The sequence below is a fragment of the Talpa occidentalis genome, unplaced genomic scaffold, assembly GCF_014898055.3.
Source record: "Talpa occidentalis isolate TD23 unplaced genomic scaffold, MPIMG_talOcc4v2.1 talOcc4.2, whole genome shotgun sequence".
NCBI classification, from domain to species: Eukaryota; Metazoa; Chordata; class Mammalia; order Eulipotyphla; family Talpidae; genus Talpa; species Talpa occidentalis.
In genome coordinates, this window is record NW_023602073.1 from 12448978 (window position 1) to 12593156 (window position 144179).

At 37.9% G+C, this 144179-nt stretch overlaps 1 long non-coding RNA gene across 1 annotated transcript; it reads left to right on the top strand.

Moving 5' to 3' along the window:
* The first annotated feature begins 17759 nt into the window (after positions 1–17759).
* LOC129146371 (uncharacterized) lies at positions 17760–111053 on the top strand. The gene is made up of 4 exons (XR_008553008.1): positions 17760–18027; positions 18279–18455; positions 110105–110222; positions 110519–111053. It is a non-coding gene; the product is annotated as an uncharacterized LOC129146371 (long non-coding RNA).
* Positions 111054–144179: the final 33126 nt, after the last annotated feature.

The following is a 144179-nucleotide window of genomic DNA, read 5'->3' on the forward strand; positions in this document are numbered from 1 at the left end:
GATTATGTTATAAAATTTTCCATTATGAATAAAAAGAAAAAAAGAGTAATTAGATATCTCACTCACATTAAAGTATCATAAGGGAATATTATAATCAATGCTATTTCAATAACCTCTATAAGTTAGAGGAAAGAGAAAGATTTCTTGAAAGACACCAACTCACTCAGCATTAGCAAGACAACCTTGAGTAGTCCTATATTTAGTACAGAATTAAATATATAGCTCAAAATATTTTCCCAAAGGAAATTCCAAACTTAGATTACATCAGTAGTGGTTTCTTCCAAATTTAAAGAGGAAATTATACCAATTCCACATGAAATTTTCCAGAAAATTAATAAGGAGGAAATCCTGTCTATTTCTAAGATTTAGTGAAACTTGAAATATGATGATTTGAAGTCTAGAAAGTCATATAAGAAAAGAAATTCACAAGCCAATATCACTCATGCAAAGATGTAAACCTCCTTTATAATAAACAAATTGAATTATGCAATATAGAAACAGAGGAATGTATCATGTAATTCTAGAGATGTAGAGTTGATTCAATTTTTAAAAATCAAGCAACATAATTCAGCATGTTAATGAATGCCAAAAGAAAAAGATGCAGGAAAACATTTGGCAAAACTGACTCCTAATCATGATTAAAAAAACTCTCATTAAACTAGTACTACTACTGATAATATAGAAGTTCAACTATAAAGCTAACATTGCACTTAATGTTGAAAAAGTAAATGTTATTCCCTAAGGATCAAGAACAAGTATGTCAACTCACACCACCTTGACTAAACATTATACTTAAAGTCCTAGACAGTATAGTCAGGAAAGAAAAATGGCATGCATTTAAAGGGAAGAAAATAATTCAAAAAAGACAAGATTGTGTAAAAAGTCCTATTTTTTTTCTATTTATTTTTTAATTAATTAATTTATACAAGCACTAGGTACAGTCAGAAGCACGGGAGGGTGAGAGAATTCACTAGAGCCAGAGCGGGGAGCAGAACAGGCAGACCAACAAAATACACTGCTGAGGGAAGCAGCGGTGCGGCAGGAGAGGTCTGCATACCATGTGGGACCCTCACCGGCAGCCAGGGATGGAACTGGTGCTGCAGAGGCTGTGGGCAGCTTCACAGCCCAGAGCTCAACTGCTGCACCACTGGGGAGGCCCAAGTCCTATATTTTTTTTAAATGCTTTATGAAATAATGTATGAGTTTAGTGAGGTCCCATGATGCAAGTTTACAAGTCAATTGCCTTTATGTACAGTACAAATAAAAATTTGGCAATTAACACAAATTGTTTGTAATAAAAGAAACCACAGTACTTAAGAGTACGATTCAAAATGTATGCAAGATCTATAACTAAAACTTCAAAACATTGCTGAAAACGTCAAGAACAGTTAAGTAAATGTAGAGATATGCCATGTTTATACACCAAAAAGATACCTATTGGTACAATATAAATTCTTAAAATTTATCTACAGATTTAATGCAATTCCAACCATTGGAATGTTGGCTACCATTTTGTGGTAGAAATTGAAAAATTGATTCTAAAATTTTGGGGACAATCCAAGGACTTTTGAATAAGAACACAACTGGAAGAATTACCTGAGTGCAGGTAAGTGATGAGAATGGGGTACTGTTTTAATTGCAGATATAGAATTAATGGAACAAAATAGAATTTAGAAAGAGACCCACACATATTGACAGACAATAAGATGTGAAGGTAATTGAATAGGGAGAAAATAACCTTCCCAAAACATGAGAGTAGAACAATTGAACATCCTAATGCAAAAGAAAAAAACATAAAAACACATCAAGCCTCACCTCATACACACACATCTAATTAAAGAATAGGTTTAAATGTAAAAGATAAACTATATATCTATATATATGTAAATGCATTAACTTAAAAGAAAAATCTTTATAAACTTAGAGAAACAGTAATTAGGACACTAACAATAAAAGAAATAAATTGATAAATTGGTTATTATTAAATGTAAACATTTAGTTTATAAAAAGATAAGCCAGAGGGCCTCCCCTGGTGGTGCAGCAGTTGAGCGCTGGGCTGTGAAGCTGCCCACAGCCTCTGAAGTGCTGGTTCGATCTGTGGCCAACAGTGAGGGTCCCACATGGTGCGACAGACCTCTCCTGCCATGCCCGCTGCTCCCCTCAGCAGTGTACTTTGTCAGTCTGCCTGCTCTATTCTGGCTCTGGTGAATTCTCTCACCCTCCTGCACTTCTGACTGTACTCAGTGCTTGTATAAATAAATAAATAAATAAATAAACAAACAAATACATAAATAAATCTTTTAAAAAATTAAAAAAAAAAAGATAAGCCAGATAGGAGAAAATATTTTTTTTAAGATTTATTTATTTATGCCTACAAGAGCTGGGTGCAGGCCAGAGGTGTGGAGGTGAGAGGATTCATCAGAGACAGAGTGGGGAGCAGAACAGGCAGATTGACAAAATACACTGCTGAGGAAGCAGTGAGGGAGACAGGAGAGGTCTGTTGTGCCATGTGGGTAATCTCCCTAGCCAGGCATCAAACTTGTGCTGCAGTGGCTACAGATAGCTTCACAGTGCTGAGACTTAACCCCCTGCACCACCACGGAGGCCCCCAGATTGGAGAAAATATTGACAAAACGTATCTGGATAAAAAAACTCATGCAAAATATATAAAGGATACTTATAGAAATATATAAAGAAGAAAAAAGACTGTCCATAAAATGATAAACATTTCTCAAAAAAAAGATGCAAAATGCCCATTGAGCACATGAAAAATATAAGCAGCATGACTAGTCATTAGGAAGATACAAATTAAAACCATAATGAGATACCACTACATACCAATTAGAATAGCTAAAATTAAGAAGTCTGGCTACATCAAGAATTGTTGAGTAATTCTAACAACTGTATATTGTGATAGGAGTGTAAAATGCATAAATCACTGGAAAGCACTCTGGTAATTTCTTATGCACTTACCATTACACTCACAGCTATATACCTACCATTGTAACCAATGACCCCACTCTAGCCCAAGAGAAATGAAACATATGTTTACATAATGATTTGTAATCTAATTTGCAGAACACCTTTATTCATAATAATCAGGAAGGGGAATCAACATAAATGGGCATTAAAGAGTGAATAGATTAACAAACTATGGCATGTATGTAGAATGGGATACCAGTCAGCAATACAAAGATACAAGCTACTGATGCCTTGCAACCAAATGTATGCATCTGGAAGACATTGTGCAAACAAGGCCTCCCTGGTGGTCTAGGGCTTAAGTGTCAGCACTATCGCCACTATGGCCTGAGTTCGATCCTCAGCCAGGGAGCAACCCACATGGCACAGCAGACCTCTTCTGTCTCCCCCAATTCTCCCCCAGCAGTGTATTTCAGTAGCCCTGCCTCTTCTGCTCCCCGCTGTCTCTGGTGAATCCTCTCACCCCCTGCACCTCTGGCCTAGGCCCCTCTTTTTCTATGCAAAAAAAAAAAAAAAAAAAAAAAAGATATTGTACAAACAGAAAAACAACCTAAGTGATTACACAGTCAACAATTCAATGAAATTCTAGAAAATGTCAAACCACAGTGACCGGAAGCAAATATGATTACATATATGAGGTTGAGACAAACAGATCGACTCCAAAGGGGTACAGGGTAACTTCTGGGGTGATGGAAATTCTCTGTGTTATTATTCTGGCAGGTCACTTAATTATACACATTTTAAACTCTTAATAGGTGAGCTTTACTATACATAAATCAAATTATAATAACATTAATTAAAATGAATACGGGTCCCAAACTGTAGAAGAAATATCTTAAGGTGTTAATTGATAAAACAGCAATGCAAATAATTAAGAAAAGAACTTCTGTATTTTAGATCCGAAACCTAAATCATTTTTCCAGGGATCAGTGACTTGGAATGATCTCAAGAATTACCTCTTTCAAAAGTATGTGAATTTAATGGGACATCTCTATTTGACAGTGTTTGCACATTTATCTGTGTGTCTTTGGGTCTGGGAGACCAGTGATGAAAAGCTGAGAGGTCAAGGTAGTCCTTGGAAAGAGCAAGAACTGGGCCTCCCCGGTGGCGCAGCAGTAGAGCGCTGGGCTGCGAAGCTGCCTGCAGCCTCTGTGTCACTGGTTCGATCCCTGGCCATTAGCGAGGATCTCACATGGCGTGCAGACCTCTCCTGCAGCGTCCGCTGCTCCCCTCAGCAGTGTACTTCCTCAGTCTGCCTGTTCTGCTCTCCACTCTGGCTCTGGTGAATTCTCTCACTCTCCCACACTTCTGACTGTACCCAGTGCTTGTATACATAAGTAAATAAAAATCTTTTAAAATAATAATATTAAAAAAAAAAAGAAAGAGCAAGAACTGAACCCCTGTCCTAAAAGAGGAAGTGTCCAGGGGCTGGCCAGGTAGACTTGTGAGAAGGCTGACAGATGTACAGCATTGTCCTGAAAGCTCTTTACTTCTTACAAGCATTCCTTGTTCATACACAGTAATTCATCTCACCAGGAAATGTACTGTTGTATATAAGCACCTTTTCTTAGAAATAGAAAGAGTGCAGATTTCTTCCTAATATGCAAAGTATTTCATTTAGTAATGACTTTCAGTTGTCTCATTTAAAGCTCTCCCACTGCTATAGTAATAGATCGGATCTATAAATTGTTTGCTAACAGTCGATGCTTGCACTAAATACAATCAAACGGCAACATACCTCTGCAGTAAACAAATGAGTTTTTATTCCGTTCAATTTTCTCCAAGCAAAATTAATTTTACCATCATTGCTTACTGCGAGTTATCTGGAAATGATGTTTTCTAGCAATATGCTTGCAGGTTGAGGGCACCAGATGTTCTTGTGTCTGCTCTTTATTCCTGGCCTCCTTGGCAGGCAGGAAATGATCATAATAGGAACAGTTGCACAAAAAGCCTTAGCTCCACAGTCTACATTACAAATGTCCATGCTTACTGCATGATTCAGTTCATAGCATCTTTGCTCCTGGAAATAATGGGAAGTCATTCTTTTACTTCAAAACTCTAGACCCAGAGTATAAACACAAGTGGGAAGGCACAGTCATGAAATAAGAGAGCTAGTTAGGGGAATGTTTGTTGATTTTCCCAGTGAACTTGAACCTACTTAGTTGCATTCATTTGCCCAATGGGCCTTACAGGCAAGTGATGGGGAACAGTGAAGGAATTGTTGAAGGCTGTCGAGTTACAAAATGACTGAGGTAGGTCTTAATCTTTCCTGGCCTGTGTGTCAACCTGGGATCATACATATGTGCATTTCATTTCATTACTGTTTCCACAAACACAAATACCATTACCAGGAGATAAGGATTCGACCCAGGCTGTCTGGGGAGACATGATTCAGTCCATTGCAGAATCTTTAGTCCATCTGTCTATTGTTTTATCTACTTCCTTACACAGCTTGGCCCTGTCCAGGCCCTGCAAATAGTCACAACAGAGTAAGAAACCATTGGTGGTTTAAACCTGCTCCCTGAGGCTATCGGTGTATTTGTTTCATGAAATACTGATTTTTCAAAATCAAAATTATAGTCTTATATTAAGTTTAGAGTAATTATAGCCATTAAATGGCATTAATATGGGAACATATGTAATATTTATACATACTGAATACTGTATATGAATATACACAGACATTCCACACATCAACTTGATGTCATCATTTGCAAACAGTGAACTTATTAAGGGAATGGGTGGGGTAGACTATGAATTTAAACAGAATTTTGCACTCCATAGAAACATTTAAAATTTCTGCAAATGTTTTCTCCAAATTCATATGCTCTGAATCCTATGAAATTCAATCAAAATCGTCAAAATAAAAGGGAATGATACCTTGCTATTTTACAATGCCATTATTATGATATTAAAAATGTATGTTAAATGTATCACAGTTACTTAGGAGCAAGAGTTGGGTGAGTGCTGAACACTACATATTTCAAATTTTCTTTCCTAGTTGCTTAGGATTTTAAAACAGTTTTATTGAGGTGTAATTAATATACAAAACAGACAGATTTACAGCACACTAATTGATGATTCTGGAGATATGCATGCATCTGTGAAACCATCACAACAAAAATTATAAACATTCACCAACACTCAGTTTTTACCCACCCCCTTTCTTTTGTATGAGTGTGTGTGTATGGGTGCACACACACACGTGTGTTGTCAAGAATGTCTATATGAGATTAACCCATAAGCAAATTTTTAAGTGTTCCATATTGAATTATAAACTATAGGAGCATATCATACAGGAAATCTCTAGAATGTACTCATCTTGTATAGCTGGCACTTGCCAGTATATTGTAAATAATAATGATAATAATAATAATCTTGCTTATAAATGAAAACAAACAAAACTTTTTTGGTTTCTTTGTATTGATACATTACACTTCGTGATACAGAAGTTGATTAATCTTACTGGTATCCTAGCTCTTTCTGGCTCAAGAGTTCAATTCATGCCACCTCCTACCACCCCTTGCTGACATTTTATTCTTTTCAATAACCCTGACCATATGGTTTAAATCATTGCTACCTCTTTATCCTTTATTATCTCACTGAGGTAGCTGTAGTTTTTTACAATTTCTGTTTACTTTTTGGTTGATTACTAATACGTGGTCTCTTTTCCCCTTTGCACTTTAAGCTTCTGGTGCTGAAAATGTATTTGTGGAATGCCTGAATTCACTGCATTGATAGGCAATCATGACAGATGCACAGGGCATGGGTTAAGAAATTTGTCTGCATTTTTGCTTAGTTGTGTGTATTTTACTCCCTCAGAAATGGAATACATGAAAGTATATTAATCCTTCCATTAACACCACCTGACAGCATGTCACACTTCAGTATGGTTGATATGTCCTGTTTAATAAAATGAATTTTTTTAATCAGATTTTTATTCTTGCACACTTGCCAGTGTTTATGAGAGAAAGAAAAGCCAATAGACTTAATCTTCCCAGAAGTATTTTTTATTTCCTACTTGTCTCTCTGTGTTAAATGAAAGAATGAGGTATGAACAATTACAGGCTGCTGCAACAGGATTTTTTTCAAGGTAGCCACCATATAAGAGAGTCATGGATGATTTTCGTTTCTTTTGATCCCAAAATTTACCTTCTGGTAAATTCATCGCAAGCCAAACACTTCAAGAAAAATTGAAAATATTTTAAAAGTCAGCTTTTAACTATTTCAAAAGTCAGCTCTATTTGCTTCACGTTTCCTCCAAATTATTCTACTCTATTATATTCTGGGGCATAGATACCATTCAATTTCATTTCAAACAAAAAATATCAAAGGGAAAATATATCACAGGGCTGATCTCAAATAATATTATGGGTCTTCACAGTTAAGTACATAATGACCGGAAGGCTAACAGCTATTTCTAGAAACAAACTAGCAAAAAGGTGCTTTGTCAATGTCCCTGATAATTATGGTAAACATATCCCAGTTTGCCTGTCCTGGAAAACTTGTTAATACCGCTCTTTTTATTGACATAATATAATGTATTTAGATATTTAGATAATACATTATATGATTATTTATGATTTAAGAACATCTGAAGGGGCCTCCCCAGTGGCGCAGTGGTTGAGCGCTGGGTTGTGAAGCTGCCCGCAGCCTCTGCAGCACCGGTTCGATCCCCAGCCTCTGGGCGAGAGTCCCACATGGCACGCAGACCTCTCCTGCCAGGCCCGCTGCTCCCCTCAGCAGTGTACTTCATCAGTCTGCCTGTTCTGTTCCCTGCTCTGGCTCTGGTGAATTCTGTCACCCTCCTGTGCTTCTGACTGTACCCAGTGCTTGTGTAAATAAATCTTAAAAAACAAAACAAACAAACAAAAAAAAAAAAAACATTTCAAGCATGGAAAATCTAAGAATGCCAAAATGTATGTACTAGCAAAATATATTCTCTGGAATTGATTTGATTAATGACTTTTAAAATATTCCAGAAAAGTAATTGTTCTGAAATTCAGAATAAAAATGTCAATTTTTCTTTCCAAATCTGACTGTAATTAGCAACTTCTTGAAGATAGTAAGTCACTTGGTGCTAATCATGTTTTAAAAATACAGGGCACTGAAACAGGTACAAGTCATAGGAAATCTATGGAGAAAAATCTGGAAATTCTGATTATCTCCTGAGGGGACCTGGATTCTGGTCTAGATTCTACCTTAAATCAGCTTTCTGACCTTGCAACACTTTTTTTACCCTTCTGAACACAAATTTCCTGACATGTAACAAAAAACTAAAAATATTTTCCCTCCCAATTTTACAGAGTTAACACAATCAAATAAGAAAATATGTTTATGTTATTATTATCATTCTATTTCATTTAGGTAGGTCAGAATGACAACATAACTGAGAAAATAAATAACTGTGAAGAGCATGAGGTTCAGAATCTGATTCATTATTAAAGGTGTCAGGTGTCTTACCTGGCCAGGTAACTTACCTTGGGTATTTTTTTTTATCCTTCTTAATTCTTAGTTGTTCATTTGCAAAATGAGGGAAATAATCATATAAAACATGTCTTTTCATATTTTCTAGGTAAGGTAAAGCATCTTACAAGTAAATATCTGCTTTACTATTTCAGAGGAGGATGAAGCTTTCTTGCACTCTATAGAATTTCTAGTGCTCCTACAAGTCAGGAATATGCATATACATGAGAGATTTGGTTACATGTAGGTGAGGTAAAAGAGGTGCATCCAAATTATTTTGGAAATAGGGCCTCCCTGGTGGTGTAGGAGTTAAAGACAGCACTATCAAGTGATTGTCAACCACCATAGCACGAGTTAGATCCTGGCCAGGGAGCAACCTACATGGCACAGCAGACTTCTCCTGCCACACCATCTGCTCTCCTCGGTAGTGTCTTTCAGTAGATCTGACTATTCTACTCCCCACCTTCTCTGGTGAATCCTGTCACCCCCACAACCTCTGGCTTACACCACAGTTCTTCTATGCATAAATAAATAAATCTTTAAAAACAAACAAAAAAACAAAATTATTTTGGAAATAGAGGAGTGAAAAATTCCATAGAGTCTATAAGTCACTGGGTTGGGTTATTAATTAATTCCCTTAACTCCTCTATATCTTATTGTAGCCTATTTCCTATTATGCTAAATTTTTCCCTGCAATATATTTAAATAGAGTTAACTATAAAGAAAATTTAATACAAAAATTGTTACCGAAATGGTGAAAAGAGAGTGTTAACGATGACAAAATTTTACTGACTAGACTGAAGTAGATGGATAGTGACCCAGGATATGATCTTCAGAGATTATTGTGGTTAAGAGAAAAATAAAGGAACAAGTACATTTCCAGCAATATGATAGTCAAAAGTTTTAACTAGTGAAGCAATTCTTAAGTATAGTTGAAAACCCTAACAGAACTCAGTACAGCTATTTCTTACCTTAAAATGTAGCAAGAAGTGGGCCTCCCTGGTGGCGCAGCAGGTTGAGTGTTGCTCTGTGGAGCTGTCTGCAGCCTCTGCAGCATGTGTTCGATTCCCGGCCAGCCAGGGAGAGACCCACATGGCGTGGCAGACCTCTCCTGTCTTCCCTCAGCAGTGTATTTCAGTCAGTCTGCCTGTTCTGTTCCCCACTCTGTCTCTGGTGAATCCTTTCACCCTTCCATGCCTCTGGTCTGTACCCAGCTCTTCTATAAATAAAATAATAAAAATCTTTAAGAAAAAAACATAGTTAGAAGGTTTCATAATAGGAATTGATTGCAGATTTTCACATATTACAGAATAATTATGTGAGAGAACTGGAAAAAAGAAGAACAAAATGCATGTTGCTCCATTAAAATTTTTCTAAAAATGTAAATTTTGTAACCACTTTTTTTTTTAAAGATTTTATTTATTCATTTATACAAGCACTGGATCCAATCAGAAGCACGGGAGGGTGAGAGAAATCACCAGAGCCAGAGCGGGGAGCAGAGCAGGCAGACTGACAAAATACACTGCTGAGGGGAGCAGCGGGTGTGGCAGGAGAGGTCTGCACACCATGTGGGACCCTCGCCAGCAGCCGGGGATCAAACCAGTGTTACAGAGGCTGTGGGCAGCTTCGCAGCCCAGCAATCAACCGCTGCGCCACCAGGGGAGGCCCTTGTAACCACTTTTTATAAGTTTGTTTAGTCCTTTATCCTTAAAAAATTTATGTATTATACTATGCTAAACAATGGGTCTTTGGTCATTTACTTTTTGTGATCCATTTGAATGGAGAGAAGAGAGATGTTATAGTTACAGTAATAAATAATTTGATTTTTTACTTCTGGACAAAGAATTGGACTGAGTGTATTCTTAACTTGACAGTTTATTAATCAACAATGACAAATTTTGTTTAAGGTTCTTTCATTATTTTGCCTTATTGAATATTTTCTACTGTAGATATGTTCTCTAAGATGAGCTCATTTTTAGAGAACAAAGTTAACCTGATGAGAAAAAAAAAAAATGAGGAAAAAAATAACACCCAAAATGTAAAACCTTATAAATGGTGAAAAGATTACTAGTAATCAAAGTGTCTGACTTCCTCTTTATGCAAATAGTATTGAAAATTATGCATATGCAAATAAAGATGCTACTTTATGACAGAGATTAAAGATGTACAGTACAGTGATTAGTATTCTTTGTATACATTCAAATACGACATGATTGATATGCAAGCAAAATGAATTACAAGCAGGAATAACACTCTATTATTATCATATCACTCAAAAACAGTGCCAAGTAGGCAATATAGCATTCAAAGAAATGTGGTAATGTGGCAAAGCATTAGCAAGAGACTGGAAGATGTCTTTTCTAGGAATAGTATTTTATATCAGTCATGATTTATCAATCTATGGGCAGTAAACAAAATAAAACACAATGAAATTTTATACCAGCATCATCACTTATTAAATAAAAAACATTTTGTGTATATTTACAGGCTCTAGGCAATGATAATTTCATGAGATCTTAGATCCTAAAAATCAATACTAAACTATTCATTAAAAATCTTTATAAGGGCCTCCCTGGTGGTGCAAGGGGTTAAGCAACGCACTGGGAAGCAATGCGAGGCCTCTGCAGCATGAGTTCAATCCCTAGCCAGCCAGGAAGCAACTCACATGGCACAGCAGACCTCTCCTGACTTGCCCTCTGCTCCCCTCAGCAGTGTATTTCAGTCAGTCTGCCTGTTCTATTCCCCACTCCATCTCTGGTGAATCCTCTCACCCCCACCCCATACCTCTGGCCTGTACCCCAACTCCTGTATGCATAAATAAATAAATCTTTTTAAAAAATCTTCATAAAAATGACTAATTGATTTTAACTACTATCTGATGAGAAAAGAAGCCACCAAATTCAAATTAGATATTCAATTTAGAAACTGGAGGAGCTTATATATTTTGTAGGGCAATGGCGTCTATCAAAATTATGCATATTTGTTAAGAAGGTGTATTTTCTCAAGAGTTCAAAGTCATACGTCATAGTACCTGTCAAAGTTAACATAAAAGCCCTCCCTGGTGGCACAAGGGGTTGGAGCACATGATTGTGAAGCTATCCTCATCCTCTATAGCACGAGTTCAATCCCCAGCCAGGAAGCTACCCACGTAGAACAACAGACCTCTCCTGATTCGCTTGCTGCTCCCCTCAGCAGTGTATTTCAGTCAGTCTGCCTGTTCTGTTCCCCACTCTGTCTCTGGTGAATCCTCTCACCCCCCCCACTACACCTCTGGCCTGTACCCCAGTTCTTATATGAATATATTAATAAAACTTTAAAAAAGTAGTTAACATAAAATATAAAATTTTCCCTATCATACTGGAACCATGATAGCAACTAAGCAATAATAATCTAGAATTATGGATGATTAAGTATTGTATATGTTCAATTTGGAATGTGTTTAGACAAAATAAATATGGTATCCCTCACATACACTTCCCCTAAAAAGTCATACTGTATGTATTGGTTTGGTTCAAATCTATTGCCAAAAATTTAAAATCTCCAACCCTGCCCAAAAGATAATCTTAATAGTGTATGAGTTACTGCATTAAAATTAAATTGTCAATAAAGACAAGGAGAAAATCTTAAAAATAGCAATAACAACAGGTTGCTATATACAAGTAAACTCCACTTACTATTAGCTGATTTTTCAGCAAAAATTTGCACATCTGAACATAGTAGAATTATAATATAAAAACCTGAATGGGAAATAAAAAAACTATAAACCAAGAAAACTCTACCTGGCAATGTTTTTCTTTATAATTGAAGTATAGATAAACAGCTGGGACTACACCAAATTAAAGAGCTTCTGCACAGCCAAAGAGACAATAACAAAAACAAAGAGAAACCCCACCGACTGGGAGAACATTTTTGCACACAACACTAATGGTAATGGACTGATCACAAAAATCTACAAAGAGCTGATGAGACTCAACAAAAACAAAGAAAATAATCCAGTCAAAAAATGGGCAGAAGAGCTAAAAAGAAACTTCTCTGAAGAGGAAATGCAAGTGGCCAACAGGCATAGGAAAAAATGTTCAACATCACTTGTAATCAGGGAAATGCAAATCAAAACTACCATGAGATACCATCTTACACCAGTGAGAATGGCACGTATTAAAAAAACTAGCAACAACAAATGTTGGCGAGGGTGTGGACAAAAAGGAACTCTTCTGCACTGTTGGTGGGAGTGCAAACTGGTCCAACCACTGTGGAGAGCTGTGTGGAGATTTCTTGACCTACTAAACATAGAGCTTCCATAGGATCCAGCAATTCCACTCGTAGGTATTTACCCAAAGGACACAGAAACATCAATTCCAAAGAACACCTGCACCCCTATGTTTATAGCAGCACTGTTTACAATAGCTAAGCTTTGGAAACAACCCAAATGCCCAAAAATAGATGACTGGATCAAGAAGATGTGGTACATATACACCATGGAATATTACTCAGCATTCAAAAAAGATAAACACATGCAATTTGCAGCAACATGAATGGAGCTGGAAGGGATCATGCTCAGCGAAATAAGCCAGAAAGAAAAAGAAAAATACCGGATGGTCTCACTCATAGCAGGAATCTAGAAAACTTAAATAAGAGACCAGGAAAAAGAATAACTATAAGAAAGAAAAAATAAAAAAAAATCAAAATCAACAAAAAACTATGAACCAGAGACACTCTATGGGGGGGGGGGAAAGGAGGGTTTGGGGTCAAAATAAGGGGGCTGAAATTTTATGGGGAATATAAAAATAAAATTAAAAAAAAATACAAAAAAAATTCCAGACCAGTAATAGCTGAAGGAGTTCATCACCATTAGATCATCCTTGTAAGACATTTAAGTGAGTTCATCAAGTTGAAGGAAAAGTATAAATCTGACACATAAAGATAGATACATAGGTAAATTTAGAATACCTAATATAAGTGGCAAATAAATCACTCATAAATATACCATGAAAGTTACAAAAGAATTGAAAAGTCACAAGTACAATATTTTCTTAATGAATAAAGATAAAAATATGCAAATTGTGATGTCCAAATATAAAATGTAGGCAGAGAACTAATGCTTTCAAAATTATTTACTATACTTTTATAAATACAAGATGATTTATATAAGCCTCAATGTAACCAGAAAGCAAAAACTTATATGAGATAGATAAAAGATAAACAGAAAGGAATCAAAACACACTCCTGCAGATAATGATGAACTCACAAAGGAAGAAGGTAAGAAAAAAGAAAGGAACAAAGAAGTTACAGAAAAACCACAGAATAAAGAACAAAATAGCAATTATAAGATAGTATCTAAAGGCCTCCCTGGTGGTGCAAGGAATTAAGACACAACCTATGAAGCTCTCCGCAGCCATTGCAGCACAAGTTTGAGCCCCAGCCTGGGAGCTACCCACATGGCATGGTAGACCCCTCCTGACTCACCTGCTGCTCCCCTCAGCAGTGTACTTCAGTCAGTCTGCCTGTTCTGTTCCCCACTCTGTCCCTGGTGAATCCTCTCACTCCCTGCACCTCTGTACCCCAGTTCCTGTATGCATAAATAAATAAATCTTTGAAAAAAAGACTATCTATAAATGGATTAAATTCTGTAGTCAAAAGAAATATAGGGCTAAATGAATTAAAAGGAAAAAAAAAAACAATTGTAGTTTCCTAAAAGACACTCACTTCAGCTTTAGGACACAGAAACTGATAGTGAACTAATAAAGGTATTACATGTAAATGAAACCAAAGAGAAGATGAATAGCCATCCTTATGTTAGAAAAAAGTGAATGAGAAGCAAAAAACAGTCACTATATAGTGATAAAGGAGTCAATTCAATAAGAGACTATAACATTTATAAATAAAGAACACCCAACACTGAAAACCTAAATATATACTGTAAATATAAAGAGACTTAAAGGGAGAAATAGCAATACAATGATAATAAGGAGTGTTAATACTCTACTTTCCACAATAGATTGAGCATAGGTAGAAAAATCAATAGGAAACTTATAAAAATCAATAGTAACCCAATGATAAAAATAGGCTTGCTGCCACTCTTGAATTAATATAAGAAAATTCTTATATTCAAAATTTAAATAACATTTATCTCTAATTTTTCTTAGACTTTAAATTAGGAATGACACACTTTCCCTACCTATTTTTTAGGATGTGGTAAAGATGAATTCAATCTTTTAAATAAGATCATAGCAAATATTTGAGGAGTGGGCAGCAGAATAGACAGATTTACTGAAATAAACTAAGGGGAGCAGCAGGTGAGACAGGAGAGATTGCTGTGCCATGTGGGTTAGCTCCTCTGGCCTGCACCCCAGTTCTTCTATGCAAACATAAATAAAATAAAATCTTTAAAAAAATAAAAAAGAAAGAAAATTTCTTGGACAGGCTGATTTAAAGTAACTTTGTATACTCACCTACAGGAATTTACAAAATGCCTTAGCTACATTATTTTCCATTATGTAAGCCTGTCAAGTAGCAAACAAATATCCCTAAGCCATTCAAAATCACAATTGGTTTCTATTAAATTCTAATAATTCACATTTTATTTATTTGGCTTAGTAATGACTGTATTTCCTCAAAGTAGCTTTTATATAAACTCACAACCTATTGCTGAAAGAATGGAAGCAATTCTTAGAGGTCTCTGATTCAAGGTGTGATAGTGAGGAGGTATCTGCAGAATTCAGCTTTTTCCATATTCTCATATTTTAAAATAAGATTACAAAATAAATCATTTAAATCAATGTGTTACCAATAAATAGGAAAATGAGGGACTAAATAAAAGTAACAAAAATATTTTAAACACTCTGATGAAAGTAAGTGGCAGTCTGAGTATTGAAGATGTCAGAAAATAGCAAAAGTGAATGACTTTTAAAAACGTGTGACAAAGAAAAAAATTACAGGGGCATAGACAAAAATAAAATGTTAAAAATTCTCAGAACAAACATCAAAGATAATAAAGGAGAAAAAAGAATCATCCAGAGGAAAAAGAGGAAAATACTCAAAACCAACAATCAAATTATGGGTGAAAATTTGAAAAATAAAATAAATAAGATGTGGAGAAAAAGGAACTCTCCTGTGGGAGTGCAAACTGGTCCAACCACTTTGGAAAGCTGTCTGGAGGTTCCTCAGTCTACTGAAAACAGAGCTACCTTATGTCCCAGCAATTCCACCTTTAGGGATCTAGCCAAAGGGCACAAAAACATTGATTCAAAAGACCACTTGTACCCCTATGTTTACTGCAGCACTATTTACAATAGGTAAAACCTGGAAATAACCCAAATGCCCAAAAATAGATGACTGGATCAAGAAGATGTGGTACATATATACCATGGAATATTACTCAGCAATCAAAAAGGATAAACTCATGCAATTTGCAGCAACATGGATGGAGCTGGAAGGGATCATGCTCAGCGAAAAAAGCCAGAAAGAAAAAGAAAAATACCAGTGGTATCACTCATAGCAGGAATTTAGAAAACCTAAATAAGGGACCAGGAAAAAGACTAATTATAATAAAGTAAAAATCAAAATCAACAAGCAACTATAAACTAGAGATGCATGGGGTGGGGGGGTAACAGAGGAGGGATTAGGGTCAAAATAAGGGGTGTGGGAATTGTATGGGGACTACAACCAAGATGAAAATGCATACATTGTGCAAAAGTGAAAAATTATGTAAAAATATAAAATAAATGAATAAATAAACAAATAAATAAGATAGGGTTTAGAATTGTTCAGTCTGCAAAAGAGAAGTTGCTAACGGCAAAGTAATTCATCAAAAAGCAATTGAAACAATCAAGACCAAAAAAACCCCTACTAATAAAAGATAAACTATTAGGAATAAAGGTGTTCAGTATGGCTTATAATAACTAAAGGTGCATGATGTATGTTTTGAAATATCATAGTTTTGTGTCCTGAACTGAGCAGAAAACCTGATTCATTTGAATGATCCATGTGACTACTTTGACGCTTAATTTAGTATTTTTTCCCCTAAATCTTATTTTAAAATACCCATTGTCGATACAACTCAACTGATTTATTCATTAGCCATTGCTCCTGTATAACTATCGGAAAGGAAACATGCAAATAATTTCCTCTTAAAATTTTTTGAGGCCTATGAAAATAGCAAAGGTACAAGGCTGGTACCTTAGAAGTCAGCCAAGATTGATTTTTCATTCATTTGTTTCAGTATCCATTACTTCTAAACAATTTGAGGAATTAGGTTACTGTGAAAGCTATGAATACAAAACAAATAAGAATTTAAATAATAGTAACACTGAACCCAATGGAGGGAATATTTTTCCTCAACCCTGAGGCTAAATATAGCTTTAAACATAAAACTTACCTTTGGTCCTCTTCGGTGGCCTAGGGGTTAAGTCTCAGCTCTATCACCACTGCTCATGAGTTCGATCCCCAGCCAGGGAGTTAATCCACATATGGTGCAGTAGACCTCTTCTGTCTGTCCAACTTCTCCCCTCAGCAGTGTATCTCAGTGGATCTACCTGTTCTGCTTCCCACTCTGTCCCTGGTGAATCCTCTCACCTCCCACACCTCTGGCCTACACCCACCTCTGGCCTATACCTCCCACACCTCTGGCCTACACCCAGTTCTTGTATGCATAAATAAATAAAAATACATCTTTAAAAAATAAAACTTATCTTTGATTATATGGAAGTCAGAAATGAAATGGAAAGGTACTATGAGTTGATTCACAGATCTCATGGAATGGCCAAATATAAATCATCCAGAGAGAAAAAAGTCCCCCTGCATTTAACACTAAGAGAAATTAACTCCATCTTTGCTTTTTTAAAAATCATATAATAAATAAAATGATGAACCATGTTTCTACAACATTCTACAACATTTTAGAAATTGATATCATTTTATGTCATTTCACCAATTAAATCTTTTGGTAGCTTTACAGTGTCTTTAATTATCCTCAAGGCTTGATTCCTCCATGACCCTGGACCCCTGCACATAATTATTAGTCTAGATTCCTAGACTCCAATTTCTGCTCTTCTGAATACCAATACCTAAGGACAAACCGCTCTGTGGGGTAAATGGAAGGGATCAGAATTTTCCACCCTCTCGCCATTAGCATCAATGATCGACACTTGCCATCTTACACGTGTGCCTCATGGTGCCCTGCAATGCATTGTGGGCGTGTAAGTGGGCACACCTGAGCTGGAGGCTGAGCATATAAGGGCAGAGTCTCAGCGGAGGTGGCGCAGCTGCAGGGAGCTGAGGGCGGAGGCCTTTTCAGCAGAGTGCATTAGAGACCAGAGGCGAGGCCACGAGAGAAAGCCAGAGAGCCCAGAAAGAGTAAAGCTTTGTGGGGGACTAGCGGGGCTGCCTGCCTCTTGGCCCCCAGACCTCCTGCCTGTCCTGCACCTGGTTACCTGACTACAAATGGTGTAGAAAGATTATTAAAAGCCTGAAAAAACCACCGAGGACTCCAGGACCCTCCTTTTCCCATCTGTCCGATCACAGAAAACCTTCTCCATGCCCTGCTGGCACTACACCCCTCACATCTGTGTTTCAGCAGCAACATAGGTGAGTTAAATTTATGACACTAAATTCTGAAGATTACTGGCCCCCTTATTACAGCCTCTCCCGGAGGGAAGGCTTTCTCGGTGTCCACCAATCATTATGGACCTTTTGATAACTTTCTGGGTACCAGCAGCCCCCCACTGCCTGCTTACTGTGCCTTGCCATCATCTATCTGCCCAGGGGAGTCCTCTGTCCCAAGATGATACAGGAGCCCCGGCTTATCCAAAGTCCCTGTGATGCCACTTTGCTTTTAGGAAAGACTATATCAGCACCTGTTTTCGAAACTGAAAGAAATCCAGAGGATTTCCACTTTCACAGAAGATGTAAAGCGAAAACAGTTTGCAGAGCTGTGTCACAGCAGCAGGTAGAGACCGTGGCACCGCAGCAGCGAGAGTCCAACCAAGAGCCTCCCCGGGAGCTGCATAAAACAGGTGAGCATTTACCTGACCATTCCTGCTTGCACTATATGTTAGTGTAGTTTACACTTTATGTGTTTTTGATATGGTTTGAGAGGTTTTTTTTTTTTGGGGGGGGGGAAGGGTCTACATATGCTCAAGGTTTTCCATATCCATGAATGATAATTGCATCTTTGTTTTATGTCATTTTCTCATATTAAAGTATTCCTAGGAATCCTCTCTTTTCCTTTCGATTGAGAAATTTGTCTTGCAGCATTCTAGGCTAATGGTGTTTTTTTTTTTTTTTTCCCCTCTGTGAGGCTTTGCCTAATCATTCTGGATAGAAATAATGGTTTTCATATCTGCAAGTTCAACTCTCATTACATATTTACACATCTCTTAGAATTCTTAAAGCTTGTATCATATTACTGTGCCCTTGGTTGATAATCTTCCCCACTAAATTTTTCACTTCAGTGATAGAAATTTGAATTGTCACCAAATATTTAAAAAGAATTTGCAAGGATGTGTAAAAAGTGTTAAAGTTGATAACTGAAGCAAGTTTCCTGATAACTATTTCAATTTTTGCATTTGCTTCCTGCAAGTTATTTGCTAAAGATATATCTCCTATGATATATATTTGGCAAGTGATATGCATTTACATTTAATAAATGTCTAAATAAATAATTTTCAGTGCCATTATCGGCACTGGTTTACTACTGCATGGAAGACCAGATATAGAAGTCTCTTCTTCCAAATAAGAAATATCAAAGAGAAGGTGTAAATATGTAAATTTTATGAGTGGAAGTAAATATGATACAAAAAAAGTATGACATACTGTAAAGAATTAAAAGACAAACATATTCTGCATAACATTATATCCTATAGATAATAGATTAATTAAACAAGAATGCAAACAGTCCCCATCTAATGAGAAGGGCCACCAAAATGAAAAATTACTGCTTTCTGCTTAAAATGAATTGCAAATACCTCCTCCTATACAATAGGGTGCTGTTCATGCTCCCCAAGCCTTTGGATCTGATAATAAGCTACATTTAATTAACCTGCAGTCCAGGAGACTATTTAGCAGTGGAGACTATTTAGCAATTTAATGCATCATGTATTCAGGTAAATTTTTGACTTTTTTTTTTAAGATTTATTTATTTATGCATACACGAGCTGGGGCACAGGCCAGATATGCAGGGGATAAAAGGATTCACCAGAGACAAAGTGGGGAGCAGAACACACAGACTGACTGAAGTACACTGCTGAGGGGAGCAGCGGGAGAGACAGGAGAGGTCTACTTTGCCATGTGGGTTGCTCCCTGGCCGGTCGGGGATAGAACTCTTGCTGCAGAGGCTTCAGATCATTTCATAGTGAGGTGCTTAACCCCCTGTGCCATGAGGGAGGCCTTTGACCAATTTTTTTATTTCAAATTCACAAATAAATGCTGGAGACTGAGGATCAATTTTAGGTTCCTAGGACCTACCAGTTTTTGTAAAAAACCTGAACATCTAACTGGTTGTATAAAATCCAAACAAATAACTAGTTGTATAAAATCTGCATGTCTAACTTTCCAGGCTACAATAAGATTATATGATTTACACCCCTTGATTTCCTTACTCCCCTTATTTTGTGCTCCAGATTTCTGACTAGGGCCCTGCATTTGAATCTTATTAATTCCCTTCTTCTTTGTTATCTCTAATTATAGAGCTGTCAATCTCAAAACCCACAAAAGAGGGAAATTTGAAAACATTCTGGATTTGTATTATACTATTGAATGCATTGTGGGTTTTTCCATATAGCTGGAGGGAGACAGCTTTAAATGAACTTTTCACAGGGAAAAAAAAAATAGGTGACTGTTTAGCAAGGGGAAAACTGAATTGACAGATATATAATTATTTTAGTGTCTCCACTTTATTTCTTTCTTCCCCTTTGTCAGCTGCCTTCTCTCTTAACTCACCAACATACCCCCCAAAAGTTATTCCATGTAGTACTAGTTCATCACATGTACAAAGCAGACTGAACAGGCTTTCTGCTTGGGTTTTCATTTTCAGGTGAAGCATTCCGAGTTGAGCTCCAAGAGCTTAGGGATTGTTATCTTCAGAATTCCAGGGATTTGGTCCACAGCAGGGCCATGGGCAATAAACTTTAAAGTCATATACAGAATAACTGCCCTGTGTGATTATCAGTTTTCAATACAAAAACTCTTCATGGGGTAAAACCCAGGAGGACCCATGGGGAAAAAAAAAATCAACTGAATATTAGAGATAGAAGGGAGTCGAACACACACACACACACACACACACACACACACACACACACGTTGAATGTCAGAAAGTGTTTCAGGACCTCCCTTGTGGCACAAGGAGTTAAGACACAACCTATGAAGCTGTCCACAGCTACTGCAGCATGAATTTGATCCCCAGCCAGGAAGCTACCCACATGGTGTAGCAGACCCCTCCTTTCTTCCCGCTGCTCCCCTCAGCAGTGTACTTCAGTAATCTGCCTATTCTGTACCCCACTCTGTCTCTGGTGAATCCTCTCACCCCCACACCTCTGGCCTGTACTCCAGTTCTCGTATGCATAAATAAATAAATCTTTAAAAAAAAAAGTGCTCCACAAGGTATGCAGTTCAGCATCTTTTTAATAATATTGGTATCAGTGCTTGTGATTTAGGTGAAGGAAACTAAAAGAAGTCAAAGGTGATATGTAAAAGAAAATGTTTTATAAAATGGAAGGGGGGCAAAAGAGGAGAAAAATTCAGCTTTGGAAGTAATCTAATTTTATCAATTTGTCACCTCTCATCTCTATGTATAGTAGCTGTTTCTATACAGAGATCTATACAGCAATCTCACAAAAGAATGCAGAGGCTCTTATAAAAAAATGTACATTTTTTAAACATTTGTAAGCCTGCCATTGTTTTAAGAAGATGCCTCATATATGTTATATTTCTTTATCAAAAATACATTCACTCTTCCCTGACATTTCTAAAACAGGAATTCCAAAGGAAAACAAACTTGTCATATATTAAAATGTGTTTTTGAAGTGAAATTTTTCTTATATTTTATATAAACAAAATGGCATAAAGCACTTCAATGTAATGCTAAATTATGACTTGTTTGTAACTGAATAAAGTTATCAGAGCTATGAAAAATTACAAAGAAGGAGAAATGGACTAGAGAAGTGGAAGGGATAGGAAGTTCTTGAAGAGTTTTTATCTGGCATGACCCTCTGACACTTCACATCCATCCCAACATGCACTGATAGACATTCAGAGGAGATGCCTTCCATAAAATCCTATTTGATGGATTACTGCATGAGCTTTAGTAACACATTGGCTAAAGTTGGCCAATTCTTACTAGTAGAATGTCTTAAATACTGTGTCATGACACATTTATTGAATTCATTATAATGACTGCAACTGTGAAATTTTTGCTTAAGTCCAGGAGATGAACAGATTCCTTTAGCATGAAAATTAAAATAGCATCATTTATTCTGAGCAGAGATAGATCCAGACCCCTGCAAACGAGGTTTTGGCTTAATTAAGAGAAAGAATAATGGTCATTTATTTTCTCCCATACTGCTTTTAAAGTTTCCTGGGTTCCCTTCTCTTTTTTACTCAAATCATTTTTAAAGGATGCAGGTAGAATCTAAAAATAAGGGTTACATGATTCTTAAAACTCCCATACCAACCTATATTTCTTTTCTGACATGGAAAGGTAGTTCTTTATTCCAAAAGGAATTAGAATTAAACTCAGGTTTGTCTAAGAGAGAAATATTATTGGTGCTCCATATAAACCTCTTCTTCCCAAAATGCAAATTAGTTTAATATTGGGTAGCAACTATCAATGATAATAAATGACTTATGACTGCTGGTATAGTGATAATGTGGAAACATGTTCTTCTGTGACAAATAGCTCAATCAATCAAGCTATCAACAAATATATGTGATGAATAAAACTGTATCTATCTCGTTCAGTTTTAAAGTTATAACTTACTATTCTATGGCAAAATTCAGTGATAGGTGCTCGGATAAACCCAGAGTTCCAAAGGCACAATGGAAAAAGATTCAAGAACTTACTTTAAGGATGTACAGAAGAATGACAGCTGAGATAGTTTGAATTACCCAATCTTCCTATTCACTCTCAAGGAGGAGTCAATTTCCTTGTCCCTTGCCTTGGGACTCAGTTATATACATTGCTTTGCTTTGCCTAATGATATGTTAACATCAACACACTAGGGATTTGAAATGTTGACTGTCTTGGATATACATGCCCTTGTTTCCCTCTTAAGTCTCTACATGTCTGGTTAACCCATTTTCCCAACAAAGACAAGGAACAAAGGAACAGCCATCTGCAGCTTGAAACAGAGCTTCCCAGAGCCCCAGGCTAGACCAGATAGCAATTGCTCAAGAAAAATGAAAAATTTGTGGACCCCAATTGAGACTCACTCTTCCTTCAGATAATCCACAGATGAGAAATACAAATTTGGGTTGCCCGCCATATTTTACTGTGTGCTACACAGAAATAGTGACAGAGAGAAACACATTTATTGATCTCTTACTTTGTACCAGATATGATTCAAAAACTTCATACATCAATTATTTAATCTTCATTACTATTCTATGTGACTATAAGCAGCAGCAGCACCATTTTAATGCAAAGGAGACACAGAATGCTTAAGATATTTTCTAGTGGGGTTGAGATTCACATTCTTGCTGTATGGTTCCAGAACAACCCAAGTTACTAACTCAATAAATACATTGTGTATTCAACCTGAGCCAATAGACAACATAGGTGTGCATAAACTATATGTATGTTACGAAAACAGAACTCATTTTATTTACAATGGACAGGGACCTAGAGTAGGTAAGCATTGAATAAAGATGCTATCTTGACAGAATAGATAGTTCCCAGGGAGACAGAAACGCCCCCAGGGCAACCAGAATCCAAAGTGATAAGCTTTTGTTTAAATATTCAAAAAGGAAAGACTCAAAAGCAAGGGAATGTAAGGAGAGAAACAATTGTCCCCTTTCTACTCAGCCACTGACCAGGAAGCCATTTACCAAGCTGCTAACCTGATTTGTCAGATAACCAGATAATGAGGCAACTGATTGGGCAATTGTGTAATTGTTGACAAACTAGTTAATAATTTTCGAAAAAAACTTCCTCAGATTCCCCACCCTCTTTCTCTGTTTCTCCATACAGTGCAGGGGGACGTGCACTCAAGAACATTTTAGACATTTTCTTTTGGCCATATTTTTCCTGCCTGATGATTTTCTCTTTGTACCATTTATAATCTCCTTTTCTTAAACTCTTCAAATGTTCTAGCGCCTCCAGCTATGATTCTCTGCATTTCCAGAGCCTTATATTCTGCTTCCTTTTGTATATCTACTGGATCCAACACTAACTTTTCAAATCAAACATCCCAGAACTGACTTCACCATATTCTTTGAAATCCTGCTCCTCCCTTGTCATTACATTCTTCCATACTGTAGTCACTCAGGCAGGATTTTGAGAAACTCGGAGCTTGCCATTTCTTAGTGGTCACCAAATCTTATACATGGTTCCTATAAAATACCCCTCAAACCCAACCTTTTCCCTCCACCACTTTCATTGACTATTTTATTCTGTTATGCCTCAAATGAGTACAATGGTTTCCTAACTGACCTTTCCACAAACTCTTTTTTTAAAAAATAAGTAGGTGTTTAAAAATTTACCCTTTGACTTAGAGATTACCTTAATTGAATCAAATCCTCCAGAAAAAAAAAAAAATGTGTAGATGCACATACACCCAAAAGCATACACGTAACTTGAGGAGTCTGTGGACCTCTGATGATTATACAGTGACACCTGAAGATTATGGTTCTAGTTAAGAATATTTGCACTAATCCTTCCTATCCAATTGTAATAGGATGGTGTCCAGGAAAAGGGGAGGTTCCAGGTTTATTTATTTTAAAATCTCCCCTTTTCCTGGGCACCACCATGTTATGCAATGGGGATGTTACCGGGCAGGGCAGAGGGCACCCTGGGACTCTGAGCACACACCTGCATACTCTAAATGGGTTCTGCCATCTGTTGCATCCAGACAGAACATATTCTAGTGCCCAAAAAAAAATTCAATAGAAAATAACTTTAATACAGTAAATGTACAATAAAAAGAAGAGAAAGAATATAGTTTAGTTTCAATTAAACATCCCAAATTACCCTTCCCCTCATGGGTAAATGCCCAGCCAAACAGGGTTGGCCCAAAGCAGGACCACTGAGGCCCGAAAACTTGCTACAAATCTAAGGCACCTTCTAGCGGGGACCTACAGGAAAGGGGCAGAAGGGGTCAGGGAAGTCTGGAAGGAAAGTAACAAAATCAAAATCTAAGTCAAGGTAGAGGCTGCCATTGTCAGCCTCCCCCCCCAAGTCCCTTACCCATGTCTCTGCCCCTTCAAGTGTCTCCTATCATGTCCCCCAGATCCCTGGTGAAGTCCAAAGCCAAGAAGCAAGCACAGTTTCTTCACGTGTCTCTCTGCTCCTTGTGCCACCCCAGGGCCTCTTCTTGATCTCCTTCCTTCCTTGCCCTGTCTTCCCTTCTCTCCTCCTGCTCAGCTCCACCCTTCCTTGGGGGGCGGAGGGGGGGCAGAGAACTTGAAACCTCCCCTTTCCCTGGGGATTACCCTGTTACTGGGCTGGACACTTTGCAAAAATGCAGATTTAATGATGTCCTACCTCTAATAAAAGCTCTACAGTCCCAATCAATCTTCAAGTTAAAACCCATGTACTACAGTTTGCAATTAAAAGGTCCATTTTTACTTCTTTTTGTAGCTTTTTTTTTTAAAGATTTGTTTATTTGTGCATAAAAGAACTGTATTACAGGCCAGGTGGGGGGTGGGGATGAGAGGATTCACCAGAGACAGAGTGGGGAGCAGAACAGGCAGATTGACCGAAATTCACTGCTGAGGGGAGCAGCGGGTGAGACAGGAGAGGTCTGCTGCACCATGTGGGTATCTCCCTGGCCGGGGATCAAACTCATGCCGCAGAGGCTGGGGATTAACTTCATAGTGCTGGGCTTAACTCCTTGCACCACCAGGGAGGCCCTATTTTGGCTTTTTTTTTTTTTTTTTTGCATATTCCCAATATGCACAATGAGTTTCAACCACACTTAAGAGTTCTTGTAAACTCATAAACTGTTTCTTTCATTCTGCTCATTGACTCTTCCCCCACACCAAGCACACACTTTCCCACTTTCCTGACAAACTCCTGACTGAGTTCTCCAGCAACTTTCTCAGAACACCCATCCCTCCTTGACATAATTGATTTATCTCTCAGTACAGTCAAATAGTTCATGAACTCATTAGTTTCTTTGTAATCTTTTTTTATATTTATTTTTGAGATAACATTGGTTTATAGCACTGCATGTTTTTGGTTCACACCTCTTCAAATGTATTAGTAAGTTGTCACATCACACTCACCACCAAAATTCCAACAACCCTCTTAAAAAAATATGCATACAAGAACTGGGGTACAGGCCAGAGGTGTGGGGGGTGAGAGGAATCACCAGAGACAGAGTGGGGAGTAGACCAGGCAAACTGACTGAAATACACTGCTGAGGGGAGCAGCGGGTGAGGCAGGAGAGGTCTGCTGTGCCATGTGGGTAGCTCCCTGGCTGGGGATCGAACTCCCGCTTCAGTGGCTGCCAATAGCTTTACAGGTTGTGTCTTAACCCCTTGCACCACCAGGGAGGCCCCCCAAAATCCTTCAATATGGTCCCTTGGGCCTCTCCACATTACTTTGCTCTCCCTCCTCTAGTAACCTCAGGTCTGCAGTCAGATTTCAAAGGTTTTGGTTTTGTCTGTGCTTTTGCTTTGTTTCTTTATATTTCAGATATGTGTGAGGTCATCTGGTATTTTTCTTTCTCCTCTGACTTATTTCCCTTAACATAATCCCCTCCAGGTCTGCCCATGTTGTCACAGGTGGCATATCTCATGTTTCTTTCTCGCTCAGTAATATTCCATGATGTTTAAATACCACATCCTTTTTACACACTATTCCTTATCACTGGGCACTTAAATTGTTTCCATATCTTGGCTATTGTATCATCTGTATCTTGACTATTATATCATTGCTGCAGTGAACACAGGACTGTATATATCATTTTGAATTCATGAGTCTATGGTCTTTGGATGCATACCTAGGAGTTGAATTGCTGGATAAAATGGTAGATCTATTTTCTTTTTTAATTTATTTTTGTGTAGAATAACTGGGATGTAGGCCAGAGAGGTGTCGGGGTTGAGAGGATCCACCAGCGACATAGTGGGGAGCAGGGCAGGTAGATTTACTGAAATACACTGCTAAGGGGAGCAGCAGGAGAGGAGACAGAAGAGGTCTGCTACAACATATGTGGGTTAGTTTCCCAACCAGGGATTGAAATAAGGCCCTAGCAGTGATAACACTGAGTCTTGTCCACTGGGGAGAAACTCCCTCCCTCTTGCCCAATAGATATATTGTCAATATTTTGAGAAATCTTCATACTGTTTTTCAAAAAGACTGAACCAGTTTACATTCCCAACAACAGTATGCAAGGGTGACTTTATCTCCACATCCTCAACAACTTTTTGGATATAGGCCAGTCTCACAGGTGTGAGGTGATAGCTCATTGTGATTTTGATTTGGAACAGATGGTGCTGGGCCCTTGTCTGAATCAAAACCCTATACTTTTCATCACACCCTTCCTGCCTAAGGTAAGCTAAGGAGTTTGCCTATTCCCTGATTTATGTGTGATTTTCTCTTGGACCTTAATAAACCGTGGTTATGAAAATCTGGAAATAAACACAGACATGTATGTCTACTTTCCAAAGATGCTGATATTTAGTTTTTCTAAGCAAAGTTAGCTCTCTTAAAATGAATTGATTCTGAACAGATACCTATGTAAGTGTTGAACTTTCCTGAATGATATACAGGTTTAGGTCCAAGTCTAGAAATTATTCTTGACTTACTCTCCAATTAATAGTTGCTTTTGGCTGAAACACGAAACAAGCGTAATTGTTGCTATTTTAAAATGTAAGTAAAGACAAGCCATCACTTTCCAGTTCTTTTTCAAAAGCATCAGCATAAAGAAGTCAAGTGTATTTGCTTCTACTTAGTAGTAGTTCGTGGAAAATAGAGACTCAAGTAAAATTTCATTGCTGCCAAAATACAACATCAGAAGTACCCAAAATGACCCTCACATCCATAAGTAGCTTAAAGGACAAAGTAAAGAGCTGCTTTTGCATTTTTGCAGGTATACACATAAGAAATGGTTACTGGAATCTTTTTCAGGGCCAACCAGATTCCATTTCTGAATGAGGTTGCTAATGTACTAGATGTTTTTCTCCATCTTTCTCTAGCTGCCCAAGACACTCCCTCAATTCTGCCTCCCCCTGCACCCAGTGGTCCCACCCCACCTCTGCACTAGGCTGGGAGCTGTGCTGAGGGGGTGGGTGAAGTGCTCTTCTGGCAAAGATAACAGAAACTGACATCTTCTCTGAATTCTGGCTTATAAAGAAGGGTGATTATTTTTGCAGCTGCTTTTGCTCTTTACTGAAAAATGTTTATTCCTCCAATGGCCACTGTTATGTCATGTGGGGGTTTTCATCGAGGGTAATAGATGTTTCTCTCTTCAATCATTACTCTGTTCAGATTTTGCATGTCCTTCTGATGGTTACAGTCAAAATTATTTAATGCCACTTTTTGCTAACATCCTAAATGCTTTTTAGGTGCTTAATGATCTTTATCTAGTAGCTGCCAAAGACAGTCCTGAATTCTGAGTTTCCCCAAATCGTTCAATCTAACAATCCAAGAGCCCCATATTTTTCTGATTAAAACATAGAATTATTGCAAACAGCATATGTAATCCTGAGCGATATTGAAGGCATGCTTTTGTTATAGCGCTGGGCCTATTTATTACCTTGTAAATAAAAAATATTTGGAAAGTCTTAATACAGAGCATGATGGTGTAGATGCTATTAACTAGTGGTTAGACTTTAACTAATTTCAAGATCCCTGCTCTTACAAGTGTGGATAAGGGGTACCCTGGGACCCCAAACTTGCCTGCTCTGTATAGGTTCTGCCACCTACTACATCAAGAAAAAACATTCTAGTATGTAAGACCTTCAGTAGAAAAGAACTTTCATATAACTAGTGTGTAATAAAGAGAAGAGAAAGAATATAGTTAAAATAGTTTTCACATTAAAGACCTGATATTACTCATCTCCTCTGGGTAAATGCCCAATCAAACAAGGTTAGCCCAGAGCAGAGCCACTGACCCCCAAAATCTTGCCACATATCTAAGGCATCTTCTGATGGGGACCCACAGAGAAGGGGCAGGCAAGTCTAGAAGGAGAAGAGCAAAATCAAAATCAAGATAAACTCTGCCATTGTCAGCCTCCCCACAAGTCTCTCATCCATGTCTCTTTAGAGTGTCTCCCTCTGCGTTTCCCAAATCCATGGTACAAGTCCAAGGCTGAGAAGCAATCCCAGCTTCTTCACCTGTCTCTCTGTTCCATGTGCCTCCTCCAAGTCTCTTTCTTTGCTCTCTCTCTCTCTCTCCGGTAGCTTATCCTCACTGATCAGCTCTACTCTCCCTTGGGTGGAGCAGGAAACCTCGAACCTCCCTTTTCTCGGGGGACCACCCTGTTGCACTGCTTCCCCAGAAGTACAACTCCATCAATCAAATCTCTTCTATAGTAGACAGTCTTGGAACTGTTGTAAATATTTCAGGTTGAAAGTTAGATGGGCCTAGAAATTATTCTATTTAATCCTCTTTATTTTACATATGATGAAACTTAGACATAGAGACTGCAGAAAAAATTCTCAAGCTTTAATGTCAAATAGATGAGTGCATGGTTCCTAGGTCCCCCCCCTAGAGTGTTTGACTCAGTCGGTCTGTGTGGAATGAGAGAATATTCATTTTTAGCATGTTCCTGGGAAGAAGTGATTCTGCTAGTAACTGGATCACTCTCTGAGAACCAATGGATGAAAGGACTGGCCCAAGGGTCAAATGACATGAAGGCATGGACCACCTCCGGGTCACTCTATGTCCTTTGTTGAAAAGATTCCCATGTCAAGGAAAATTAAATAGACATAAGATGCCTTCTTTAATGCACCTGCTCTAACTCTGAAAATGAGATGACCTTGATAAGGGAGTCTTGAAATGGTATCAGGTTTAGCAAAACCCTCCAAGAAGGAAGAAAAGAGAAAGAAGGAGATCTTCACTCGACTTGAATGCTGTCCATTGGTTTTCTTTGTGGAGAAGGAATATTTGAAATTCATGTTAAAGTTTTTTTGGTTATATTTGGGAGTTATCTGTTAAATAATCATATGTTAAAATGACTAATAAGCTGCCTCCCTGGTGGCGCAAGGGGTTAAGTACAGCACTGTGAAGCTATCCACAACCACTGTAGCACGAGTTTGATCCCCAGCCAGGGAGCTACCCACATTTCATGGCGGACTTCTCCTCTCTCACCCACTGCTCCCCTCAGCAGTGTATTTCAGTCAATTTGCCTGTTCTGTTCCCCACTCTTTCTCTGGTGAATCCTCTCACTCCCCACAACTCTGGCCTGTACCCCAGTTTTTTAAGATGTATTTATTTATTTTTACAAGCACTGGGTACAGTCAGAAGCGCGGGAGGTTGAGAGAATTCACCAGAGCCAGAGCGGGGAGCAGAACAGGCAGACTTACGAAGTGCACTGCTGAGGGGAGCAGCGGGCGGCAGGAGAGGTCTGCGCGCTATGTGGGACCCTTGCCAGTGGCCTGGGATTGAACCAGTGCTGCAGAGGCTGCGGGCAGCTTTGCAGCCCAGCGCTCAACCTCTGCGCCACCAGGGAAGGCCCTGTACCCCTGTTCTTGTATGCATAAATAGATATATCTTATAAAACAATAGCTAATAAAAACAAAATATTACAGATTTTTTTTTTTCCTGACAGTGCTTTTTCCCTAGACAGAGGGAGGATTTCAATAGCAGGAAGAGAGCCATCATAGTCCTTTCCAATTAGGTTGCTGTCTGACAGCCATCCTACTTCTGTCTTCATCTCCACATTGCAGGTGTAGCCATGGCTCCTGCCTCTACCTGCTGAGTTAAGCAGGTCATCAGCACCACTAATAAGTAGGTCACTTCCTATTGCCACTGATGCAAATCTGGTGAGAAGCTGGATTCTGGTAAAGGTGGGTACTTTTTTTCTGGAGAAGGACCCACAGTGGAGGTCTATTCATCTCCCTTTGAATAGTGGGAACCAAGACTTTGTTCCTTTGACCATATATCCGTCCTCCATCAGCTACTCCGAGCTCACCAAAACTAAGTCCCTGGCAAAGGCAGTCTGCTCTGGAAGATGCCAACTATTAAAGGAGGGGGTAGGGGGTGGTTTTACGGAATTTTAAAGAGCCTATTTATGTCACTATTGGTAAGATATGTAATCGAGGACTTATGGTACCTTCTTTATAAATGAAATAGATTTATTAAATTTATTTTTTTAAGATTTATTTATACATAAAAGACCTGGGGTACATGCCAGAGGTGCAGGGGTTGAAAGGATCCACAGAGACAGAGTAGGGAGCAGAACATGTGGATTGACTGAAATATACTGCTGAGGGAGCAGCATTCTCCTGGGTGAGTCAGGAAAGGTCTGCTGCGCTATGTGGGTAGCTCCCTGGACAGGGATCAAACTTGTGCTGCAGTGGCTGCAGATGGCTTCATAATGCTGATGTGTAACCCCTTGCACCACCAGGGAGACCCCAGATTTATTAAATTTAATAGATAAAATGAAAAAGTAAGAAGCCATCACATTTGAGAAAACTTGAAAAGCATTGAAAATTACTTTACAAAAAAATCTAGAAACCCAAAACTGTGTATTATCTGAATCCTACCAGGGTTGCTCTTACCTTTTTCTCAACTTTTTCTCACTTTTTGTCAGAGTTGGCCATGTTCTTTCAGGTAGTAGAAAGTGAAGTAAATAAAAATTGAGGTGTATTTTGAGTATTAACATGAATTTTGCAGTGAGTTTTGATGCGTTTAATGTTTGTTGCAGATGCCGGAGTCTTCAAACTCATCTAGTGCCCTGTTTTCTGTTTTTCCTTTTTATTTAGAGTTTCCCTAATTGTTCCTTCTCAGAAACAGTATATGTTATAGTATTTATTAAATGTATTAATTTAATAACGAGTTCAGCGGGAACTCATTATACGTTGGTGTGGTGGGAAGGTGTATAGAACAATATTCTACAATCTTATGATTAAATCTGTCCTTACACAGGTCCATGACCTTCACAATTGTTTATATCCCTCTGCCTCCTACTCCCTTGCCTGGCTGCTGCATTTCAATTGATTCCCTGACCTGTTGATTCTGCATTTTTTTCCTTAGCTGAGAAAGCTGGAGGGAAATAAAGTAGAAGATGTTCTCTTACTCAATTGGGATAAAGTTCTGGCAAAACCCTCTCCCCTGGAGAGCAGATTTTGTTGGAGAGAAGGCTCTGGGCCTATTTTACAATGTTTAGTCTTCTCCTTCCTTGCCAGAGGCACAAGGGGATCTTCAATGTATCTCCCTGGTGGTAAAGTCCATGCAAATGCAGACCACCCCTGGCACCCCTATTCCTAGGAGATTATAGCTCTAACTCAGCCTTCAGCAATCCATGAAAATTACCATGTAAATGTTCCTTCCAGTTTAGGACTCCTGGTAAGCAAATTTCAATAGTGCCTATAGAAGACCTGTTCTCTCTTTCTAACTATCAAGATAGTGTTTTCTCTGATGGTCTAAGAAAACTCATTGATTCCTTATTTTGTCTAGCTTTTTCTCATTGTAAGCATGGAAATGATGACTTTTAGTATCTTCACATGTTAGAGAGGACACCAGAAGTCATAGCCATATCTCTATTTTCAAAAATCAACAAATGGATGGAGTAGCGACAACATGAGAAATTACCACAAGTGATAGAGTAATGAATTAAGGAGCCTATTTCTGACTTCAGTGTCATGGGAAATATGAGATATCCACATCCCTCAAATAGCTGTGATTATCCAGTATCATTAAGTCCAAATTGTGCTTTTCTCTTGGACTCTCTGGTCTAGTGGCCTTAGGTGTGTAACACCACAACTCACATTAACACATATAGTGAGGTCAAAATAGCTGCTTAGTTTGAAACTCTAGAAAAGTTTCATATTTGGATATTGGCTTTATCTGAAGTATAGCTTCTTCTAAATCTTTCCCCAGCACTTTGTGTTAATCCTTAAGAAAACACTTATTACATAAACATTTCTGTCTTCCCACTAACCAGTAAATGCCTTGAGGAAAGGAATTCATTAAATTTATATCTGGATCTCCGGAATGGAAAACACTGTCAAATAGAAGATTCTCAATAAGTATTTAAAAATAAACCTAAGGTTACTATTACCAGAAAGTTGTTTTTTTTTTTTTTTTGTAATTTACTAAATATGATTTGACCACATCACAATTTTTAATGAAAATACAGGCATCATTTTCAACATAAATATAAATTTTAAATTTGTAGGAAATGAAATAATAGCATTTAATTACTACCTACCTGCTAATTAGACATTCTGTAGAAGTTAAGGATGATTGTTGACAATGTTTAATTGTCTTATTCTTCTTGGTACTTATATTTTGATTTACACATCTCATACATTTGTCATTTGTCAGTTGTTAATTATGTCACTGGTAATGACTGGAAATGCTAACTGATTGTGATAATACAAGAAAATAATCTCTTTCATTTAACTAACTTTGTGATAGGAGAGTTCGAAAAACCTTCATACTGATATCAATTGTATTGCTATTGGAAAGCATAAATGGTATTAAGATAAAACTTATAGAAAAGCACACAAGTAATAAGTTATAAGAAAAAGCACACGGATATTCAATGAATATGAATACTAAAGTGAAAACCAGCATGACAGGTATACAAAGTAAAATATATATATATATATATATATATATTATTACCCAGAAACATTTTCCTTTGATTTTTAATCACAATCCACCCCAAATTTATCTTAATCCTTATTTCTAATACCTTAGGTTGTTTTCTTCTATTTTGAAATTTATATAAATGAAATTCACAGGGTTATGTTTTTAAGGTAAGAGCAGGTAGGTGGAAGACAGAAAAATGAGTTGGAAATTTGAAGCAGAGATAATAGCCTGAACAGAGATACAGGGGCAGAAACCTGTTTTATCAAAAAGTTTCATCAGACCAGCTCTTTGCCTGCTTTGGGTCTCTTCCTGTTCTTGGTAGCCCAAGGTATTTTACTCTCACTAGCTAGCTCTCAGCTTCATCCCTGTCTTTTCATCTTTGGAAACTTGTCCTTCGATATGGAATGGAACTGATGATTTCTCCTTCCCCCACCTCTGTTTGCTTTCTCTCTATATTGTGCTTTATAACAATATCAGTATCTCCCGTCTTCTATTATCCATCCCTATAGAGCAGGTACTGAGTTATTTAAGCTATTTTTTTTTTAAGTAATGAATCACTGGCCAATGTGTGCTTTAAGATTAATCATACCTCTTCAAAGATGTGATAGCTTCATATAAAAAAGTGTAAGTGATGAATTAAGGTATAGCACAAGTCTCATTGTGGTTTATATGTGTGTATAAGAATCACAGTTACTGAACATCTCAAAGTTATTTCCTAGAATTTTATAATAAGCCTGGACTTTTCAAAGTACATCACTGTGATCCTTTCATTTTTTCTTTCAATTATATTTTCAGCATATATTTTTACTTAGGGTTTCATTTTTCCTTTTCTATGATATAATTTCCCGTAATATTTACTGGTCTTAGTGAATAACAGAAGCAATAGACCATCATGCTCTTCAGACTTTGCAAGTCCCTTAAATTAGCCAGAAATGCTTCCCTCCTCTTCCTTGAAGACACTGAATGATAGCAATGGACTCTCTGACCACTGTTCTCGATTACAAACAAGGCCTATTCAAAGATATATGTCATTTCACAGTATGTTTAATTTAGCCAAGCAAATCAAGAGTGTGCTTACCCCATTTAAAAATGCTCAATGAAAAGATTGGGCTTGTGGTTATTATTGTCTTACCTCAGCGACTAAGTCTGAATCCAGAGCTGCAGGATTGTGGCTGTGATTTAGTTATCTGAAAGTTAAAGAGCTATTTAGGGAAGATGATAAATGTTTTTATGAATAGGAATCATGATAACAATTAATTTTTATTGAGTGTCTGCCTGGTTCTGACTCTGTTCTAATTGCCTTATTAATTCATTTCACATTCACAATAATTCCATGCGGTGGGTATTATTATTGTTATCATCCCCATTTCTACATGAAGAGGTACAGAAATGCTAACATACTAGCATTTAAATGGTAGAATTGGAACTCAAACCTAGGCAGTTTGCTTCTTAAATCTGTGCTATTAATGAGAAGTCTGGTCATGATTAATGGGTAGGATTGGAGAATGTCAGCTGAAAGTCAGATCAATTTTTTTTTAAAGATTTATTTATTTGCTGTTGCACAGAAGACTGGAGTGTAGGCCGGAGGTGCGGTTAGGAGGGAATGAGAGGATTCAAAAGAGATAGAGTGGAGAGCAGAACAGGTGGATCTACTGAAATACACTGCTGAGGGGAACAGCAGGCGAGACAGGAAAAGTCTGCTGCGCCATATGTGGGTTTGCTCCCTGGCTGGGCATCATACTAATGCCTTAGTGGTGATAGCACTGAGACTTAACCCCTAGGCCACCAGGGAGGCGCGATATCAGAAGGTTTTAAATAGCCAAGGATGAAGGGAAAGAGGATTCCAAAAGATGGAAACTGATGGGCAAAGGTGTGGTGATGATAATGCACCTGACTTAAAAGGATCCCCACAGCTCTGGAGCGCAGCAGGAAGGGAAAATAAGGATGAATATGTACAATACAACCAGAAAGGTGTATGTTTCACTCCCACCTTATACTCTGCAATCACTCATTGTAAATACTTTGTAATCACTTATTGTAAAATGCAAATTACTCTTTTGTGTAGTGGATAATGATAATGAATTTGGAGCTTAAAAAGAAATTATCTAGCATTGCTCTTAATCCTTCATGAGTCAAATGGCATCACTAGGAATCCTAGAGGATATTTTTGAAATGAATTTATACTGTTTACTATGAAATGTTGTTGGGGATTCATTTTAAAAATCAGGTAGTTAGGACAGGTGTGCTTTGATGCAGTAACAAACATAAGCGTTTTACTTATACTATGTCTATTGGGAGGTTAGTGCCTCTACAAGGAAGTATTTCCAATGTCTGAGGGTCCTTCACTATTTTCCTTCCATAGAGAAAGCAGGGACTGCCACTGTAGTAGTCTGTCCGGAAGACAAACATCACTTGCAGTCATTGTGCAGTGACCAGATAATGGACTGACATCATACTAACTTTAAGGTGGCTGAAAAAATGTGGTGAGGGCTCATTTATATCGAATAACCAATACATATCTCAGCCAGATTAGTTCTTATAAAATCTAATACTTGAGAAATTCTGCAATGAAATTATTTAGGAAATTGACCATTTACAGCAAACTTGAAGCATGTACCTCTTAATTGTCAAGTTTGTTGCAGAGAGAGGGAGAGCGTTGGTTCAGATATTTGCCATGAATAGGTGAGTTTTTAAGAAAGAAGTGCTCTTCTCACAAATCCATTTGCTATCCTTTATTTTGACAATCTTAGAATGACAGACTTTTCCCTACATCTAAATTATTAGAACTCTGGCAGATCTTGCCACTGTAACAAAAGGTTTAATTTAAATCTGTAAAATACTGCTATAGCATTGCATTAGATGCAGCAATTAAAACCCATCTGGATGATAGAATGAAATATTCACAATGGTCTTAATGATAGCTGAGGTCATGCATGAAATGTACTTGTACTTTTTCAGGTGTGGTGTAATTATATAAAAGTACTATGAAAAAAAAATCCTGAATGTGGCAGTTGTTAACATGAGACAGTTGTGAGATTTCAGACATTTTACCAAAACACCAAGCATACGTAAAACACCCAATTTCTTAGTAAGCAGTATTATTTGAATAATACTTTTGCTAGTGTTTGCTTGTTCTTCCTGGAAGGTCATTCTTTTAAATCGTGCAATTATAAGTACAGTCATTCTGGAACATGTATGACAAATTTAGGTCAGATTAATTGAGGAGAAGTACTCTCACAGATAAGGAGCTAATGGATGGTGACTATAGTTGACTACAAAATCAGTCAAGAGCTTGGCTGTGTATAAAATGAGCAGGATTTCTTTTGTAAAGTGTTCAGACTTTGAGTTGATTTTTGTATTGGTTGGCCTCCACAGCACCTCTGTGGTCCAACATTTTTTACTTTTCACAAGAGAGAAGAGCTCTGTCTGCCTGTAACAACTAGGGGTTGTCTTTATTCCTAGCCTGTTATCATTGAAATTCAAATGCAATTAACCCTCTTTGGATAGTTCTTGACTGAGCTATCTGTTAACCTAGGTGACACAGTTGCAAATGTGGGAACTAGAAAGAAGAACTTGACAATTGTCCTCCCCTGCTTTATTTCTTCATTTAACAGATGCAAAAATGGAGTCCTAGATAAAGCACCTGTCTAGCAACATGTTACATTACTTAATCTCCACTTACTATCCCTAATTCTAATTCTAATTGTGTGTGTGTATGTGTAGAAGAACTGGGGTATAGAATTGGGGTATAGAACCGGGGTATAGAAGTAGCACTTCTGCAGGGGGAGGGTACCAGAGACAGAGTGTGGAACAGAACAGGCAGATCTACTGACATACCCTACTAGGGGGAAGAGCAGGAAAGACAGGAGAGGTCTGCTGTGCCATATGTGGGTTCCAGGATTGAACTCAGGCTGGCCATTGTGGTGATAGTGCTGAGATTCAACCCCGAGGCCACCAAGGAGCCCTTCACTAGCCCTAATTTTAAAGTGAAGATAAGAATTCCTTCCCACCCCCAAAAAAGTAATAATTCCTTTCGCACCTACTTCTCAGAGTCATTGAAGAATCAAATTAGATAATGTATGCAACATTTTTAAATGGTAAAACTTAATACTAATTATTATTATAATTATAGTAATGATCATACAGATAACATTTATTGAACACCTGGTATGAACCAGGCAGTGAGATTTACATGCATGATCCAATAAATCATCCTAGTACTATCAGAGGAGACATTTATTATTCCAGGTTCAAAATAAGGAAGATTAGAGATCTGCTCTTGGTCATAAGTAGTAGAGCTAGGCGTTAACCTAAGTCCTGATTGAAAGCATCAGCTTTTTCTCTGACTGTGACCTAAAGCTTCACACCCTTTTCCAAAACAGAGCCCATATTGAATCACAATGTTAGTGCAGAATATTCCCATGGTTCTAAATTAATTCCATGAGGCTCTTTTGGAAGCAGAGAAAATTGAAATTGCCTGTTCCTTTCTAGATTTAATTTTGATGTATTCTTTACCTTTAATGCTGGAGTGTTAAGTAAGAACAGAAAATAAGAATCTCTGACATTACTGTAGGTATTTTCTGCCCAATGGCATGGTTTCCTATTTGCTGACTGTTTTGCCAATGGAGCCTCAGAGTGTCCAGTGTTCTCAGATCCAAGTAAATCTCTCATCGTCCTGCGTTCTGCTTCCCTGCTGCAGTAAGCATGAAGCAATAAACTGTCTATCAGGAATTCAAAAAAGAACCCAAGATCATGGAGATGGCATCTGTGTGTGTAGGGGGAGGGAGGCAGGGGGAGGGGATGGTGGTGAGGGTGGGGTGTGGCTTGAACATGCGCCCTATGGTGTTAAAATGCTGCCACCTTCTGCTTAGCCCAGGCACTGCTGATGCAACCCTCCCTTGGCTTCCTCTGTCCAAGCTGGTTTACAGGGATCCTGAGTCGCACTTTTGCAGTATATGACAAGCTCGATGTGATTCCTGCCAAAAATTCTTGATAGGCTCAGCTTTTGTGCTGCAGTACTTCAAAAGACCATTAGTACTGCCATCCCCCTCAAGTGTGCTCAATATTTTTGACAGTTTGAATTATCTAAGCAGCAGTTTATCTCAATATTCCTGGGGGTGTTTGTACCATTTAAAGAGTCAAAAAAGGGCTTGGGAAGGGACTTATTTCCCGTTGTTCAGGTCGTTGTGGGTTACTTAAAGGTTTTTCCTGATCTTATAAGGACCAAGGACGCTAGAGGCTTAATCTCGGGTCTGTTTTCTGTTGAGACACTCATTAGAAGTAAAACACTGCATGGACAGGGTTGTAGATCTGTAAATGAGGGAACAGTGATGGAGTCTGAGTTTTTCTCCAACTGATGATTTTACGAAGGAGACAGTTGGTTCCTGACACCAGCAAACTGGGCCTGCATCAGCCTTATCAAGGACAATCACCTCCTGCTTATCAGCAGTAAGCTATTGTTTCCTCCCAGACAGGAACCCTAGAGCAATCACTGACACCATGGAGTGATTCCTTAGATCTGGAGCTTTGCCAGCCTGAAATCCCCCCTAACTTCCCCACAGAAAGTGAGGGCAGGGCTCCATTTTATCGCAGCCCCACAGCCCTGCAAAATTAGCTTCCTCCAGGATCATTTCCATAACAATCACATGACAAGGTCTGTCCATGTGTGCACACTTCAATATGCTGAGTAGGGTCCCCTTATAGCATTACTGTATCTCCTTATATCATTAGAATATTAAAACTGGAAAGGCCAAGTCAGGAATAGAAAATTTCTAGAAGTCAATATTGTCTAAGTGCTTACTAACCACATTTTTGATTGACTGCCCATGATTAACTCAATTATTTTCTTGTGTCTGAAATTTCATATATATGTATATGTGTGTGTATCTATATGATATGAAGAAATCTGGTTTACAAACAGAAATATATATTATTTCCTCATGAAGCCTTCTCAAAAAAAAAATCACCTAATTTCCAAATTTTGCTTTTTAAAATTAATATTAATATTTTTACTTATTTGACTTCTTTTATGAATTATGTTTCTAAAAATGCTTCTCACATTTTAAGAGTCTTGCATATATTAGATAACATTAGTGGGAGACAATCATAGTAATCTTAGACTTTGCAAAGCCCTAAACTAATGAATAACTTAGCTTCAAATAATGCCCAACATGTAGGAAAATAAGATTTTCATAGGAGGAGGCAGAATTTGGTATTCAAGGAAAATTAACACCTATGTGTACAAATGCTATGTTACCATACAGTGGCCTTGCACACACACAGTAGTGTGTGCACCCTACCCAACCTTGGTTGAAAATATGCACAGAGAGTCTCCTTGAAGGTAGAGCCCCTGTCCTTTTCAAGGGTCAGTGCCTAAGAGTTAGGTTCCTACAGTGGGCCAGACGTAGAAAGTGACTGTCACTTAGAAAATTTCAGATGGCTCTACGGTCACAACATTTCAACTGACTAGAATTTCCTCACGTATTTGAGTATCCAGAGGCCCATGCTTTTGTAGTTTTTCATCGTCAATTACTTCAAGTTGAGGAAATGTAAGCACGACCTCATAGTGCTTTGATTTTCTTTATGTCCTGTTTAAACTCCCTGCCTTTTCTTGATATTTGAGCTTTGATAATTTCTGCTCAATTAAACTGACTGACCCAGAAAGAAAATCATCCAGCAACTTTGTCCTAAGCCAGAATCATACAGTCTGCAACTCCAGTACCTTTTTAACAATCTTGCACAGTTATCTAAATTATACAACTGGAAGGGAGCTAGGAAAGACACATGATTTGTCAGATCCCAGGATAGGAAGGAATGAACTATCAGAAAATCAGATCCAGAGAAACAAGGTATTTGAAAGCTACATTGGGCAGGGAAGGGAGATCTTGATGCAATGCCATTATTATTGATGAAGAAATTAGAATGAGTCAGCCCTGAGGAGTGAGTTAGAAATAAACCCAGAACCACATCTACTAAACGGCACATCAGTTCTCAGACATTAATGTTAAAAAATTTTGAGAAGCTCTACTTATTATGGATATCTTATTGAGTAAGAAGCCAGCCGTTAGACAATAAACCTCAAAGTGGTAAGAAGTTCAGCTCAGAAAGGGTACAGTAAGGTTTATAAAGCCTAAAGGAGGAAGTTCGTAGATATCATTCTCATTAGGTGGGAGCAGTGGATTGCTAAGTTGATCTTTGACTGGCTTTAATGTGCTGAGTCTGCTAACCAAGAAATAAGTTTCTAGCATCCTCTGTAGTTTTAAGTGACTACTTCAGTGAAATGGGTCTTCTTGAGTCTTGCTGATAGGGGTGTGTAAGCATTGGCTCAGAGGTAAAGGTCAGTCCCAGCTTCTATTTTTTTTTTTTTTTTAAGATTTATTTATTTATACAAGAACCAGGGTACAGGCCAGATGCACGGGAGGGTGAGAGAATTCACCAGAGACAGAACGGGGAAGAGAACAGGCAGACTGACGAAATACACTGCTGAGGGAAGCAGCGGGCAAGACAGGAGAGGTCTGCCGCACCATGTGCGTTGCTCCGAGGCCGGCAGGGATCGAACCAGCACTGCAGAGGCTGTGGATATCTTCACAGCACTGCGCTCAACTGCCTGCGCCACCAGGGAGGGCCTCCCAGTTTCTATTTTGACTTGCATTTGATATCAAACCTGCACAAAAATTGTCGAGGTGTTAGCTTGGGACTGAGAGGAACCCAGGGACCCCAAACAAATGGGGTGCATGCTCTAAAATGGGGTCCTGCCATCTGCCTCATAAAGACAAAGGAATATACCCTTAGTGTGATAGATAGTGAATAAATTTAGTGTGCATGGGTGAGGAAGAGAAGCGATATTGCTAATAAAAATCCCCAATAAGACACCCCAGATCTCTTATCCCTCTGTGGGCAAATGCCCAGCCAAAACGGTTGGCCTGAAGCTAGGCCTCTATGGTACAAAAACTGACCACAAGTCTAAGGCACCTTCTGATGGGGAGCAGCAAGAACGGGGTAAGAAGGGTCTCAAAAAGTAGGGACAAATGGGGATACAATATCCAGTTAACAGCTGCCACTGTCAGCTTCTCCATGTGTCTCTCCTCCATGTATCTCCTTCCAAGTCCCAGGTACAAGTCAAGGCTGGAAAGGGGAGAAATTCTCAGCCCACTTGTCCTCCCTGTTATGAAGCATCACCTGGCCACTCAGCTCGACCCCTAGTTCCCAGTAGCTTGTTCAAGGGGATGCATGGAAGAGGGGGTGGGGAATATGTAAGTGGCAACTCCTCTAACCCAGCAATAGTGGTAGAAGGCAGACACAGGCACACTAAGGGGGCTGGAGTCATTGATTCCTACATGGAGTCTAGCAACCTATTTTTATTTATTTAAAAGATTTTTAAATTTATTTTTGCATAGAATAACTGGGATATAGGCCAGAGTTACGGGAGAAGGGAGTGAAAAGACTTGCTAGAGACAGAATGGGGAGCAGAGGAGGAGGATTTATTGAAACACAGTGCTGAGGGGAGCAGCGGGCGAGACAAGAGAGGTCTGCCTCGCCATATGGGTCAGCTCCCAGGTTGGGATCGAACTCAAGCTGTAGTGGTGATAGCGCTGAGACTTACCCCCTAGGCCACCGGGGAGGCCTGCAATTTACAGTTGTAATGAGTTGTGTAGGTGATCATGTCATTAGTGGCCTGAACATGCTGCTTTAAGAAAAGCTGCATTACTCCAAGTAATAGCTTCCTAAATCTTATTAAAGACAAACTTTTGGACCCGAAAGTGACAAATTATTTAGAGGTCAAACTGAGGGGTCACAAAGGCTGAACCCACTGAGAAGAGTCATCTTGCTTCCTCTCTGCTCCTCTGCACTTGGGGTATTCAGGCTAATTTCTGGGTGGAAGAGAGAATTGTGAGTAACAAATAAAGCCAGAAAGCCTAAGTGATTGGGCAACTGGTCTCAGTTCTGATCACCCTTGTTCAGCTTGTCCAGCTTCCTTGTGGTTAGAAAAGAAATAGCCAAAAAGCTTTTGTCATTGGTCTCTCAAGCCTTAAAAACACCCAGAAAAGTGGCAAACAACCCGTTCAGCAATGGGCTCTCATTTCTAACTTCAGCTCTGAGTAGTTTTGTGACTATTCACAAGAGAAATAATCCAGAATACTTATTTTATATATATATAAAATTTATTTATTCATGCATACAAGAACTGGGATACAGGCCAGATGTGCAGGAGGGTGAGAGGATTCACCAGAGACAGAGTGGGGAGCAGAACTGGCAGATTAACTGAAATACACTGCTGAGGGGAGCAGTGGGCCAGACAGTAGAGGTCTGCTGCGCCATGTGGGTAGCTCCCTGGCCAGCCGGGATTGAACCCGTACTGCAGAGGCAGCAGACAGCTTCACAGCACGGCACCCAATCACCTCCACCACCAGGGAGGCCGGTCCATCCAGGATACTTCTTACCAACATCATGAAACAGTGTGCTGTAGAAATTTAGATAAATTGGATTAAGTTACTGGGGTGGATTAGGGAAAGTCTAAACTTGAGATGCAGCGGAATCCAGGAGCTCGGGGAATGGACTTTTCTACATTATTATCTCCTGCATAAAATGCCACCCAAGCATGAACGAATTCATGAAAACCATTATGCTCTCCAGCCGCTACCTGCCCTTCCTAGTGGAACTGAACTTCCAAATATCAGACAATTCCCGGTGAGCTGAACACTGCAGACAAGTGGAATAAAGTCCAACGGATGCATTTCTTTCTCCTTCTGGGCCAGACAGGGAACCCTGGCCAGCCTCTCCATTAAAAGTGGGAGAGAAGGTGGACCTGTCCTCTCTGATTAGGACTGTCACCATCACACAGCGGTTGCAATTAGTCCATGCCAGGCGTATTCAGGCCTTGGATTCTTTTCAGAAGTGAAAAAGGGAACACTCGAGGTCTATTGAATCGGAGCGTGGCATCTGCCGCACACCGAGGGGAGAGGTCTGGGGTCAGCGCTTGATTTTGATAAAGCGTGCCAGATTAATTGTCTTCGGTAATCCTGTTTGTCATGGTAGATATGTAGGGGAGTCTTTGCGGCCCAGCCTGACATATGGGCCAGCCTGCTGCTTGACTATTCAGACGCCCCCCCACCCCCACACATGCTCCCCACAGTTGGACTAGTTCCCAGGGCCTTGTTTTCCAGGGGAGTGGGCCTCTGGCTCCTATTCAGCCAGCCCCCACCTCCACAAACAGGCTTCCTAATCTTCCAGGCTGCCTGGGCTATTGAAAGAAGCTGCATTATTCACAGAGGCCTAAAGACAGAGAGGGAGAGGCGGTGGGGGCTGGTGAGGGGAGAGAGAAGGGCCTGAAGGGGGGAGGGAGAAACTCAAGCTCTACAGATTGGAGTGAAAGACTCTACAGACTGGGAAGGGGGTTGGGGCCGAGAAATATAATTACAAAAAATAGCAGCCATGTACTTCAGGCAGAGCACTTCAGGAGGCTGATTATAGCTCCTCTCCAAATCTGAATCTATCACCAAATTATACCCTGCCTCTTTTGTAAAATAAATGTTAATAAGAGGTAATTTGGGCCCTGCTGATTGTTAAGCTCAATGGAGATAGGAAATTTTTTTCTGCCTCAGTGTGTGTGTGTGTGTGTGTTTATTGTAATATCTGGAGGGCTTTTTTTTTTTCTCCCCCTTTCAACCAGAATTTATATTCAACCACAAAAGATGAAGCAAGTGTTCGATGGACAGACACAAGTGCCAGAAAATCGAGAACAGTTTGAGGCTGATGATAAAGGCTGAGTGTACAGATTGGCAATTGGCCCTTCATCCGCAGAAGGGTACAGTTGGTGAGCTTGGGGGAGAATGTCCCCTAGAATTTAGAAACCAGTGGAGCACAAGGGAGGAGCAGGAGGGGAATACTGCCTGGTGAAGAGAGGAGGGGCCCTTGCTCTAAATAGCTTTGCCTTTCTTTAGTTTAAAAGCAGGGCTTTTTTTTTTTTTTTCATTTACATAATCATTATTTTGAGTTGCTGACAATTCTTTTGGGAGCTTTTACATTTAAAAGCACAAAAAATAGAGACAATCCTTATGACAGATCTTTTAAAAGTGTTCTTAGGATGTGTATTTACGAACAGATCCAGAAATGGAGCAATTAGAAACAATGAATAATAACCACTTGATCAGACAAAAGCATGGAGATATTAAAATATAAATCGTTGATCATAAAAGCCTTGATGCAGGATTTCATGCATCTGTCCTGTTCTGCTCTTACTCTCCACAAGTCAGAGAAGGGAGAGGTCAGACCCTGTCTGCTTGGTCTCCAACTCTGGTGGGTTCCTACCTAAATGCTTTGAATAGCCTATATTTTTTTGCATCTGATAATTTGACAATGCCATTATCAAAATGTCATGGGGGACATGATGGATTTTCAAAATTTAAGAAATTGAACTAAGAAGAAATCATCAAACTGTCCCCTTACTCTAGATATTCAAAGGGAAATGTTTGTATGGCTTTTGGTTTTATCCTGCTCCCCAAGCAGTTGGCTGCAATATGCTTATTAATTCTGGGTAATATGCATTTCAACTTTTTTTTTAATTTTAATTCTTGTAAGTAAGGCAGGTCTTAGATTATAGGAAATGAGAGTTGGCTGTGTCATGGAGACTGAAATAATATCTGTCTTTATAGAGCTGTGGTGTCTGCTGTGCATAAAACAGTATCAGTACATTCTATGTATTCATTAAATTTTACTTTTTCATTTTTAATAATATATCAAAAATAGCCAAAAAATGACATTTCCAAGGTGGAAAATTACTTTGTCATATGTGTTTTATTTTTTTAAAGATTTATTTATTTATGCACCCAATAACTGGGGTACAGGCCAGAAGTGTGGGGGGGTGCGAGGATTCACCAGAGACAGAGTGGGGAACAGAACAGGCAGATTCACTGAAATACACTGCTGAGGGGAGCAGCAGGTGAGACAGGAGAGGTCTGCTGGCCATGTGGGTAGCTCCCTGGCTGAGGATCAAACTCATGCTGCAGTGGCTGTGGATAGCTTCATAGGTTGTGTCTCAACCCCTTGTATCACCAGAGAGGCCCTGTCATATGTGTTTTAAAGAAGAAAGAAAAAAGAAGAGGGAACAGGGAGGAAAAAGAAATAACATTCTCTAAAGCACACAGTCTGTGGGTTATATACATTATCCCATGTCATTCTTAATGGAGCCTCTGGGTAGGAAGGGCTGATGTTTAACCCACACACACAGGTGCCTGCATATGAGCTATATGATTAGAGTCACTAGTGACCACATAAGTTAGGTTGTAGCTGACACCCAAGCATCATCAATGAGAACCTGTGGCTGTAAGGCACATCCATCGATATGATTGATCTGTGATTCCAATGATAATCCAAGATTGAGAATCACTGAATTTAAGTCTCAGACTTTGATGTGCCTGAAATCCTGTAGGGGTCTTGCAAAAAATGAGATTTCCCAGAAGGTTTAATATGGTAGAGATTGAAATCCCATCACTGTAACAAGGTCCCAGGCGATTGTTGATATTGCAGTTCTTCAAACTTCTTTTGAGTAGCAAGGCTTTAAAGGTGGAGCAATGTGCACATGGTTGACCTAGATTTCAAAGCCTGGGTTTTTCAGCTGAACAAATTGAGTTCTTGAATCCTGTGATTTTCTGACTGTGATAAAATTAAATGCAGCATTTGCAGAAGCATGTTGTGATGTGTGTGATGGGAAGAATGCATTTGCAAGTCAGGACATCTGGAGATTATTTACAGTTCTTCCATCATCAGTGATTTTGGGTCTCACCTCCTTGGGTCTGGTTTTCTTCTCTATCTATAATTTACAGGGCTTGGAATTGATTCTAGTTGCCATCCTTGAATTCTTGACGTTTCACTTAAATGCCAACTGTGAGATCAGACCTTTCTTGTAGGGAAATCATCTCTGTAAGCAGAGCATAGAACTTACTCCTTTCTCCCCACTCCCTTACTTTCTTGCTATGAGCACAGATGTCTCAATATATGTTTGCTAGGATATAAAAGAGATTTTAAAACACTATTGCAGTTATTGAGAAGGGTGTTTGGTTTGCCAGAATGCACAGAAAACCCCAGAGATGTCCTTTATTTGCCTCACTTTTGTACACTGCAACTTGGGCATGTGTTCAGTAAAGAAAACCAGTTAAAATGGAAATCTGTAAGAGATATTGATTATTTACATCTTAGTGTAACATGTTGCTTTCAGAATGCCCTGAAGACATTTGGAAGGGGATTGGGGAAACAAGAAAAAAGACAGGTATAGGCGATCTACAAGTTGGGGCATGATCGAGCTACGTTAGCCCTTTCTGGATGACTGAAGCAGAGGTATAAATCAGATTCAAAAAAAGATAAATACCATAACTATTTTTTCTTGGTGGGATTTCTGGAGAGATCTGTTTCAGGGTCTTCCAGGCTTTTCAGAGATTGGCACTGGGAGAAACCCCCCTGAAGAGAATGGAAAATAACCAATACTTACAAAGCATCTCCCTCCCTCTTTTCGGATAGCCTGAGCCAAAACCTTTTAAAACTGCATGATTAACAGTGGTGGGAGTCACGTGAGCTCCCCTGTTCTCAGAAAGAACAGAGACAGACACTGCCCATCTTTCTCTCACACTCAAAATGTAATTGTTACACCAAAGTGCACCTCTGAATTCCTAAAGGAAGCTTCTGTGGACTTGGTTTCATACACTTGGGTTGTAGGAATGAGAGAGGAACAAGGCTTTGTGCACACAAGAGAATCATTGATGTTCAGGAAGGTCCAAATATACAAGATAGCAACATTACCCTCCTTTTATTTCTTTGTTTACATGTTTTGCTTTCTCTGTAGCTTACTCTCTTTTTGAAAGGCTTCTTTGCAGAATTTCAAGGCAGTGTGACAAATGAGCCCCGGTACCCAAGAAACCAGTTGTGCAAAAGCAGCAGTCTTTTCTTCTATCCTAAACCTGCCCCATCAAACAGACCCTTACTGAGATCCAGCCTCCAAATATACTCCATGTCTATTCCAGAACGAGCTACAGTCTCACAAGGCTTCTGCCAAACTTTACAAGGTCAAAAATTATGTGATGGGGGAAAAACAACTCAAGGGAAACAAGAGGAGTAAATCATGTTTTATTCAAAGCATGCCTTCCTTTGAGTAAAGCATTATTCCTTTCAGGGCTGGCTCTAATAGTGAAGTTTAAGGAGTCTTGAAGCTTAGAGTGAAAAATGCGCTCATCTTTTTAGCTCTCCCCAATGGGCTAAGGACTCTTATGCAGGTTTTAATGCTTTTTGCCAATTCAATAATACTCAAACTCCTAATGGACACTCATGCTGTGGGTTGTCAACAGGAACGGGTCAAGATGACAGAGAACTGTGTGTGCGATTCAGTCAGGTTACTTACATAAGATCCATTTCACTGGATTTCATTTCCTGAGATGATACTGATGAATAATTATTGCCTCCCCCAAACAATAGCACAAATACAGACATGGACCACTTTTGGATCCCATGATTACTTAAAACAGACAATGGGAAAGAGTGCTGCTTCCCCATGGGATTTGTCTCTCTCCCTCAGGGAAAGAAAATGAATCATCCTTAGCTCTTAAAATCTCCTAGATGTTGGCCTGCCAACTAGCAGTTTCCCAATGTACATTAACTGAGATCTGATATCATGAAAATGATATGACTCTGGAGAGATATAAAGTAATGGTTTTCCTTAGTTGCCTAACATAGTTTATCAAGGGCTAAAGCTGCAGGATTTCTTGAGTTTTAATCCCAGTACTCTCTGACTTTTATCTATTTGTATTTGTTACTCAACCTATTCCAAGGACATTCACATATGTACTACTACTACTATGTATTAGGGCACATGACTCAGGGGTTTTCAGGAACCCCCAGAAATGGGGTGCATACTCTAAAATGAGGTTCTGCCATTGACCTCATAAATAAAAAGACAGTTTTACTGTGATAGATCTTGAATAGAATTAGTGTGCATAGACAGAGAAGAAGAAAAGGTATGCCAAATCAAATACCCCAAATCACACATCCCTTCATGAAAAATGCTCGTCCAAAGAGGGTTGACCTAAAATGGAGCCCCTGAGACCCATAAGCTTGCCACAAGTCTAAGGTATTTTCAGGCAGGGAACCATAGGGAAGGAGTTCTAAAGCTGGTCCCAGAAAGCTGGGAGAAAAGGAGCTACTGCCTCAAGATAATGTGAGCCTGCCCACATGTCTCTTGCCCATGTGTCTCTCCCAAGCGTCTACATGTCTCCTTAGCAGCTCCATGGTACAAATTGGGTGACAGACGCATGAGTGATCCAAGTCCATGTGTGTCCCATGTTATATAGTCCAATTAGCTCTGCCCCTCATGCCCAGGAGCAACCATTTGGATAAGAAAAGATGCTTGATATAATTTCCATTTCATGTGTTTTTTTGAGACTTGCTTTGTGTCCAATAGCATATGACCATCCTTGAGGATACAATGTGCATTAGAGAGAATTGTGCACTCATTTCTTTTAGGCTGGAAAGCACTGTAAATGTCTGTTAACTTTACCCATCTGGCCTATTATTTTATTGTTCAGTTACTCTCTGTATGATTTATCCATTGATGTAAGTGGTGTGTGGAGATCCCCTACTATTATTGTGTTGTTGTCAATGTGTTGCTTTAAGTCTGTTTTTATCAACATTTGTTTCATGTATTTGGATAACCTGCATTGGGTGCTTAAATATTTATGGCAGTTATATCTTTTTGATTTGTTGTTCCCATGATCATTGTACAGTGCCCATTTTGTCTCTGAATAACTTTTTGGCTGAAAGTCTAATTTATCAGATAGGAGAATATCTAATTCCTGCTATTTTCTCTGTGGTGTTGTTGAACAGCTTTGCTCCAGTCTTTCACTTTAAGTGTATGTTTGTCTTTAGATCTGATGTGAGATTCCTATATGCAAATACAAGTGGGTCATACTCTTTAATCTGTCATTCTGTCTCTTTTGATTGGTGAGTTCAGACCAATCACATTTGGGGTGATTATTTACATTGAAGCTTACTTGTTGCTATTCTGTGTTATGTTTTCTTATTGTTTTATGTTTCTATTATGAATTTTTCCATTTGTTCCTGACTGCCTTTTTATTTGTATGGTTTTACCTGGTGTTTTTCTCAGTTTCTTCATTTCTTCATCTAAGTGTGCTCCAGATTTTTGTTTTGTGGTTACTCTGAGGATTTTATTAAACTTTATATAATCGAATAGTTTTTTTTTTTTTTTAGAGGCATGTTTATTTATTTATTTGTTTGTTTGTTTGTTTTGTTTATGCATGCACTAGGTGCAGTCAGAAGCGCGGGAGGGTGAGAGAATTCACCAGAGCCAGAGCGGGGAGCAGAACAGGCAGAAGGACCGAAGTACACTGCTGAGGGGAGCAGCGGGCGGCAGGAGAGGTCTGCACGCCATGTGGGACCCTCCTCTGGTGGCCGGGGAGCAGCCGGGGATCGAACCGGCGCCGCAGAGGCCGCAGGCAGCTTTGCAACCCAGCACTCAACCGCTGCGCCACCGGGGAGGCCCCGAATAGGTTTTTGTCGTTGTTCTGGTATCATCTCATTGTCTTTTGGCTATACAGATTCTGTCATTTTCTTCTTCCCCTTTAATATTTTGTTGTGGTCCAATATATTTCTTTTTTATGTTTCGGATTCTTTGTTTATCTCCATGCCTAAGGTCTTGAGTTCTTGTTTTTGTTTTTGTTTTTTGTTTTTTGTTTTTCTTTTCATGAAGAAGTTCTTTCAGTATTTCTTATAGGGAAGGCCTGGTAGAACTAAACATCATTAGCTTATGTGTGTTTGGGAAACTCTTCATTGTTCTATTGTATTTGAGTGACAATTTTGTTGTATGGAGTTTTTGTGGCTGGTGGTTTCTATTTTAGAATTGTGACTATGTTTTTCACACATTAGAGTTTCTGCTTGGAGGGCTAATGAAAGAATGGTTAATGTGCCTTTGAATGTTACCTGCTTCCCTCTGCCCCCACACAGGCTTTAATATATATTTTTTAAATTTTTAACTGTTGATAATTTAGCCAATATATGTCTTGGTATAGGTTACTTCAAATTTAGAAATTTGGTGTTCTGTCTACTTCTTGGACATCTGTGCATACTTCTTTCTTTAGGTATGTAAGGTTCTCAGCTATTACTTCTTTAAGCAGGTCTCTGCTTCAGTGATACCCATTATCCCTATGTTTCCTTTTCTAAAGTAGTCTGATATTTCACATAGAGTTTCTTTAATTATCATAAATCTTATTTCTTTCTCTCCACCCACTTATTGGTTGATTTAAATCTTCTATTTCCCAAAGACTTTCCTCTCTAAGATTAAGTCTACTTACCCAAACTTGCCATGGCTATTTTCAATTCTTTCATTGTGCTCCTCATATCCATAATCTCAGCTTGTTTTATTTCTTTTTTTTTTCTTCAGTAAATCAATGCTGTGGAAAACAAATTCCTTTTCTTCTTAGGTATCTTTTCCACTGCCCCGAACCTTTATATTTATATTTAATGGAGTATCTTTAATTATTTGAGCATCTTCATGATTGCACTTCTGAATTCTACATGTTAACTCCTCCAATTCTGAGTCATAAAGTTTGGATTCAGTTTCATTATCTTTGTCCAAGTTGTGGTTTCTGGTTAGTCCTTTCTTTCTCACGGGATTTGTTCCCTTTTGCCCCAGTGGTGTTATGTCTTTAGTTTTTTGATCCTCCTTGTTTATCAAGATAGTGGGGAGCATGGATGGTGGGGAGAATGATATCCTGCTGTTACACTGTGTTTAAATAGACAAATGTTCCAGAACAGATCCCCATGGCTCAATCAGGAAGCATATTTCACACTCAATTGAGGAGGTCTCTTGTACTGGCCTGGACATATCAGAGTCTTTTCTCAGAAATAACTGCTGCCCTGACCAAGGCTTCCCTCCCCTCCCCCTGCTACGAAGATTACCAAATTAAAAACCTTGGGGGGAAATATGTGACTAGCAGTGAACTGGTAAGATATATATGTGGGTGACGATTATTTTTTTGGTTGTACATGAAGAGGAGGCTTGCTGGCAGACAGATATGATGCCATTTCCTGGCTCAGCCAGCACCATCAAAATTTTTTCAATGAAGCACTTTATTCTTGTTCAGATGTTTATATTCCCAAAGCTAATAATAACCTCTATAAATAAATGTGTTAGAATAAGTTTCTAAACTGCTATCATAAAATTAATATAGATGGGGTTGTCCATCAATAATGGAAGACCAGAGAATATATCAGTGAAGATTTTAACTAGGCTTGTAAATTCAAATTTCTTTATCTTGCCTGGAGTAGGTTATTACATGTCAAATTTTCTGTGAACATAAGGACACTCCCTTAAAGTTCTCCCTCTTATAGGCTGCTTTCTCAATAACTGCTGTTTATTTTATTATTTTTTTCCACAATTCTATTTTACTGCCATATTATACAAGTCTCTTGATAACTGGGTAACCACTTTTATGCATATTTTTATCCCTTTTTATTTTGTAGGGCAGTGTTTGTTCAGAATAAACTGTTCAATGAACATCTCCTAAATCAGTGAGGATCTTAATGGGCTCTCATGTGAAATGGGATTTAATTCAATGCTTGAATCCCTTACCATAATATCATAGGAATCTACTTTACCAAGCTAAATATTAATGATTGCCTCCCAAATTGCTGATTTTATACCTAGATGTTCATTTGAAGTCCACAAAGATTTCCATTGATTATTCATGGCATAAAAATGAAAATATAATAATTTTTTTTTAAAGATTTATTTATTTATTTACTTATACAAGCACTGGGTACAGTCAGAAGCGCGTAAGGGTGAGAGAATTCACCAGAGCCAAAGGGTAGAGCGGAGCAGGCAGATTTACTGAAATACACTGCTGAGGGGAGCAGCAGGTGGCAGGAGAGGTCTGCATGCCATGTGTGACCCTCGATGGTGGCCGGGGATTGAACTGGTGCTGCAGAGGCTGCAGGCAGCTTCGCACCCCAGCGCTCAACCACTGCGCCGCCAGGGGAGGCCCAAAATATAATAATTTTTAACCATTAGGGCTTCAAATTAGTAGAGTAAAAAGAAAGGTTGGTGTACTATCTCTGTGCACAAAAATTAATGTAATAAATTTACAAAATTGAATGCATGCTAAAAATGGTGAAATCTGTGTAACAGCAGGAGACTAGTTAATTGTGCTGTGACAATCAATTTCCTGATTTGATAATGTATTGTTTTATGCATGTCACCATTGGGAGAAACTAGGTGATGGACGTAAGAGATTTCTGTGCAGAATGTTTGCAACTTCTTTTTTTTTTTTTTTATAGAGGCATGCTTTATTTATTTGTTTGCTGGTTTGTTTGTTTTGTTTATACATGCACTGGGTACAGTCAGAAGCGCGGGAGGGCGAGAGAATTCACCAGAGCCAGAGCGGGGAGCAGAGCAGGCAGAAGGACCGAAGTACACTGCTGAGGGGAGCAGCGGGCGGCAGGAGAGGTCTGCGCGCCATGTGGGACCCTCCTCTGGTGGCCGGGAAGCAGCCGGGGATCGAACCGGCGCCGCAGAGGCCGCGCGCAGCTTCGCAACCCAGCGCTCAACCGCTGCGCCACCGGGGAGGCCCTGCAACTTCTTGTGAATATGTAACATTGCAAAATAAAATTATTTTCCATTATCTAAAACTAGTTTAGTGATAGAAGAGGATACCAGAAAATATGTGTACCCTTTTCATTTGCAATATTCATTTTGCATTTAACAAGACTTTTGGGAAAATTTTGCATTAGGAACCAATATTCAAACCCCTTACAATTCTAGCTAATTTAGTCTAATTTTTCCCTTCTGTTAAGTAATATATAGAGTGGCAGATATTATAAGAAAACATAATTTGATAATGAGTGCTTTTTGGTTTTGGCCAACCAAAGATCTATTTAACAATAATTCAGATGTTTAGATTTTATGCAAACTGTGTTAATTTTATGGCCTTCAAACTCATTTGATACTGTCATTTGATATTGCCTTTATTGCACTGATGGTGGTGTTTACTGCTTTAGGTTTTACATATGCCCTCACTAATTAAGGCACTGAAGGTTTCTGACATCTCTGCTAATTATATAAGCTTATGTTTGCAATACAATTCATTGCAACTATATTATACAAAGAAGCTAAACTGATCAAATAAAATCCATTACACACATACACATATACACATGCTCATACAACACAAATACCATATTTCATGAACTTTGCATCCAATTAAGTAAAGTAACTTCTATTTAGCTTTGCAATTCTCAGATAAGTTATTTCTTCATATTGCTTGTACATTTTTCCTCTTACACATATTCTGGCCATATTCCCTTAAAAACCTTAGTGATATTCTCAGTACCTTGAAGACATTATGCAAAGTAAGGTGAGTCAGATGAAAAAGGAAAAAGGACAATACTGCATGAACTTACTTGTATGTATAATTTGAAAAGCCAAACTTGTAGAATGAGAGTAGAATGTTAGTCATTGTTGCCTGGGGCAACACCACATTGATAAAGGAATGGGAGTTGTGCAGCAGGCTATATAACGCAGGATGCTGCGGAAGAGCAAGATCCTGGCCATTTTTATTGATAGAATAATCATACAGCATCAGTTATGTGGGGTAGGAGGACAAGGAGAAATGGATGGGTGAAACTTAGGAATGACTTCTAGGGCTTCCAGGGACGTGAGTCTGCTGACCAGATAATTCTCATGTGCTTGATGATCAAGTTTTCTAATTGAAATCATACCCTAGGCTCCCGACCATGGCCCTAATCTTATCAAAAAGGCATTCCACTGATCAGCTTCTGGGGTCCCCTGTCAAACATCTGTCCTGGGCCACCCAGGTGTTCTGTTCATACCTTGTGACGTATAAGTCAAGAGTAAGTTTATGCATTCATCATCAGCACCCCCAAGCCCCCCCCCACCACATTCCCAGTCATACCTCTTGATGTGTAGCCTTCCCAAGGTGATCAAGCTTTCTGCTCTTGATTGATTTAAAAAGCACCTTGTAAGGTTTGGCTCCTATGACTGATGGACCAGTTCTGAAGGGCAGTTCTGACCTTGTATAGGAATGCAGAACTGCAGGTAACAATAATGGTGGCCTGAATAGACCACTTAAGTTTGCAGACCCACAGGTCATCAGGGACTTGGGGGGTAGGAGAAATGAGTTTTTGCTTAGAGTGAACAGACTTCCAATGAGAAGATGAATATGTTCTGAGGATCTAACACACAGTATTGTATGGATAAATAAAAATAGTGTGCTATATAATTAAAAGTTGTTGAGAGAGCCGATTTTAAATATTCTCACCACAAAAAGGAATTCATAGTAATTACACATGATGGAGGGATAAGTTGTCTTATGGTAGTAATCATATTGCAGAATGTAAGGGTATTGATTGAGTACACATTTTACAGTTACACAGTGTTATATGTCTATTATCTCAATAAAAATGGAAATATACTCTTTAATGAATTTCTTAAAAGAGTAACCAAGAATTTTGTTTTTCATAAAAGGCCCTATCACTTTCTAGAGTTTAGGTCTTTCAAGTTTGTGCAGGTCTTATTTTCTCTGATGTGTTTGAAAGCTGTGTTTCTGTAACCTATATGGCTGTGTTAATTATAAAGATGAAAGCAATGATATTTTTAAGTATCAGCATCCGGTCCAAAATGCATTTAATGATTTTTTAGGTCTTTTAAGCAATCCCTAATACCTAACATACAATGCTGTATAATAGATATTCAATAAATGCTTCCTAAATAAATATGAATAAGAAAACAAAATTATTCTACTTTGCATAAGAGTGCAGCAGAACTTGGAGCAAGGAATGGAATTATAGACAAGCAAATTTTGGGTCAATATAGACAAGTATCATTTAGTAAATACAGCATTTAAAATCAAGCAGGCTTGTGCAATAGTAAAATTATTGCATATTGTTTAAGATTTTAGGGAATAAATAGAGGTATATGTACTGCTTGAATGCTTACCTTTAGATGATTAGTTGGAAATTTACAACTCACTAATTCTATATTGGTGCAGAAGGTGTTTTATACTTATAAATCATGTAAAAGGGGGTAAATATTATCACACACTATGCAGATATACAAAGAAAATGTGGCTTCTAAGTTTTTTCAAATAAAAATTTCCTTAGCAGGATCCATGCTAAATGGTAGCTGAAACAAAAGCAAATATGTTTTTTTTTGTTTTGTTTTTTGTTTTTTTTTTTTTTTTCCCACTTACCTAATTGGTAGTATCTTAAATTCCAGGGGACTTAGTGGATTCTGGAATTAGTTTGGCTCTTGTTATTCTCAACCTTTCAGATATCCAAACTGCTTGATCTCCCCCTGCAAAATCTGAGTGAGATTGGTTTTTATAATATATCTTTATGGTGTCATGTCTTATGTGGTACCTGCTTTTGACCTTAAGGGGTATGACTGGTTTCGCATGGGACTTGGGATATTTTGCAATGCAAAGGGAAGACTGATATGTTGCCATTAGTATTAGGCCATGAGAGTCTCTGAACTGTGAGCTCTCTGTCTAAACCCACTGCTTTTTTCTTGTTTTTTAGCCTTCTCAGCCTTCCACTGGGGTCCTTGTGGCCTCTGCGCAGGAGGCTCTCCTAGGCTCATCTACTTTATTCATCCATTTAGGAATTTATTTTTGAAATGGTTTCTGGGAGGGCTTGACTTATGGCCTTTGCAAATGATAACATTACTGGTCTCTACTCCTGTTGAGATTTCATCCAACAAAGATAAAGTGAGAATTGCATTTCTAAGCCATCAGTCCTCAAACTCCATGTATGACTTTTTCCTATTTCACCTTGGCAGCAAGAATTCCCATCTGTCATGTGAGAGATTGCTTTGATGCAATGATAATTTCTGAATACATGGCCAGGCAAGTCATACATAAGTTGTATAGCAGGAAAAATCACATAACAAATTGAAATGAGTGGGTCACATTATTTACTTAATTTAGAACACAAAATGAGATCCCACAAGCAAACAAATAAAGTTAACCCACACTTCCTGAGTTCTAGTTAAGCAGTACCCACATAATCTGTCTTTCTCTTATGCACACACCTTCCACAATGATGGGCAAACTTGCCAGGAGGGGAGTTGATATTTTACAAGAGATCCTACTAGGTAGAAGACCCCAGGGCCCAACACAAACACTTGATCTATCAGAAAGACTCAGTAACGGATACATCAAGTTTTGTATCTCATAGCTAGTTTATATATAGATATATCAAGTTTTGTATCTCATATCTCATAGCTCTAGTTTGCCAATGATATGTTGAGCTAATATGGCTTTCACTTGAGTGTTTCAAAAACGAGGATGCTTCGAGTCATAATGTGTATCATCATTAAAATTTCATATATACTAAGTGGCCCGTGAACTCATTTATTAGATTATGAATACTTAGTATTTACTTTGTTTTTCCATATCTATCCTCAGTCACACACATACATTCCACTTACTTTACCTTTGTATGACATAAGCAAAAGCATATAAGTTGAGGTAAATTTAAAATATCTATTTAGTATGTTGAAACATTATCCCAATTAATTTAAGCATATTAAGTATCATATGTTGTTAGAAACACATAAATGATTATTCAACTGATGTTTATTATCATTCCACTTGGTAGACACTATATTGGGTATGTAAAATTTAAGTGTGAACTAGACTTGCTTTATGATCTTCAAACAGTGTCAATATTTATGTAAATGTTCCGTGGTTATGGGTGGTCCACTAAATTGAACTGATGAACTTACTAAATATCACAATGTGGGAGACATTAGACAAGGTTTTTATCCTCAAGAGACTTAGAAAATAACATATTAATTAATTTATTCTGAAGAATATACTCAAGCATTGAAATAGTATGCTTTTAAAAAATGTCTTTTTTGAATTGAGAGAATATTTAGGCAGCATTTGGAATGGGGGGGATATGGGATGTCAGTGTAGTGAGGAAAATTCTTAAATTTTTTAAACATATGAAAATCTTAGCAGTCTTAGTACTTAAAGTACACATTTGGATATGTATTAATGACATTCACCTTCTGCATAACCAGTCATCCTCTAACAAACTCTCTCTAACTGTATGTGCAAATTTTGGGAAGGAGAAGGTGGTGTCTTAAAAAGTCAGTTTATCTGAAAAATAAAAAAGGCAAAATAAAAGAAGAAAGAAAAGAAATAAAAAATAGAAGGAAAAATAATGCAGAAAATACTAGTAATGGCTATATCCCAAGATAGAAAGTTCACAATTCGCTTATTGTGATGCTGTGTTCCATTACCTACCACACAGGTGAATAAATTCTTAGGCATTATTTCCATTCTACAATGTTAAGTCCCCTGCTTCTGTTTTCATTTGTCATCATTATTTTTACAATAATGTCTTTCATAGCAAGTCACCATTTTCATTTCATTTATAGGTAATTTCCATGATGTTCAATGGTCATACATCTCTTAATGATACATACTGTAGTGTCCTAATTTCTTCAAAGATGTAATTTCAAACCATTGCACCCTTCTCAGCACTGTGTAGTTATCTTCTATAACCTTCACCAATGCATCATTATTTGATAGAAACAAACCAATCAAATGCTGACTCATTTACACTGTCCAGTCTTTGGGTCTTTCATCTTTGTCAGCTTCCAAAAGCTGTTCTGTCCTTTTTGGATTCTCTGGAATGCCGCACTCTTAAGGAAGACTATAATGTTCAAGCACAGAACATGATCAAGGTTTTAAGGCATGTTAATGTGAATGTCCTTTCTGCTGCTACATTACTACAGCCATTGCATTGCAGATCCCTCACTGTCTTACTCTTGTTTAATTACCTTTGAACAATTTCTCCGTGTCTATATTATATACATATATGTATATATTTGTATATACTATATCTTTATATATGTAAATCCTGATTTAAGTCAGGGTTACTGGAATTGCTTACATATTCCAATAAAATTCCCACATGTCAGCAGAGGAAGCTTCTGAATGTTATAGGAAATAACATACATGCATATATTTCTACATCTGTCCATCTATTATCTATCTGATTATTCAATTTCTCATGCTCCCAAATGGGGACAGTCTTAAAATCTCCCTCTCCCTCATCAGTTCTATCCAATCCATGAAGGAGTCATGTTGATCATATCACATCGTCAACCATAGATACACTAAAAAGAAACACCAAAAACAAAAACCAAACGAACCCTAAAAAAAACAGAAATTTCTCCTCAAAAAAATAAAAATAAGCCATTCCTATATGTACACAGAAGCTCTATGGTATACCAATAATTTCTCATTGATTTGATACTTAAAATTCTCTATAGAGCACAATCTGCTCTAAAAGACAAAAGTAATAAATAGTGGGTGACTGTTGGGTTAGCATGCTCTTGGTCCACGTTGATGAGTAGAAAAGATAAGTGGACACTGATGAGTTAAACACAGACCATATCATTTCATCTCTGAAATGATAGCTCTTCATTTTTTCTGACTGTTTCTGTCATGGTAGGCTCATCATCCAATAGTTTGGAACACAAAGAGGCTTCCAAAATTAGAAGCCATTAAAAAACTCAGTGGTTTTTATACTTTTTAGGAAGTTTTGCTTTCACTGAGATAATATAAGAATGGAGCATTTGATATTTGTACTCACTTTTAATAATTACTGTGAAATCACATGGAGTCCTCATAGTCTCAAAGTGAGACTCGGACTGATGGGATACAAGGTCTTTATACATGTAAATCCTGATTTAAGTCAGGGTTACTGGAATTGCTTACATATGCCAATAAAATCACATGTCAGCAGAGGAAGCTCCTGGCTGTTATAAAATGTAAATCCTCTCTTAAGGAAACAACTGACTTGAAGCATTTTCATTTCTGTGGATCATGCTGTCAGGATTTTAGTGTTCCGAAAACCCGATTTTAATGAATTCTTATGATTTATTTAATAAGGACTAAAGGCCTTTTATGCAATTATTATGTTGATGGCTAAGTAGTAGAAATATATAATTCTACATAGAAATATTTAATTCTCATCTTTGAATGATTAAAAATTAAATCATGCTTCCTTAGTAAATATATTACTTTAAAACTTATTTTTTGATTTAGAAATACTGTTAAAACTTTTCCAGAAAAAATGTAAATTATATCTCATCACATAGATCAAAGAATTTTAACAATAACAAATGATCATGCAGATGAAGTAAAATCTATGAAATCCATTTTGTCCAGGGACTGATTTAATCTTAGGTTGGAAATTCAACACTGGATCTTTCAATTTTATTTAAGTTTTTATTTTTCTGATTTTATTTGCATATTTAAAGACACTTGTATGATTTTCCAGACTAGTTACATGATCTGTTCCTTTTTTTTCTTAGCCAATTTTACACATATCAACTCAAATAAAAATAGACTTCCTATTGACTTATTTACCAGAAGGCAATAGTAACACACATCAATATAGTCAGTGGAGATGGAGCCCTGGGTCTGGATCAGTGGAATACTGAACTTAAGATTAATGTAATTGGAGATGTGGTACATCTTTTAAAATTGCATGTGGGCCTCCCCAGTGGTGCAGTGGTTGAGTGCTGGTCTGTGAAGCTGCCCACAGCCTCTGCAGCACCGGTTCGATCCCCAGCCACCGGTGAGGGTCCCACATGGCGCACAGACCTCTCCTGCCACGCCCGCTGCTCCCCTCAGCAGTGTACTTCGTCAGTCTGCCTGTTCTGTTCCCCCCTCTGGCTCTGGTGAATTCTCTCACTCTCCCACGCTTCTGACTGTACCCAGTGCTTGTATAAATAAATAAATAAATATAAAAAAATGAATTATATGTACTTGTGAACCTTTTCTGATTTGGATTTATGTGCCCTTTTATCTTTATTACCTTCTCCATCCTCCCTTTCTAGGACCACATTCCTACCATGATGTCTGGACTCATTTTTATTCATTTGCTCAACCAGCATCAGTGTTTCTTCACTTTGTCAAGCCTTGAAATAAGCTTCAGAAATATTGAATAATAAGTGCCATAGAAATATTTAGAAATGAACAGATGTTTGAGAAATTGATAACTTCCGGAGGTGATAAAACATTTAAATGTTTTCATTTATAATCAGTAGAAGTGAAGCTGTTTGGAATTATGCTAAGGATTTCTCTATACTGCTGTATGAAGGAAAGAAGGAATCAGTCATATATTTTTCTCTGGCTTCTGTGATGTTTCAGGCCTGAACACCTATATAATTTTTAAGAATTTGCTTAGAATAGTTTTATTTGTAATATATTCTTAAGAATATGTATGACACATTTGTGAACTACAAGACATAATAAACTTTCCTATAATACCCTAAAATGTACCTAAAGACCTCCCACTGATTTGTAATTAAAGCATTGCTTGCACATAGAGCTAAACTTAATAAAACATTTATTTTATATTCCATAGTTTAAACAACTAATTCTTTGTCAACAGATAGGTGGATATTTTCCAATTTTTGCCATTCTAGTTATATAACAGTAGCACATACAACACTCTGTAAGTTTCTGGTATACAGTATAGTTATTTGACTTATATGTATTGTGAAAGGATTACCATAGTCAGTTTATTTTTATTTTTATTTTTTTAATTTTATTTTTATATTCCCCATACAATTGCAACCCCCTTATTTTGACCCCAATCCCTCCTTTCACCGCCCCCGTGCCCCATAGTGCGTCTCTGGTTCATAGTTGTTTGTTGAATTTGATTTTTTTCTGTCTTATAGTTATTCTTTCTCCTGGTCCCTTATTTGGGTTTTCTAGATTCCTGCTATGAGTGAGACACCATGGTCAGTTTAGTTAACAGACATCATCTCATATAGATAACAATAACAAAAGAAAGTTTTTCCCTCCTTTTGATAAAAAGTTTTAGGATCTTCTACCTTTACAGCTTTCATAAATCCTATACAGCAGTGTAACTATAGCCATCATGTTATGCATTATATTCTTAGTATGTATTTATCTTACAAAGATAACATGAATGTAAGTTTGTTCCTTTAGACCATCTTCTTCCAAGTCCCCACTCTGGCCATGAAAAAAAAAATGACTTTTCAGCACTTACCATCATCATCTCTTTGCACATCATATTCATCTATTTAATCTCTCATTTTGGTAAGAAACTATTAGACATTATTATAGAGGCTGCTTAAGTTTATTTATTAAATAAATAAAATATTAACTTATTTTTACCTAATTTATTTGTTCACATTTAAGTCTTATATTTCATTCCTTTTGGTTAAAAACAACTTTTGTAAAAGCATTTCAGTGGTAACCTGTCAATTTTGGTTTCATCTTTAATGTCTTTATTTTGCTCTCTTTCTTGAAAGACATACACAAAGTATTCCTGTTTGTAGACATACTTGATTTGTATGTCAATTTTGGTTTCATCTTAAAATGTCTTTATTTTGCTCTCTTTGTTGAAAGACATAAACAAAGTATTGCTGTTTGTAGACATACAGTCAATATTAAATTTACTAGTCTGTTTCTCACCAATAAAATAGCTGCAGGAATTTGTTTTCACTATTTTCTCTGCTAGCCATTTGTTCCTTTTACTGTATTAAGCTACTGTGTATTTTGAATATCAATGGATTTTATAAAATGTTTCCCTTGTTACATGATAAGTATTTCATAACATATGGAGGTAATTTCGAAGGTTGATTCTGATTTTCAAACAAAACAAGTATTTGAAACCCAATAAGGATACATAGATAATGTTGTCCATCCTGGATTTCTACTATAATATTTATATACTTAGAACTGATCAAATGATATATAACATAAATGATCACAAGTATTACTTGGAAGGACAAGTTTGCACTAATGGTAATTTTTTAAAAAATATGCATAGAAGATCTGGGGTATAGGTCAGAGTTGCTCGCAATGGTAGGGGGGTGAGAGGATTCACCAGAGACAGTGGGGAACAGAGCAGGTGGATTTACTGAAATATACTCTGAGGGGAGCAGCGGGCGACACAGGAGAGGTCTGCTGTGCCATGTGTGGGTCAGCTCCCTGGCAGGGCATGGAACTCAGGCCAAAGCGGTAATAGTGCTAAGACTTAACCCATAGGCCACCAGGGATGCCCACTGTAGAATTTTAACTGTCAAGACTTGGAGTTGTTCCTCATTGTACAAATAGTTTCATTTACTTTATTTCCCCTGTATGCACTAAAATGTTAATTCATCATAAAACACTGAAGAATTATTTTCACAATAGCATGAATAATCAATTAACAAATGATAGAAACAGTTGTCTTCCATGGTGGTCAGTGTGATAATTCTACTTTCCTGAGCTCAGAACCAACTGTTTCTCCCCATCTCAACAGAATTTCAGATTTTTCTTACTATTTATTATTATTAGTAAAGGGAATTAAACACATTTACTATAGATTTGTAGTCAAGAGAATTTTTAAACCCTCCCTTACAAGCCCAAACATTCAATTATCTCAAACCAAATAACTGCATGAAATGAACTGTTTCTGGCTTCTATAAGTTTTCTGTGATGAAAAGTGACCTCCCTTTCACTATACAGCATACAAAACTGGAGGAATTTTAAAAATCATCTCTTCTAAACCCCTCATTTTTCAGGAAGAAATTAACCCAGAGTGATTATACAAATGAATGAGAAGAGGCAAAGCCCTTATACTTATTGGTGGGTCAGGAATAGAACCCATTTCTTTCATGACACAAATCTGCTTCTGTTTTTACAGGAGTCTTAAAGCAACCATTAGTCTTAGCTTATCAGTGGATAAACTCTAGAGTTTACTGCACTGTTGACTAAATAGAATATTCTTATAAGATATTCACTATTGTTATGTCAGTTGTACAGCTAAGGAAATTGAGACACAGAAGGGCTAAATAACACCAAAAGAGACACAAATGGGGATGGTATGTATGCAAACCTATCAATCCGACTCAGGAAACTGCTCTCAATTGACACGTAGCTCTGCTAGTTTCTGTATTAGTTGAACAAACAGGCACCTAATTCTAGAAAGAAAAAAAAAAAAACTTAGTTTTATATCATTTGAGGAATAGTTTTGTTTTCAATTTTTAACACATGAGCATGAAAAAGCTTAAAGAAAGCTATAGAACCCCTCCCATTTTGGAAAGTGCCTAAGAAAGTGTTAAGTGAAAGCAGAAATTTCATCCAGTTGGCTGTATTAAAAAAAATGACATATATATACATAGATATACATATATATCTGATATATATGTATATCTTCGTGTATATATAATTGTAATGAATATCTATGTATATATATAGCTGTAATGTATCCCAGGGATAGGAGTTAGCTGGAAATGCACAAATGTGGTCCAAGAAATAATGATAGAAAACAAGTAAGACAAAAGGAAATCTCACCACACAGAAGCCCAGGAGAGCTGAAGAGAAGAATGCAACCTGTAAGGTCACTTTTGACTTTGAGCATCAGTCCCACTTTGTCCCTTGAATTGCATCTGATTCCAGTAGGGAAATTTATTTCACTCCCATTTGCTTCCAACTCACTAACAGGATCCACTTCAAGTTTTAGTGATTTCTTAAATTACATTGAATGATGGATTTTAATCAAAGAACATATTAAGATATACTAGTGAATCTAAGAGGTAATGCATCTAAAATCAATTTTCAGTATATTTTCCAAAGGCATGCAGTTGATTTCACTTCATTTTAATAAAGAAAACTCCACTCACTTTATCAAATAAAGAAAGAAAATCACTGAATTTTGGTTGGAAATAAGTGAATTCTACCATTATTTCTGCCAAGAACCATCACTCTTGGCAAATTAGGATTTAACAAAATAAAGGTATTTGAGTCTTGAACTAGGAACATAATCAAATGCCCACCTACAAAGTTGCTTAAATTGGACACTGTAAGATTTTTTGTTTAAATATAAATATGCATAAAGAACTGGGGTACGGGCCAGAAGTATGGGGGGTAAGAGGATTCACCAGGACAGAGTGGGGAGCAGAACAGGTGGATCTACTGAAATACACTGCTAAGGGGAGCAGTGGGCGAGAAGGAGAGAGGTCTGCTGCTATGGTAGCTTCCTGGCAGGGAGTCAAACTCATGTTGCAGTGGCTGTGGATATCTTCATAGTGCTGTGTCTTAACCTCTTGCACTACTAGGGAGGCCCCACTGTCAGTTTTGATTTTTGTTTTTAATGAAGTATGATTTATCCTTCGGAACACTTCACATTGCAGTTGACCATGGGTGCTTTGACCTTCCTGCTAATTGTTGTCTGTGATAATATGTGGACTTCTGAGATTTACATGTGGGATCTTTTCAAAAGAATGATGATATGGTTACTAAAATTCTTTGAAATGTGTAGAAGTGGGGCCTCCCCGGTGGCGCAGCTGTTGAGTGCTGGGTTGCAAAGCTGCCGCTGCCTCTGCAGTGCAGGTTTGATACCTGGCCTCCAGGTGGGCGAGGGTCCCACATGGCGCAGACCTCTCCTGCCATGCCCGCTGCTCCCCTCAGCAGTGTATTTCGTCAGTCTGCCTGCTCTGCTCTCCCCTCTGGCTCTGGTGAATTCTCTCACCCTCCCGCTCTTCTGACTGTACCCAGTGCTTGTATAAACAAATAAAAAAAAATTAGAAAAAGTGTAGAAGAAATCCTCTTGAATAACCACTACAATTAATGAGATAGGTGAAGTCATTGTCTCAGATGCTTTATCCCTCCCAGTAACCATGTTCTGTGTCAGGAATGTCTTGGTGAGCTCCCTTTGTAACTAGAGTGCACTTTTTGGCTTCCAGTGTTTGAGTTTGGATATATGGCTTGCTCGGAGGTAGTAGGGATTGTGTGGCGAATCTAAGTCTAGGCTTTGAGAATTCTCCTGTAATTTTCTTACTCTCTTGCAGCTCTATGATGATAAAATAAGATGAAGCTCACCAGGAATCAAAGGCGGGGAGTAGCATACAAATCATGCATGTATATTTCAAAAACATTCACATGTTCAAAGGCATTACAAATCAAATATTGCAAATGAAATTCCTGAAAGTTCATATGTTACATATCAAATTAGTTATTTAAAACTACTACATACCCAGTGTTCTTAAGTTTTAAAGATAGGACTGAAAATATGGTGCTAAAACATGTTTTCATATAATGTATTATCCTTTCTGGAAAACAATTTTGAATTCAGCATGAGAAGCATTAAAACTAGTCAAATTTTTTTTTTAACCTAACAATTCTGCATGAAGGAATTTTTTTTTTCACAATAAAGAAATGTGCAGAACTCCAAGTTACACAGATCTTCATCATGACTTTGTTTATATTAGCAAAGCAACAGTAGATAATTGTTTTTTTAAATGATGATCTAAAAACATAATTGAATTCTATAAAGCTATTAAGAATACTGCCACAGAGGTATATGTTCTGATTTTAAAAGAAGTAGTTAAATACCAAGGAAAAGAAAATTACAAAATATTATCTAGAGTATTTCATTTTTGTGAAAAAATATAGGTAATTTTGTATAAACACTAGATCTCTGTTCTACAAAATGCAAAATAGGTGATACAATTTTCTTGTTTAAACTTATCTAACATTGTAATTCTTTATAAATGTATATTACTTGTGTAATTAAATATTAAACCACCTAGTCATACCTCTCCGTAAAGTAGCTGCATGGAAAGTACAGATTCAGTCACCCATTCAGCTATAAATTGAATGACAAATTCCATTTCTAAACCTTATTTCCTGTTTCTAGAATCTCTTTTCCTTTATAACTATCTCCACTCCTTGACCCTACTGTTATTTTATATTTGACTTGACAGTCTGGAATCCTTCCATCTTGGTTTGCCCTAATGATATCACTGCTGAAAATGAGAATGTAAAAAGACAAGGTAGATCTTTAAAACCCACCTATATGATGGTTATACCAGATTTCACTTCTCGTTTTCTTTTTCTAAACATTCTTATTCCAATTTCTACAAAATATCCTATATTTCCTTCATAATGATTTCATTGTTTGCAAAGAAGATCCTTAACTTATTATAAATTTAGCAATAAATGTTTGGCAGTTTTAGTCATTATAATACTATCTGCACTTCTCATTGACGATCGTCAACATTAAGAGGTGAGGGCCTCCCCTGGTGGCGCAGCTGTTGAGTGCTGGGCTGCAAGGCTGCCCACAGCCTCTGCAGTGCAGTTTCGATTCCAGGCCACCAGCGAGGGTCCCACATGGCACGCAGACCTCTCCTGCCATGCCCGCTGCTCCCCTCACAGTGTATTTCGTCAGTCTGCCTGTTCTGTTTCCCGCTCTGGCTCTGGTGAATTCTATCTCCCTCCTGTGCTGCTGACTGTACCCAGTGCTTGTATATTAAATAAATCAATCTTAAAAAACAAACAAACAGAAACCCCAAAACTACTCTTAAAAAAACAAAACAAAACAACAAACTTAAGAGGTGAAAGTAGACAGGCTGATTTTGCTAATGCCTTTTATAATGTAGAAATTATTTTCACAGTTATATTTGGATTGCTAATAAGAGGCAATGAATCAAAAGTTTTAAGCATTATCTGGTCCAGCTGCAGCAAAAAATCACAGGTAAGAATGCAAGGGCAAATTAAACCTGAGTTTAGTATTTTTTTCATTGTTTTTCCTTACTGTGATGTGTAATCAATGTCCAGTTTTTTGCAATAGCTACAACTGTGTGCCATTTCTACTCAGTGTTTAGCTAGATATAGAATTTTACTTTATTTTGATTAGTATTTTCTAATGATCTTTATCAGTTTTCCATCTTTTCTTTAAAAGTGTTCATATTTACTCAATTGCCCAACCAGCTAAAGAATTTCTTCTAACAGAAAGGCTCTGTTTCTTAGAAATAGTTGTCCTATTTGCTATTTTGAAGAATCAAAATACAGATTGAATCTGAGATTTATTTGAAGGCTTTAGTTTGGTTTTGTGTTTTATTAGTTCTCAAAAGAATATAAACTTTAAATGTATGAAATGATTATAAGGAACTTAGAAAACAGTGCTTCTAAGTATCTCTAAGAATACCATTGTTTCCCTTTTATAAACCACCAAAACAAATAAAAATAAAGGACCATGACACATAGGAATAAATAGCATTTAGAGAAGTTGGTCTTCGCTGTAATGATTAGCAACTGAGATATAGAGACTTATCTAAGGAATGCAAACCAGTATTTCATTATTGGAATTTAAGTTGAACAAACAGCATGAAAATATTTAATTTTATTCCAAACAAGTTTTGGGAAGGATGAAACGGAAGATTGTTTTTGTTTTGTTTTGTTCATTCATTTTGCTTCTTTATCTACTACAAGCAAGTGAAATCATATTGTGTGTGTCTTTCTCTCTCTGACTTATTTCACTAAACCTAATACTCCCTAGTTCCACGCAAGTTATTGCAAATGGTAGGATTTTGTTTTTTTTTCTTTTTTGTAGTGCAAAGGATAAGTGATGTTTTTTTTTCTAATCACCTGTCTCTGTCACTTAGGTTGTTTCAATGCTACGGTGAACATGAAAGTACATATATTTCTTTGTATTAATATTTTCAATTAAATACCCAGAAGTAAGATAACTGAATCATTTTATTTTTATTTTTCTTAGGAATTTTTCTTTTTCTTGTTCTTGGAAATCCCCAAGCTCTTTTTCCATAGTGACTGAACCAGTTTGCATTCCCAACAATGGTGTAAAAGGGTTCCCTTTATTCCACACTCTTGCCAACACTTGTTTTTTCTTGTCTTTTTGAGAATAGAATTCTCACAAGTATGAAGTGAAACTATAATGGGTGAAAAATAGAACTCTGCTGGCTAACATAATATAGTATGTATAGGTATTGATTTATATATAGGCTGTACACTTTAAACCTGTGTAATGGTATAAAACAATGAATAAAATAAAGTCATTTTTAAGGGAAAGAATCATCTGTAATTAGACTTCAGTGTGCTTTTCCACAGTACAGGACTTTTTCCCTCTCTTCAATGAATTGATAATATAAATCAGATGATATTATTTTGCCAATAAGAAGTAATTACTCATTCTTCTTATATGATTAGTATCATTTAATTAACCATGACTTTCAAGTTACTAACATATGCAATCCCATATATTCAATCATAAAAGGTATTTTTTTTATTTTAGACTCCAGAACAGGCTTTATTTAATTTATTTACTTTGCATATAACAAAAATCAAGAATGCTAGAAGTAGCAGAGAACTTGTCAGAATGTTCCTCAAACATTAAAAGAACTTAACAAGAAAACTTTCTAAATGAAGAGGTTAACTGGGAAAAGAATTGTTAATGGGGAGTTCTCAGCACAACCTAATAGTGGTGAACCTGAAGAAAGGGGGGAGCTATAACAGCTAAGGTAGCACGATTACCTGGGTGAAGAGAATCTACCTTAATTACTGTTCACAAGGGAATTACAAAGGAAATCAAATCTAGTCAATCAGAATGCCAGCATTATCAAAAAGGCAAAGATACAAACTCAAATATCCTTTCATCCAGACATTCTTCTATTCTGCTCTTCATTGAATAGATATTTTAATGTCTATGTCATGAAAAAACCTGGAGCTATAACAATGAGCAACACTAACATCTGATGGGAAAACCCAGTGTTGTAAATAATTGTAAAATAGTATAAATGGAAGGGAGTAAAACATGGTACCTTGGGAAACTGGAGGAGGGACAACTGATACACTGTCCAAGGGAGGTTTCCCAGAAATATGCTTTGCAAAGGAGGTTTCCCAGAAATACCTTGAATAAGACCTGAAGAAGGAGTAGTGCCTGGTGCAGGAAAATGAATTGTAATTACCTATCATGTGCCTATTTGGCCATTCGTATATCTTCTTTGGAGAAATATCTATCTCTGCCCGTTTTGTAAAATTAATTTATTTTTTACATCATTGTTCATTTTTAAACAATATTTGCTCTCCCTAACCCCTCAGGTGTAGTCCCCATAGAGTTTCCTTCACCAATGCACCCGTGCACCATCACCTCAGTCCCCTGTGCTCCTCCCTCCCTCCTTCTGATCCCTCACACCTTTCTCCCCTGCAGGATGTCTCTGGTTTATAATTTGCCTTTTTTTTTAATTTTTTTATTGACTTGTATGAGTTCTTTGTAGATCTTTGCTATCGGTCCTTTGTCAGATGTACGGTGTGCAAACACCAGCCTTCAACGCCTCTCCCATAAAATAAAACTGTTTTGGCCAAAACACATAATTTGGGGTGTCAGGGTTTTGCTTCCCTACCCAGTAATTCCTGTATGGAGAAGCATGACACAAAGGAATGGAATCACATAGTATAAAATTCATGAATATGTTACAATAATGACTAAACTTAATCTGAAGTTACAGTAAGGGGGAAGAGAATATTGTTAAAATGTACACCAATTGCAGCTTTTCTCCCCCTAAGCCTATACTTTCAGACTACTGTTGACTCTGGTATATGTCTGAATTTGAATGATAGTTTGAGGTTAATGGTGAAACAATAACTGGCAGATTTGAAAGGATATTGACGATGTTCCAGTGTTTATATATTTGATCCAATAGAGCCCTGCTAGAAATTAATCCTTTCAGAGACTCATATATGTAGATAAACATATATCTCTGCATATCTATATTGATATATAACAGAAATTTATGCTCAATAGTATTTACTATAATAGAAAATATTGGGGAAAATTCAACAAGGGGAAATAAAATCTGTACAATGAGAAAAAAAAAGGAATGTCTAATATTTATTGAGTATTTACTCTCTAGAAGAGACAAGCTTAGCAATTTACATCCATTATCTTCTTTAATCCCTCACAACAATGGCAGCTTCATGAGCAAGGTGATATTAATCCTCTTTTTATATTGAACGGGCTGAGATTGAGAGATATCAAGTGACTCTCTCAAGGTAAGTCAGCGTGTCTGTGACAAGGCTGGAATTGACAACCAGGATGTGTAAATCTCCAACCTGAATTGCTATGGAGTAAGCACTATGATGATACTCAATTATGAGTAAACTACAATTCTTAATCACAAAGACATTGAGTGATCACATTTAAAATATACTATACATCTAAAATTGCTGCTGATTTTCAAATCTATGTTTTCTGATGCTAAATCTTATTTTTTTTTGTTGTTGTTATGTTTTCTCCAGGGCATTATATGCTAGGGAAACTATGTTCTTTCAGTTACCCATATACATAGATTTTCTAAAATAAATAAAGTGCTATAGGCAATCTGGGAAAAAAAAAACAAAAACATGTTTTGGGTGACATCCCCATCAGCCTTATTAGCTCCACAACTTTAACACTGTGGTTGGTTTGGTTTGAGACTCTGAATCTGATTTTATCCATTTAGGGTGCAAGTCCTAACCTGATTTCTTCTTTAGTCCCTCCTGCAATATCATACCCAGGGTTACAAGGCGGTGCCATCTCGGCTCAGGATCTCCCACCCTCAAATTCCTAGCTGAATCTGCAATTTTTTTCACATTTTATTTAAATTTCATTTTTTATATTCCCCATACAATTACAACCCCCTTATTTTGACTCCAAGCCCTCCTTTCCCCACCCCCCATCCCCCATAGAGTGTCTCGTTTCATAGTTGTTTGTCAATTTTGATATTTTCTTTCTTATAGTTATTCTTTTTTTTTAAATAATAAATTTTATTTTTATATTCCCCATACAATTGCAACCCCCCATTCTGACCCCAATCCCTCCCCTCCCGCCCCCCACCCCCTGGTTCATAGTTTTTTGGTTCATAGTTTTTTGTTGATTTTGATTTTCACTTTCTTATAGTTATTCATTTTCCTGGTCCCTTATTTAAGTTTTCTAGATTCCTGCTATGAGTGAGACCATCCGGTATTTTTCTTCTTCTTTGTGGCTTATTTCGCTGAGCATGATCCCTTCCAGCGCCATCCATGTTGCTGCAAACTGCATGTGTTCATCTTTTTTGAATGCTGAGTAATATTCCATGGTATATATGTACCACATCTTCTTGATCCAGTCATCTATTTTTGGGCATTTGGGTTGTTTCCAAAGCTTAGCTATTGTAAATAGTGCTGCTATAAACATAGGGGTGCAGGTGTTCTTTGGAATTGATGTTTCTGTGTCCTTTGGGTAAACACCTAGGACTGGAATTGCTGGATCATATGGAAGCTCTATGTTTAGTAGGTCTAGAAATCACACAGCTCTCCATAGTGGTTGGACCAGTTTGCACTCCCACCAACAGTGCCGGAGAGTTCCTTTTTCTCCACATCATCTCCAACATTTATTGTTGCTAGTGTTTTAAATTTGTGCCATTCTCACTGGTGTAAGATGGCATCTCATTGTAGTTTTGATTTGCATTTCCCTGATTACAAGTGTTGTTGAACATTTTTTCATATGCCTGTTGGCCATTTGCATTTCCTCTTCAGAGAAGTTTCTTTTTAGCTCTTCTGTCCATTTTTTGACTGGATTATTTCCTTTGTTTTTGTTGAGTCTCATGAGCTCTTTGTAGATTTTTGTGATCAGTCCTTTATCATTAGTGTTGTGTGTAAAAATGATCTCGCAGTCGGTGGTGTTTCTCTTTGTTTTTGTTATTGTCCCTTTTGCTGTGAATCTGCATTTTTTTAAATACGTATTTTATTTATTTTTAAAAGATTTATTTATGCACACAAGAACTGGGGTCTAGGCCAGAGGTGCTGGGATGACAGGATTCTCCAGACACAGAGTGGGGAGCAGAATAGGTGGATTGACTGAAATACACTACTGAGGAGAGCAGCAGGCGAGTCAGGAGAGGTCTGCTGCACCATGTGGGTCACTTCCTTGGCTGGGGATCAAATTCATGCCTCGGTGGTTGCTCACAGCTTGATAGCACAGAGACTTTAACCCTTGCACCACTAGTGAGGCCCTCATCAACAATTTTTAAAATATATGTGGCTGAATTTTATATCAAACAAGTCAAAATAGAAATTAAAAAAAGACTCAAGCAATGTCTTATCTAGTTAACTTGAACTAAAACAACAGCAATAGCAGTTGTAACAAAGATATTACCTGTCAATTTCTCAATTGTCTTCGTACCCAGTTCACCTGGAAAGCAAAGCTTTCACGCAGAAAGGTGATAACAACATACTATACCTGGTAAATAAAAATAATGAGTTTCCTCCGCTTGTTAACTCTGGCCCATCCACAGCTATATCATCACCGAGGTGGAAACCAATCATCACTCAGTCTGCATTAATGTCATGATATTACGATTATGATTCATTCAATGGCCTACTGCAGACAGCAGTTCTTATAAATAAAGCCCCTCATTCAGAATGCCACAGACTGCGCTCAGGCGACTGGCAGAGACAACATAAATATTGATCAAAATCATAATCATTGTAATTTATATAAACATAATATTCTCCTTATGAAGCATTTAAATGGCTCTGAATATTTTCCTCAAATTTGTCCTAATTCAAATTCAAATATAGATGTGACTAGTATTGATCTCTGCCACAGTATGAAGAATAAATTAAAAGTGTAAAAACAATTTGTGTTTGGGGAGGAAGAGGATGTCTAGCTTACTTAGAAAAAAAAATTATTTTTAAGTACTTTAGAAAAACTACTTGGCAGACATTTATAACTTTGCAGTGTTCAGTATGTAAGTAACAAATTATTTTCTTTTTTTTTCTCATTCAGGCAGGTATTGTTGCTATATTTTTGGATCAAACTACCTTAGCTCATGTTTTGACACTTTTTAAGCATTGCACGAATCAAGATTTTCCCCTTCTGATTATTGTTCCTTTAACTCATCCCAACATGTAAAATTTTCTTTAAATTCAGCATAGCTTTCTTTTAAAAACCTATGTAGCATGTACTAATCAGAGATTATTCTGCACTGATGCCATACCATTGTTTCTTTTTTTTAAGACTTACTTATGCATACAAGAACGGGGGTACAGTCCAGAGATAAAAGGATCAACCAGAGACAGAGTGGGGAGCAGAACAGGCAGCCTGACTGAAATACACTGCTGAGGGGAGCAGCGGGCGAGACAGGAGAGGTCTGCTGCGCCATGTGGGTAGCTCCCTGGCCAAGGATCAAACTCGTGCTGCAGAGACTGCAGATGGATTCATAGTGCTGTGCTTAACTCCTTGTGCCATCAGGGAGCCCCATACCATTATTTCCATATCTTCTCTCTGCTTTGGGAACTGCTCATTTACAACATTAATTTCCATTTTTCTATAGAATCATTCTCATCATCATACAAACAAACCTCAGCATTTCCTGTCATAAAACAAACAAATGCTGCCATCCTCCACCCAAAAGCAAGTTCCTTATTCGCAGAGAATTTCTGTATGTAATTTCTCATCTTCCATTTTCCTTCTGTTTATGCTAGTCCACCTTTTTTTTTTTTTTTGGAAGATTTTACATATTTTTGCCTGTTAAGGGGAGCAGTGGGCAAGACAGGAGGGGTCTGCTGTGCTTTATGTGAGTTATCTTCCTGGCCAGTATCAAACTCAGGCCACCTTGGTGAGCTGTTGTGGTGATAGCAATCAGACTTAACGCCTAGGTGACCAGAGAGGCCCCTGCTGTCTATCTTCTTTCCTCACGCTACCAGTGTTCTTCTTATGATTATCACTGACCCTTAGTTTAGCAATTAAAGCTCTTATTTCATTATACTTGTTGTACATGACCTCTCAGCAATCTTTGCCATCAAGACTGACCCTTCCTTCATGATACACTTCCTTCTTTGTCTTCTATGAAAGAACCCTTGATTTTGCTCCTACTTCTCCAGCAGTAACTTAGCTAATGTCTTTTTTTCAAAATATTCAATTGTTGTGTTTCCCCCAGGGCTCGGGAATAGATCCCTTTTGTCTTTTGCATTCCATATAGCCCCATGACTTCATCATCTAAAGTGGCTTCTTATTCCCAAATCTATATTTCCTGCTCTGACCTCTTCCCAGAGTTTCAGATTTAATATTCCAATGCTTGTTTGACAATTCAACTTGGGTGTCCAATAAATATCACAAACTTACCATTCACTGAATTGAACTCTTGCATCTACAATCTCCCTAAACATTTTCCTCCTCATTTTGGTAAAGAAGAAAAAAAAAAAAAGAAAAAAACATTTTCTGAGTTTCTCAAGCCAAACTAATTTCTGTGAATGCTTTCAGTAAGAGTGGAATTTGTCTCCAAAGTAAGTCTCAGATTTGTCTACTCTTTCTGATCTGCTGCTACCTCTCCAGTCCAAGCCATCCACCTCTCTCACCTAAACTGAAACTGCTACTATTGATCATCCACATCCAATCATGCATGACCTTCTCAACCCAATTGATTATGTGCAACCACTGTGAGTTTTTCATAAAGATTTAGGCCAGACCATTTTCCACTTTAATCCTTTTGATAATCTCCTATAGCCTTAGAATAAACACAAAGTCTGAAAAAAATATCTCAGCCATTTTTGCCTTACATTATAAACCACACTCACCACTTCTCCTGATATCTAGTCACATGATCTTCTCTTCTGTGGCTTGTGCTACCATGGCTTTGTCTGGGGAAGAGTCTGCTGCATGGACAGCCCTTCCCATTTCACCTTGTCTCTGCTCACAAGCAACTCCTTATAGAGGATTTTCCTTTCTATAATAACTGAAATATCCTATGTGCAAAACTCTCCAACCCACCCAAATATTCTCCTTACATCATTCTTTGTATTTCCTTCATATCACTCATCTATTCTGCTTTGTAAATATCTTGTGTGTGTTCAATTTACTAATTGATCTTCAAATACAGGGATGCATATTAAGAATTCCACCAGATTGCAGACCTTGTCTGTCATTTATACATTATTTGCTCGTCTCCTAGAACATTCTGGTCACATAGTATGTGTTTGATAAATGTTCATTGAATGAACAGTATGGCTACCATCACATTTTATTTAATGTTTATCCATAGTATTAAACTTATTTCAAGCTATATTTGGTTAGGAACTAACATCAAATTATTAATCAGTTCCTGGAACAGGGTCCAAAGGCCAAATCTTTCGTGCTAGCTGTTGATGTAAATTAAAGTTTTGTCAGAACACTGCCACATGTGTTTATTCACATATGGTCGTTGGTTGTTTTTGTGCTACAAAGTCAGAATTGAATATTTAAAATAGAAGCTTGAATATTTAAAATAGAAGTCTGTCCTGGATTGAGAAGTGTAAAATATTTTCTGGCCCACTCTTTACAGAGAAAGTTTATTCATCTGTTATCTCGAAGAACCCACTGTGATCACTGTGTCAAAATGTTGTTGGTTGGCTTTTGAACTCAACAATCAACTAAGTAATTTTAAGGCAGTGTAACACATTATATATAAAATGAGGATCAATGTTCATCTCTTTCATGATCTCCTGAACATTATAGTCTTGAAGTTCCAACCAGAAGACCTGGTTTCTGTTGTTACTGCATTTATTTAATTTTTGTAGTATTTTTTATTGAGTAACATTGGTTTACAACTCTATATAATTCAGAGAGAGAATCACATCTCCTCAGATGTATGTTATCACATCATGCCCTCCATCAGTGCACCACTGTCTCCCACCATAGGCATTGGACACCCCCTGCACACTGATTTTTCCCTTCTTTCTCTCTAGTAGTCTCAATTCTACAGTCTGATTTCTAAGAATTGTTTGTTTCTTTGATTTGTTTCTCTGTATTCCTCATATGAGTGACCTCATCCTTTTTTCTTTTCTTTTTCTTTTTTTTCTAGAGGCATGTTTATTTATTTATTTGGTTGTTTGTTTGTTTTGTTTATACATGCACTGGGTACAGTCAGAAGCGCAGGAGGGTGAGAGAATTCACCAGAGCCAGAGCGGGGAGCAGAACAGGCAGAAGGACCGAAGTACACTGCTGAGGGGAGCAGCGGGCGGCAGGAGAGGTCTGCGCGCCATGTGGGACCCTCCTCCTGTGGCCGGGGAGCAGCCGGGGATCCAACTGGCGCCGCAGAGGCCGCGGGCAGCTTCGCAACCCAGCGCTCAACCGCTGAGCCACCGGGGAGGCCCCTCATCCTTTTTTCTTTCTCCATCTGACTTTTTTTCACTTATCAAAATCCTTTCCAATTCTGTCAATGTTGCAAATGGCCAGACTTCATGTTTACACATATGTAGATAGATAGCTAAGTAGTAGTCCATTGTGTGTATATACCACATCTCAATTCACTCCTCTGTCCTCAGTTACTTCAGTTGTTTTCTTAGCTTGGTTATTATTAATAGTTATGTAACGGGCAGATATCCCTTCGAATGAGTGTTATTGCATTCTTTGGGGAGGTATGTAGGAGTGGAACTGCTGGAATGTATGATAGGTATGTCCTTAATGTTTTGAGAAACCTCCATATATTTTCCCCAGGGGCCGGACTAGTCTACATCCCCATCAACAACTACAAGAGTTCCTGTTTTTTTTTATTTTATTTTAAATGTTTTTATTTATTTATGCATACAAGAGTTGGGGTATAGGCCAGAGGTGCAGGGGGTGAGATGATTCACCAGAAACAGAGTGGGGAACAGATTAAGCAGATTGACTGAAAGACACTGCTGAGGGGAGCAGTAGGCAAGACAGAAGAGGTCTGCTGTGCCATGTGGGTTAGCTCCCTGGCCAGCGGGGGTGAGAATCGAACTCGTGCTGCGTTGCAATGGCTGTGGACAGCTTCATAGCGCTGAAACTTAACCCCTTGCACCACCAGGGAGGCCCGAGAGCTCCTATTTTTCTACATCCTCACCTACACATGTGAAATAGTATCACACTGTGGTTTTGATTTGCATTTCCCTGATGATAAGTGTGGAGGAGCATTTTTTCATGAGCCTGTAACTATGTGTTGTGGTTCTTGAGGAAATATTGATCTAGTTCTTCTAGGACTTTGTTGTTTCTTCCTTGAGTTGTATGAGTTCTTCATAGGCCTTGGATATTATCTCTTTGTTACATGTATGAATTGCAAATATTTTCTCCATTCAGTAGGATGCATTTTCAGTTTTCATTATAATGATAGTTTCTTTTGCTGTGCTGAAGCTTTTTATTTTGATATAGTTTTACACTTATTTAGTTTGCTTTTGTTTTGCTTGGGAAAAGTTCATGTTTTATTTTATAAAAAGTAGTGTTTTTTTTTAAGATTTTTTTTTATGTGTGCATACAAGAGCTGGGGTACAGGCCAAAGATGTGGGTGTGAGAGGATCCACCAGAGACAGAGTAGGGAACAGAACAGGCAGACTGACTGAAATACACTGCTGAGGGGAGCAGTGGGCGAGACAGAAGAGGTCTGCCACACCATATGGGTAGCTCCCTGGCTGGGGATTGACATGGCATGAGCCTAGAAGGGGCTTCGATATTGTAACTTTATTAACATTCCTTTCAGGTCCTTTACATTTGTTTTTGTCTACTGGAGCTATCATTAAAAATAATAGATGAGGGCCTCCCTGGTGGTGCAAGGGGTTAAGCACCAGACTGTGAAGAAATCCGCAGCCTCTGCAGCACGAGTTCAATCCCCGGTCAGCCAGAGAGCTACCCACATGGTGCAGCAGACCTCTCCTATCTTGCCCACTGCTCCCCTCAGCAGTGTATTTCAGTAGATCTGCCTGTTATGCTCCCCGCACTGTCTCTGGTGAATCCTCTTACCCCCCCATATCTCTGGGCTATAGCCCAGCTCTTGTATGCATAAATAAATAAATCTTTAAAAAAATAATAGATTACTTTAATATCACAGGCTTATTTTTTATACTTCAAAAGATATAAAGTCAGAGATCAAATTGCCAGCATGAGTGGATTCTGATGAGGACTTTCTGGCTTGTAGATGGTTGTCTTCCACTGTGTCCCCACATGGTTGTTTTGTTTTTTTTAAGAGTTATTTATTTATGCATAGAAGAACTGGCGTGTAGGGCTAAAGGTGAGGCGGGTAAGAGGACTTATCAGAGCCAGAGTGGGGAGCAGAACAGGCAGGCTGATGAAATACACTGCTGAAGGGAGCAGCGGGGAGACAGGAGAGGTCTGCTGCACCATGTGGGTAGCTCCCTGGCCAGAGATCCAACTCATGCAGCAGAGGCTGTGGACAGCTTCACAGTGCTGTGTCTGAACCCCTTGCACCACCAGGGAGGCCCCTCACATGGTCTTTTCTTGGTGTTGTGTGTGTCCATATGCTTAGGAGAGGGAGGGAGGGAGGGAGGGAAAGAAGGGGGGAGAGAAAGAGAGAGAGAGAGAAGGGTGGAATGAAGGAAGGAAGGGAGGGATAGAGGGAAAGCTCCTCTCTTTTTATGAGGTCACCAATTCTATCAGCTTAGGACCCCGCCTATATGATGTAATTTAACCCTAATTGCTTCCCAAATGTCCAATCTGATAACATAGTCTAAAGGACAGGCCTTAACATAGAAATTGGGAGGGTTGGAGGAGAGCATCGTCACATCATCATGAGCCTCTTCAAAAGTAGTGAAAACCCCAAAGAGATGTTGTTTATTGGGTTATAGCCATTGATATTTGCTAGATTAGAAATTAAAATGGAGCAATTGTTCAAACGGAATACACAGTACACATTTCATTATCTGTCTAAAAAGCCCCACGTCATACTCATGGGAAAATAGAATAACAAAGGCAAATAGCTTTTTAGTATTATTAGGAAAATAGTTTTGACCTCACAAACACCCTGAAAAGATATCAGGGATCCCAGAGGTGCTAAACAAATTTTGAGAACCACTCACATAGATATTTTTTGAGATAAGCTAATCTTCCTGAAAGAAGTCATTACATATACATTTTTCTATAAACTATCTCAACATCTCAGGATCTTAGGATCATATACAGAAATTACAGAACCAATCTTCCCTGACACATCCTGCCACCAGAATTTTCTTTTCTTAATTTTTTAAAAATATGTTTATTTATGCATATAAGAACTGGGGTTCAGGCCAGAGGTGCAGGGCATAAGAGAATTCACCAGAGACAGAGCGGGGAGCAGAATAGGCAGATCTACTGAAATACACTGCTGAGAGGAGCAGTGGGTGAGACAGGAGAGGTCTGCCGCGCCATGTGGGAATCTCCCTGGCTGGCCGGGAATCGAACCCTCACTGCAGAGGCTGCGGACCGCTTCACAGCACTGCACTCAACCAGCTACTCCACCGGGGAGGCCCTCATGAAACTATTTTAATGTGAAAAGACCACTGTAGTACTGAATTTTAAATTCCTATGAACATGCTGAATTCTATAATATCTTATTTCTTCTAATACTAATACTATATGTGATTTTTCTATTTAATTGCACTGAATGTTTTGCCACCAAAGATTTAGGCTTATCTTCTTACAATTTGATATTATCTCTCAGTGTTTCTTCCAATAGCAGCAGTTGAAAAATTAGATGTAGGGCTTCATTCTAGAATACTATTAACTTCTTAGCAAGATATTGATGTTTTTAATAATTATGAAAGCAACTGCAAAGTTAGTACTGTAAGCCACTGAAAAAATGTCTTGCAGCAATTTGATATGCAGGAAAATACATATTTCTTCTGCACATAAGAATCTTAATAGTATGCTGACTTTTAAAGACCTAACAAAACAAATTTAGATTTTTGACAACCTGAATCAAAATTAATCAAAAAAATATGCTTGAAGCAAGGGTGATTTAATAAATAAATAGCAGAACTTGGGTTAGGGAAAACACTAATTCTCAATGTAAGAGAACACCCAAAATGAAATTATGAATATTTTGGTTCCCTTTTAAAACAGATGAGAGAAGTTAAATGTGCTGGCTCCACAAATCTATTTTATGATCATCCTTTTAAGGAAATAATTACTTCTGAGTGCTCAATATTTTAATATTATCAAACAGTAACTCCAGAAATTTGTTAGAACTAAGTAGAGATTGTAAATATTTAATAATTAGAAAGCAAACCATTTCTTGAAACTAGATTTTCTTAGGTTTATGTATCTTCTTCAAAAGTTCAGGAATATAACTGCCGTAGTCAGTAACATTTTGTGATTGTGTAATCAAAATCATCCTTTTTAAAAAGCTTTATGTACAACAATTAATATTTATGTTGATATAAATTATTTTTATTTTATTTTAGATTTATTTATTTATTTATACAAGCACTGGGTACAGTCAGAAGCCTTGGAGGGTGAGAGAATTCACCAGAGCCAGAGCGGGGAGCAGAATAGGCAGACTGACGAAGTACACTGCTGAGGGGAGCAGCGGGTGGCAGGAGAGGTCTGCGCGCCATGTGGGACCCTCACTGGCAGCCGGGGATCGAACCGGCACTGCAGAGGCTGCGGGCAGCTTTGCAGCCCAGTGCTCAAGTGCTGCGCCACCGGGGAGACCGTAAATTATTTTTATAAAAGAAATATTCTGTGTTAAGAAAACAGGTATTTTAATATAATCACTTTGTTTGGAGAATGGAAAACTGAGAATATAATTGGTATCAATTCTCTTCATGTTTCTCAATCTAATCTTGCTTTCTTTTTCTTCTTTTTTTTTAAGATTTGTTTATTTATTTATACAAGCTCTGGGTACAGTCAGAAGTGCGGGAGGGTGAGAAAATTCACCAGAGCAGGCGACAGAACAGGCAGACTGAAGAAGTACACTGCTGAGGGGAGCAGCAGGTGAGACAGGAGAGGTCTGCATGCCATGTGGGACCCTCGCTGGTGGCCGGGGATAGAACCTGCACTGCAGAGCCTGTGGGCAACTTTGCAGCCCAGTGCTCAACTGCTGCACCACCAGGGGAGGCCCAATTCCTTTCTTTTTCTACCTAATTACTCTAGGGAAAAAAAAAAATCTAATATTCACTCTGGTTGATGTAGAGAGAAAAAAAAAATAAAGATGAAGAATGGTGCCTCTCCGGTGGCGCAGCAGGTTGAGCACTGCACTGTGAAGCTGTCGGCAACCTCTGCAGCATGAGTTTGATCCCCAAGCTGGCCAGGGAGAAACCTACATGGCACAGCAGACCTCTCCTGCCTCTCCCTCTGCTCCCCTCAGCAGTGCTTTCGCTCCGTCTGCCTGTTCTGCTCCCTGCTCTCTCTGGTGAATTCTCTCACCCTTCTGCACCTCTGACCTGTACCCTATTTCTTGTATAAATAAATAAATCTTTAAATAAAATTAAATAAAATTAAAAAAAAATAAAAGTGATAATGAACGAATAGCTCATTGTTTCTTCTAGTTCACTTTAGAATAATTAGAAAATTACAGAAATATCATTAAAATATCTAAGTGATGTAGATTCCTTCCACTTTGAGAGACTAATCTATTATATTCTGGTATGTTCCACTGAACAATGCGCTATATCCCCAAATATCATTCTAAAGCATTATTTTTAATGACGGAATGAGGGAAATAAATATACAGAAAGTCATTTACCCTGTGGTTACAAAAGGTTATTGAGTTCAGAGAGATCTGATTTATCAATAGGAGAAGGCAGTGCTGAATGTTCAATCAAATCTCACCTACACCTGTTGGGATTTCAACATCTGCCTCCCTGTGGATTGATTAGCATAGAACAGGCCATCAGAGGCCCTTTGTCTGTGTTTGACTGGGTGAAACAGCTGACAAGTGGCCATCAGATTACCCACAGAGGGGCAGCTGCGAGATAGGAGTTTGACAGCTGACTTCATTATAATGCCTACACTGCAGCCTGCAATGGATTTGTCCTTTAATTGAGCGGAGCCAGCAAACTGCCCAGAGAGGAAATGGGAGGGAAAATGGTTGGATACTGATAAACTAACAGAAGGTAGCAGGTAAATCCCACTGTGGTACAGAACACAGAGAATCAGGACAACCCTACCAAAAAAAAAGAAAAAAAAAGGTATTCCTATATTTGGCATTTCAATCACTGTAATTGAAATTGCTTTAACTTGGCTTTTGGAATGTCTTTGAATGTTCTGTCACTAATCAGAGACCTTCCTTTCCCCTTCAGCAGGCAATTTCCAAAATGATTTCCTATAACTTCATTTGCTTTTGAATGCTATATGGCAAGAGAAGTTTCTTAAAAAGTGCATGGACAATTATGTCTAAAAAAGCAACGATAGTTTACTCTGGTTAATAAGATTCTGGAAGAGTTTCTGATTGAAAAAAATTGCAGATTGCCAAATAATATGGTTTGTCATGATTTGGTATGTATAGCTATATGCAGGAGCATAAAATAATAAAAAGTCACATATTTCTAAGTGAAATCTTACAATCTGAAATATCAAAGGCAGTTGAAATTAATAAAATGCATAGGTCAAAATAATCCACTATTTTGTATTAAAACAAAGACAATTTAAAACTGCCTACACTGTGAAAGTGTTATAGATTTTCACTTTAGAAAAATAATTTCGCAATAGAGTTTGGCATTTGAATATATGTGTTTCTGTAATTTGTCTTCATTTGCTACTGGTAGATTTTTCTCTATTCATAATAAGAACCAGTGTGAAATCAGCACTGAAAAATTCACACTGGTCATAAGTAAAATATTGCACATTATTCAATGTCAAATTTCTAATTTTTTTTGTGAAACTACCCATTAATACTGTTATCATTTTACTTGTTGAAACTTTTATTTACACTCATAGGATTAATCAACTAAACTAACAAATGGAATTAGAGCCATATATTTGTTTTGTTAGTATCTCCAGCATACTCTTCCACAAAATAATTATGAGTTCATTTCAAGAAGAAAACTCTTTACATTTATTATCATGGTTTGCTCTTCCTATCTGTGAATGCCAGATGAGAAATATTAAAAAGCAACTACATGTTAAATAGCAACTAAAAAATGTCCTAGATAAATAATAAATTGATAATTGTTAGAACCGTACAATTTTATTTACTCAAATATTTAATGATTGTTTATTTAAATAACTCATTTGTGAGCAGGATCCAAGTGGAGATGGGGTGAATCACCCTAGGACTCATACCTGCCAACATTTTTCTGATCAGAGGAATTTGAGATTTGGTTAATTTAGGTCAATGCTTGACTATTAATCCCAGGCTCTTCAGAGAATGTCAATAGCTAATTCATGAAGGACATTCTTTACATATGGTAGCTAAGAATATGGGCTCCAAATTGAACTGTCCAAAGCAAATTTCAACCATACTATACTATTGATATATTCTTAGTCAAGTCATTTTTAAATGTTTCATTGTCTCAGTTTCCTCATCGGTAAAATTAGAAGACTGATATTGCCTACTTTTTGAGTATTATAGGTTATCTCTGTGTGAATGCAATGATTAACTAATATGAAATCTTTTTGGTATATATAAAGTAAGTCTAATGTTAAAGGGCATAGAAACTATGATTCACTTTTCTTGCCCTCCCCCATTTAGCTTCATGGTACTTTTTGGCATGCTAATGTCTCAAAATATAAGTAAATGAACAATGTAAAATATCAGTGTTCTTTTATGAAAATAGCCTCTGGTGATAGATTTTCCAAAATTATCTACAAGTATTTCTTGAACACGTGCATTTCAGAAGTTAAATTTCCAGTTCAGATCAATTCTCAAAGCAGTTTTTGCTTCCACAATTACACCCTTTTCTTGAAGTGGCTTTTACAGTCACTAATGCATTTAACCCAAAAGAGAAAAAGAAATGGAAAAAGAGATAAAGGATCCTGAAGTCCATCAAACAGTCAAGCTGATAGTTAGGTCTCTTATGTAACCATGACAATTGTATTGCCAAACAAGGAGGTCTGGATCCATTTTATACCCTTGTTTGTATTTTCATCATGGTCTGCATACACCATCTTGTTTTATACCACCTGGAATATGGTTGTCTTTAGAGTCAAGTAGCAACTATTTATTTATTTATTTATTTTTTTTTTTATAAATTTTATTGTTATATTCCCCATACAATTGCAGCCCCCCCATTCTGACCCCAATCCCTCCCCTCCCACCCCCGCCCCCTAAAAGTGTCTCTGGTTCATAGTTTTTTGTTGATTTTGATTTTCACTTTCTTATAGTTATTCATTTTCCTGGTCCCTTATTTAAGTTTTCTAGATTCCTGCTATGAGTGAGACCATCCGGTATTTTTCTTTTTCTTTTTGGCTTATTTCGCTGAGCATGATCCCTTCCAGCGCCATCCATGTTGCTGCAAATTGCATGTGTTTATCTTTTTTGAATGCTGAGTAATATTCCATGGTATATATGGACCACATCTTCTTGATCCAGTCATCTATTTTTGGGCATTTGGGTTGTTTCCAAAGCTTAGCTATTGTAAACAGTGCTGCTATAAACATAGGGGTGCAGGTGTTCTTTGGAATTGATGTTTCTGTGTCCTTTGGGTAAATACCTAGGAGTGGAATTGCTGGATCATATGGAAGCTCTATGTTTAGTAGGTCCAGAAATCTCCACACAGCTCTCCACAGTGGTTGGACCAGTTTGCACTCCCACCAACAGTGCAGAAGAGTTCCTTTTTCTCCACACCCTCGCCAGCATTTGTTGTTGCTAGTTTTTTTAATATGTGCCATTCTCACTGGTGTAAGATGGTATCTCATGGTAGTTTTGATTTGCATTTCCCTGATGGCAAGTGATGTTGAACATTTTTTCATATGCCTGTTGGCCATTTGCATTTCCTCTTCAGAGAAGTTTATTTTTAGCTCTTCTGCCCATTTTTTGACTGGATTATTTTCTTTGTTGTTGCTGAGTCTCATCAGCTCTTTGCAGATTTTTGTGATCAGTCCTTTATCATTAGTGTTGGGTGCAAAAATGTTCTCCCAGTTGGTGGGGTTTCTCTTTGTTTTTGTTATTGTCTCTTTTGCTGTGCAGAAGCTCTTTAATTTGATGTAGTCCCAGCTGTTTATCTTTGCCTTCACTATCACTGCTTTGGGTGATGTGTCTGTAAAGATGTCTTTGATGTGCAGATCACGTAGTGTTTCGCCTATATTTCCTTCTATATATTTTATGGTTTCAGGTCTTATGTCTAGTTCTTTAATCCATTTTGAGTTGATTTTTGTGTATGGTGTGAGGTAGTGGTCAAGCTTCATTCTTTTGCATGTAGCGACCCAGTTTTCCCAGCACCATTTATTGAACAAACTTTCTTTGCTCCAATGCATAGTCTTTGCTCCTTTGTCAAAGATTAGTTGACCATAAATCTGTGGATTTATTTCTGGATTTTCTATTCGATTCCATTGGTCTGTATGTCTGTTCTTGTTCCAATACCATGCAGTTTTGATGATTATGGCTTTGTAGTATAGTTTGAAGTCTGGGAGTGTAATGCCTCCATTCCCTTCTTTTTTTTTTCAGGAGAGCTTTGGCTATTCGGGGTTTTTTGTGATTCCATATGAATTTCATCAATAATTGTTCTATTTCTTTGAAGAATGACATTGAAATTTTGATTGGAATAGCATTGAATCTGTATATTGCTTTTGGAAGGATGGCCATTTTAATAATGTTTATTCTTCCAATCCACGAGCAGGGGATGTCTCTCCATTTCTTTGTGTCTTCTTCTATTTCTTTTAACAGTGTTTTATAGTTTTCTTTGTATAGGTCCTTTATCTCTTTTGTTAGATTTATTCCCAAATATTTGATTTTTTTTGTTTCAATAACAAAAGGGATGGTTTTTTTGATTTCTTCTTCTTCAGATTTATTGTTTGTGTATAGGAAGGCTACTGACTTTTGCGTGTTGATTTTGTATCCTGCCACTTTACTGAACTGATTGATGAGTTGAATTAGCTTTTCTGTGGAGTTTTTTGGGTTCTCTATGTATAATATCATATCGTCTGCAAATAGTGATAGTTTGACTTCTTCTTTTCCTATTTGGATTCCTTGGATGTTTTTCTCTTGTCTTATTGCCCTGGCTAGGACTTCCAGTATTATATTGAAAAGCAGTGGTGAGAGTGGACATCCTTGTCTTGTTCCAGATCTTAATGGAATTGCTTTCAGCTTTTCACCATTGAGAATGATGCTGGCTGTTGGCTTGTCATAGATGGCCTTTATGATGTTGAGGTATGTTCCTTGTATCCCAAGAATTTCAAGGGATTTTATCATGAATGGGTGTTGCACTTTGTCGAAAGCTTTCTCAGCATCTATTGATATTATCATATGGTTTTTATATTTCTTTTTGTTGATGTGTTGGATAACGTTGATTGATTTTCGGATGTTAAACCATCCTTGTGCCCCTGGAATGAATCCTACTTGGTCATGGTGAATTATCTTATGGATACATTGTTGGATTCTGATGGCTAAAATTTTATTGAGGATTTTTGCATCAGTGTTCATTAGGGAGATTGGCCTGTAGTTTTCCTTTTTAGTGTTGTCCTTGTTCGGTTTTGGTATTAGTGTAATGTTGGCTTCATAGAACGTGTTTGGTATTGTCCCTTCCTTCTCAATTTTTTGGAAGAGTTTGTGAAGGATAGGCACTAATTCGTCTCTGAATGTTTGGTAGAATTCATTTGTAAATCCATCAGGTCCTGGGCTTTTGTTTTTGGGGAGGTTTTTGATTACCATTTCAATTTCGCTAATTGTAATTGGTCTGTTTAGGTGTTCTATTTCTTCTTTATCTACCTTTGGGTGATTGTAGAGTTGTAGGAATTTGTCCATCTCCTCTAGATTATTAAACTTATTTCCATATAACTGTTCATAGTAGTTACTGATTATTCTTTTGATTTCTGCTGTGTCCGTTGTGATTTCTCCTCTTTCATTGATGATCCTGTTTATTTGTGCTTTCTCCCTTTTTTCCTTTGTGAGCCTGGCTAGGGGTTTGTCTATTTTATTGATTTTTTCAAAGAACCAGCTCTTGGTTTCATTGATCTTTTGGATTGTTTTTTTAGTTTCAATTTCATTTATTTCTGCTTTGGTTTTTATTATTTCTTTTGTTCTACTGGTTTTGGGGGTTTTTTGTTGTTCTTTTTCTAGATCTTTGAGCTTCGAGATTAGGTTGTTTCTTTGAGTTCTTTCTTGTTTCTTGATGTGAGCTTCTATTGCTATATATTTTCCTCTTATTACTGCTTTTGCTGCATCCCATACATTTAGGATATTGGTGTCCTCCTTGTCGTTCAATTCAAAGAATTTTTTAATTTCTTCTTTGATCTCCTCATTAGTCCAGTGGTCTTCCAGTAGTGTGGTTTTTAATCTCCATGAGGTAGGAAAGTTCCTTGCCTTCTTTTTATGGTTTAGTTCTAGTTTGATGCCTTCATGGTCAGAAAAGATGGTTGGTATGATTTCAATCTTGGTGTATCTGTTGATGTTTGTCTTGTGCCCCAGTATGTGATCGATCCTGGAGAATGATCCGTGTGCGCTTGAGAAAAATGTGTATTCCGTTTTTTTGGGGTTTAGTGTTCTATAGATGTCTGTTAAGCCCAATTGCTCTAGGTCCTTATTTAGAGCTTTGGTTTCTTTACTTATTTTTTGTCTTGTTGATCTATCCATTGTTGATAGTGGTGTGTTGAAGTCTCCCACTACGTATGTGTTTTCTCTGATGTCTGTTTTCAGAGAAGACAACAGTTGTCTGATATATTTTGGTGCTCCTTCGTTTGGTGAGTATATGTTAATGAGTGTTATTTCTTCTTGAAGTATTGTCCCCTTGATCATAATGTAGTGACCATTGGGGTCTCTTTTTATCTTTTTGAGTTTGAAATCTGTTTTATCTGATATAAGTATAGCTGTTCCTGCTTTCTTTTTTGGCCCATTTGCTTGTAGGATTGTTTTCCATCCTTTGACTTTGAGCCTATTTTTATCTTTTGTAGCTAAATGTGTTTCCTGGAGACAGCAAAAGGTTGGGTTTTGTTTCTTAATCCAGGCTGCAACTCTGTGTCTTTTTATTGAAGAGTTTAGTCCATTTACATTTAGAGTTAATATTGATATGTTAACATCTGTATTTGCCATTGTGTTTGTCTTTCCTTTGATTTTATTTATTTATTCTTTTAATAACTTTTTTTTTTTTTGGCCTTCTTTCATTGTTATTCGTCCCTCTGAGGTTCTGGCTTTAGGACTCCTTGTAGTATTTTTTGGAGTGGGGGTTTAGTTGCAATGAAATTCCGGAGTTTCTGTTTGTCTGGGAAGGTCCATATTCTTTCTTCAAAGAGGAAGGAGAGCTTTGCGGGATAGAGTATTCTTGGTTGGCATCTGTTTTCTTGGAGTCTGTTGACTATGTCCCTCCACTCTCTCCTTGCCCGTAGTGTTTCTTCGGAGAAGTCTGATGTCAGCCTGATTGGCTTTCCTTTGAATGTTATCTGTTTCTTCCCTCTTGCCAGCTTCATTATTTTTTCCTTGTCCTGGATTCTTGGGAGCTTTACTATTATGTGTCTTGCTGTATTTTTTCTTTCGTCATGGAAGTTTGGTGTTCTTCTTGCTTCTTGTATATCAATTTTCAGCTCCTTCTTCACATTTGGGAAGTTCTCTTCAATTATCTCTTTGAATATTTTCTCTGTTCCTACTTCTCTCTCCTCTCCTTCTGGTATTCCTATAACTCTTATATTTCCTTTCCTCATGGAGTCAGATAGTTCCCGAAGTCTTTCTTCATTCTTTTTCCTTCGTACTTCTCTTTCCTTTTCTGTTTTGGTTCTTTTTATTTCTGTGTCTTCAAGAGCACTCATTCGTTCTTCCATTTCATCAATTCTGCTTTCATTGCTTTTCCCAGAATTCTTTAGTTCTTCCACTAATTCTTTGATCTCCTGCATTTCTTTTACTTCCCTCTTTAGGGACTCAATTTCATTCTTCTGATTGTTGATTATTTTTCCCTTATCATTGTTTTCCTTTATGACTTCTGTCAGTTTTTTAATCACGACAATTTTAAATTCTCTTTCTGGAAGGCTCAGAAGTTCTTCCAAGTTGCTGTCGTTGCCATCTGGGGGCTGGTTTCTTTTTGTGGTGTGCTTTTTCTCTGGAGAGTTGCTAGGTTGCGTGTGGTTCTTCTCCTCCCTACTGTCTGTTTTCTAATTTGCCGTATGCGTTGGGACACTGTGTTGTTGGGACTGGCCGGCATCTTGGGTGGGCTTCTCTTCTCCCCTCTGGTTCCTCCTGGAGTCATCTGTCAGTTTCTAGCAGTCTTTATTGGAGAAAGGTCCCTGTCCTAGAATGTCGATGTGGGGACACACTCCCCTGTGCGCCTGGTCTGCCCCAGCGGTGGGTTCCTGCTCCCCCTCTGGGCTTGGACTGCAGGCCAGAGGGGGTCTGGCGTGGGCGAACTTCCCCCGCTCACCTCTGGCTCCTGAGGAAGCCTTCTGCAGGTAGTCTTTACTGAAGAAATGTCCCTGTTCTAAAATGGTGATGTGGGACACACTCCCTGCGCGTCCGGTGTCAGGCACACTCTTCTGCGTGCCTGGTCTGCCCCGGCTGTGGGTGCTCGCTCTCCCTGTGGGCTCAGACTACTTGTTCGGAAGGGGCCGGGTGTGGGCTAACTCCCCAGCTGGCCACTAGCTCCTTCAGGAGCCTGTGCTGTCTACAAGTCGCTAGGTGGCGCCAGAGATCTCTCCTAGAGCCCTTGGGGAGCTGATTTTCCACGCCGTGGGACAGGGAGCAGAGCGGGGATGGTAGGGTACACCTCAACGGCTTTGGGGTGCTGTGTCTGCCTTGTGCCCCACCGTCGTGGGGAACCCACGCCCCTAATTTCGTGCCCGGGTCTCAGTTCCAAAGCCCTCAGTTCCAGGACGCGGGCTGTAGCCCAGTTCAGTGGCGCGGGAAGGGCGCCTTTTGCACCGCTCCCGTGCCTGGGCGCCTGGTTCCTGCTTACTCAGGGAGGGACCTTCACCTCAGTGAGGACCTCCGCGCCTCCCCGCAAGCCTAGGTCGTCTCCCAAGCCTAGGTGGCAGGCGCGGGGACCTGGGCAGCCGAGATCCTGGTCTGCACTTGCTTTTCAAGTGCGCCGAGCGCGCCGCTATCCGCGCCAGCTTACCGGCAGCCCGGGCTGTGTGCGCGTCTCCCGGGGTCTTTGTTCTTCTCTAATGGCGCCCGGGGCGTTCGCTCACCGCCGCGGCGAATCCTGCAGGGTTCTCCACAGCTCCCGTTCACGGGGTGTGGTGGCTGCAATAGTTCCTTTCCACTCACAGTCCCGCTTGCTGCGTCCGTTTTTCTTGTTGGCCGTTTTGGTTTGTTGTTTCCTCCTCTCTGCCGGTCGGAGAGTGCCGCCTCTGTGGGCGGGGGAGGGGAGCAGGGTTCTGCGCTTCCCTCCCTTCTGGTCCTCTTTTATGGCAACTTTCTTCTTTGGGCAGTTTGCTGGAGTCACCCGTTTATCTTCCGTGTCCCAGTTCTCACTGGGACCTGCCGCTTTTCCTGCCTATTCACTTTTTTTAATGGGAGATCTTACTCGCAGCGTCTCCTCGCCGCCATGTTGCTCCGCCCCTCTTCGCAACTATTTATTTTATTTTATTTTTTAAAGATTTATTTAGGCATACAAGAGCTGGAGTACAGGCCAGAGGTGTGGGGGCTGTGAGGATTCACCAGAGACAGAGTGTGGAGCAGAACAGGCAGATTGACTGAAATGCACTGCTGAGGGGAGCAGCAGGCGAGTCAGTAGAGGTCTGTTGTGCCACGAGGGGAGCTCCCTGGCCGGGGATCAAATTAGTGCTGCAGTGTCTGCAGACAGCTTCATAGATTGCGCCACCAGGGAGACCCAATAACAATTTTTTAAACAATCTTTTTGTTGTTGTTAAGATTCTTAGTTCTTCTGAACCAAGTATGACTTGCCCAGTAAAAAAGACACATGACATGAACATTGCTTTATAAAATAGTGCTGATTAATAATCATTTAACTGCAATAAATAATCTGACTCTAAATCTTTTGCCCCTGTAATAATATCTTATTACCCCTTAAATAACTCATTTGAGAGCAGGATCCAAGTGGAGATGGGGTGATTCACCCTAGGACTCAAACCTGCTAATATGTGGTAATAATATCTTAATCCCTCAATGGTAATAATATCTTAATCCCTCACATCCAATAAAATTTAGCATACACCTAATAAGATTCAGCATGTTTTCCCACAAATTGGAAAGCACAATTATATTTTTTGGAAGTAAATGTATCTACTATATAATGGCCATATATGGATACATAGATACATATAGAATATGTGTATGCCATACACTATATTATTTACTAAATAGGATAATGGAAGTTAAATTTATTCACCACCAATAGGGCATCATCTTGATTATGCACAAGAATCTATGTGGATAGACCCATGGGTACTTAGAAATGTTTTGTTTAATTTAAAAATATCTGTGGGGCCTCCCCGATGGCGCAGCAGTTGAGCGCTGGGTTGCAAAGCTGCCCACAGCCTCTGCAGCGCCGGTTTGATCCCCAGCTGCTCCCCGGCCACCGGAGGAGGGTCCCACATGGCGCGCAGACCTCTCCTGCCGCCCGCTGCTCCCCTCAGCAGCGTACCTCCGTCCTTCTGCCTGCTCTGCTCCCCGCTCTGGCTCCAATTCTCTCACCCTCCCGCGCTTCTGACTGTACCCAGTACTTGTATAAATAAATAAATCTTTAAAAAAATATATCTGTGGTTTTCTTAGGTATTTTATATATTGTTTTAATTTATAAATGCAACTCTTGTGACCAAAGAACATACTTTGTATGGTTTAATTCTTTTCAATTTATTGATTTGCTGTATATTCCTGCATATGTCTGTCTTGGTGAACATACCATATGCTTATGAAAATAACGTGTTTTCTCTAGGTGTTACATGAAGTGTTGTACAAATATCGATTAAGTCAAGGTAGTTGGCACTGTTATTGAAACAATCTACTATTATTTTTTTTATTTAGTTCTCTTCATTGTTGAAAGAGTGCTATTAACATCTTTCATTGTTAGTGTTAAATAGCTCCTTAAATCTGTCAAATTCTGCTTCATGTTTTGAAGTTCTATTACTATGCACAAACATGTATATATTTCTGATAAATTGAGCATTTTAACATTATGAAATATCCCTGGTTATCTCTGAGAATACATTTTCCTTAAATACTAGGTTGTTTAATATTAACATAGACTTTCTTGTCTTCCTAGGTACATTGTGTACACAACTAATCTCTTTTTATTCATTTTCTTTCAACTTATCTATGTACATATTTAAAGGACTCTTCATGTAAACAACAAATAATTCAATTGCATCTTTATTTTTAAAATTATTTTTATTAAATTAATATTACATTATGTCATTACATAGGTTTCAAGTATCCATCCCTGAATCAACATGTGTATGCAAAATTTGTTGTGTTTCATATGCAAATAATGAACTAGCAAAAGGAGAAATCAGGAAAACAATTTCATTTACAATTGTAATAGCTTGGAATAAATTACACTGAAGAACTGGAGACCTATACATTGCAAAATATAAAACATTCTTGAAAGAAATGAAGACACAAAGAGATAGAAAGTTATTCTGTGCTCATAAATTGGAAGAATAAACATCATTGAAATGGCTATATCACCTAAAGCAATATATAGATTCAATGCAATCCTTATGAACATCCCAACAACATTCTTCACAGAAATAGAACCAAAAAATCTTGAAATTGATTGAGAACTACAAAGGACCTTAACTAGCAAAACATTCCCAAGAAAAAAAGAACAAAAATTAAGTTATCATGTGCCCAGATTTTAAACTATACTACAAAATGATAGTAACTAAAACAACATGATAGTGCAGTAAAAACAAACACACAGATTTGAAAGTCCAAAATAAACTGACACTCTCAGACAACTAGTTTATGACAAAGGAAGACATAATAATGTAGCAAGGAAAGTCTCTTCAAGAAAAGATGTTGTAAACACTGGGTAGTCATATGCAAAAGGGTGAAACCAGGCCCTTTTAACATATTAGAAAATATCGGTCATGGCAGAAGGCTCCCGAAGGAGCCAGAGGTGAGCTGGGAAGTTCACCCACACCAGGCCCCTTCAGGTCAGCAGTCCAAACTCAGAGGGAGAGCAGGCAACCAAGGCCAGGGCAGACCGGGTGCGCAGGGGAGTGCGTACCTGCATCGCCTTTTTAGAACAGGGACCTTTCTTCAATAAATATTGCTTGAAACGGGCAGAAGACTCCCGGAGAAGCCAGAGGAGAGCTGGGAAGTTTGCCCACGCCAGGCCCCTTCAGGCCAGCAGTCTGAACCCAGAGAGGGAGTGGGAACCCATGGCCAGGGCAGACTGGGCACACGGAAGAGTGTGCCTGTCTCCAAAGTGCCATTTTAGAACAGGGACCTTTCTTCAATAAAGACTGCTTGAATCTGGCAGAAGGCTCCCTGTGGAGCCAGAGGGAGAAGGTTCCCTGCGCAGTCAGAGGTGAGCTAAAGGCCCCCACAAACCCGGTCCCACCTGGAAGGAAGTTGGGGCCCAGAGGAGGATCCTGAGATTTGGAACCCAGAGTGCAATCCAGCTGCCCCACCTCCAGGGAAGTCTGTGGGACTTCAAAGTGCACCTTTGTAACTGAACACAGAAGGAGGAGAGATTCTGTGACAGTGACCATTAACATACTCAAAGAACCACTGCCTCACTAGACTTCTGGCATAACAGTTTTTGACTCATTTGGATCGCCAGTTTCTGAAACTCCCGAAAGAACACACCAAAAAGATGCCAGCCAGTACCAGCGGCACAGTGTCCCAATGCATAAGGCAAATTAGAAGACAGGCAGCAGGGAAAAGAAAAACTACAAGCAAGTAGCAATGCCTCAGGAAAAAAGACATACCACAAAAACAAACAAACAAACAAAACACACACCAGCTTGCAACTACGGTGACTTGGAAGAACTTCTGAGCCTTCCAGAAAAAGAATTTAAAATTGCCGTGATGAAAAAAAACTGATGGAAGTCATTAAGGAAAACAACACTCAGAAGAATGAAATTGAGTACCTAAAGAGGGAAGTAAAAGAAATGCAGGAGATCAAAGAATTAATGGAGGCGCTAAAGAACTCTGGGAAGAGCAATGAAAGCAGAATAGATGATATGGAAGAACGAATAAGTACTCTTGAAGACACAGAAATAAAAAGAACCAAAACAGAAAAGGAAAGAGAAGTACGAAGGAAAAAGAATGAAGAAAGACTTCGGGAACTATCTGACTCCATGAGGAAAGGAAATATAAGAGTTATAGGAATTCCAGAAGGAGAGGAGAGAGATGTAGGAACAGAGAAAATATTCCAGGAGATAATTGAAGAGAACTTCCCAAATGCGAAGAAGGAGCTGAAAATTGATATACAAGAAGCAAGAAGAACACCAAACTTCCACGACGAAAGGAAAAACACAGCAAGACACATAATAGTAAAGCTCCCAAGAATCCAAGACAAGGAAAAAATAATAAAGCTGACAAGAGGGAAGAAATAGATAACATTCAAAGGAAAACCAATCAGACTGACATCAGACGACCCTGAAGAAACACTATGGGCAAGGAGAGAGTGGAGGGACAGTCAACAGACTCCAAGAAAACAGATGCCAACCAAGAATACTCTATCCCGCAAAGCTCTCCTTCCTCTATGAAGAAAGAATAAGGACCTTCCCAAACAAACAAAAACTCCTGAATTTCATTACGACTAAACCCCCACTCCAAAAAATAATACAAGGAGTCCTAAAGCCAGAACCTCAGAGGGATGAATAACAATGAAAGAAGGCCAAAAAAAAAGGAAAAAGTTATTAAAGAATAAATAAATAAAAATCAAAGGAAAGACAAACACAATGGCAAATCCAGATGCTAACATATCAATATTAACTCTAAATGAAAATGGACTAAACTCTTTAATAAAAAGACACAGAGTCACAGGCTGGATTAAGAAACAAACCCAACATTTTGCTGTCTTCAGGAAACACATTTAGCTACAAAAGATAAAAATAGACTCAAAGTTAAAGGATGGAAAACAATCCTACAAGAAAATGGACAAAAAAAGAAAGCAGGAAAAGCTATACTTATATCAGATAAAACAGATTTCAAACTCCAAAAGGTAAAAAGAGTCACTAAACAGTCACTAAATTATGATCAAGGGGACAATACTTCAAGAAGAAATAACACTCATTAACATATATTCACCAAACGAAGGAGCACCAAAATATATCAGACAACTATTATCATCTTTGAAAACAGACATCAGAGAAAACACATACGTAGTGGGAGACTTCAACACACCACTATCAACAATGGATAGATCAACGAGACAAAAAAATAAGTAAAGACACTAAAGCTCTAAATAAGGATCTAGAGCGCTTGGGCTTAACAGACATCTATAGAACACTAAACCCCCAAAAAATCTGAGTACACATTTTTCTCAAGCAGACACAGATCATTCTCCAGGATCAATCACATACTGGAACCCAAGACAAACATCAACAGATACACCAAGATTGAAATCATACCAGCCATCTTTTCTGACCATGAAGGCATCAAACTAGAAATAAACCATAAAAAGAAGGCAAGGAAATCTCCTACCTCATGGAGATTGAAAACCACACTACTGGAAGACCACTAGACTAATGAGGAGATCAAAGAAGAAATTAAAAAAATTCTTTGAATTGAATGGCAAGGAGGACACCAATTTCCTAAATGTATGGGATGCAGCAAAAGCAGTAATAAGAGATAATATATAGCAATAGAGTCTCACATCAAGAAATAAGAAAGAGGGCCTCCCTGGTGGCATAATGGTTGAGCGCTAGGTTGCGAAGCTGCCCTCAGCCTCTGCAGCACCAGTTCAATTCCAGGCTGCTCCCAGGCCACTGGAGGAGGGTCTCACATGGCGTGCAGACCTCTCCTGCTGCCCGCTGCTCCCCTCAGCAGTGTACTTCGGTCCTTCTGCCTGCTCTGCTCCACGCTCTGGCTCTGGTGAATTCTCTCACCCTCCCGCACTTCTGACTATACCCAGTGCTTGTATAAATAAATAAATAAATCTTTAAAAAAAAAAAAGAAACAAGAAAGAACTCAAAGAAACAATCTAATCTTGAAGCTCAAAGATCTAGAAAAAGAACAACAAAAAAAACTGCAAAACCAGTAGAAGAAAAGAAATAATAAAAACCAAAGCAGAAATAAATGAAACTAAAAAAAAAAAAAATCCCAAAGATCAATGGAACCAAGAGCTGGTTCTTCAAAAAAATAAATAAAATAGACAAACCCCTAGCCAGGCTCACAAAGGAAAAAAGGGAGAAAGCACAAATAAACAGGATAATAAATGAAAGAGGAGAAATCACAATGGACACAGAAGAAATCAAAAGAATAATCAGAAACTACTATGAACAGTTATATGGAAACAAGTTCAACAATCTAGAGGAGATGGACTAATTCCTACAACTCTACAATCACCCAAAGCTAGATAAAGAAGAAATAGAACACCTAAACAGACCAATTACAAGCAGTGAAATTGAAATGGTAATCAAAACCTCCCCAAAAACAAAAGCCCAGGACCTGATGGATTTACAAATGAATTCTACCAAACATTCAGAGACGCATTAGTGCCTATCCTTCACAAAATTTTCCAAAAAATTGAGAAGGAAGGGATAATACCAAACGCGCTCTATGAAGCCAACATTACACTACTACCAAAACCGAACAAGGACAACACAAAAAAAGAAAACTAAAGGCCAATCTCCCTTATGAACACTGATGCAAAAATCCTCAATAAAATTTTAGCTATCATAATCCAACAGTGTATCCATAAGATAATTCACCACGACCAAGTAGGATTCATTCCAGGAACACAAGGATAGTTCAACATCTGACAATCAATTGTTATCCAACACTTCAACAAAAAGAAATTTAAAAACCATATGATAATATCAATAGATGCTGAGAAAGCTTTCGACAAAGTGCAACACCCATTCATGATAAAAGCCCTTGAAATTCTTGGGATACAAGGAACATACCTCAACATCATAAAGGCCATATATGACAAGCCAACAGCCAGTATCATTCTCAATGGTGAAAAGCTGAAAGCATTTCCATTAAGATCTGGAACAAGACAAGGATGTCCACTCTCACCACTGCTTTTCAATATAATACTGGAAGTCCTAGCTAGAGCAATAAGACAAGAGAAAGACATACAAGGAATCCAAATAGGGAAAGAAGTCAAACTATCACTATTTGCAGATGATATGATAATATACATAGAGAACCCCAAAAACTCCACAGAAAACCTAATTCAACTAATCAGTCAGTTCAGTAAAGTGGCAAGATACAAAACCAACATGAAAAACTCAGTAGCCTTCCTATACACAAACAATAAATTTGAAGAAGAAATAAAAAAGAAATCCCTTTTATTATCAAAACAAAAAAAATCAAATACTTGGGAATAAATCTAACAATAGAGGTAAAGGACCTACACTAAGAAAACTATAAAACACTGTTAAAAGAAATAGAAGAAGACACGAAGAAGTGGAAAGACATCCTCTGCTCATGTATTGGAAGAATAAACATTAATAAAATGGCCATCCTGCCAAAAGCAATATACAGATTCAATGCTATTCCAATAAAATTTTCAATGTCATTCTTCAAAGAAATGGAACAATTATCAATGAAATTCAAATGGAATCACCAAAAACCCCGAATAGCCAAAGCTCTCCTGAAAAAAAAAAAGGGAATGGAGGCATCACACTCCCAGACTTTGAACTATACTGCAAAGCCATAATCATCAAAACTGCATGGTATTGGAACAAGAACAGACACACAGACCAATGGAATCAAATAGAAAATCCAGAAATAAACCCACAGATTTATGGTCAACTAATCTTTGACAAAGGAGCAAAGGATATGCATTGGAGCAAAGAAAGTTTGTTCAATAAATGATGCTGGGAAAACTGGGTCGCTACATTCAAAAGAATGAGGCTTGACTACTGCCTCACAACCATGCAGAAAAACCAACTCAAAATGGATTAAAGAGCTAGACATAAGACCTGAAACCATAAAATACATAGAAGGAAATATAGGTGAAACACTCCATGATATGCACATCAAAGACATCTTTACAGACACATCACCCAAAGCAGTGATAGTGAAGGCAAAGATAAACAGCTGGGACTACATCAAATTAAAGAGCTTCTGCACAGCAAAAGAGACAATAACAAAAACAAAGAGAAACCCCACCGTCTGGGAGAACATTTTTGCACGAGGCACTAATGATAAAGGACTGATCACAAAAATCTACAAAGAGCTGATGAGACTCAACAACAACAAAGGAAATAATCCTGTCAAAAAATGGGCAGAAGAGCTAAAAAGAAACTTCTCTAAAGTGGAAATGCAAATGGCCAACAGGCATATGAAAAAATGTTCAACATCACTTGTCATCAGGGAAATGCAAATCAAAACTACCATGAGATACCATCTTACACCAGTGAGAATGGCACATATTAAAAAAAAAAAAATTAGCAACAACAAATGTTGGTGAGGATGTGGAGAAAAAGGAACTCTCCTGCATTGCTGGTGGAAGTGCAAACTGGTCCAACCACTATGGAGAGCTGTGTGGAGATTTCTTGACCTACTAAACATAGAGCTTCCATTGGATCCAGCAATTCCACTCCTAGGCATTTACCCAAAGGACACAGAAACAGTAATTCCAAAGGGCACCTGCACCCCTATGTTTATAGCAGCACTATTTACAATAGCTAAGCGTTGGAAACAGCCCAAATGCCCAAAAATAGATGACTGGATCAAGAAGTTGTGGTACATATACATCATGGAATATTACTCAGCATTCAAAAAGGATAAACTCATGGAATTTGCAGCAATATAGATGGAGCTGGAAGGGATCATGCTCAGCAAAATAAGCCAGAAAGAAAAAGAAAAATACCAGATGGTCTCACTCATAGCAAGAATCTAGAAAACTTAAATAAGGGACCAGGAAAAAGAATAACTATAAGAAAGAAAATATCAAAATCAACAAACAACTATGAACAAGAGACACTCTATGGGGATGGGGGTGGGTGGTGGGGAAAGGAAGTCTTGGGGTCAAAATAAGGGGTTTGTATTTGTATGGGGAATATAAAAATAAAATTTAAATAAAAAAGAAAATAAATTAAAAAAATATCAGTCATTATCTAACACTATACACAAAAATTAATTCAAAACGAATCATTTTGTATTTTTAATCTATTCTAATAATCACTAACTTGATATTGGAATGCTTAGTGATGTAACATTGAATGCAATTATTGGCAACATTGTGATTTAGTTCTATTGCTTTACCATTTGTTTTATGCTTGTTAGTTCTGTATTGTTTTACTCTTTTCTGATTTTTTTGCATTGTTTAAGTGTTATTAGAATTTTATTTTCATGTGACTACTGGCTTTTTTAGCTTAACCTTTTACATTATTATAATGATTGCTCTAAGGATTACAATAGACATTCTTTTTTTCCCATTCAACTTGTTTATAACATTTCATACAAACTGTAGAAAATAGGTATTCATCTCTAATGCCATAGTAGAAATATTTACCACATACACGTTACATTATAAACCCCACAGTCAATGTACATTTGTTTGTTTTAACTTGTTCTGAACATTTTCCTTTAGAATTTCTTGTAGTACTGGTCAGTTGGAAATGAATTATCTTAGTTTTTCCTCTATTTAGATGTGGATTCATTTCACATTTATTCCTAAAGGATAATTTTTCTGAATATAGAATTTCAGGGTTTTTTCTTTAATTGCTTTCAGGAATTCAGTTTACTGATTTCTGATAAGAATCTGTGTTAAATAAATTATTATTTCTCCATTGGGAATTGCTGTTTTCCTTTGCTTGCTTTCAAAATTTTTTTTTTTCTATTTAGTATTTGCTGCTTTGACTATGAAGTGACAGGCATGGATTCCTTCATATTTATCCTGCTTTATTTTTGCAAACTTCATGAATATTTGCTTTTGTATATTTCACCATATTAGAAAATATTGATCATTATTTCTTCAAATATATTGTCGGGCCAATTCACTCATGTTCTCTCCTGGAACTCCAGTTAAATATTTTGCTAAATATTTTGACATAGGTCTACCTATGAGGCTTTTATTTTTTCACTTCTTTTCTCTCTAACTTTTCTGACTTTCTCTCATTCAATTCGTTAAATTTCTTAAGTTTTAAATATTTTTTCATTTTGTATTTTCATCTATAGAGTAAGCATTTATTTCTTTCTCTTTCTAGATGTCTATTTATTTTCTTTTTTCTTTTTTCATTGATTATATACTTTTCCTTACATCTTTAAATATTATTATAATTGCTACTAAAAATACTTTGCTACTAATTGTAACTTGTGAATTATCTCAGGAATTATCTCAGAATTATCTTTCCTCTTCAAAGCGGATCAAATATTTTGGTTTTCATATGTAGGTTATTTTGTATTCTGTTTTGAACATTGTTCTGCTATAGACATTTAGGACTATTTTATTCATTTTAAAACGTTTACAATTTTGTTGTTATAGATGTTGTTTTGGACTGGAAATGGACTTGTTTTTAGGAATCCAGTTCTAAGTTACATTTTTTTCAAATTTAGTTTAGTCTGTTAGTCCTTTGCTGAAAGCTCTCAGATTATATAGTTCAGGAATGAAACATTTGGGCAGAGTTTATACACAAAATTGGGGCACTTATTTTGCTAGGCCTTGCATTTATTGGATGTACCCACACTTTCAAGATGTTTTTAGTTATCTCAAATTCTATCATCTGCTTTAAGTCACAAGCCTTACATGGTCTAGCAAAATGTTAGCTACTCTACGGCTAACTTTGACTTAAAAATTAGAAATCAAAAGGCATCCAAACATCTTGTTTCAACATATTTTTACTCCCAAAACAATTTTTCTGCTATAGTGCACTTTAATGTATTTATTTTAAAGTAATAGTGCCTAGTTTATAGTTCTTATATACAATTGCATTATGTCCTCTGGGAGATTATTTGATTACAATAGATTGTGGCACTAATCTTTATTTTTTTTAAAAACATAAGCTGTTCTAACTACCCACAAATACTGGAAATTTATTGATGATGTATAATTATTTTACATCCTTATTTGTTTTTACACAATATAGGATTTCTCGCCACAGGTGTGGCACCATAGTTTTCCTACCATCAAATCACCCACAGTCCTCCAACCTAGTCTTGTTTTTGTGCTGCTTACCTAGTTGTATAAATGATTATCAATTACCTAGTTCATGTTCTCCCAATATTTTTCAGTAATCAGAGCCTGAGAAATAAAACCCCACAAGGGCAGTAGGAAACCTACAACCACATTTAAATATTCAGAGATTCAGAACAATTTTGATATATACTCTTGCTTTAATTACAATAAAGAACCCTATAGAAATATGAGCAAATATAGATGAAAATATCTTCTTGAGGGTATTTTTGAATTAAAATCCTCTCTCCCCAGTCACAAGATGTTGAGTATATATTTAAAGGTCCTGTGTCATAGAAGTTATGGTACAGGTCTTTCTTACATAAAAATTGGACTGTCAATAGGAATGTAACTAGAACCATGTTTTCTGATAGCACCGATGCTTCTAAACCAATCATCCATAGCACCTTAACTTATCAATTTCACTGAAAATGGAATTTGCAGAATGAATTTCTAAAACTAAAGGTTTTATATACAGTCACAGAAAACAAAAAGGATCGCTTTAGCAAAAGGAATTATTTTCAAAAATAAGTTCTTATTAAACACAAGGAGGATGTTTAAGCTATCCTAATCCAAACCATTATAAGTATATAAGCTCTCCAAGACACAGTACTGGACTGAAGACAGACTTCTGTCTTGTTAAACAAAAGATACAAAGTTTATGCAGACATTATTTGGGGAAATACATAGGCATATGCACACACACTTTTGTAAATGTGCATAGATTTTCATTGAATATTTTTAAGAAAGAATTCTATTAAAAAGTGAGTCAAACTAATGTCTATGTTTCTGACTTTTTCTCTATCCTTGTCATTCTAATTTATCAGTCCTGCTGAGAAGCTTAAAAATGAAGGTTTAGTGTTTTACTGAATATGATTTTCATTTTTATTGTTTAACCCAATATGAATTTTTATTAGACTCGCTGAATTTTAGCATTGATTTCTCTGCAATTTCCTAAATGAGTTTCTGTCACTGTGGGATACTATGTATTGCTACCAGATTAGTAGGTAGAGCACAGGTTTATTATTAGACTTCTATAAATAATGCATATTCACTTATACAATATAAGTTAGTGCTGAAAATTATTTTGTAAAAAAAGTGAAATTTTGTGCCTCCCCGGTGGCGCAGTGGGTTGAGAACAGTGCTGTGGGACTGTCTGCAGCCTCTGCAGCATGGGTTCGATTCCTGGCTGGCTGTGGAGCTACCCACTTGGCATGGCAGACCTCTCCTGTCTCACCCACTGCTCTCCTCAGCAGTGTCTTTGGTTTGTCTGCCTGTTCTGCTCCCCACTCTGTCTCTGGTGAATCTTCTCTCGCTCCCGCACCTCTGGCATGTTTCCCAATTCTTATATAAATAAAAATATATCTAAAAAAAGTGAAACTTTTAAGTTAAACGATATGTGATCTCAAGTTGATAGAATGGTGCTGATTTCTTGCTCTCCTAGATCTTGAATTAAATGTTGGCTAGAACATTCTGGGTAAATAAGACTATTAACCTTTGATATATCAATATCAGCTTTAAATTTATTATTTTAAAGATTTATTTATTTATGCATACAAGAGCTGGGGTACAGGCCAGAGATGTTGGGGGGGTGAGAGGATTCACCAGAGACAGACTGACTGAAATACACTGAGGGGAGTGTTCAGGCAAACTGACTGAAATACACTGCTGAAGGGAGCAGTGGGCAAGACAGGAGAGGTCTGCCCTGCCATGTGGGTATCTCTCTGTCTTGCCAGGGATTGAACTTGGGCTGCAGAGGCTGTGGATTGCTTCATAGTGTGGTCCTTAACCCCTTCGCCACGAGGGAGGCCCATCAGCTTTAAATTTAAAGGCTAATTAGTTGGAGAGGTTTCATGAAAACCGGAATTAGGAAGATACTTGTCCAAGGTACTTGATATCCTCATTCTTTTCATTTTGTTTTCTATAAGTCAAATATGACAAAGTTCAGTGATGGTTAGAGTTGAACATGACTGATTCCTCATATGTAATTTTGTGAGCAATAAAAGCAAATGCCATTCAAATTTTAAATTACAATGGAAAGTAAGCATTCCCTTGTTTAAAGAACTAATTTGAAATATGAGACATTAGATATATATTCACTATATTGGTATTTAGTATGGATAAAAATTAGAAACAAATGCTCAAAGTTACAATGTTTTGGAAAAATATTTAATAACAGATAAGATAATCACAAGATGTTGCTAAATTGAACAGAATACAAATCAGTAGATATAATATTAATCTAATTTGTGGGCCTCCGCTCGTGGCACAGCAGTTGAGCACTGGGCTGTGAAGCTGCCTGCAGCCTCTGCAGCGCCGGTTCGATCCCCAGCTGCCTGTGAGGGTCTCACACGGTGCACAGACCTCTCCTGCTGTGCCCGCTGCTCCCCCAGCACTGGGTATTTCATCATCTGCCTGTTCTGTTCCCTGCTCTGTCTCTGGTGAATCCTCTCACCCTCTCGTGCTTCTGACTTGTATAAATAAATAAATAAATAAATAAACCTTTAAAAAATAAAGATAATAAATAAATAAATCTTTTAAAAAATTAATCTAATTTGTAATGTATGAATATTAAAATGAACTGTATATAACAGGCTGACATTGTTTAACTCTGCATAAAAATTATATGTGATTTTAAATGTTTTCTTATTTGGCTAAACTATATTTTCTAAGATTAATTAGAATTATTTCTGGCTAATCTATAAGTTCTAAAATTAACATATTTTGAATAAGGAAAAGTGGCCATTAAAATAAAGGCTTTTATTGTTTAGTGCAGTTATAGATTTGCAGAATAATTAAGCAGAGGATATATAAAGTTTCATATCTAAAAAATCATCAACAAGCCCAAGGCCACAAAATTTCTTTTTGCTATGTTAAATTCTAATTATTTTGTGATTTTGTGTTTTACATATAGATTTATGACCAGATTTGTGTTAACTTTTATGAAATTTATGTCCGTGTCTAGATTTATATTTTTATGTAAACATATTCCACCACCATTTATTGAAAGGGTTCTATTTTCTGCACTGAATTTCCTTTGCATTTTTGAATAAGAACAACTGAATATATTTGTGTGCCTCTATTTCTAGGCTCCCTGTTTTTATTCACTGGTTTACTTATCAATTGCTTTGCCAATACCACACTGTCTTGATTACTGTAGATTTCTACTGAGTCTTAAAGGTAGGGAATCACTCCTTTGACATTGTTCTTCTTCCATATTGTATTGACTGTTGTAGGGTCTTTGTCTTTTCACTTGAACTTTAGGGTTAGTTTGTTGACATCCACAAAATAACTGGTTGAAAATGTGATGGGGACTAAGTTGAATATATAGATCAATTTGGATGAAAGTGACATCTTTAAAATATTGCATTTTTTTCTATTTGTGAACAGGAAGTATGTTTTTCCATTTTTAAAGTTTTTATTTCATCAGAGTACTGTAGATTTTCTCAAATGTGTACAGGATCTTCTTCACTGCTTACATTTTGTTAAATTATGTCTAATTATTTCCATCTCCCACTTCTGTATTACCCCCGTTGGTGTTAATTTAAATTGAGTCACATTAAGTTTTTTATATTAAATTTATGTCCTGGAATATTGCTATAATCGCTTAAATGCAGAACTTTTTGTTTTAATCAATCCTTTGGAAACTTCTACATAAATAATTGTGTCATCTGTGAACAAGTCCAAGTTCACTTCCAGTAATTCTATATAGATTCAAGTGTAGTGCAGTTATCATATAACATAATATCCTCAATTCCTCCCTCCCATCTCTTATATGACTAATGACAACCATTCACTTATCAATATATTTTTTTAACAAAGCAAGCAAACAAAATCCTTCAATTGTGACAACAGAATTGGGTCTGCCAGAGGGTGGCTGGGATGAGGGTAGGGATGGGTGGACATACAACTGTTCAGGTGTGAATGTATATACCTGAAACTAAGTGCTGTAAACCATTATCACCTCAATATATTAAGAGACTTAACATAAAACAATAGGAAATACATTTGCTTGAAGAGGTAAAATTTACTGTTACCTAAATTTTTAAAAGCATTTAGTAATCATAATATTAAGATGAAAAACTTAATTTGATGCTTGAATAACACTCATTGGTCAGCCAATAATAATTATTATCATGCACCACTGTATGCTGAGCATTCTATGAAAAGCTCCAGATTTCTAGAATTGTTTGGGAGAAAGGGTGCCCTGAACGAACTCCACAGACACAGGTTTTGTGGATTCCACCCTCTCTACAGATTAAAGTGATTGAGACACTGGGAAGTACAAATCCCACAATGTCATCATCACAGAAAGAAGGATTGCTGGGAACTGAGGGTGGAGCTGAGCAGTGAGGTTTGGTACATAACCAGATATGGGCCTTGGGTGTCTCTTGGCTTTGCGCTCTTGGCTTTTTACCAGCTCTCAGTTGTGCCATTGGGATTCCAACTCAGCGGAACTGGTAAGATGCATTCTCCAATATATCTGCCTCTCTTTCTCCCTGAGTTATTCATTTCTTCATTTCCCCTTCTTTTGTAAATAAACTCTTTATTAACCTTTCTGTGTGAGCCAGCCGTTCAGTCTTATTATAAGTCTCTTCTAAGCACACGGGTGAGGACCTACAGTCAGGCAACTCATTTTATGTCGGGATTGCCCTGTAACAGTTTGGCACCCAATGTGGTTGACCACGTTATACCCAAGGTTGACCAGCCCAAAGTAACTCTCCCTGTGTTGAGCACCGTAAGCACAGTAGGTCTGCAGGACATGTGGCATGAAAGTCTTGAGAAGTTCACTTTTTCCTTGAGAAGGTCTCTTGTGGGTGCATTTTTGGCCCAAACATGGCTTCAACCATGAGTTTAAGTAGTTTTATCCCAAGCCTGAGTTCTTTCAGTTTTCTTCCAGCTGAAGTTTAGTTTTTTTCTTTTTTTTAAACATTTTTATTTTAACATTTATCATTTTTAGAAAATTTTTAGACAGTATTTGCTTCCCCCGACCCCCTCAGATTGAGGCCATATAGAATTTCCTTCCCCAAGGCACCTGTGACCATCACCAGAGTCCCGGGTATGCCTCCCTCCCTCCCTCTGATGCCTCTCCCTCCTCCTCCCCTGCAGGATGTCCCTGTTTTATAATTGTCTGGTTTTGCTTTGTTGTGTTTTATACTGTTATTATTATTATTTGTACTGTTACTGTGTTTTATACAGTATTTTTTACACTGATGTCTTATTTGGTTCCCCTATATTCCTTTTATAAGTGAAACCATCCAATATTTTTCTTTTTCCTTCTGGCTTATTTCACTGAGCATAATTCCTTCTAGCGCCATCCATGTTGCTGCAAATGGCATGAGTTTATCTTTTTTGATTGTGGAATAATATTCCATTGTGTATATATACCACATCTTCTTGATCCAGTCATCTATTTTGGGACATTTGAGTTGTTTAAAAGCCCTTTTCCCTTTAAATATTACCACCAGTTTTATAAACATAAATAATTTGGTAAAACCTGGCATATGGCACATGATTTTGTTTCTATACACATCCATGGGTGGTTTACAAGCCATCCTGACTTTACAGTCTGTGCTTCTTGTGTCTTTTTGGTAATGTGTTTAAGTGACATTTGCTACATTCTTGGTTCTCGAATGTTCTACTTCACCTACTGAGAATGTGCAGCAACAAATTGAGGCTCTTAATTTAGCTAGTAAGAGTATGAGGGACAAGAATCGAGAATCAAACAATGTTTGATTTGGCTTTGTTTTTTTATAGGTTTATTTCTGCCTACAAGAGTTGGGGTACAAGCCAGAGATGCAGGGGGGTGAGAGGATTCACCAGAGACAGAGTGGGGAGCAGAACAGGCAGTTGGACCAAAGAGACTGCTGAGGGGAGCAGCAGGTGAGACAGTAGAGGTCTGCTGCACCACGTGGGTTTCTCCTTGGCTGGGCAGGGATCGAACTGGTGCTGTAGAGGCTGTAGATTGCTTCATAATATGGTGATTAACCCCTTGCACCACCAGGGAGGCCCTATATTCCTTCTTCCCAGCAGGATCCTAAGAGGATGGCAAGCTTGTTTGCCTCTGTTTTCCTCTCCCACCATCCTCAATGGGCAGATATACAATCAGTACTACAATCTTTATTGACTTTGGATGAGCAGAGGATGGTTTTCAGGTAAACCAGGGAGGGGGTTGATTGCCTCCACCAACAGGATGTAGAATCTCCAGAACCAGAGATGGTTGTCCCAGTGGTAGATCCCAGCTGGGACCCCAACAATGGGAGAATGAAATGTTGGTCTATAAAGAGTGTTTATTGGTAGGACTGCAACAGGGAACTCCCAAGCAAAGAAATTTCAGTAAAATTCTACAGCTTGAACATAGAGATAAAAAGGATCCATCAGAGTTTTTTGAATGAATTATCCAGAGATATACCACCCACACGGATATAAATCCAGATGCCCCAGAAAATGCTCATCTAATCACTATGGTGTTCATTACGCATAGTGCCCTAGATATAAGGAGAAAGTTAGCAAAGGTGGATGGCATCACAGAGATGAGTCCATCCCAATCGGTAGACTTGGCATTTCAGGTTTATAATAACAGAGAGGAAAGGAAACCAAAACCTGGATGCTTTTTGTACAGAGGGAGCACAGGACAGAAGTTCAGAGAAACAGTGACAGAATGGGGAGAGCACCCCAGGAGAAGTGAACCCCTAGGGAGAGATCAGTGTACTTACTGCAGGAAAGAGGGACATTGAAAGTACAGTTGTCTCAAATTACAGGTAAATAGGAGACAAAATAATGACAGAAGGCAGGAAAGATGGCTGATGACACCACAACATGATGATTCATACAAGGGTTACAGGAGAGAATATTGATGGAGTGCAAGGTTCTGGAACCAAGGATAGAGGAAAGGAGACAAATGATAGCACAGAGTACAGGCTCAGATGAAGATAGGAGGGAATATGGACAGAGTAGAAGGAATCAAGAGGCAATTACAGAGGAGAGGAGACAAATGGTAGAAAATGGAGAAGGATCAGATGAAGAATAGTGGGGCTCAGGGGTTCCACTAGATCTAAAAGAGCCCCGGGAGGAACTGACCCAAAGACATAAACCCACTGGTCTTGTAAACCCATTGGGGACCTGAGATATTTAAGAAAAAGAGAAAACTTACATGTTACTATCTTGTCTTCTTTTCCAGCTACTGTAGCAGGATACTCCAGGACTCACTTTCTGAAAAAACTCTGAGATGACAAATACGCTCTAACCAATCTTCCTTTGAAAGTTTAGGAGATACGAAATAACATCTGAAATCATGCAATTTTGCTGGCAGTACTTTCTCTTCAATAATTTAATTTTTATTACACAGAAAGGCCTTCAATCTTGATTTTGGTATTTCCTTTTAACTTTTGCCTTTTTTTTTTTAACTTTGAGTTTTTTTTTTTTTTTTTTTTTTGCTTGTTTTTGTCATCTTGGCCTATGAGAGAAACTAAAGAGCTCTCTTTAGTTATCTACAGTCTATATGTTGTATGTCTTGTGTCCTTGCCTTAGCCTCTAGTGGTTGTAAAATTGGTATAGATGGTGCCTATAAATATTGAAAAAAAAAAGTCTCCAGTTATGAGGAAGAACTAAAGGTTATAGTTTGAGTGTCAACATTGCATTACTGATCTGAGCTGGAGCTTTCACAGAGATTAAATATTATTGTTGCTGTTGTTTTTCTGATATCTATGACAAAGCTTCCCAGAAAATTGGGCCTCCCCTGGTGGCGCAGTGGTTGAGCGCTGGGCTGCGAAGCTGTCCGCAGCCTCTAAGGGCACAGTTCGATCCCCGGCCACCAGTGAGGGTCCCACATGGTGTGCAGACCTCTCCTGCTGCGCCTGCTGCTCCCCTCAGCAGTGTACTTCATCAGTTTGCCTGTTCTGTTCCCCCTCTGGCTCTGGTGAATTCTCTCACCCTCCTGGGTTTCTGACTGTACCCAGTGCTTGCATAAATAAATAAATAATTCTTTTTTTTTTTTTCAAACTGTCTTAAAAAAAAAAAAAAAAGAAACGTTTCCCAGAAATGTAAATTGAAGTAAAATTTGGTTGTCATTTGGTTGATCAAAGAAAATTTTGTGGAACCTCAGCAGAGCACCTGAGACACTCCACAAAATTTCTCTCTTTCCTCTGGGGAGAATTTGTCCTATTTGGTTTCCTCAGTAAAGAAAACTGGAAGGGAACAATCATCACTTGGCAAAATGGTAAAACTTTGGCATGTACAGAAATGTTAACACTGTTTTCTGAAACTTGTGTAAAACCTTTCATTACCTATGTAGGTAAATTGCCAGTGTTGATTGTTGTCCCACAATATTGTATATGCCAATGGTTTGGTATCTGTGGAAATTGTTTCTGGAGAAAAAGACCCCAAATGATTCCAATTAATGGAACTTTGACAGTGAGAATTTCATACAAAGGACTGAATAGACTGGTGAAGATAAACCTGACTTTTACTAAGTTTTGGTTGAAATAATACTGGTAATTTTTTTTGCATTTTGTTTTGATTCAAAGGAAATTTTCTCATTTTGACTAACCAGGATATGCAGCAATATTGCATTGTGTTTCCCAGCAGAGTAACTTGTGTTTGCGTTTTCTCTCCCCTTGATACTAACACAGTATGAAAAATAGTGGTAGTAATTTTTAGTGCTCATGGCAGAGTATTTTTGCATAACTTCAATGGGGAATTTTGTTTGCTTAAACTAGAAAATTGGAAACATGTTCCATTGGGTGGCTTTGATTGGAATTCTTCCAGGCAGTTGAATTTGAGCTGAACCAGGAAGAGAACCTGCTATTTTGTTTGTAGGGTTCCAGAGACCTCCAAAGAAGGTGAGGAAGCTGCCTCCATTGGCAGGACTGGATGACTGGGAAAAAAGCAAAAGACCTGGTAAACCTTGAGACGAGGACACACCAGGTGGAGTCTGGTGAGACCAACTTTGTTCCTGCACAGACCAGATGTCAAGAGTTCACTCTGATCCTATATGGGGTATTCCAACAAAGCCAGCTAAAATTGCTGTTTGTTTATTCTGTCCTATGTTTTATGCAAAAATAGGTTAAATGCTTTAAAAGTAGATTGAGTTTGCAAATTTTTGCTATATTGTTGGATAAAGTTGGGATCAAGGTGGACTAGAACTTTAAGATCAGTTAATCAGTTTTTAAGATTTTTTTTCTTCCTGTGATTTTGATATTTTTGCTGTTTTGTTTTGGCTATTTCCTCTAGATGGTTTTCTTTTGGCATGGACTTCACTATCTTCCAGGAATAGAGGACTTTTGTTTGCCACACTTGACAAAACCTGGAGACTGTGGTTTTCCTTCTAAACTGGAACCCTGAGAAATTATCATCTGAGCCTGAACCCCAGCATATACACATCTGACCTTCATCAACATAAAAATAATGGGGGCAACAAGTGAAAGGGGGGAATTGTTGGGGAGAAAGGATGCCCTGAACGAACTCTACTACACAGGTTTATGTGGACTCCTACCCCCCTCTCCAGAGGAAACACCAGGAACTACAAATCCCATAATGCCATCATCATCATGGAAAGATGGACTGGAGGGAACTGAGGGTAGAGTTAAGCAGTCAGGCCCAGGTATATAACCTGATAGGTGGAGCTTGGGGGTTCTCTTAGGCATTTTGCCAGCTCTCCGTGTGCCATGAGGGATTCCAACTCAGTGGAGCTAGTAGAATGCATTCACCAATTTGTCTCCCTCTCCTTGAGTTCTTCATTCCCCCTTCTTTTGTAAATAAACCATTTATGAACCTTTCTGTGTGTGTCTGTCTGCAATGCAGTCTTATTACAAGTCTCAAGTTCTCCGGTGAGGACCCAGTCAGGTCAACCCATTTACATATCAGCGTTACCCTGTAACAGAATCACAGGGAGGAGACAAACCGGGGAATGTAATGGAACTTATCAGTTCAATTGAGAACTCTATTGTATGTTTAATAATTTGTATTGGACTATTAAGGCTGAGTTAAAGAACAAATGGTGTAGTTGATTTATAATATACATCAAATGCCAAAATTAAAAACTCAAGGTACTATGGGGTAATAGATACTTTACATATGGAGGGGTGTTTAGTGGCATGGTAGTATGGTAGTTATTAATCACAACTGATATTCACTTTAGGCATTCAGGAGTATCATAGGTGTCAGATTTTATTGGGCAGACAGGAGGGGGGGGCGGGGCGAGGGAGGAGGGGCGGGCGAGGGAGGGGGGGCGGGGCGAGGGAGGAGGGGCGGGGCGAGGGAGGAGGGGCGGGGCGAGGGAGGGGGGGGCGAGGGAGGAGGGCGGGGCGAGGGAGGAGGGGCGGGGCGAGGGAGGAGGGCGGGGCGAGGGAGGAGGGGCGGGGCGAGGGAGGAGGGGCGGGGCGAGGGAGGAGGGGCGGGGCGAGGGAGGAGGCACAGAGCATAGTGGAGCAGCAGGCACAGAGAGAGGAGACCTTCTGCTGCACCACATGCGCTCTAGCTCCATGCCCCCTTACGGGGGCTAACTCCCACACTCCTTGCGGGTAGCTCCCTGGCCGGGGCTCGAACTCAGGCCGCAGCGGTGAGAGCGCTGAGACTAGCCCCTAGGCCATCCTGGAGGCCCCAACAAGGGTTTAGTTAAATGGAGCCTTTAACTTTTATTAGGAGGCTTCAGGAGAACTACTGACAGCTGCTTCTCCAGCAAGTCAGAAGAGACTATGGCTGCCCTTCCCTTCCCTTCCCTTCCCTCAGTGATCATCACTGTCTCCTCCTAGGGCCCGTGGGCGCTGAGGGAAGATGGCTTTCAGCGGCACCTCTATGTCTTCATCGGTGAAAAGAGGGGGCAAAGATTTTTCAATTTTAAAACAGAAGTATTTTTCATTGATGAATCAGAAGAAACACCTACACAGTTCAGAAAGTAATCAGGATTGTACTGATCCTGAAAGATTTCTTTGGTGATGATCATGTGTAAAATCAATATTTGGAAGTTTCTAGAGATTTAAGTCCACAGACTTCTGATGTCCTCATAGAATAATGAATGCTCTTAGCGAGCTGAAGAGACTCAACAAAAACAAAGTAAATAATCCAGTCACAAAATGGGCATAAGAGCTAAAAAGGAACTTCTCCAAAGAGGAAATGCAAATGGCCAACAGGCATATGAAAAAATGCCCAGCATCACTCATAATCAGGGAAATGCAAATCAAAACTACCATGAGATACCATCTTACACCAGTGAGAATGGCACATATTAAAAAAAACTAGCAACAACAAATGTTGGTGAGAGTGTGGAGAAAAGGAACTCTCCTGCACTGCTGGTGGGAGTGCAAACTGGTGCAACCACTATGGAGAGCTGTGTGGAGATTTCTGGACCTACTAAACATAGAGCTTCCATAGGATCCAGCAATTCCACTCCTAGGTATTTACCCAAAGGACACAGAAGCATCAATTCCAAAGAGCACCTGCACCCCTATGTTTATAGCAGCACTATTTACAATAGCTAAGCTTTGGAAACAGCCCAAACGCCCAAAAATAGATGACTGGATCAAGAAGATGTGGTCCATATACACCATGGAATATTACTCAGCATTCAAAAAAGATAAACACATGCAATTTGCAGCAACATGGATGGAGCTGGAAGGGATCATGCTCAGCGAAATAAGCCAGAAAGAAGACGAAAAACACTGGATAGTCTCACTCATAACAGGAATTTAGAAAACTAAATAAAGGACCAGGAAAAAGACTAATTATAATAAAGTAGAAATCAAAATCAACAAGCAACTATAAACCAGAGACACACTATGGAGGGAGGGGGGCCGGAGGGATTAGGGTCAAAATAAGGGTGGTGGGAATTGTATGGGGAATATAACCAAGATGAAAATGTATACATTGCACAAAAATGAAAAATGATGTAAAATTATATAAAATTAAAAAAAAAAATAATGCTCTTAGCGGCGGTGTTACACGCACTGCATGGTAGCCTGAAAGTGAGCAGACACCGGGGGAGAAGCAGGTCCTTGACTGTGTCACTATTGCTGCTTAGTGACAAGAATTCCCGCTGCCTTCTGACAATGGACAATCTTTCATACACAACATCTGCGTTTTCAATCAGCACCTTGAGGGCCTGGAGCATCAAGCTAGAAGCTCTTACAGGCTGTCCTTTTGGCGTTCTGTGGCGGCTTTCTAACATGGGCGTGATTGATGAAATCACTGGCCCTTGATGATGATCTCAACCTACATCCTCGCCCCCTCACAGGAAATACATACTGATCTTTCCCTCTTACACTGGTATTGTGTACCTTTGACAAATACATACCTATTAGATCAAATATGAATAAAAAATTTTTTATTTACTGACGTTTATTTTTCCTTTATTTTATTTACCTACATTTATTTTAGTTTATGACTATACAATATATAATTTAAGACTATATAATTCTTCTTTCTGAAGGGATTCTCATCATAAGCTGAACATGATTATCTGTTGAATCAATAGATTGGACAGACACAGCAATCTTTGATGGTGTGATAACAGTGAGATATTTGGAATCAGGTAAAAACAAATCTATAAGGCACAAGTAAGTTACACGAACAGATGTTGACTTTCCTTGTTGTACTGACTCTTATCTCTTAATTCACATCTATGGGCCTCATGAGGGGCTATACAAAACCAATGAATGAAAACTCAATTCTGAGATATAACTTTGCTGGCAGAAAAATGACCCGCGGCCACAATGTAGTGCCATTGCTGCTGCTCTGCAATCTCTCAATTAACACATCTGCAATTGTGCACTTATATTTTCTCTGTATTTCCATTTTTTAAAAATAAAGTTCATTGTTGTACATCTTTGTTAGTTCTTTGTTAGTGTAGGATTTCTCCCCTCAAGTGTGGTCGCCATAGTTAACCTACCAGCAAAGCACCTGTAGTCCATGACCTTAGTCTATCCTTTGCACTTGTTTTTTTCATGTTGTATAGAAGAAATGGATTAAGTAGAAGAAGCCATACATTTCTGGGCATTAAAGAATAGTTTGAGTGGTTGTTCAGAATCCTAGAAAAAAATAAGATCGAAATACTGAGGATAAGTAAGCTTAGATAAAAGATAGGTGTATATGATGAAGTAACTTATATCTTGAAAACCAGGGAGTCATTTAGTGGCAGGTGATTTTATCAGAAGGCTTACATCTTGGAGGGCGCAGTGATTTATCTCTCCATATCCTCCAGATATTTCTTAGCTCGTAAGTGTCTTCTAGTACCACCGTCTGAAAATTACAGAAGCTTGATTAACAACATGGGAATTCACACTGCATTGCCTTAGACTAAAAAGAATAATTTGGACTAATAGGCATATAGCAATCATTGGTCTGACATATGCAGGAGCATCAAGAGAGTCCAGAATAATAAGAATACAGAATGATCAATTAAACCAGCAAAGGGGCTGGCTGGAGACAGTACCCTGAGGAGCTGAGCACAGTATATAAAACTAAACTATTGGACTATTTATGGTACTGTATCCCCAGTAGCTAGACTAGATGGTTCTGAGAGTTAAGGAATAGAAGTATGATGAGCTCTAGTCACCATCATTCATACTGACCACTTTATGTAATTTACACTTCTCATCTGTAAAAGTTAATTTCACTGGAATAAAAATCTTGCCTCCATGGGGTGGGGTGAGAAAAATGATTTTACAAGACATTACAATGAGAATACCACTAAAATTAAAGATACAAAGGGCTACATATTTTGTGCATTTATGCTGGCATGCTAATAGGCAAATAAAAGATTTTATCTATTGATGATGATCTAGTTGCCATAATTGTTTGATTAGTAATGATCCTGCTTACTGTGACAGGTGGGGGCACTCACATTGTGAGCAGGAAGAGATATTTTACGACCTGAGGGACTCCTGACACTTATATGCCTGAAATAACTGAACACTGGCATTTGTCACAACCATAACCTGATGGGTATATCCCAACTAAGTCTTCCAAAGAGGCAATCAATGAAGACCGGTGGAAGACTGGCTGAAGCACAGTGATACAAAGTAGAATGAGTGGGAAAAGAGAAAAATGATGTCAATTATGGCAAAGTTTCAACTGGAGCAGAGGGGGCTGTGTCTGCTCCACTAACACTCTGCTGTCGTGACTTTTGTGGTGATCAAGGCACTGTACAACTATGAAGGTCATCTGATTTAATATGCAAGGTATGAAAAGGGAGCGAGCAGTGTTGCTCTATGTTGAAAACATCATGTCCCTGCCTTTTAGCTCTGTTTCAGCTGCTGTATTTGGGGGAGGTTGTTTTGTGTGTGTTCGCTTGTTTGGTAATTAGAAAACTTAGGATGTCTCTTGTGTTGAGGAAGGCAACCATGAGAATGTGAGCACTTGTTGATTCAAAAGTTGGACCTGGGGGGCCTCCCCGGTGGCGCAGCGGTTGATCGCTGGGTTGCGATGCTGCCCGCAGCTGGTTCGATTCCCAGCTGCTCCCCGGCCACTGGAGGAGGATCCCACATGGTGCGCAGACCTCTCCTGCCGCCCGCTGCTCCCCTCAAAATACATAGAAGGAAATATAGGCGAAACACTACGGGATTTGCACATCAAAGACATCTTTACAGACACATCACCCAAAGCAGTGATAGTGAAGAGAAAGATAAACAGCTGGGACTACATCAAATTAAAGAGCTTCTGCACAGCAAAAGAGACAATAACAAAAACAAAGAGAAACCCCACCAACTGGGAGAACATTTTTGCACCCAACACTAATGATAAAGGACTGATCACAAAAATCTGCAAAGAGCTGATGAGACTCAGCAACAACAAAGAAAATAATCCAGTCAAAAAATGGGCAGAAGAGCTAAAAAGAAACTTCTCTGAAGAGGAAATGCAAATGGCCAACAGACATATGAAAAAATGTTCAACATCACTTGTAATCAGGGAAATGCAAATCAAAACTACCATGAGATACCATCTCACACCAGTGAGAATGGCACATATTAAAAAAACTAGCAACAACAAATGTTGGCGAGGATGTGGAGAAAAAGGAACTCTTGTGCACTGTTGGTGGGAGTGCAAACTGGTCCAACCACTATGGAGAGCTGTGTGGAGATTTCTGGACCTACTAAACATAGAGCTTCCATATGATCCAGCAATTCCACTCCTAGGTATTTACCCAAAGGACACAGAAACATCAATTCCAAAGAGCACCTGCACTCCTATGTTTATAGCAGCACTGTTTACAATAGCTAAGCTTTGGAAACAACCCAAATGCCCAAAAATAGATGACTGGATCAAGAAGATGTGGTACATATATACCATGGAATATTACTCAGCATTCAAAAAAGATAAACACATGCAATTTGCAGCAACATGGATGGCACTGGAAGGGATCATGCTCAGCGAAATAAGCCAAAAAGAAAAAGAAAAATACCGGATGGTCTCACTCATAGCAGGAATCTAGAAAACTTAAATAAGGGACCAGGAAAATGAATATAAGAAAGTGAAAATCAAAATCAACAAAAAACTATGAACCAGAGACACTTTTTGGGGGGTGGGGGGCGGGAGGGGAAGGATTGGGGTCAGAATGGGGCGTTTGCAATTGTATGGGGGAATATAAAAATAAAATTTAATATTTAAAAAAAAAAAAAAAGTTGGACCTGGGATATTAAAGGCTCTGTACCTCTTCTCCCATCAGTATACATTCTGTTTGCCTTCCTTGCTCCTAGAAGCTGCCCAAGGACATATGACTGAAAAAGAAAAATGTTTAGACAATTTAGACAATACAGGTGATGACATAAACTTTTCAGTTTCGGTGATCACATTAACTTTTCAGAAAAGTCCTTGTCTTGTAGCTGACCAAGACAAAGTTTTGTAAGTACGTATCGTTCGTTATTAAAAATGCTACCTACCAATATTCTAAGACCTTTCCAGGCCCTCCATGGATGGCAGTGGTTTCAGATCACACTTAAAAAAATCTCCTGAGGTTGTGACCTGTGACACAAGCACAGAGAATTTACAAAACTATGAGACGTGGCAATATGGATGGGTACAAAATGAAAATTGTTTCTATGTTTTCTTATATTTTTGGCATTTTCAAAGTTGTGAACAGTAAACTATTTGTATCTGTTCAAAACTTGTTAGGAAATTATTTTACTAAACATTTCAGCTATAAAGACTCATACAGTTGGAAAAGTTATATAGTGATCTCTTGAATAGCCAACAATTTACCCCTATAAAAAATTCCGGAATGAACATAAAGGATTACACACTGATTTCTGACATCTTATGTTTTTCTCTAACCATTGAGAACAGAATTATACGACTCCAAGACCATCCTCCAGGTTGTAACCTATGTGACTTTTCTGTCTGTAATTGTGTAATGAGAAAAGCCATCTACCAACATCTGTTTTGAAGAATCCATAGCTCTTAGCTTTATATCATTATCTTCCTAGCAAAAAACCTGAGTATTTCAGGACTATTAAAATTATAGCTTTAAACACATTACCAAACCATGATTTAAGGTCTGCTACAAGCCATATATTAGAGGAGAAAAACCTATGGGAATATAATTGGCTCGAGTTTTCCAGTTGAGATCATGGTCAGAGGTGTGATACATGCCAGAAACCTCAGAAAAACATCACATATTCACACATCACTCCACCCTTTGCCACAAGGAAAAAAAAAAAAAAGGAAACAGAAGACTAGCAACTGTCCACCTTTTCCTAAAGTCAAGGCATTACCAGTTCCTCTGTGCAGACTAGGTTGTCAAGTTTCATGTCTGAATACAGAGAGAAATGCACAGGTCATAGGTGAAACACAGCAGCAGACAACCTGTTTTAAAGAGCAGGTTCTCGTGGCAGTCTCTTTGTACTAGATTTGACCATTATTAAGTCCCAAAATACAACTGTCCAAAATTCTTCAAAGCATATCCTTGAGGAAACTGGAATGTATTATTGTTTCTCACTAAATGAAAACTTGAAATAGAAGTAAAAATAGTCTTCTACTCCAAGGTATCATAGAAATTAATTTGTCGATGTCATTCACTGTGAAGTTTCAACGCCATTTGAATAGATTTTGGAAAAATTTTATTATCATTTGTAACTTTTGGGGAGAAAAGCTCAGAGAATCAGATTAAACATTACAACCATTGTTTTAAAACACTCATTATTGTATCATTCTGCCCTGATATTATCTAATCACTTTATTATTTTTACTAACATGAAAAGGACCTATGAACTTATGAGTCAAACCAAAGCTAAACTGTGAATAATAAAACAAAGTTAAACATTAGGACTTCCCACATGCATAACTCTTACTCTCTCAACTTGATATTATTTGTCTGTTGCTTCATTTTTGAAAAGTTTTATGAGCTGTAATGGATATAAAATAAGCTCTGCATTTTGGCCAATTTTATTGAGATGTAATTTACATAGCACATTGTTTATCTTAATGATTTCATATATGCGCACATTGCATAATGATTACTGCAATAGATTTAGTTAACCATCCTCACCTCATATAGTTACAATTGTTTTCTCCTTGGGATGTGAACTTTTAAGAGCATGTTTATCAGCTCTTCAGTATACACTAAACCACTGCCAACGATAGTCACTGTGCTGTTCATTAAATCCCCAGAACTTACCTATCTTATGACTTGTACCTTTTGACCATTACCATCCATTTTTCCCACCCCTAGTCAATACCCCTAGAGTATTTGAAAAACTATGACAAGTGGTAATATCGGTGGGTACAAAATGGAAAATTGTTTCTATGTTTTCTCATATTTTTGGCATTTTCAAAGTCATGAACAGTAAACTATTTGTATCTGTTCAAAACTTGTTAGGGAATTATTTTACTAAACATTTCAACTATAAAGACCCTAATCAATACCCTAGTCAATACCCCTGGCAACCACCAATATTTTCTCTGTTTACGAGTTTGGGTTTTTTGGCATTCCACATTAAGTGAAATCATACGGTATTTATCCAACTATCCATAAATGAACATTTAGGTTGATTCCATGTATTGACTGTTGTAAATAATGATGCAGTGAACATGGGGAACAGATACAGTGATTTCATTCATTTGGATATGTACCCAGAAGAGGAACTGTTTGTGAGATTGAACATATTGTATTTTTCAAGGAATTGGTTCATTTCAGGATTATTCAATTTGTGGACAGACTTGTTTATAGTTTCTTCTCCTTCTCTTTCTTCTTCTGTAATCCTTTACAATTATATGGAACTTGTTGTGACACTTTATTTTCTCAAGTTAGCAGACTGTGCCCTACTCTTGTCTTACTGAATCTTGTTAGAGCCTTATACATTTTACTGATCTTTTTAAAGAAATAATTTTTGTCTCCATTTATTTTTTCTATTAATTTCCTGTTTCCAATCTCACAAATGTCTGCTCTAGGCATTATTATTTATGTTCTTCTACTTTCTATGGCCTTACTTTTGTCATCTTTTTCTAGTTTCCTAATGTGGAAACTTGTATTATGCATTTTACATCTTTCTTTTTATATAAATTCAAGGCTATGAATAGCCCTTGGTACACTGGATTCTCTATATTCCACATATTTTGATAAGTTGTGTTTTCATTTTTGCCCAATAAAAACTATTTTTTCCTTTCTTTTGAGATTTAATACACAACAATAAGTAAATAATTAAATAAGTAACTGGAGTGTAGGTCAGAGATGAGGGGGTGAGAGGATTCACCAGAGACAGAGTGGGGAGCAGAACAAGCAGAAGGATCAAAATACACTGCTGAGGGGAGCAGTGGAGCACCACTGGAGAGGTCTGCTGTACCTTATGTGAGTTAACTCCCTGGCAGGGTTGGAACTCAGGCCCATAGGGGTGATAGGGCTGAGATTAACCTCTAGGCCACCAGAATGGGCCCACCTGCTGTTGTTAGATGAAAAATTCTATAGCTATCCAATTAATTGACACTACTGTTGAGTTCCACTACGTCTTCACAGAGTTTTTCCTCTGGATTTGTCCAGAATGGGTGTGATGGGTGTAGAAATATCCATCTATGTCAGTAGATTCATTTATTTCTCCTTGCAGTTCTTTCAGTGCGCTTGATTCTCATTGATTTTATGCAGTGAACTTTTCAATCTCAGACATAGCAATTTTCATCTCTTGAATTTTAATGTGTGCCTCTTTTATATAGTCTATATCTCCTCTTAATGTGGTCAATCTATTCTTCGGCTTCTTGAACACACAGAATTCAGCGATAAGATTTGCTTTCATGTCCTAGTCTACTAATTCTGCCACTAATGTCATTTCTGGGCCTATTTCAATTGATCGATGTTTGTGTTTTCCTCTTTTTTAAAAGGTCTCATAATTTTTAATTGGATGGCAGGCATTTTAGATTTTCACATTGTTGGGTGCGGTATAGATTTTTGTTTTTACAAACATTATTGAGTTTTGTTCAGAAACATGTTGAAGTTATCTATTAACATGTTGATCCTTTGGGTCTTATTTTTAAGTGTTACTAAGTGGTAGCAGAGTTGAGTTTCCTGAAGTCAATTTTCCCTCATGGTTATTTAGGTTGAAGATGTCAAGTACACATTTTAGAGAGTGGGAAGATCGTGTTGTTATTCTTCCATCTAATATAACACTTTATCATATGAGCCCATGAAGAATGACACAGAGCAGTGTATTTGTGCAGACAGTAGTCCCCATTCAGTGTTGGTTAATATTTAAATTCTTTTTCTAAGATTTATTTATTATGCATACAAGAACTCGGGTACAGGCCAGAGGCATGGGGGCTGAGAGGATTCACCAGAGACAGAGTGGGGAGCAGAACAGGCGGATTGACTGAAATACACTGCTGAGGGAAGCAGCAGGTGAGACAGGAGAGGTCTGCTGTGCCATGTGGGTAGCATCCTGGCTGGGGATTGAATGAATGCAGTGCTGCAGTGGTGCAACTTCATAGTGGTGCAACTTAACCCCTTGCACCACCAAGGAGGCCCCTGGCCTTTAAATTCTTAATGTTTGACCCATGTTGTTATTTGCTTAATGCTTTGTGGTGGATAGATATAGCTAAAAATATCCAAAGAGCTGACTTGGATAACCTAGAAATAGATTACAATATCTAAAAACTGATTGATTTTTTCATACTGGTTAAAGTGCTTGACTCTTGCTAGAAGCAGATTTCCATGTTTTAAAAATTTAATGCAGATTTTAATATTGCTCTGAAATCTCTGACATTATTTTATATGCCAAATGTGCTTCCTTTTTGTATTGCAAATTTCTAAAATTATTCTGTCCTTTTGCAGTCAAGGATATATCTGTGTAGTGTAATATAATCACAAACTAGCTAAAGACCAGGCCCATCATGTCGTCCTATTATTCTGTATGTAGGTTTAGGTTACTTCTAATGAAGAGATGAATTCCACATATTCAAGTTAACAGATATTTACCAGGCAGGTTTATGGGATGGAAATGCTTACCGATCATTCAGGGAACTTGATTGGAGAGTGGTATGAAATACACTTGTAATATATTTTCCTAGTTATTTTTATCTGTTAGGCTTATAGACCTGTAAATAAAAGTGGTGGGTTTCCCAACGGAATTAAGTTTCAGCTTATGAGTTTATTTTATGTAGCCTTCATTCTACCTGTACAACACCTCAAGTCGTAACACAGGCAAATATAAAGCAACATCCTATTTTATTTTATTAGTGTATTTTACAACAATTGTGCAGATATACAAGTTTCAGAGATCATAAACACCCAAGGTCTCGAAGACTTTACCTTCCTGTAAAGTGCTTTTTGAAACGTGGTTCTGCCTTTCAATCTATAAATACGGCGCTACCCTGGAGGGAACAAAGATTTATCTCTTCTCAATTTACAAGTAAATCCATTGTTAACCCACTTCACCTCTTTACCAGTAAAGGGCTGATTTATGATTGAAGGTCAATGAGTCTATCTGAGGCCGTTTCTATAAGGTCAAGAAAAAAAGTACAGAAAAACTAGTACATTGTGCATTGTTTAATGCAAATTAAATGAACTGAACTGCATTATACTATATCACGTCAATCCTAAGGAACCATTTGACAATGCAAAACATATGTCCATGGTGAGAATGATGCCAAAAGCAAGCAATTAATTATTCCTCCAAAAGAACCTTGGTCAAGATGATTGGCAATGGTCAGCATGGCGTACTTGTCTCCTAATAATTTTGCTGAATTCCCATTTATAAATAACCACTTGTCCATGTATCTCCTGCATTTTCCTCCAATTAATTTTCAAGCCCATTTCTTTGTTTGCATGAATATATTATTCTCCGCTACGGGACACGAACAGCAAATCCCAAATATCACATATGTATTTATAACAAAAGAATGTTATAACAGGGCCTCCCTGGTGGCACATGGGGTTAAGCACCACACTATTAAGCAATCGGCAGCCTCTGCAGCATGAGTTCGATCCCCTGGCTGGCCAGGGGGCTACCCATATGGTGCAGCAGACCTCTCTGTCTCGCCCGCTGCTCCCCTCAGCAGTGTATTTCAGTCAGTCTGCCTGTTCTGTTCCCCACTCCGTCTCTGGTGAATCCTTTCACCACCACCCCCACCCCCCACATCTCTGGCCTGTGCCCCAGCTCTTGTATTCATAAATAAATAAATCTTATAAAAAAAGAATGTTGAAACAGATTGAAATAGGAAAACAGGTACATTTTAAGGAAACTTCCTTAAAAATGGAAAGTGCAGTGAGTGTGTGCACTAATTATCCCTTTAAAGATTCTTGTTTCCTGGAGTATAGAGCATAGTTGTGGTTTCTTAAGGATTTTTTTCTGGGATGTAGACCTCCTAAAACACCCTTCACTTCATTATTAGTCTTTCTTAGTGAATAAACAGTCATAGAACTAGGAGGCACTGGATGTGACCATAATACATTATGATCAAAGGGATCTGACCATTTGGGATCCAGGGGGAATTATAGCGAATAGTAGCCTCTTCCTAATGTAACCTGTTTCCAGTGCTGTGTGCCAAAACAACACGTGAGGGATATTGTGTGTGGTATCCTTTCCTTGTGGCTTTGTAGAGCTCGTTGACTTTAAAATGCTCCAAGAAATTCTGACAGAGAGGTCTATTCAAGCTTGCACAGTCTATGTTTCTGCACGGATTTTTGATGTTGTGATTGCAGTAAACCTCATTCACCCATTAGTAGTGCTAGTCTAATCCAACTTTTCTTAAAATGTGGAAATTGAGGCACCAAAATGTAAGTGATTAGCCATGATATCCCAGATTGTATCAAAGCTTAAACTAGACTTCGGAATTGTGGCTGACCAACTCATGGCACCTTGGGGTGTTCTACTGAAACCTTTGTGAAAAGTTTGAGATATAGTTAGTATCAGGGAAATATAAAGAAGAAAAATGTCTTTGCTCAAATATTTTAAAAATCTCATTTGCCCCAATATGTTATTTTCCTTAGATCTATTTATTTATGCATATAATAGCTGGGGTGCAGGCAAGAGGTGCAGTAGGTGAGAGGATTCACCAGAGTCAGAGTGGGAAGCAGAACAGGCAGGTTGACTGAAATACTCTACTGGGAAGTACTAGGCAAGACAGGAGAGGTCTGCTGTGCCATGTGGGTCACCTCCCTAGGTGGGGATTGAACTTGTGCTGTAGTGGCTGCAGATACCTCCATGGTGTTGTGACTTAACCCCATGCACAATGAAGGAGAGGCCCCGCATATATTATTTCTTTTTACTGCTATATGAAATGGCTCAAACCATACTACTTTATTTACCTTTGTCTTGTAATAAGGCAATCTACTTAAGGAATTAGCCAAAAACATGGATCATTCTTTAAAGTTGGAAAATTTAAATTGTATATTCCTGTATTTGTCTGTTCCAGTGACCATGACAAAGTAACTCACACTGGGTGGCTTAAATAACAGATATTTGTATTCTCGGCTCTGGGGGCTGGAAGTTCAGATTAAAATGCTGTTAGTGTTGGTCTCTGACAGAACCTTTCTCCTTGGCTTGGAAATGGTTTGCCTTACCACTGTGTCCTCACAGGGTATGACCTTTCTTTGGGTAAATACTTGGCGTTTATTCATTTTCGATAGGGACACCAGTCCTACTTGATTGGGGCACACTCTATGACTTTTAATAACTTACTTACCTCTGCAAAGTTCTTACCACCAATTACAGTCACCCTGGGGACAGGGTTTTAACATATGAATTTTAAGGGGGATACAATTCAGCCCAAAACATTTCCAATCATATCTGTTACTTTTGTCTATCATTTGTTCTTTTGGCAAAACAGTTTTGTTTCATCTCTGACCTCTCAGGGCATCCCAGGTTAGCACATTCTTGTCCTTATACTTTTCCTACATATTTTACCACTGAAAAACTATGAAATTTGGTGAATAGACCCAACTTCAGTCTTGATTTTCATCGTCTTTAGTGTTTTAGAACGCTGGTTTTAGAGACTGGTCCTGCACAGACCAGTCTCTGTCTCCAAGCTCTCAGTTTTGGAAATATGTCTCAAGCCATATGCTACTGTCCTTGAATATTTCCAACAATCAACTGCCCAAAAATGCCCACTGCTTCTCTGATTAGATCCCTAGTCATTTTATAGAGTGGTTGCTGGGTCAGGATCCCATCTAGGAGGTGAACCTTTCCATTGGTGTCAGCCTGCTAGCCTTATCAACTTGTTCAATCTTTCTTTAAAAGGTAGTCAGTCTGCCTGTTCTATTCCCCACACTGTCTCTGGTGAATCCTCTCACCCACCAAGATACAGTACCTCTGGCCTGCACCCCAGTTCTTAATAAATAAATGATTTTTAAAAATGAAGGGTCAAGGTAGAGGATGGAAAGCAAATTTGGTGGAGATTGTGATGTAGTACATAATACAGATATTCAACTCTAGTGCTGTCATCTGATCCAAAAACTATATAAAGTTGTAAAACAATGTTAATTCAAAAACATTAAATAAAAAAATTGAAAATAGTAGATATACATTAGCAAGGAAATAAGCATAATTATATTGTTGCTAACTTGACCAGTTCATCTGACATTCAGCAATAAAAGCAGAGTTATGGTAAGGTATATGTTCAGTGAATGTCAATTCTGCTTCAGATTCAGTGGTAAAAGTGAATCGGACCAATGCAAAAGGAGTAAGTTGCATTCAATAACTTTATTTTATTTTTATTTATTTTTAAAGATATATTTATTTATGCATAGAAGAACTGGGATGTAGGCTAGAGGTGAGGGGGTTAAGAGGATTGACCAGACACAGAGTGGGGAGCAGAACAGGCAAACTGAATGAAATACACTGCTGAGGGGAGCGGTGGTTGAGACAGGAGAGGTCTGCTGCACCATGTGGGTTAGTTCCCTGGCTGGGGATTGAACTCAGGTCTAGAAGTGATAGCACTGAGACTTAACCCCTACACCACCGGGGGGGGGGGGCTGCATTTGATAACTTTAAAGACAATCTTTACATTAGGCATCATGGCTGTGTGATTAAAATGACAACTGACATCTTTATGTGGTTTTCAGTTATGCTTTTTTAAAAAATTCCTTCTCATAATAATTTTTACAAAGTGAGAAACAGACATAGGTAGTTATACGACTTGGCTAGGATCATGCAGCTATTAAATGATTAAACCTAACTTAAATCTAATTGATTTCTACTGAAATTCAATAATTAACTCATTCAACATTGACTGCTTGCCAAACGGAAACAGACATTAATATGACAATAAAAATAGACTGTAGGATTGCAAACCTGAGAATTATTTATGTTTCTATTAATTTAGGCTTTTTCCTGTATGAAATTTCACTAGCCATCCAATTCACCTGTTCACAGTGTTTAATAATCCATAAATCTAATCCATAATTAATATGACTACATTGTCTTTCTTTTCAATTAACACAGTGAAATGAATAACAAAAATGTATACAACTAAATAACAAAATTCCTGTTTTTATCAGAAAATGTGTATTTCAGACAGACAGAGCTTAGAAACCCTGGCAGAATTTATATCCAGACCTGCCCTCTAGACTCTGGTGAGAAGACAGAAACATTTATGGTGAAAAGTAGGGGAACCTTTAAGGCTGTGATTGGCCAAGAAAATCAAAGAAGGATTCAGAATTTCAGCCATGCGAGGGACAAAGTAGTTAAGTCAAAGAGGGGCATCTCCTTCATAGGGATGGGCTAGAGACTGATACAAGAAGTTTTTTTTTTATTAATATTTATTTATTTATGCATACAAGAGCTGGGGTACAGGCCAGAGGTGTGGGGGATGAGAGGATTCACCAGAAACAGAGTGGGGATCAGAACAGGCAGACTGACTGAAATCCACTGCTGAGGGGAGCAGGGGGTGAGACAGGGGAGGTCTGCCGAGCCACGTGGGTAGCTCCTTGGCCAGGGATCAAACTTGTTCTGCTGTGGCTGTGGACTGCTTCATAGGTTGCATCTTAATCCCTTGCACCACCAGGGAGGCCCTGATACAAGAAGTTTTTTTTTTTTTTTTAAAGCATTTAGTTTAAGGTTTTTAGTTGCCTGTTGATTTTGATTTTTACTTTATTGTAATTAGTCTTTTTCCTGATCCTTTATTTAGGTTTTCTAGGTTCCTGTTATGAGTGAGACTATCTGGTATTTTTTCTTTCTGGCTTATTTCACTGAGCATGATCCCCTCTAGCTCCACCCATGTGGCTGTAAATGGCATGAGTTTATCTTTTTCGAATGCTGAATAATATTCCATTGTGTATACGTACTACATACATCTGAAAAGCATGAACCTATATACCCCAAATCATTTACAATGTTTTAAATTATTATTATCTTAATAAAATAATTTTTAAAAAAGCATTTAGTTTAAGAGAGAAGCTACTACAATGACTGACATTTTTTGGAAATAATTTATGCTGATCACCATTAAGGGCCACCACAGTGGGAATTGAATCATGCCATGCACCCAGTTTCCAAAAAACTATTCATGGCTTGAAACACATTTTAATTTTTGACTATTACGTTTCCGTGTCAACCTAAGACTGTAGGAACAAGCTTCCCAAATCCAGTAAGGACAATAAATTCCAGAGCTAGATGTTGGTGTCTGCTATCAAAGGCATGGAAAGTACATGTCAGCGTGTATTCTTCATACCATCAGCCCCAAAGGGTAGAAGAAGCTCCCTAAACTTTCCTTCAATACCTCATCGCAAACACTAGATTTCACCATCTTGAATATATGTCTATTCTTTATACTTTAAGGTATAACATTCTTTAATTCATCACCTTTAATATTTGACTTTTTGTTACTTTTATAATTGTTTAAAAATCAAAAGTTATCTTCATTCTACTCAGGTGCAGCACTTGGATCTAAATATTTATTGTCTCTATCATTTATATTCATCAAAATATCAGCAGCATATTTTTTATATCTTTATAAGAAAAGTCTGAGTTTATCTGATCTTCTCACAATTGTCCCAAGCCATTGCTAGTATTTTGTTTCATTTATGGTTCTATGTTCAATAATATTTTAATGATTGGTAGAAGAATCATCAGCATATTTCTTTGTAATAAACTCCTCCTTTTACAAATCATCCATTCAATACAATATTAAATACCTACCCTATGTCATCTATTTATTAACCATATAATTCAGCAACATGTTGATTTTTCCTTTTTCAAAGGAGATTTATTTTGTCTTGCTGCACGAGAATCAAGAAAGATTAAAAGCCTATGCACACAAGCAAATAGTTACCAGAAAAGCTTTTTATGATACATGATTCTAACATGCCAGAAGAAAATTGCATTGAAAATGATGTAGTCTAAATAATAAGAAATACATTTGAAATTGAAAATTAAATATACTTTTTGCATATCCTGATATGCTACTTCTCTTGCCTCATTTGCATGCAAATAATGGTTCAATAGCTATTTTAATTGCTATATTCTCCCAAAAGCAAGGAAAGAAATTTCAAAATATATGTATTATTTTGTATGGGGAAGAATGTTAATATTCACCAAATAATTACCTAATTTACATAGTGATTAGACTCATCTGCAATAAAGTATTTTTATAAATATACAGAGGAAACATTAGACGTTGTGAAATTTGACAAGTGAAATATCAAGCAAATCTAATAAGTAAAATTGTATGCAGGTGAAAGACTTCTAGTACATTATTTTTAATATAACTTTATTACTAATGTCGGAATAATAAGTCAAATCCTTAAGCATTCTGTGCATCCTATTTGGTAGGTGAGAGGGGGTAAAGCAAATATAATGTTAAAAAATATTGAACATGATCAAACACATCTGAAAGAGATCAATTCCTTAGGGAAGAATTTCTACCTACATAATTTCAAGTGGAGTAATCTGTTTTCTAATTAGCAAGGAAAAAAATCCCCTGTATCTGACCTTCAATTCTAAAATATTAGCTCTGAGGGAATATTTACAATCCAAAAGCTCAGATGCATAATGAAAATACGGACATGACTTTTACTGTTGTTAAGGTTCTTTTTAAATCATTCTTAGGCATAATCAGCCTATGTTGACTGACATTTATAGTATGGAAATTGGCTGGAATACAAATCCAATGGCGTTTGAAATTAGAAAACACATTACTGAGGAGGCAGGTTAAATATTTGTGGTGTTCAAAGTCATTTTTCTTGGGAGAACCAATACCTTTGTTCATTTTGATCAAGCTTATATACTAAATGAGTTTTACATGTTGAAATTATTTTAGTTCTCTAATGCTGCATCCTTTGTCATTTTATATGCAGTTATTATTTATTTCAGAGAAATGTATTTTCCAGCTTTCAGTGTTTTAAGTATGATAAAGGAGGGCAGACTTTAGGATTTAAACATGAAGAATTTGTCAAGCAGATATGTTTGTTACCTGAACACCAAGTGCTTGTATCCATAATTGATTGTCCTGATTATAAACAATCTGTTCACATATTTGTCTGTGGGTTTACAGTGATGTAGACACAACAATTAAAACACGAACAGGAGGCTGAACAATGAAGATAAAGAACGCAGAGGCTTAATGAAAAATTCCAGTTCACAACATTTTCTCCCAGAATCCAGGACAAGACAGGTTCCTGAGCTTCTGGGAGAATATTAAGATACTGTCTAGACTTGGGAACTGCAATTATAAGGAAGAGGACACTGGGGCCTCCCTGGTGGTGCAAACAGTAAAGACATAACCTATGAAGCTATCGGCAGCCACTGCACCCCACACACCTATGACCTGTACCCCAGTTCTTATATGCATAAATGAATAAATCTTAAAAAAAAAAGAGGTCACTGCAATGAAATCTATTGGGATTTTAGAGTCAGCCAGACCTGCAATGAAAACTTGATCCTCATTCATATTCTCTGATTGTAGGAACTTCTGCCTATTCAGAAGTTTAGGCTTATGTGAAATGAGAAAGAAGATAGTATCTGCCAGGGTGATGGTGAGGATTAAATAAGATTGTTAATGATCATAAAGTCTGCACGTGACCCAATTAAAAATAATGGCAAATATGAATGTTGTAGAAGGTTCAGACTCCTGGGGTGTTTATCCCTTTAGCAACTCACTTTCTCGATCCTTTGAGATAACAAAGTTTCGGTATCTGTGATTGTTTCTATGGTATGTTTAAGAAAGCTGACAGTTAACATTCACAAGGACACAGATCAATGTATATATTCTGAAATAGTAAATCAATGCAATAAAACTCTATGTGATTATAAATGACTGGACATCCTGCCAAATGTATATTTATCTAACTCTTTATTTCTACTTATTCATTGTCCAGGAGCTGAGGATAACTCCTCAAATAAAGTAGGATTATACCAGACATATAGTAGTGGCTGAAATTTGTATTATAAATGGAAATTTCTTAAAAGTGGACAATGTAAGAAAATTCTGAATTTCAGTCTTCTAGGACACTGAAGAAGTCTCTCTGATGGAAAAGAGACCGGAAAATTGACACTCAAGAGTAATCCTGTATGAAGTCACACAGAGCATGGGAAATGTGGAGATACGTCCAAATACTGAATAATTCTGCAAGGCTTTTGTAACCTTGATATCAAAACCAAAAATAAAGTATATTGCACAGGCCCAACAAAAAGTCCATTGTCAGGCTAAATCCTTCATAAGTGGAATTTTTCCAAAGAATGCAAGGGGTTTTGGACAAGAAAATCTAGAAATCTAACACTCTCTTAAAAGATTAAAGGAGAAAACACACAGATACAGGAAAGAATCTGACATTAACACCCACCTGTAATTAGATTTTGTCCCACGCTAACATTGAAAAGGAATTTTCCTAACTGAATAACCAGCGTCTGTAGAAAATCTCAGTCAAGAAGGAACCATTCAACATAAAGTGTCAGGACAATTGTTTATTCTAGAAAACTACATTTTGAAAATGCTGCTTATTTTTTATGATGGATTTGTCATGAAACTCAGAGCAAATGTCATAAATTGTCTGTGCTACAGAATCATCATCTCTATAAAGGGGAGGTTACCTGACCCTTGTCTACGTTAATGAGATGAATTCAATTAAAGGAGAAAGAAGCTAATCTAGCTGTGCACCAGCAGTCACTCTAAAAAAAACAAAAGGGATTGTTGTTTGATGCACTTTTGTTGATACCCATTCTGTGATCTTGCACCTCAATTACGCCTGCTGTCAAAACAGACAATATCGCCCTAGCCTCTGTTACTCCAAATGTGGAAAGAGAACCAGCAGTACTGGCATCACCGGGGAGCTTATTACATATGTAGAATCTCAGTCAGAGTCCACCCCTCACCTACTCAATCAGAGTTGTATTTTAACAAGGTCCCGGGGCATTTATCCGTACATTGTAAAGTGCAAGAAATACTGCTGTAGGCTACTGATCTGCCTGCTTTCATAAATACTAGGAGGGTCATTAACCCCCCGGGAAGAATTTCACTTTTGGAACAGAGCATGTGATACTTAAAAATGTTCCCTGATTTTATCTGTTTGTTTGTTTGACCTGAAGATGTGAACATTTTTTGGCAATGTTCCTCCCAATAATAGATGCCATTTACTAAACTGTTTAACTGTCCAGAGTACCATCCCCAGTGCTGCAAATACATTTACTCATGTCATTTCTTCAAACTCCCTTATGAATTGTGTTGCTCCATTGTACTGAACAGGAAATAGGAGATTTCATGGAATTTGCCCAAGATGAAAACTCTTAAGATTCAGATTCAGTTTTGTAGCCAAGGAGTCTGATTGCCTGGCATGTATTATAAAAATCTCCTACCTACCTCTCTTATACCATATCTTACACTTCGAGAAGATTATTCTATCTTCTCGGTCCCCACATATTCCAATATTTTTATTATTTTTTTAATTTATTTTTTAAAGATTTATTTATTTATTTATACAAGTACTAGCTGCAGTCAGAAGCGTGGGAGGGCGAGAGAATTCACCAGAGCCAGAGCAGGGAACAGAACAGGCAGATGGAACAAACACACTGCTGAGGGGAGCAGCGGACGGCAGGCGATGTCTGTGCGCCACATGGGACCCTCGCTGGTGGCCGGGGATCCAACCAGCACTGCAGAGGCCGCAGGCAGCCTCGCAGCCCAGCGTTCAACCGCTGCGCAACCAGGGGAGGCCCTCCAATATTTTTAACAAAATTTATTAAGTAACACATTAAAAAATTAACTATATGCTTAGCGCTTTTAAATATTTATATTCCTTTACTCATTTAGTTTTGACAATTGTATGCATTTCATGGTTTCCTTTTATAGGTGAGGGATTTCTTTTGTTCCTTTAGAGATGGGGGGAAAATCCTGAGCCCTGGAGAGACAGGAGTTGCCCAGCATGAGACCACAAGTTAGATATTAAAGAATGAAACTAATAACATACCATAGCCCACGTCGCCCACGTCGAGGAAAGTATGGCATGATGCTTGTGCTGCAGGATCGCCTGCTTGGCATGCTCTTGAGCAACTACATGAAACATCATTTTCTAATACTTCTTTAAAGTAATTTTAATTAAAAAAATCTTGCCTGCCCCACTCCCTGTATCCATCTTTTTAGCTATGGAACCTTCCCAGAAGCAAAAGCTGCTTTAATTAAGAATGCCAGGATTTTTGGAGATGGTACAGGACAGAGGTGAAAGGTCAGCAGAAAACATCATACTGTATAACAGCCCTGTCCATCAGAAATACAAAGCAAACCACATGCCTATTATAAATTTACTGGTAGCCACATTAAAAACAACAAACAGGTAAAGATATGTGGCTAGTGGCTGCCACATTGGGGCATTGGACAGCACAGTTGTAAAAGCCCCAAGGGCCTAAAGAAGAAACCAGATTTGCATGTCAATAAAGAAGGGTAGATCAATAAGTGGTGTCCACTATCAAAGAAATAATTGTGAGGATGTTATTCCTCAAATGCACTACCACTTCATTCCCTCTATTCTGTGTCATTTTATTATTCCCCATTTTCCTTTTTAAAAATATGGGTTGAGGGTCTCCCCAGTGGTGCAAGTGGTTAAGTCCCAGCACTATGAGGCTATTCGTGGCCACTGTAGCGCGAGTTCAATCCCCGGCCAGGGAGGTGACTCGCATAGCGCAGCAGGCCTCTCCTGTCTCACTTGCTGCTCCCCTCAGGAGCATATATCAATCAGTCGGCCTGTTCTGCTCCCCACTCTGTCTCAGGTTAATCTTCTCACCTCCCCCATGAACATCTGGCCTACACCCCAGTTCTTGTATGCATAAGTAAATGAAAATAAATCTTTAAAAAATAAGGAGTGAAATGACATGATGACATTATTCTAAATTTATAATTTCAGAATTTACAAGCATAATTGTACCCCATCAAACATGCTTTTAATAAATGATCTTAGCAAGAAATGCATTATATTCTGTATGGATTTTTGATCATTTTTATTTTATTTATTTTTTTATTTTTTTCACATTTTATTTAAATTGTATTTTTTATATCCCCCATACAATTACAACCCCCTTATTTTGACCCCAAACCCTCCTTTCCCTGTTCCCCACCCCAATAGTGTCTCTAGTTCATAGTTGTTTGTTGATTCTGATATTTTCTTTCTTATAGTTATTCATTTTCCTGGTCCCTTATTTAAGTTTTCTAGATTCCTGCTATGAGTGAGACCATCCGGTATTTTTCTTTTTCTTTCTGGCATATTTCGCTGAGCATGATCCCTTCCAGCGCCATCCATGTTGCTGCAAACTGCATGTGTTTATCTTTTTTGATTGCTGGTGTACATGTACCACATGCTGGTGTACATGTACCACACATGGTGTACATGGTGTACATGTACCACATCTTCTCGATCCACTCATCTATTTTTGGGCATTTGGGTTGTTTCCAAAGCCTAGCTATTGTAAACAGTGCTGCTGTAAACATAGGGGTGCAGGTGCTCTTTGGAATTGATGTTTCTGTGTCCTTTGGGTGTGGAATTGCTGGATCCTATGGAAGCTCTATGTTTAGTTGGTCAAGAAATCTCCACACAGCTCTCCATAGTGGTTGGACCAGTTTGCACAACATTTGTTGTTGCTAGTTTGTTTTGTTTTGTTTTGTTTTTTTTTGATATGTGCCATTCTCACTGGTGTAAGATGGTATCTCATGGTAGTTTGATTTGCATTTCCCTGATTACAAGTGATGTTGAACATTTTTTCATATGCCTGTTGGCCATTTGCATTTCCTCTTCAGAGAAGTTTCTTTTTAGCTCTTCTGCCCATTTTTTGAATGGATTATTTTCTTTGTATTTGTTGAGTCTCATCAACTCTTTGTAGATTTTTGTGATCAGTCCTTTATCATTAGTGTTGTGTGCAAAAATGTTCTCCCAGTCGGTGGGGATTTTTGATCATTTTTAAAAAGAAAATCTCTGACCGTTTGTCTCTGGTATTATTTGTCTATACTGCAACAGTGCCTTGATGAAGTCCTGCTATAATAATCTGTGTGCCAGGATGGGACAAAGCTGCTTTTCAGAAAGGTTGTACTACAGGTAGCCATCAGAGAGTGCTCCTTTGCCACCCAAACCTATTGTGATTTAGAAAATTCCTTTTCCAGGTTAAGAAGTGGTGCATTGTTTATTCTTCCAATCTCTGTTCCCTTAATTGAAAATGTGGGTGTTTACAAGTCATTTGTATTTATTCTCATGCATTTCCTGTTTGAGACCTTAGCCAAGTTCTGATATATTAAGGAAATAAATTTCTTTTTTATCAGATATGTTGCAAATATCTCCTAGTTTGATAAAAGTCAATTTTTAGTGCTTACAATTAATGTAGTTATATGTACCAGTGTTTCCAACTGGTTCTACCCTTTTATTTTTTATATTCACAAAGGATTTTTCTCTCCAAGTTAAACATAAATCAGTATTTTCTCCCTGTTGTTTCATTGACATTACACATACACTCACACACATATACACCTATACATCTATATATAGGCAATGTCACAAACCACATAAAATTCATTTTTGAAAAAAGTATGTATGTAAATGAAATGTACCTTTAATTTAAAGCAATCAGTTGATTCTACAAAGCATCTTACTGTGTCCATTGGAGAACCTTTAAGATACATGGATTGAGTGAAGTTTTGCAGAAAACCAGATAAATCTTATTTTAAAGCAGCTCCAAATAATATGAGAAGCATGAAGCTTAGAATGAACACAGAATGTTCTATACCTGGTCAGTGATCCAGCCAATGAAGAGGGAAAGAAATTCGTGAGGCCTGTGAAAACCCAGGATGTTTTTATCTTGTGCTGAAACATTTCATCTCTGAACGGCTACAGTAAGTATATTTTCTGTGTTTCTCCCTGACAGGAATTCCTTTATCCACAGCTAGTGTCTCCATAGCCCCCAGGTTGATGCACACAGAACCAGAATCACTCTCCAGAACCCCTGCTAGAACTCACTCAAATCACTTCCTCATGTCGCCAACACATGTGCTTCCCCAACACCACCCCCCCACACAAATATACATATAACTTAAGGCTCCAAATATCATTGTGCAGAAGTGTCAGTAGCATTCTACTAGGTTTCCTGTCTTTGCTTCCCTGATACATAGGACTTTACCATGAAAAGACTCAGTCCACTCCTCAGCTCAAGTCTGCAATACATTGTTCCCAGTTCAAATCTGATCCAATAGGAATGCTTTAAAGTTCCTAGTATTTGAATTTCTCTCCTTTTGTTTCAATATTTTGTAGTTTCCTACCTCATATTCCATTGATCTATCTATTTATCATGTGTCTATCTGGATAGGATATCTAGAAGCACGTATCTGGTACATGACGCACTAAACTAACCATGTTGTTGATGTGTAACTATTTCACATTCACTTGTGCTAAATGCATGTGTGTCAGAAAATGGTACAAAATGTGTCCCAAGCACAGCTCCATCATTCTTTTTGCAGCTGTTCTTTCAATAACCTTGAAAGGGTCGACACATTTGAGTTTCATTTCACTTGCTATCAGCTATATCTCTAGCACAGGGGTAAAGAGAGTTAATTGGTGGCATATCTTGCTTGCAAATATGGAAGGCACAGGCTTTGTCAGTGGGCCATGCATTTTGCACATATTTTCAGTAAAGCAATAGAAGCCTTCTTTTAAAAACTGGGTTGATACTTATACATGCTTTTATTGAGACTATCATGATGAAACAAGTCATCCATTTTTTCCGGTGCCCCCCTGGGGGTTAGGTTGCATGCGTCTCTCCCAATAACTGTAAACAGCAATAACAATTCGCTGTCTGGATGGAACAGTTGGCCCCTCCCCATGGCATTTATATGTAGTTAATCTGAGAATTACTGAACTCGAACTCGAATGGTGCCTGCAAGATTGAGGTCTATAATGATCGATTTGGAAGAGGATAAAGCTGACAGGCCCAGGCCTGGTAGAAGAGTTCTTTCCACAGAAAAGGGGAATGATTTCCCCTCCGGTGAAACACTTGAGACAAACATACAACACAAATGATTCGAAGAGAATCTTGACCACGGCAAAAAAAAAGAATTTTTTTTTTCTTTTCCTCTCATTTTATTGTTGCTGCTTGTGCAGTTCCTACTTGGGAAACCATTACACTGAAGTTCTTTATGTCTTTCTGAGTTTCCTTCCGTCTCTCTGGACATTTTTAGTTTTTAATCAGTGCATTCACGTTCCAAACTCTGGCTTAAAAGCCTTCAGTTGAAACAGAAAGAGGCAGATTCGTTTGGTGTACATGAAGTAGGCAGTAATTGCATTGGAAAGCCCCGAAACACACAAACCAGAACCAGCTGTAACAAAACATGTATGGAAAGCAGTGCACAGAATTTTCCATGGCCTGCAGCAATGATGTTATACAAACAGTCCCTGAGGTGTCTCCACGGCTCCATACAGAGTGGAAAGAAATTAGATAATGCTAAAGACTTACCAGATGGATATTCAATCAGTACTTTTGTGTAAAATTCTTTCTCTAAATTGAATATTGAAGAAATAGCTATATTGAACTTTTAAAATTAACATCTTTGTTTTCTAGCACCCTTCCCTGCCATGACTGCCCAGCTCTAAGGAAAAGAAGGATGGAGTGTGTGTTGGATGTGTTTACAGAACACATGGCAGTAAGCATTAAGAATAACCCCGAAATAATTGGCTGAAAGCAAATAATTATTTTCAGTGCCCTTGATTCAAGATTTGAGATAACAAATTACCTTTTTAACAAGAAACAGACTTTGTGTTTAAATCTTGTCTTCTTTTAGAGGCTGCAACTATTGAGAACACTCATTTGTTGCTTTCCAGATCAAGTCTCCTAATGATATGTTTCTTGTTACTCTAAATCTTGACCTTCTGTTCGTGTTTAAGTCCCTTTATAATCAACCTTCACCTTGGCTGGATAAAGATATACCCCCTGCTCACTAATATATAGAGCTTCCTCCTATCTGTGTATCCTGCACTATTATGCACTGTGTGATGTTATCAGTGACACTCACTAGACAGTCATTCCCTAGCAATGCTCTCTCTTTTCCTGAAATTTGTTCAAATTCTGCCCAGCTTTGGAGGTGCAGTTGATAGCCAGGGTTTTGTTAGCATTGGGGACAAGAGTAGGCATTCTCAGTTTAAATAATGGGATATAGAAAGGTACTGTTAAAATCTGGGAAGAGTCATGGAATGTGCCATATTAGGAAAACTATAGGTTTGGAACCAAGGAAGTGTTTGGGGGATCTATAGTATGTTGCCGGTATTGTAATTTGGAAGGAGAGAGTAATTTTTGGATTTTCACAGATTGATCTTTGGAAGATGATGCCCAAGGCATTGTCATTGGAGGGGAAACAGATTGTAAGTTTTTAATCCTATTCTACGGAATTTTGGGGGCAATTGTTGGTAGTGTTTCCAGGTTGTTCTGACTCAGATGTCTTCAATTTCACTGTATATTGGAGTTGACCATAATGACAATGGAATTTGAGTACCTATCTACTGACTGTAGAGATGTTGATATGGATATGTGATTCGGAACGTGGTGTTAGGTCACAAATGAAAAAAGATGTAAGAGGTGACAGGATCCATAAATGTGGGCTTTAAAGATGGAATATTCCAGAAATGGGGACTTTCATGACCTTAATCACTTCAAGTAATAAAAGTCTTCTATGTTATGGTACAGACAGTTGGGGAATATCTTTGGTAAGCACAGCAGCAGGTGGTGGTAGTGGGAGGTAACATACATCTGAAGAGGTGTGAACATAACCCCCTAAATCATATCCAGTGTTGTCAACCAGTATGACCTCACAAAAGAAAAAAAACAAAATGACACATCAACAAAAAGAAATATAAAAACCATATGATAATATCAATAGATGCTGAGAAAGCTTTCGACAAAGTGCAACACCCATTCATGATAAAAGCCCTTGAAATTCTTGGGATACAAGGAACATACCTCAACATCATAAAGGCCATCTATGACAAGCCAACAGCCAGTATCATTCTCAATGGTGAAAAGCTGAAAGCAATTCCATTAAGATCTGGAACAAGACAAGGATGTCCACTCTCACCACTGCTTTTCAATATAATACTGGAAGTCCTAGCCAGAGCAATAAGACAAGAGAAAGACATCCAAGGAATCCAAATAGGAAAAGAAGAAGTCAAACTATCACTATTTGCAGATGATATGATAATATACATAGAGAACCCCAAAATCTCCACAGAAAACTAATTCAACTCATCAATCAATTCAGTAAAGTGGCAGGATACAAAATCAACACGCAAAAGTCAGTAGCCTTCCTATACACAAACAATAAATCTGAAGAAGAAGAAATCAAAAAAACCACCCCTTTTATTATCGAAACAAAAAAAATCAAATATTTGGGAATAAATCTAACAAAAGAGGTAAAGGACCTATACAAAGAAAACTATAAAACACTGTTAAAAGAAATAGAAGAAGACACAAAGAAATGGAAAGACATCCCCTGCTCATGGATTGGAAGAATAAACATTATTAAAATGGCCATCCTACCAAAAGCAATATACAGATTCAATGCTATTCCAATCAAAATCTCAATGGCATTCTTCAAAGAAATAGAACAATTATTGATGAAATTCATATGGAATCACCAAAAACCCCGAATAGCCAAAGCTCTACTGAAAAAAAAAGAAGGAAATGGAGGCATCACACTCCCAGACTTCAAACTATACTACAAAGCCATAATCATCAAAACTGCATGGTATTGGAACAAGAACAGACATACAGACCAATGGAATCGAATAGAAAATCCAGAAATAAACCCACAGATTTATGGTCAACTAATCTTTGACAAAGGAGCGAAGACTATGCATTGGAGCAAAGAAAGTTTGTTCAATAAATGGTGCTGGGAAAACTGGGTCGCTACATGCAAAAGAATGAAGCTTGACCACTACCTCACACCATACACAAAAATCAACTCAAAATGGATTAAAGAACTAGACATAAGACCTGAAACCATAAAATACATAGAAGGAAATATAGGCGAAACACTACGGGATTTGCACATCAAAGACATCTTTACAGACACATCACCCAAAGCAGTGATAGTGAAGAGAAAGATAAACAGCTGGGACTACATCAAATTAAAGAGCTTCTTCACAGCAAAAGAGACAATAACAAAAACAAAGAGAAACCCCACCAACTGGGAGAACATTTTTGCACCCAACACTAATGATAAAGGACTGATCACAAAAATCTGCAAAGAGCTGATGAGACTCAGCAACAACAAAGAAAATAATCCAGTCAAAAAATGGGCAGAAGAGCTAAAAAGAAACTTCTCTGAAGAGGAAATGCAAATGGCCAACAGACATATGAAAAAATGTTCAATATCACTTGTAATCAGGGAAATGCAAATCAAAACTACCATGAGATACCATCTCACACCAGTGAGAATGGCACATATTAAAAAAACTAGCAACAACAAATGTTGGCGAGGATGTGGAGAAAAAGGAACTCTTGTGCACTGTTGGTGGGAGTGCAAACTGGTCCAACCACTATGGAGAGCTGTGTGGAGATTTCTGGACCTACTAAACATAGAGCTTCCATATGATCCAGCAATTCCACTCCTAGGTATTTACCCAAAGGACACAGAAACATCAATTCCAAAGAGCACCTGCACCCCTATGTTTATAGCAGCACTGTTTACAATAGCTAAGCTTTGGAAACAACCCAAATGCCCAAAAATAGATGACTGGATCAAGAAGATGTGGTACATATATACCATGGAATATTACTCAGCATTCAAAAAAGATAAACACATGCAATTTGCAGCAACATGGATGGCACTGGAAGGGATCATGCTCAGCGAAATAAGCCAAAAAGAAAAAGAAAAATACCGGATGGTCTCACTCATAGCAGGAATCTAGAAAACTTAAATAAGGGACCAGGAAAATGAATATAAGAAAGTGAAAATCAAAATCAACAAAAAACTGTGAACCAGAGACACATTTTGGGGGGTGGGGGGCAGGAGGGGAAGGATTGGGGTCAGAATGGGGCGTTTGCAATTGTATGGGGGAATATAAAAATAAAATTTAATATTTAAAAAAAAAAAATGTCTGATATTTCACTTTCAAAAAAGAAAAGAACTATTAATGTATATTCACAGTGGGAAGGAAAATAAGTATTAGAATCAAGCAATTTGAATCAATAGTGCTGAATTATAAATACTACATTGAAAGAATTTCTTAGCTAAATATGATTTATCATCAGGATGACCATACATCCCCATTTGCTTTGGGCAGTTCAAATTTATACCTGCTGTCCCTGTATATTATTAATTGCACCTCTTTATTCTCATAGTTGTTTCAATTTGGATGGTAAATAATAGGGACACTGTGCTAATTCCTACTGAGCATTTATTACATGACTGGTGATATTCTGAATGACCTCTGAATTAACTTCTCTACACAGCACCCTTATAAGATAGTAAAATCATTTTTTTAATGAGCAAACAGAATCCCAACAATTAGCATTCAAATTATCTCACAACTATGAAGTTAAATCAGCTATGTAGGCTACCAATAGAGAATTCAGGCAGATTTTAATGAATTCTAACATAGAATCATTGAGAACAGTTAAAATTGTTCTTTGGTAAGGGAGTTAGAAAGTGTATGGAGATTTTTCCACAGTGTAAATATAAACAAATATTTCAATCAATGACACCTATTCTTTGCTAAACAAAACAAAGGCTCTGTGATAGGATGAGTTGGGAGGGGGTTGAGGTGTGCAAGAGGCAGGGTTGGGAGCAGGAGGTGATTCAGCTATGAAGAAGATGACATCTACAGTTCATTAACATAAGCCACACTGCTCCTTGGAACACCAGAAAGCATCTTACAGTTCTTTAGTATCCTACAGGTACTTGGTATCCTGAAAGAGTTCAGAATAGGGTAGAAACAGAAGGTCAAAAATATAATTGCTTTGGAGTAATTTGTCTTCGGTAAATAACTGTTCATACCCATACTCTTCTGAGCAGCTGTTAATCTAAATCAACATGGTAGCTAGTTGTAAGATATTAGCAATGGTGGTATTCCTTCTGGATAGAGTAATAGACTCCATTGATTCTACTCAATATACGTGCTCATCTGTGCTCAATAAATTCTTTATGAGTGAGTTTTGCAAGGGAGTAAATGCAGATCCAATCCATGAATAATCATGCCATAACAAATGCACCTTAGAAAATTTTAAATATCCAATTCAATTTCAATGAGTAGCACATTGAGAATGAATTGCATTTTTAAACAAACAGCCCAGAATAGTTGATTCTTTGGGATCCCAACACCATGACTATTCCATACAAGTGTGTTCTTGTCCAAGCTGTGTGTAATGGTCCAGGTCACAATCCTTAGTTTACTTTTATAAAATTCCTAATCTTTAATATAGAGGATGCTCAAAGTATGTGCTTCCTCATTGCGTTTCTCAGAAAGTTTTAATTTCCCTCTGAAATGGTCAAATTTGTTGGATGCCTGCTCTGTTTAAGAATGACTTCCATGTTTCTTTGATTGTTTTACCTCAAAATTCCATGTTCATATTTTGTTCTTTGACCTGAAAATCTGTGTTCTACATCTGGAACTAAAATGAAAGTAAACTACACAGTCTTTGGCTGAGTAATTTCATAAAGAGGATAAAAAAACAAAAATAGTTTCCTCCAATGGGGAGAAATATATGCCATCTTATTTTCTCTATAATGGCATAAACATTAAACTTGTTTGCAAGAACTCAGAAACACCTATAACAATGTCATCTTAATGAATAACTTTTCTCTCCTGTGAATCATAGTGGTTATAAATGGACATTTATATCTTATCAACTAAAACATTCTGGTTAGTAGCATCTGATAATTTATTTTTAAGTACCCAAAATATTTATTTTTATTTTTTATTATTTTTTAATTTAAATATTTTATTTTATATAATTCTTACATCTTTTTTTATCTTTGCACAATGTATGCATTTTCATTTTAGTTCTATTCCCCATACAACTGCACCCCCCCCTTATTTTGATACTAGTCCTTCCTTTCCCCATCCCTCCCTACCCCCCTACAGTGTGTCTCTTGTTTATAGTTGCTTGTTGATTTTGATTTTTACTTTGTATTGATTAGTCTTTTTCCTGGTCCCTTATTGAGGTTTTCTAGATTCCTGCTATGAGTGAGACTCTCCGGTATTTCTCTTTTTCTTTCTGACTTATTTCGCTGAGCATGATCCCTTCTAGCTCCATCCATATTGCTGCAAAATGCATGTGCTTATCTTTTTGGATTGCTGAGTAATATTCCATTGTGTATATGAACCATATCTTCTTGATCCAGTCATCTATTTTTGGGCATTTGGGTTGTTTCCAAAGCTTAGCTATTGTAAACAGTGCTGCTATAAACATGGGGGTGCAGGTGCCCTTTGGAATTAATGTTTCTGTGTCCTCTGGGTAAATACCTAGGAGTGGAATTGCTGGATCATATAGAAGCTCTGTTTAGTAGGTCCAGAAATCTCCACACAGCTCTCCACAGTGGTTGGACCAGTTTGCACTCTCACCAGCAGTGCAGGAGAGTTCCTTTTTCTCCACAACCTCGCCAACATTTGTTGTTGCTAGTTTTTTTTTTAATATGTGCCAATTTTTAAATAGGTGAAGTAGGGGGCCTCCCCTGGTGGTGCAGTGGTTGAGCGCTGGGCAGTGACCGCAGCCTCTGCAGCACCGGTTCGTCCCCCAGCTGCCGGCGAGTGTCCCCCCCCCCAAAAAAAAAATAGATGAAGTAATATTAATGTACTTGCCTAACTCTAACACTGGGAATGCACTTCCTACTTATTCCTAGTTCTTCAAGATGAAGATATGGACAAACATCTTGGTTGATTTCTAGGACATATATAATGTGTCCATATAGAGAGCTGATCTATATAGTAAATTTTTTTTTGTTTATTGAAAACAAATATTTCTTGACTATCATACTGGAAAAGTAGGTTCAAAGATGAACCAAATAATGGGCCATATTAGAAGGAGATTAAGGTCTTAAATATTAACATATTCTGATGAAAATATATCCAACATTGAGATGTTTGCAAATTGAATCGCCCTCCCCTAGTGTTATTATTTTTTTAGGGGGGAGGAAAGAAGGAAGATGTTTTATTTTATGTAGTAAATATTTTTTTTAAGATTTATTTATTTATTTTTTTATATATTTATTTATTTATTTTTTATACAAGCACTGGGTACAGTCAGAAGTGCAGGAGGGTGAGAGGATTCACCAGAGCCAGAGCGGGAAACAGAACAGGCAGAGTGACGAAATACACTGCTGAGGGGAGCAGTGGGTGCAACGGGAGAGGTTTGCGTGCCATGTGGGACCCTCGCAGGGGCTGGGGATCGAACTGGTGCTGCAGAGGCTGCCAGCAGCTTCACAGCCTAGCGCTCAACCGCTGCGCCACCAGGGGAGGTCCTATGTAGTAAATCTTTACTTAGCATTATTGATAGGTCCTTGGAAGCAGAGATTTAGGCAAAGGACATATATGAGGAAATCAACTTCACCATAGGTTAATTTGATATAAATAAAAGTGAAGTTGTTATGACATATTTCTGGTCACAAAAACATCACCAAACTTCTAAAGAACCAAAGTGCTTGTAATATTAAACAATAATTTTTATTCATTCATTCATTTTTCCAAGCAACTTATTTTTTTCTTCAAGATCTGTGTTTGCCAGATGGTATCCCAGATGTTCAAGGACAAAACCCATTCATTCATTTTCCAAATATACCAGAGGGTATCTCAGAAGTTCAAGGCCCAACATTGGGACCAACCTTGGATAGGAAGTCTTCCCACCACAGAACACACTCACACTGAGACTGAAACAAGTTAGACATGACAAAGACTGTCAGGTACATCTCTTTGAGATATGGGAGGGGTGCAGAGCACCCAGAAAAAAACCCACAGAAATGGGGACAATGTACAGGCCCCACACGGACAGTGACCCCTGGTAGGTCATTGAATGTCTTTCCTCACCAACATTATAAA